Below are 144,179 nucleotides of genomic sequence, written 5' to 3'. Positions count from 1 at the left end.
TGAGTGATAGAATGATAGATAGAGCGATAGATCGACAGAATGATGATGGATGGATGGACGGACTGAGTGATAGAATGATAGATAGAGCGATAGATCAACAGAACAACGATGGATGGATGGACCGAGTGATAGAATGATAGATAGAGCAATAGATCAACAGAACAACGATGGATGGATGGATGGATGAACTCAGTGATAGAATGATAGATAGAGCGATTGATCGACAGAACAACGATGGATGGATGGATGGACTGAGTGATAGAATGATAGATAGAGCGATAGAGCGATAGATCAACAGAACAACGATGGATGGATGGACTGAGTGATAGAATGATAGATAGAGCAATAGATCGACAGAACAACGATGGATGGATGGATGAACTGAGTGATAGAATGATAGATAGAGCGATAGATCGACAGAATGATGATGGATGGATGGACGAACTGAGTGATAGAATGATAGATAGAGCGATAGATCGACAGAATGATGATGGATGGATGGACGGACTGAGTGATAGAATGATAGATAGAGCGATAGATCAACAGAACAACGATGGATGGATGGACTGAGTGATAGAATGATAGATAGAGCGATAGAGCGACAGAACAACGATGGATGGATGGATGAACTGAGTGATAGATAGAGCGATAGATCGACAGAATGATGATGGATGGATGGACGGACTGAGTGATAGAATGATAGATAGAGCGATAGATCAACAGAACAACGATGGATGGATGGACCGAGTGATAGAATGATAGATAGAGCAATAGATCAACAGAACAACGATGGATGGATGGATGGATGAACTCAGTGATAGAATGATAGATAGAGCGATTGATCGACAGAACAACGATGGATGGATGGATGAATGGACTGAGATAGAATGATAGATAGAGCGATTGATCGACAGAATGACGATGGATGGATGGATGAACTGAGTGATAGAATGATAGATAGAGCGATTGATCGACAGAACAACGATGGATGGATGGACTGAGAGATAGAATGATAGATAGAGCGATTGATCGACAGAACGACGATGGATGGATGGATGGATGGATGGATGAACTGAGTGATAGAATGATATATAGACAGAATGAAGATGGATGGAGTGATGGATGAACTGAGTGATAGAATGATATATAGACAGAATGAAGATGGATGGAGTGATGGATGAACTGAGTGATAGAATGATATATAGACAGAATGAAGATGGATGGAGTGATGGATAGATAGAGTGATAGAATGATAGATCTCATAACTAAATCTACGAGGTGATTAAAGTTTCTGATCTGAAAGCCAGTGAGGGCGTTTATGGCTCAAGAGATGAAGTCCAGAGGAACTCTTCAGTTTCTCTCTTAAAAGTAATCTTTGTTGTTGCATAACTTTTGGCCCCGATCAACAGCCCCAGATTCTGTGACGAGTGAGGACAGCCCAGCATCCAGCCTGCGTTTCTTTGACCTCGCAATTTCCCAGACGGGATGAAAAAGTTGGAGGAAACACAGCAGATCTGACTTGTGAATTTACCTCCCGCTGACACATGAATATGCAACCCGAATATTATTATTAACAATTCAGAAGTGCCTCATTAAAAATAACTTATAATTTAGACTCTCAGCATCCAGCAAATATAAGAACCATTTCAATTTTTCAGGAACCGAGGCAAAAATTCAATTTAAAGATATTAACAATTTAACCTTATTTCTTTGTGACCCATTTTCAAATTTCATATGCCACAATTTGTTTGCAACCCCACAAAAGGGGAAAAAACTGTTCATGCCTACATAAATTATTTTAAAATGAGATTATAAATGATTTTAAAACTTTTCAATTACGCTTTTATGTTCCCTTCTATTGACAATGGAAACTACAGTCGTTATTTTCTCTTGTATTGACAGATTGCATGTGTTTTATACCTTTGGGTTAAAGGTCATTGACAACAGATGTTTTAGTTTTTTGTTCTTTTCAGTTATGCAGCAAGTCACATGCTTCTTGAGTTTAGATTAAATGTTGGATCAGCAATCATACATGTGGCACAAAACAACAAGAGCACACTCAAGCTTTTCTTCAGTTGTGACAAACTGCGCTCTGCTTGTCTATATATAACCTTCAGTATTGAACAATTTTCTGATGTTTATCACCTTGGAAACCGATTTCTAAGGCTACTGAAGATCACTTCATAAACATGAAACATTCTGCATGTTTCTCTGTTTTAGTTCTTAGCGTATAGAGAGACGCTGCATTGAAGTCTCTTATATGTCACATAAGCAGCATTTTGATTGAACTATACTTGCTGATTTCATTACACTCATGTCAATTTAAATCATAATAAATGTATAATTTCTCAAATTCTGCATGGGCTTCAATGTACTTTGAAACAGTCTGTTATACTTGAGCTGGAAATGCTCATGAATGAATAATTATACCATAGTATTCATAAACAGTTATACAACTACTGGTTTATCTTTGATGGATTATGTTGAGCTCGCAGTCGCAGAAGTTATTTGCTTCAATATCTGATTTGTAATTAAAATAATCTTTGAGCCTGGGACCTTTTATGTTATTCTAAAAAAATCATAGCAAAATGAATATTACAATAATTTACACGGCTCTTCACAACACAACCAAATACAGAAACTGCAAAAGCTCACAACACACGATATCTAAATCATCCAAAATTATTATAATTATTATAAATAAGCATTGTTAAAAGCCAGACGCTTTAGTCTTTAAAAACCATTTGCTGGTTTATTTCATTTGGAGTAGAATAAGCATAGACATTATGTCTATGAGAAAAAGGGGGAATGTGACTTTATTGCATCTGAGGTGTGTCACTTTGCTCACAGCTGATTGGTCCAATTTCAGTTTGAGATCTCTTATCCAGAATATAACCTGCCCTGGAGCAGGTTAGCCGTGGAGCGTAAGTTACGATGGAGATGAACACAGCTAAAAGCCAAGCCACTTTAATGCCAGCTAAAATCCAGGTACGGGTCTCTATGAAACTTGATTGGCCAATCCTAGCATTCAAATATTTTTTCATAATTGGCTTCTGTTCAAAAGCAACTGTTTTTTTTTAGCTACTGTAGTTTCATATCCCTCATCACCTTATTTAATTTTTTTTCTCACATAATAAAATTTAAACTCAAATCAATATTTCAAACTTGATTCTGATTGGCCAATTGTGTCCCAGCAACTCCATATTTTTTTACATAGCTAGTTTCTTATCTTTTGTCACCTTATGGTCTTTTTTTTTCTCACAAAAAAAAGTTATTTCATCTTATAAAAAAGTGTAATACGCCTGGATGTACATGATTGCATCCCGTTCTCACTCCCATGGCGTCAAAATCCGAAGCATGGTCAAGTGCTTTCTGCGTCACAATAAAGATGCTAAAGGTACTCTAGGCTCACTATATCCGCGCGGCGCGCGCTGAGTGCTCCATTAATTTCAATGAGAAACCTTTGGCGTCATACACAGACGCGTTGGGCATGGGAACGTTATCGTCATGATGATCATATATTGGGTTATGATTTTGCCATTGTGACATTCTCAATTTAATCAGCCAGCATAATTTTATTTATGCTATCTAGACACGTTTTAACATGCAACCCAACCCCATTCCATCCCTAAACCTACCCATTTGTGTGGTGTATAAAACCCAGATATAACAGGCAGATACGACTGCATGCACAATTTATTCAAAAAGTACAAATATTCCAAGTGTTTCGAGGCCAAGCGATTGATTTGTGTGAAGGAAATCCCCAAAAGCGATCAGCGTTTCCATCCGCAGAAGATCATGAACACATTAAATTTCAAATATTGCCGCCTGTTACGTCAGTTTTCATAGTGAAATTGCATTGGCTCTCGTATGTCTTGTGACCAATTGCGTCATTACGTCAGCTTTGATTGTAAAATGTCATTGGCTCTCGTGTGTCTTGTGACCGAACGCGCCATGCTACAGAGTCGTGTGTATTATTCATAGACGACACCCATAGGATTCTGATGAGCAGTTTTGAAGCGCTAAGTATGGACGAGATGGCCGTTGCCATCTTGGCAGCGCGTCACTCCCGGATAACAAGGCGGGACGTGGGCGGAGCTGAAGTGACGCGATGACTAACAGACAGCAGATAAAAGGCTATCCACCTGTCACTCGAAGTGGCCACGCCCTTAATTATGCAAAACTTTAATGCTTTATATAATGTAAACGAATGAGTTATAAAAAAATTCACCCCCCTCACAGTTGTCATGACGGGCAAAATTAGCCGTATAGACCAAAACCACAATTTGTACCGGGCTGTAAACATGTTTTTTTCTGCTGTAAAGTTGGGCATTTTAACATGGGGCTCAATGAGATTCTGCTCCCTTCTGGAGCCTGTCTCTAGTGGCCAGTCGTTGAATTGCAGTATATGTCACTTCCGTATTGGCTTCAAGAGAAACTCCTGGAGGTCGCCGCTTGGTATTATTTGAATGAGATATAAATGAGCGCATTCACGGAGCGGCGGGATCATCATTTCAACGATTAAAACATTAAGATCAACTCTGTTCTTTAAATGAAGACATCGTGTGACTTCAGAAGCCTTGGCATTCAACATGAGATAATACTTTTACACTGTTTTTGGTCAGTTTTTGCAATAAATAGACTTGTATTTGCCTGTTACGTGTTTTATATTGTTTAGAAGTGGGTAGGTTTAGGGTAGGAGTTGGGTTAGTTGCTCCAAAATATAAAAGTAACCTTTAAATATGAATAAATCATATCTGCTTTTACAAATGCAAAGAATAAAATGCGTCTTGATCTGACGCATTGGGTAAACAACTGAAATGAATGGAGCACTCAGCGCGTCGATATAGTGATGCCTAGGGGTGACTTTAGCGTCTTCGTTGTGACGCGGAAGTCACTTCGCTTCGGATTTTGACGCCTTGGGAGTGAGAATGGGATGATGATCTCTATGTTATGATTGAAAGATTAACAGTCTGTATTTCAACACCACACATATGATTTGTGTAATTCTTTCATCATAGCTCCAGTGAAATGTATATCTTGGTATGAGATTGTTTGCACAAGTCTCAATTAGTGCTGGAAAAAAATACAGTGGAAAAAGGCACAACGTGGTTGTCATTCTCCCTTTATTATCTAAATTTGTAAGAGCAATGCATGCAACATTAGTCCACAATTTGAGGTTTCCAGCAGTGTGAACTGCGAGAATGATTCCAGCACTCATCGTCTAGGGAGGAGATGAGCAAATTTAACGCAAAAGAGGCCCTACAGTGCTCCGCACTTCAAAAGATGTTGCCTGTCTGCATGAGCGGTAACCTCCAATCAGAGTCACTCAGATTGACAATCTTTGTCACTTGGCTGTTAGCGCAGAGCCAATGTGGCAGCACTCATTTGGACACAGTTAGGGGCTGGATATCATGAGCTTGACATGGCGCGTTTGAAAAGCCTCCTACATGCCATCAGCCACGTCTTTTCAAAAAAGGTCCAAGCATAGCTTTGTTTATATTTCCAGTTGAATTTCTCCATTTTGATTTGCAAACACTGCAACACAAAAGCCCTGGCTGTGCAGGGGACAGATTTATCCCTTTAATATGAGAGGCCTGACAAACTTTTACGTAACAGATCCTTTAGTGACACACTGGCGATGCTCCAGCTCAGTGGCAGGCATCAAGTGGATACGGAGCTGGGGCGTGGCAGTGCTGAATTGCTGTGAAATCCCAGATAAGCTGAGTTTCAGTGGCAGTAGAGCCGGAGCTGAGTGAGTGGGAGGACAAATGCATGAAAAAAGAGCCTTTACCATCTGCTGCTGTGACAGTGGCAGAAAGGCAGACCTTCAGGCAAGCCCCTGGATGGAGATCACCCTCCCCCCTGCCCTATCAAATCTTCTTGTGAAATCTTCATGAGATTGAAAGATTTCAATTGCATTAGATAACAAAATAGACTTTCTCTCAGAAAATGTTTTACTTTTTGCCATGACTTTTTTAAGATGTAATATAAATCTCCGGTGTCCCCAGAATGTGTCTGTGAAAAACGCGCCGTTTTGCGTGTGTCCCTTTAAATGCAAATGAGCTGCTGCTCCCTGCCTTCCTTCCAGAGAGCTCTGTCAACAATAAAACAGGCGACTCTCACTCGGCCGAAATGTCAGAAATAACCAGTTGTGGAGTGCAGCCTTACATGTTTGAACCATAGACTGTAAAAAAATATGGACGTAGTGTCCGTGACGTCACCCATAGGATTCTGATGAGCCGTTCTGAAGCGCAAAGTATGGACGAGATGGCCGTTACCATCTTGGCAGCGCGTCATCGCGCGTCACTCCCGGATAACAGAAAATGGGCAAAAAGGCGGGACGTGGGCGGAGCTTAAGTGACGCGATGACTAACAGACAGCAGATAAATGGCTATCCATCTGTCACTCGAAGTGGCCACGCCCTTAATTATGCAGAACTTTAATTCTTTATATAATGTAAACGATTGAGTTATAAAAAAATTCACCCCCCTCACAGTTGTCATGATGGGCAAAATTAGCCGTATAGACCAATACCACAATTTGTACCAGGCTGTAAACATATTCTGCTGTAAAGTTGGCCATTTTAACATGGGGCTCAATGAGATTCTGCTCCCTTCTGGAGCCTGTCCCTAGTGGCCAGTCGATGAATTGCAGTTTAAGGCACTTCCGTATTGGCTTCAAGAGAAACTGCGGGAGGTTGCCGCTTGGTTTGAACCAGAGTCGGACACAGATGGAGAGACTCAGGAAGAGGTTGCAACTTTTAGACTGCATCTGGACGTTTCTGAATGGTTAGTGTTGACCAACAAAAACCTGGTCTAAAGTCAATAGCGCAGTATTTTATGTGTTATTTAAATGGCGCGTTAGTAATATGCGCCTATAGGCGGGTGCACATCACACGTACACTCAGCTTATTACAGACACAGGGATGTGCAGCAGCACACAAACATTTTTAAATATAAAAATAAAAGGATTCCTCTCTGGAGAAGCGTTCAGTATTTCCGTTTGCAAATTCTGCCATATAATCCGCGAATTCTGCGAATCAAATGCAACTGGCTTTTAAAGGAACACTCCACTTTTAAAAAAAATATATTTTTTGATATTTTTCCTATTTAAAACTTGACTCTTCTGTAGTTACATCGTGTACTAAGACCGATGTAAAATGAAAAGTTGCGATTTTCTAGGCCGATATGGCTAGGAACATTCTCATTCCTGCGTAATAATCAATGAACTTTGAGCCATACCATGGGTGCAGGAGGCGCAATGATATTATGCATCGCCTGAAAATAGTCCCCAGCACGCTTTCTGTGCAAGCAGGTTGTCACGTTGGTTAGTTTACGGAAGTTAGCCTATTTTCAGGCGCTGCGTAATATCTTTAATATCGTAATATCAGTTTTAAATATCTAAACTCTTTGGTCATTTTTGAGCGAGATGCTAACGGTTCTCGCAGATTCAATGATCTATGCTAAGCTATGCTAAAAGTGTTACCGCCAGACCCGGAGATCGGCTAAATGGCTTCGAAAACGGTAGAACTCAACTGTTTAACTCTAGGGGAGTTGGAAAATGAGCCTATTTAAAAAAAAGTGGATTGTTCCTTTAAAGGGAATGGGAGAAGAGACTCTAATTGGTTTATTGCACGTTACCCAAAAACACACCCTTGACTCATTAAAAGAGACTAGCTCCACCGGGACAAACAACACTGATAGTGCAGTGTAACTTTGATGGTCAGTCAGCCGATGGAGACTGCATCCAGCCGCTGAGATTAATTTTTTTCCAATTTAGCAAAAAATAGGGCATCTTTTATCGACCGAGTATGAGAAGGAGCGTGAGGACCCTTCCAGTTCATCAAAATACAACGTGTATTTTGTGTAAGAGTGAAATAAAAGAAGGATGTGGTTTGCTATTGCTGTGATTTAATGTGTGACAGATTGTCCCGCCCTCGAGCCAGTAACAAGAGGGAGGGAAGTTATTTTGATTAAAGTTTACAAGAGCACATTAAATAAAATAAAAAATGTACGTGTCGTGCATGGATAAACCTTTAACTAGGGGAGAACCGGGGCGAAAGTAACACAGGACGAAAGTAACAACGCGATTTTCTCCGATCCCTGAATACATTTGCATTTCAAGCTATGACAGCACGTTCAGCACCCAACCCTTGACGGATCTGCCAAATATCATGTGATTCCGCCATCGTTTCCCGCGGTTAGGTCCGAAATGCAGTTTTCAAGTACGGCAAGTAAATTAATGAAGCGGTACTTTTTTTTCTAATTACAAGTTGTGTTTCTTGTTTTATGTGTCACAGTAATGATCAATCTACGGGTTATTTAGTGCTTTTACACACCCTGAAGGTTTGTCTTTTCAGAGTTTTTCAGTATAAAAGTAAATCGTGTTTAAATGTCAGGACTTCCTGTCGGGACGAAAGTAACACTTGTTACTTTTGTCCCGCTATTATATATATATAATGCATATTATGCACATTTAATTTAATTAAATTTTTATATTGTTCATACTGTTGAAGAAAAAACGTATCAAATAGATTGACATTGCAAATAAAAAATATTCTAAACAATTCAAGTTTGTACTGTCATATTACATTTGAAACATTTGATGAACTTTAACATTTAAAATGAAAATGTAATTTAATATTTTTTTTTTGCAAAGATAAAGGACAAAATATGTTTGCAGTTACATATTAACAAGGTCATAGTCAGGTATGTTTAATAAAAACAAGAGTAACACCAAAAAATCTAGCTTGTATTGTTGTGTTACTTTTGACCCACATGTGTGTTACTTTCGTCCCACCTGATGGGGTCAAAAGTAACAATGTGCAGCTTATGTTCAAAGTGAAATTATACTGTAGTCGTTCTATATTTGTACAAAATACCACCTGCTATTGATGGACCACACTTGTGAGTTATTGGCCACAGCAAAAATATATCTCTGTCTAAAACAATATCTTTTAAAATTACGATTTTCTGAAAAATGGTACTTTCGTCCCTGCTCTCCCCTACTACAATATTCCATAAAAAAGCAAACAAGAATTGTCCGTTTTGATTTCATGGTGACTTTAACTACATTAAAACTATACTATTAGTTTCAACCCCAATGAAACACACCTGAACCAGCTAATCAAGGTCTTATTAGGCATACTAGAAACTTCCAGACAGGTGTGTTGAGGCAAGTTGGAGCTAAAATCTGCAGGACAGTGGCCCTCCAGGACCGACTTTGGACACCCCTGCCCTAAGAGGACTGATGGAAGAAAAATTATGCAAAAATTACACTGCCCGGCCAACAATAAAAAAAGTCGCTGTTTGGATTGGATCATTATTGCAGTGATTATTATCTTTCTAGCATGTTATATGTTTGGCAGTACAGTTCTTCTAACCCTAATTGATGGAGTGTGTAGTTTTAAACAACCATGCAGGAAGACACATCACGGCCATATTCCAGGATGACAATGTCAAGATTCATCAGGCTCAAATTGTGAAATAATTGTTGTGAAAGAGCATGAAAAATCATCTTCACACATGAATAGGCACCTCTGAGTCCAGACCTTAAATTCATTGAAAGTCTTTGTGATGTACTAGAGGAGACTTGACAGAGTGCTGGACTCTTGCATTGTCAATACAAGATCTGGACCAAAAATGTATGCACTCTTGATGGAAATAGATGTTATATGTTTTGTGAGAGAACGCAAAATCATTGTAATATATTTTTTCCTTGCATCTCTTTCTTTCTTCCTTTCTTTTTTTGTATATCACCATGTCCCTTTTGGGGCTCTGTAGAATTTCAACACTACATTATTACAATGTAGTTTATTTAATGAACATTATTGTTCATGTTATTTAATGATCCTGAGCTATATTTTTTGAATAACTGTTACCCAAGATTAATAAATAAGCCTATTATAACAAATGTTAATGCCTTAGCCAACATGAAGTAATGGGACATTATTGTAAAGTGTTACCAATATTTGTAATTGTATCAAATACTCATTTATGTTTTCACATTAAGCATGTTTCCCCACATTATTCACATGCAGTGAATCAAAATTGTCATTCCTAAACGGCATCATTACCATTCAAAGAGACACATTTGGAATTGCGGCCATCGCTCAGAGGACGCAGTTTGTCTTGTTGCAGATGCAAAAAGCATGCAAATTAACAAAAGAAAATCCAGCAGTGTTACTGTAGGGTGCCAGTCGTGGCAAACTGCCTTCTGTCTGATGTTCTCTCAACAGGAAAGAAATTACAAATGGAAAGAAACAGAAGAGATTTGATTCGTTTTCAGTTAGAAATCGGTAGATTTTCAGTGGAAGTTTTTAGAGCATGCTATAAAATCTTTTTATGCTTTTGTTTCCATCCATTTAACTTGGCACAATAATTTCTACCCAGTAGAGCTGTTATGTTTGTGGTCCTAGAACAGGCTGTTTTCAAGCCATAGATTCCCTTGTAATTATTTTTTTTAGAATGGTGGTTTTGGATTAAAGTAAATTAAGGTCTGTGGATAACATTACTTGATAAAACTTTTTAATTGTAAGTTGCTAACAAGTTGCTAAATAAGGGCTACACTTACTTCAAGGATTGTAAATTCATTTAGCAATTTAGGCCTACTGGGTTTTTTTTTTTAACAAACAAACAAACAGCAGCTTCAAAGTTCATGTTTGAGGTAAACTGCTATCATTTGTGTTTAACCACAGATTTAACACCGAAATAAAAACAGCTATATTAAACACCTATTGAGCCGGTGTAGTGACAAATTGGACCAAATCTGATGAGAAGCTGGGTCACGTTCAACGTTTTGTTACGGTTTCTGGGTTGAACGACATGTTTCCTGGAAACGGTGTGCAATGGGTTTGAGATACGTTTTCTCATGTTTGGTGGGTGTGTCAAAAATGTCAGCCCAATCAGCAGCAACATGTATATAAACCATGCGGTATTACAGCTCGCACAATGGGTCCAAGTAAAATAATTTACAAATGTGTTTGCTGCAGCTCGGTATACTCAATGATTGAAGATATTAGAAGACTGTGAATGCAAGGCAAATGTTGGATCACAATAATTAGGAACCACAGTTTCCGCAAATCCCTTCACTCGATTGGGATGTTCGACTTTTATTCTGGACGGCAAGGGCAGTGACTGTAACTTTTAAGCATATTTTGCAGTATTAAACACGTATTTATACCGATTAAATCAGGCTCTGAAAATTCTTCAAAAAGATCACAGAGAATGGCCTTCTCAGCTGCCGTAGTTGCAACTCGTGCGTAGTCAGAACAGGGTGTCCAACGCACCACTGTTTCCGTTTAAAAAAGCGTTGTGCAACGTTTTGTTGGGGCTGAACGCAGCCCTGAAGTGCAGAGTATTGGTGGAAATGAGAGACAATAAGTTTTGAATGCTTATATCATTTAAATGCGAATTTTGTCATTGTTTTGGAGCACTCTAGTTTATAGATAACAGTAAGACTAATATTCATACAAAAATTTTTAAATTCAATTTTGAATTCATGGGGACTTTAAAGCTCCACTGAAGTGCCTTGAAACGCGCAGCATTAAGCCCAATTTATACTTCTGCGTCACAGCCTCTACGCCGTAGGCTACGCGTCGATTTTCATTTTCATTAACGCGTCAATTCTACACAGACCGCAAGTGCTGTGATTGGTCTGCCAGGACCCCTCCCTCAGGGGTTATCATGCTCCCTCTGCACATGCAACTGAACGTCGACGTGGACAAGGACGCAGAAGTATAAATTAAAATCGACGCGTAGCCTACGGCCCAGGTCCGACGCAGAAGTATAAATCAGCCTTAAAGGCGTTGACGTACTTCCCACTGAAACAGGAAGATAGGGCGGGGCATATTGAACAGCGCCTCCCCTTTTTTAAATAGCCAATAGCGCTTTGTTTATATCACAACTCTTATATTGGCGGAAGTGAGAGACTGTGTTTGCATCTCAATCAGCTCCCTAGTTCAGTAGTCAGGGCACTGACATAATGGTGCGTCCTCCTTGGATGTTCGTATTTACGAGGTGAGAAGTCGTGTTTACGACCTCATGTGCGTTCAAGTCTCTTTGGTCGGAGCAAGATGGCGGTGTAGGCCTACCTTCTTTTAATGAATTTCACGAAAATACAGCAAGGTTTGTTAACTCTGCTTATAGAAAATGAAGAACGAAGAATGCGCATCAGGTGAGTTTTAATCTTTTACATTTTTATTTAATCTATGAAACCACTGTAAACTGTATCGTTATATATTAGGTTAATTGTTATATTACAATGCTAGCGTAGGCTACGTTGTAAATGACAAAGCCTGACAGTGGCACTGCTAAATACCTATATTCAACTACAGATGTTACATTCATACTCTGTAAAAAAAAAAAAATTGGGGGAAAATTTGTGAAAATCGATCATTACATTTTGGCCCAATAAATGACTTCCAAATAATTATCCCCATGCAAAAAGATGCATTGTACTAATCATATAAGGTCTTCACTCAAAATTAAAATTGTGTATTCACCTAACATATTTAATTGTGCTTAGTTAATCTATGAAGCCGAAGTGAAAAATCCATGTTGGATGAACAAGTTTTACGTCCGAGCAACTGAACCCCTAACTGAACGCTAACCCCTAACTGAACGCCCTAACCCCGCGCAAGAGAACTGACCTAATCTATCTGCGTCCGCGGCAACCACTTGCGTGTCAGGGTTTGAAAGCGCGTCTCATGTATGAAAATTATCTGTACACATGACGGGCGGCAATGATATCGCAAGAAAAGCCTGACGTGTACTGACAACTGCATTATTTAACCGTATTTTCTTCAATACAATGTTAAAGCAAGTGTCAAGTGAGTTTCATTCATAATGTTTACTTCATGTAATGACAGTTCATACTGGAGTGAAGCCGTTCTCATCGTGTGATTGGGGGAAACATTTCTGAGGGCGTGGTGAGCTCGTGCCAGGGGCGCGGATAGTGAGCCGTTGGAGGTACCATCCTACGTCACGATGTACCACAACGTCCAATAGGAAAATTCAACTGCAGTAGCCACCGTTCAACCTTAAGAGGGCAGCACTTTGGCGGTTTTCCACCATATTTTATAGAATTAAAACACTTTATACTCAAATGTCAAAACATTTACTCGAATCAATGAACAGCATTAATAAAGCCCCAGTATTACTGATCATTAACTAAAAAAAGTTGGTTTAGGGTTTAGTTACCCTTTAAAGAAAACACCGAACTTCCCACTGGTATTTACGACTTCGTGGTGGCGTTCATGTGCGTTCAACTCGTAAATACGATCTTTACGACATGACTTGAACATGGGCTGACTCCCTGACCAGTGCCCTGACGACTGAACTATAGGGAGCTGATTGAGACTCACCATGTAAGTTTTAAATCTTCTAAATGCGAATTTTGTCATTATTTTGTAGTACACTAACAGGAGGAAGACTAACATTTTCACACTAAAAGACAAAAAACTTCATCTAAAAATAGTTAGTAGCCTAGTAATTACTACTTTATGTAATACTTGGTATTGTAATCATAAATCCATTCACCGAGGAATCTGAAGTGAATCGAACCTGTCATTCAGAACTGCAGTGCATTGATCTCACGAGCCATAGAAAACCTTGTGGAATTGCGTCAAACACTAGGATGTTTTTTAGTGGATCCATTTCACTCGTGCATTAGATTTGAAAGCAGCCAACCATGCATAGTCTCCGATGCAGAGCTTTTTCGGGTCATATGTGCCTGTCTAATCCGTCTTTTCCTCTAACCCTACAGACAACTGTGGGAAGCGCGCGTATGCCCACCGCGGATGCCATGTGGTCAAAGCAGCTGTGCAGCTGATGACCAATGACAGGCAGCAGACGCCGCGCGGAGCTGCAGTATGCGTCGCGTCGCGGTGATATTTAAACCATCCTCACATCGCGCATGCCAGAGATGCGAGCTGCAGCGATTTCTACGCTGAGAACGGAAAGATGCTGCCTCTCCCGAGCCACCGCGTTCATGGATTAAACTGGATTTCAGGACACACCTGTAGATTTTCCACCTACTCTTCTGCATGATGCCTTATCTGAGACAGTTACTGATTTTAGCGCTCTTCCTGGGCTCGTTTGGGGAATGCCGGAATAAACACGCAACGAGAGAGAGGAGGTGGACAGGAGCTGTGGACTCTCAGAAGCATGGGACGTAAGTGGCAATTCAATCTTTGACAGCTAAACTTAGATTGACCTCTCATGGTGATGTTGATGATGGGGACAACACATGCACATTGCTGGGCTCACTGTTAGTGATGAAAAAGTTGCTGATGACTGTGGTGGTGGTGGTGATGATGATGATGAATGTTGCAATAATCAAATTGAAGATGATTGAGGAATGTCTGTCAAAGTACACACAACATCATCTTTGTTTACATCTATTTACCTAGTCCTGAATTTCAGATCTCCAGCTTCATTTGTAATTAAAGTGGACGTATTACTGCATGCTAAGACTTTGATTTTTATTTATTTAAGGCAGTAATTAAAATTCAGATTTTTCGTTGGCTAATACAAATTTTTACAGTGCAGAGTGGCTAATATTATGCAATTTAATAAATTATAGCAAATGGGATATACAAAATACAGTTAACTCTAAAATGCATTTTTATTTTGTTGCCTACTTTTCATCTGACAATCCAGGAATGAATCAATTTTGTCACACAATCTAAATTATAATTAAAATTAAAAAGTTGTTATACGGATTATGCATCTAATTCTATGCATTTGGATTATTTTGATGGGGGAACGCTAGCTTTGCATTTTAGGGTTAATAAAAACGTCTTACATTTGAAAAAAGGAAAAATTCATTGAACCTGTTTTTTTCTAAAGAATAACACTTCTGTTAATCGACCAAGTGGGCACAGTTATTGGCGGATGATGGGAATCTCCAAATAGTCAAATATCATGTTGGATGTTAATAAGTTCATTACTAATTACAAGCATTTGATGATAATGTATCTGATTTATGTTATCAGAGATGACAGTGTTATTAGCACATGAGAACTGTGATGGTGTGACCTCATCCATTGATGTTTTTCGACCACCTTTATTAGCCTGATTTCTATATGACAGCAGAGTGCCATAAATGAGGCCAGGGGCCGGGTGCAATTAACGTGACCCAGACAAGTGATGCCGCCACTGAACCGAAACACGTATCACTGGCGTGCTCGGACTGGTGCTTCTTACTCAGACAAACGGCAACATGTCATTGGCACGTTTCTTCCATCTGTCAGGGACAGTACGTTGGCACAAAGCTGTCCTGACAAGCTGACATGGGTACAGCCACATGGGTCTATGAAATTAAAACAAACAAGCAATCTTCAGAATGAACATGATGTTAGAGTGCAAAAGCCTTCAAATTTGTATGACTAAATCCAGCAGTATCGCTGCAGACAGGGTGCCAGTCATGGCAAGCTGCCTTCTGTCTCATGTTCGCAACAGGAAATAGATTACAAATGGCAAGAAGCTGTGGTGAATGAGGCAGTTGACTACTCACCGGATTCTTTTGAGTCACTGTCAGTGATTTATTATATCGCTGCATAAAGAGTTAATTATGTTCATTGCTTGACTGGAACAAGCACAGTACATTCGGGGCTCATCTGAGTGTTTGTCGATAAGATCTCTAATTTGAAACAGATCCGGCTGCAGCAGCTAGTTCACCACTGCCTTAACAATTTGTTGATACAAGCTACGTGCATGATTTTAATCCATCATTACACTTTTGCGGCTGCATTTTCACAGAAATTATGTCATTGACTTTGAGGGCTCAAGCTGAATTTTTCATGTAACCTCTGCTTGTTTCCACATAATAATAGTGCACATTGTCCAAATTCATGATATAAGAGGCTGATCTGAGTGTTTGTGTGACTTTAAAACCCACAGCTCCCTGGCAAAGAAGCCGCCAGATGTGACAAAATCACGGCGACTGAAAACGGAGCAGTTGTTGAAAGTGGACGATCATGACTTCACCATGAGGCCCGCATTTGCAGGTCAGTTCATCACTCTCCTGTGTTGCGGATGTGAACTGAATTCCTTTAGTTTATATGCCACAACCTCCATTGGGAGTCTATTTTAAAAACAAATCTTCAAAGACATGCACAGTATGTGTAATTTAAAAGGTTTAGTGTCAACATCCTCCATGAGCAACTGAAGATTAGTCAAAAATAAGACAACTGCACTTGGAGCATGAGGTTAAGAAATACATAAGTCCCTGTTGACAAAGCTGATAAAATACTATTACAAATTCCTCACTCCATTATTTACCTAAAATACACAAAAATATTTTTTAGCTGCATTGTTTTAATCTTATGTACAGATTGTACATATTTAGCATGCTCAATTGGAGATCATTCGTGTCAGTTATTTGACCAGCGGGCATAAAATCTACATTGGCTCCCTCTAGAGGGGTAAACAACCTTCCCATCAAGCATTGCAGTAAAAAGACTGGGATTTCAGTTTAACTGGAGTGCGTATGGTTTTGAGAATTGGAGTTTGTAATGTGCATTAGGCTGGTGAATTTAGACTATTATTATTTGATGTTAAGCCAAACAGTTACCTGCATAAAATCTCCAAATATGAACCACTGTCTAGCTGATGTAACATTTCTTATGTTACATCAGCTAGATGGTAGTTCATATTTGGAGTCTATGAGTTTGAAGTTTTACGATTCTGAAACAAAGAAAAATTCAAATAAATAGATTCTGCATTATTTCTTGGTTACTGTGATCAAATAAGTACATTACAACATGAGATTGGCAGAAACTGTGTGTGTTATGTACCCTTTAACAAAACTAGGGGTGTTTGATTCCAGGTTTTTGGGAGTCGACTCCGACTCCCACTCAAATCTATTGACTTTACATCAAAACATGGTTCAGGAATAATACAAGATTGTAGTCTAAATTAATTTAGCTGTTGCTGATACGCGATACCTAATTTTACAGAGGGAAATGTCACGAAAAACAGCCATGGTCGAATATTTTGTCATAATTAAATAAACGATACCTGGCAAGGTATTCTTTAATGAATTCATCTTATTATAGGCTAATGGTCAGGTGATGGGACTAAACTCACATGATCATTGTTTTAAAGGGATAGTTCACCCAAAAATGAAAATTAGCCCATGATTTACTCACCCTCAAGTCATCCTAGATGTATATGATAAAATCAGAGTTATATTACAAAAGTCCAGGCTAATCCAAGCGTTATAATAGCAGTAATAGTTGCTCTGTTTTTGAAGTCCGTAAAAAATGCATCTGTCTATCAAATAACGTGCTCCACGCGGCTCTGGGGTGTTAATAAAGGCCTTCTGAAGCGAATCGATGTGTTTGTGTAAGAAAAATATCCATATTTAAAACTTTATAAAGTAACGTTTCGGCCGACCGCCTTCCATGTTCAATTTATGGAAAAAGTGTGGAAAGGTCCTTTGCCGATCGAAAGACTAACGTGACCAGGTACGCTCGTCATGACGTCACGTACACATCTTGAGTTTCACTTTCAACTTTCAACACTTTTCCATGGAAGGCGGTCGGCCGAAAGCTTACTTGATAAAGTTTTAAATATGGATATTTTTCTTACACAAACGCATCGATTCGCTTCAGAAGGCCTTTATTAACACCCCGGAGCCGCGTGGAGCATGTTATTCGATGGACAGGTGCATTATTTATGGACTTCAATTCAATGCTTGGATTAGCCTGGACTTTTGTAATATAACTCTGATTGTGTTCATCTGAACGAAGAATGTCATATACACCTAGGATGACTTGAGGGTGAGTAAATCATGGGATAATTTTAATTTTTGGATGAACTATCCCTTTAAATTTAAAAGCTGCTTGGACAGGAAAGCTTAAGATACATAAAATGTATATAATACATACAATAATGTACACATATTAATGTGTTTATTCTTGATGTGAGTTTTTAATGATTTATGGGTAGTTTAATGATTATGAACACAGGGTTAACTATGGAAAACCAAATCTATATTTATTGCATTATTATATCATGAATTAAACTAAAGCTGGCACCGAGGTATAATTACAAACTAAAGTCACTATGACTGTTATCTATTTCTAAAGTGAGCTACATGTAGGACAAGTGTATGGTACAAAGTTTCTGCTTCAGCTCTCTGACACGGTTCCCCGAATTCCTTGCTTCATTTCATTCACTCCTTGCTTATATAGTGCACTCAACTGCCATGCATTATATAGGGATTAGAGAATCAGTGAACAAGTGGGAGATTTCGGACACAGCAACAGAGTCGACACAGAGAATGGATTCTTATGCTGGAGTCGACCCCAACACTGGGGCTAGTCAAGGAATCCATCGACTCCCCATCACTAAACACAACAGTTATTGTAAGGGTAGGTTTATGTCTGAAAATTGTATCATACTTTGTCTATACAAACAGCATTATGGTAAAAATGGAATACTATGGCAACAGCTTTCTTGCATGTAAACAACAGTGTTTTGCTTCAGGTAGAACTGACAGAACATGCCCTTTCTTTCAGTTTTCCCCCTCCGTTTGGCCTAAAACATTGTGTTCATGCATGGTCATCCATTTTGAAATGTTGACTACAAACACGTTTTTTCAGATTTTATTTCTCAGCATTCTCGCTCTATATATTGATTATTTGCAGCCTTTAGCCGCTGCCTACAACGTGCTGGATCCGTCACTGAAAACGGAAAGTAAATCACTCCAGCTAAATGTTTACACTGGGAATTCTTGCACCCAGGAACTATACAAGTCGACACTGTTATAACCAGTGTTGGGCACGTTACTTAAAAAAAGTAATTAGTTATAGTTACTAGTTACTTCTTACAAATAGTAACTGAGTTAGTAACTGAGTTACATCATTATAAAAGTAACTAATTACCAGGGAAAGTAATTACTGCGTTACTTTTTTTTTTTTCTCCAAATGTTCAAATATGTCAAATAACTTGGATGCCCCCAATATTAGATATGTTAAATGAATTGGACACTAAATAGAATAAATTATTATTATAAAACATTGTACATTAATGTACACTATTGTAATGTTACTGTGGGACAATGTGAGAGACACCTATCAAATTCAATGCATTATTGTAAATATTATCAGTAGGCCTACTATAGTGTAAATATTGTGTAAATATTATCAGTACTATACTTTCCTTTGGTAGTGGAGCTCACGTTATCACCTGGGTTTTTAGCCACTAATTTTGTGGCATATGATGATGTGAGGCGCTTCAGAATCACTTGCCACCGGCGTGGAGAGACTCTTTCTTCCTGGGCATAAGTTGCACGTTACTTAAATATTCTTACCTTTCACCTCAACGACGGAAAAGTAGCGCTTATACTTCCAATTTGCGAATGCTACCTTTGAAGTCGTTGGACCATCGCTGAATGTGCATATGCGTGTGCGTCATAGGTGTGTGTGTGTGTGTGTGTGTGTGTGTGTCTGTGAACCAAAGACCGTGAAAAAAATAGGTGTGAACTCAACCTATCAACTTCAACCTTGTCTCCCACCCACCAATCATCATCAGTTATGTGTACCACCGCACCCACCCCCAACACGCATGGCTAGTGCGCGCGCACACACACACAAGTTGCAGGTCCGACTGACAGAGAGCCTGTTCGGATGAAAAGCGCTTCAGTGAGCTCAATTATAGTAACGCGACTAACGCCGCATTTTTTTCCCTCAGTAACGCTAACGGCGTTGTAACGGGAGAAACAGTAATTCGTTTGATTACTCGTTACTGAAACAAATAATTCCGTTAGTAACGCCGTTTATCTGTAACGCCGTTATTCCCATCACTGGTTATAACTAAAAGTTTGCTTTGAAGTATTTCCTACTAAAGCAAGGCTGTATTTGACTCTGGACTGGTGGGAGTGGCCTTGGATTGCAACATTCCCAGTACATTATGGGTGTTGAAGTTTTCCTACCTATTTGGCAAAAGGGAAGTCAGTTTTTCTCTAGTCAGGTAGCACCAATTTCATTTTTTTCGCCATTCTACTGTATAAGCAGCCATGTTTTATTGAAAGCCCGTTTTGCCAGCAGTGAAGCACCTCTTTAAGAATATCAATGGAAGGTTGGTCTGCGTACTTCGAATTAATTTATGCATTGACATGGATTTGCTTTGACCTTGATTCCACACATTTCCTTTAAAAAGCAATACCTTATTAAACTCATGCAGATCAATTGTAGTTTTTTAGCTTGGCAGATGGAGCTTTGTATACTTTACCCAAGGTTTTTACACAAATTTTAACGAGATTGCCACTGTCACTTTTAGCAGTGTTAACAATCAATCAGATCACATAGAAACAGCTGGATGTGTGTGCAAATTAATCCTCTGGGAAGAAGAGATTTTTAAATATGAATAGTAGTTTTCCCCAAAATTGTCATTATTTATTCACTTTCATTTAGTCTCATAACCCATATACTCTACTGTGATATTTTCAGTGATAATCATAGTAACAAGACACTTTGAAGCTCCAAAAAGTATGAAAAAACACCATAAATGTATCATAAAAGTAGTCCATATGACTTGTATATCAAGTTTATATATTCTGTAGGCATGAAATAAACACGTCCAGATTAAAAAATGGCATTTCAATGTCATGGTCAGCAAAACACTATTGTTTTCTGTGTGTGTGTGTGTGTGTGTGTGTGTGTGTGTGTGTGTGTGTGTGTGTGTGTGTGTGTGTGTGTGTGTGTGTGTGTGTGTGTGTGTGTGTGTGTGTGTGTGTGTGTGTGTGTGTGTGTGTGTGTGTGTGTGTGTGTGTGTGTGTGTGTGTGTGTGTGTGTGTGTGTTGGATGTAAGAATGTAAGATTATTTGGGAATTATGGCTTCAGAAGACTTTTATGCTTTTTATTTTTGGTGGGTTTTTTGTTGTTGTCCTTTTTGGAGTTTGACAGTCATGGCCACTATGACTGTCACCATAATGGTGTAAAGATTCAAAAACTTCCCCTTTTGTGATCCATGGACAAAAATAACAGCATAGGGGTTTGGAATGACAGGAGGGCGAAAAAAATCATGTCAATTTTTCTATGATCTATTCCTTTAATGCAGAGACTCCTCTAGTCTACCATGGATAGAATGGTATTAAAAGATAATATAACGGAGAGCTCAAGGCTTTTCCTTGTATGACACTTAAAAGTTTGTGCAGTAAAGGCTAAGAACTAATGAAAGTTCTCCTGCCAGTCCATACAGTCCCCCTATTATTTTTTTAATGATGTGTTCCTATATAGGGCAAAGGAAAAGAAACACGCCAGTGTTTGATGCCGTTCCTCCTATGAATAGAGTATCTGAAAAGTCACTCATTTGGATCCTCTGACTCTGCGTACGTTTGGGAATTGCTCTTTGTTCAGCAGGGGGTCACAGCAAAGGGAATGAAAATAGCCCAAACATATTCACCCCCTCAGACGCATATACAGCCTGTCATCTCTGCCAGTAATGCATTGTCGCATCTGCTTGACGGTGAAAACCTTGCTGCTAGTTCAAAACATGATGTATGAGTTCACAACTGTCATCCAGTGTCATCAACACCCATGTGGGGTTAAAGGGCATATATATATATATATACTGTATATGTATATACTTTTATAAAATGCAAATGCAAAATGTAAATGTGTGTAAGTGAATAAGTGAAAGGATAGTTTTGGGTGTAAAAAGCCTCCTTCAACAAGGGGCTAAAAGCCACACATGAAAAGCCAAAGACCAAGGCAAAAAAAAAAAATGCCACTGAAAACACTGGGGTGGCACAAATTGTTTTCCATAATTGGAGGGAATAGATTTGTTGTGAAGGATGTGCAAAGTGGGCCCAAATTGATTTTGCATTTGCAAAAAAAAATTCTGAATGAACCAGACCGTACTAAAACCAAAAAAATGATTAAGAAGATAGTGGTTATGAAATGCCAAGTGACTGAATAAAAAGGTTTGTTCAGAACAGGTTTTTTGTTTTTGCATTCAGATTTACTCAGAAACATCTTGCTATATCAAATCTTTTTGTATTTGCATGATTTTGTTGAACCATTTCTTTTCACAGCTCTGTCAATATTCTGTATTTTTTAAAATCATCATCATGCACTTATGCAGGGGGAAAAAATACAACGGAATTGATCATATCATATTAAACAATGCTTTTTAGCATGCGTTGCATCGTAAAGGGCAGTATTCGACCTAAGCAATGATTAGTAGCGCAGGTATAATGTGCTGTGTGTACTGCATAAATGAGATTTACTTCAGAAGCAAAAGAGAATTGCTAATGCATGACTGCAGTCTGGTTTAAATCCAGAGACGGCGAACTGATGGTGCATAAAGCTTATGCCTAATCCTCCACAAGGGGAGTATCGGTTGATGTACACAAAACATATAGCACTCACTGTGTGTTTGGGTCATTACAGGGCAGTATGTGTTTCTTGATGTGAAGAAGGATTACACATATTAAGGATTTGTCTCATGTTATATGATGACACACACCCCTGTTTACTTCTGTCTGCAGATTAGCATATGCGCAATGCTGCTTTCAATACTAATGTTCTGGCCAGCTGGGCCAGCAGCATCCGAAAATCAGATACGAACCGAAATGAAAGATCAAAAGATATCAAGTAACCTCTCCATGCCAGGATGCCACGTCTCGAAGCCAGCTATGTTTTTCATGTTATTCAGACAGCCAAAATTTGCTGAACTCAGACATTCGGTGAAAGGATCAGTTAGTCTTACAACAAGCATGCAAAACTGAGGACGATTATAATCACATTACATTTTGTTGCCCATCTCTCTAGTTTCTCACTTTTTCTTTTTTTATTCGCTCGCTAAAGACTTAAGCGTTCCTCGCTGATGGGTTTGTCCATCTGGAGGATCGCTCGATCTGCTATGGACTGGGGCGCTCTGGCGCTAGAAACGAGATTAATCTGGCAGCGGTTTGTACTGACCGGACCAATCCCCATGGATTAGCACATGCAACAATCCCAGCCTGCCCTGCCACGCAGACAGCTGGTTTAAAGACCACCCACTCGCCAAACCTTAACCAGCGACGTGGCCTCTGGAACTTTGAAAGAAAAGCACTGTATTAAAATCAACTCTGGAAAAGGGTGATTCAGTCATAATCATGATGTCCTTTTAACCCTTACTTTCTTCTGTGGAACACCAAATGATGGGTTTTTTAAATGAATTTTAAGAGGATAAGAAATCAAATGGGTTTGGAAGTTAAGTATAAATATTTGTTGTTGAATTGTCCACATTGAACTATACACATTTTGTTGTAATCATAATGTTGCTCCAAATCGTTGTGCCTTTCTTTCTTTTGTGGAATGTAAAAAGAGATATTTTTATGATTATATTTATTTTTATGATAAAGAGGATAAATTCATACAGTATGGGTTTTGGAACAACATGAGTGTGTAAACAATAGCAAAAAATCGTTGTTGTTTTATTTCTTGTTTAACCATCTGTTTAATGAACATTTTGTTGTAATCATTACAAAAACGCTCCAAATATGTGTGCCTTTCGTTCGTCTGTGGAACATAAAAAGAGATATGCTATTTTTATGAATGTTAAGAGAATAGAAAGTCATATGGATTTGGAACAACATAAGAGTGTGTAAATAATGACAAAAAATACTTTATTGATTGATGATCTCTTTATTCGAACATTTTGTTGTAATCATTATGTCGCTCCAAATCAGCGTCCCTTTCTTTCTTCTGTGGAACATAAAAAGAGATATTTCTTATGAATTTTAAGAGGATAGAAAGTCAAATGGGTTTGGAACAACATAAGAGTGTTTTTTTTATTTTTTATGACTAACCCTTTAATAATATCCAGTTTATACAGAATAGATGATGTTATATGCATTTGTTTTTCATTGGAAAAGCACAAATAACCACCTCCAAGTGGTAACTATAGCTGAGAAATGGGACACTCAAGGTCATTCTAATAGTTTCAGACTCAAACTGACAGCAGGGTGCTGATTAGTTTGGACAAATCGATTTTACCTAGGAGCTGTGTCCTTATTTAGGCTTATTTGTGTGAAATGAAAAGCCTTGATGGTACATGACAGGGAAATTGACAGAATGAATTCCAGTGGGTGTTGCATGGCAATAGTTTACTTATGAGGATCTGGATTACATAAGCAAATTTGTAAATTTGCATTTCATATTAAGCAATGCTTGTGCTTTTCATGAAGGTTTTTTTTTTCATGAGCGACACATTAAGTGATACATAATGGCAAGTTTCAGTCAGTGTCAGTATCATTTTGAGCATCAAAGTTTAATCCACCATTTACCATCTCCAGTAATCTCGTCGGATTACTACGGCTAGGAGTGGAACTCATTGGAAATCTCGTTTCGAAAATATCTGATGTTCGAGCATCATCCCTGTCCATATGTACCGGCTGCCCCCTGCCCATTTACCTAAATGTCTTACCTTCTGAGTGACAGATAGCCCTATTACACTAATCCTGCGAAAGAGCAAGGGTTTATGTTTGCTACAAAAGACTTTACAAGTGCAGCTCCATGTTGGATATCAAAGCTGCAGTTCCGGTTGAAGGCCTGTCTTTTGAGAACTCGTGTTCCTTACAATCCGTCAGATGTCAAAGCAGCTGCTAAGCCTTTTGTGAACAGATCTGGTAGAAAGCAAACAGAATCAGATCTGGCTGTGAGGACGTATTTAATGATGCTCACAGAAGTCTTAGCGGAGAAGTTGCTAATTGCAACTGGTATGAAGCTGTTAGACTCCAATAAACAATGAGTATTATGAAAAATTAATACATGGCATATGCAAAATAGGTCATGAAGCAGTGGGATGGAGAAAATGGTGTAAATCAATTGACAAGCAGAGGTGTATATGTTGTATACATGGTTTAAATGCTTTTTTTTTTTTTTTTTTTTTTTTGCAGGTCCTGCTATTCCAGTGGGAGTTGATGTACAAGTGGAAAGCTTGGACAGTATTTCAGAAGTAGACATGGTAGGTAATCCTTAACAGTTACTTTTCACATGCAACATGGAAAAAAACTTTTATTGCCTGGTCGCGTCTGGTTAGAACAGGGTGTTATACTCACGGGCACTTCGCTCATCAGCCGATATTTGGCATGTTTGGTACATGTTTTCACACACCAGTCAAGCTGAGGCTGTTCCCCATAGCGTCCACTCTATGATGTTGCGTCTTGTTCCCCTTCTCAGGGGAACCAGGACCTTTTTTTTTTGCTTAAATGTAAATATTAAAAAATATTATATTTTATATATACACTCACCTAAAGGATTATTAGGAACACCTGTTCAATTTCTCATTAATGCAATTATCTAATCAACCAATCACATGGCAGTTGCTTCAATGCATTTAGGGGTGTGCTCCTGGTCAAGACAATCTCCTGAACTCCAAACTGAATGTCAGAATGGGAAAGAAAGGTGATTTAAGCAATTTTGAGCGTGGCATGGTTGTTGGTGCCAGACGGGCCAGTCTGAGTATTTCACAATCTGCTCAGTTACTGGGATTTTCACGAACAACCATTTCTAGGGTTTACAAAGAATGGTGTGAAAAGGGAAAAACATCCAGTATGCGGCAGTCCTGTGGGCGAAAATGCCTTGTTGATGCTAGAGGTCAGAGGAGAATGGGCCGACTGATTCAAGCTGATAGAAGAGCAACTTTGACTGAAATAACCACTCGTTACAACCAAGGTATGCAGCAAAGCATTTGTGAAGCCATAATACGCACAACCTTGAGGCGGATGGGCTACAACAGCAGAAGACCCCACCGGGTACCACTCATCTCCACTACAAATAGGAAAAAGAGGCTACAATTTGCACAAGCTCACCAAAATTGGACAGTTGAAGACTGGAAAAATGTTGCCTGGTCTGATGAGTCTCGATTTCTGTTGAGACATTCAGATGGTAGAGTCAGAATTTGGCGTAAACAGAATGAGAACATGGATCCATCATGCCTTGTTACCACTGTGAAGGCTGGTGGTGGTGGTGTAATGGTGTGGGGGATGTTTTCTTGGCACACTTTAGGCCCCTTAGTGCCAATTGGGCATCGTTTAAATGCCACGGCCTACCTGAGCATTGTTTCTGACCATGTCCATCCCTTTATGACCACCATGTACCCATCCTCTGATGGCTACTTCCAGCAGGATAATGCACCATGTCACAAAGCTCGAATCATTTCAAATTGGTTTCTTGAACATGACAATGAGTTCACTGTACTAAAATGGCCCCCACAGTCACCAGATCTCAACCCAATAGAGCATCTTTGGGATGTGGTGGAACGGGAGCTTTGTGCCCTGGATGTGCATCCCACAAATCTCCATCAACTGCAAGATGCTATCCTATCAATATGGGCCAACATTTCTAAAGAATGCTTTCAGCACTTTGTTGAATCAATGCCACGTAGAATTAAGGAAGTTCTGAAGGCGAAAGGGGGTCAAACACAGTATTAGTATGGTGTTCCTAATAATCCTGTAGGTGAGTGTATGTATGTGTGTGTATAAATATATATATATATATATATATATATATATATATATATATATATATATATATATATATATATATATATATATATATATATATATATATATATATATATATATTAGTACTGTCAAAATTAACGCATGTAATCTCATTTTTTTGTTTAACACATTAAATGCAAATTTAGATAGCATCTGTTTGTTTTTTTCGGTCATCCACTACAATATATGATCAAACCATCATTCATTCAAGTGCTATTAAACCATTCAAGCAGAATAAGATGCGAAAAAAAAACCTCAAATCTTTACTGGCGCACTGTCTGTGAAGCGTCTCTCTCTGTGAACAAACACCAAAAAAACCCAGTTCTCTTTCGTGCTTGAACAGACAAAAACACACAAAATTATGACAAAAGTCCTGTTTTGTCGAGTATCCTCACAAGCATGGTCTTAAATGAGTGAAAAGGTGTTGAATGAACGCAAAGAGTTGTGAGAAAATAGAATGTGTGTCAGAACCGGTTCTCAAAGTGACAGCAGCATATTAAACATACTGCTGTCCATGATCAATGCTAATCAAAGAACAAAAGACAAAGAGAAAATCACTCCATGGTCTTCACTGAATAATGGTTGTAGCTTTAATAAGGATTCATCTATTTAATTCATAATTTATGCAGTGAAGACTGAAGTGTTTGAATCATTTTATTCAGTTTCTATGCCTACCTGTTAGATCTAGCTGAAAATCTAAAGGTCTGTTTACAAGGTTACATGGGTCAAAAGCAACGAAAACAATAACTCTGCATTTTCCCGTCTGGAAAAAACCCTTAGTGTTTAACCCTGATATTAAAGGCACAGCTAAATGTAACATTTATTACAATGGGTTTATGTGAAGGTTGTTCTGTTCACTTAAATTAAACGTTGTTATATTTTTTAAAGCCTATTAAATGTTAAAATCAATAGTTTTCAAATTATATTGTAATGTTGAATGGCTATAATTAATCAATAAAATTGAGAAAAATTGGCATCAGTGATACTGGCCTTCATTCATAGTGCTTAGTAATAATATTGCATTAAAAATATACTGTCTTTATGTTGTTTCTACATTATTTAGGAGATTAAATGTAAAAGTATACATAAAAATATATTAAAACATGCAATGTTAGATGCTATTTATTCGCTGTTTTTTTATCGGTTGACAGCACTATATCTAAATCTTTTGATTTTGGGTGGAAAATGTAAGATTCACTGTCAATTTCATAATTCTCTTGCTTTTTGCCCATTTATTACTGACTATTTTGCAGTAACTGTGTCCCACAAGGGTATTCCTTAAAAAAAAGAGCTTCTGCATCTCTGATGGCAGAAACTTTGATCATGAATCTTCTTTTTACTTCTGTTATATCAGAATATGACACCCATTCTGTCATCCTGTTCTCATGATTTAGATTTCCCTCTTGGTAGAAGCCTTTGTGTGCTGTAACAAAGCAACTTTGTGCTGCTTTTATTGACCATATATAATTACTGGCCGCTCCAAGTGTTTATGGTTATATAATCAAAAGATAGAATAGAGAAGGGATGATCTACTTGAGCATGCTACTTTTAAAGAAACATATCCGTCATATGGAGGGATCGAGAGGTACATAGTTAGACTACAAAGAGAGACATGTAAGGAATGTACTGTAAATGTAAAATTGGCCATGTACATCCAGTGAAATACAGTTGTCGTTTGTTGCTCCCAAAACAGTACATTGTCATCTAGAGAAAGTGAATCACATAACTTCCAAGAGCATGTCCAGATTATATTTCACCCCAAAATCAAAAGGAATAAATTAGAAACTACATGTTGCTTAGAAAATGAAGCCTTCTTAATGTGGCCATTAAGGTTTTTGCATTGTGACAGTTTTATGACAATTAATCGTATCCCCTGCTCTCAATTCTCATTGTGTTAATGCAAAGAAAATCCCATTCTAATGACTATAATGCAGAAAAAACAATGTTATTTTATGTCATCTTGTTGCAAACACCAATGACTTTTATTGTACCATAGATCTCAAAAGGAGAATGTCTGAAGAATGTGGTCACTCTTTTCATTGCAATTACAAGGAATGGAGCTTTCAGGCTTTAAAAGGACAAAGAAGTACCATAGAAGTGGTTCAATCTTCAGAAGCCATAAGATTTAGAAGACTTGGAAAATTGCGCACAGGTCAAATGAACCACTTTTATGGTACTTCTGTGACCCTTTTGAAGCTCTAGCCCCCATTCTTGAGACATGTACAGTCTCCAAATGTCTCATGAGTAAAATGTGAGTGAACAAATGAAATAATTTTTCGGTAACACTTTACATTAAGGTTTCCTTTGTAAAGGGTTCATAAAGTTGTTTTTTAATGACTAATAACTCCTTTTGCAAACTGCCTAAAAGTGAGCCATTTTTAACAGGCATTTTATAAATACTTGATAAATGTATTTATTTACACTTATTTAACTCAATACCAGATTCCTGATTTATTTAATGATGCAGCAAAAAAAAATACTGTCATAGTGAGACTGAAGGGTGCTGTATTTGTGGTTTTCTCATTAATATCTCATGACTGCCACTTTTCTTAAAATATTCCTTACCAGAGGTTGCTGTCTTACCCATGATATTCCACTGAAAGCTCATGATGCCTATCCACAGCAGTGTATAAAAACTGGTTTCTTATTTATTGAGATGAAATGATCAAACTTTATTATGTCTGGGGGCACGAGCACAACGATAACTTGATGAGATATTAATAATGAATATTTTAATTCCAATATTAGTTCATTGTGAACCTTAATGTAGGGTGGACACATGCAAACCATTTATTAATGAGTTACAAACATGTATAACCTGTGAAAGTGAACCTTAATGTAAAGTGGAAACCTGTGAACTTGTTCACTTCAGGAATCAGGTATTGAGTTAAATAAGTGTTTATTTATTAAGTATTTATAACTTGTGAGTTAAAAATAGCTCACTATTTGGCAGGCATTGCATTAAAGTCACTCTTTTTATTCATGCAGTTATAACTGCTTATCAACGATTTACAATGCACCTTTATAAACCCTTTACAAGGGTTACCCATTACCTATTTTTCTTTTTCTTTTTTCATCCCTTAAAATCCTTTTAAAATTATATGTTTTTCTTTCACTTTACATTCATGAAAATTATAGATTTTTCACCTCACCATAAGAAGCGTTGAAGGAGATAATGTTTTTTTCACATTTTGTCAAATGTGGCAAAAGTTTTCATGAGATTAATCCAAATATATACTAACTTTGAAAAGTGTATACGCTCACCAAGGCTGCATTTGAGCATAAATACAGTAATAACAGTAGTACAGTAAAATACTACTACAATTTAAAATACCTGTTTTCTACTTTAATTTATGTTTAAATGTAATTTACTCCTATGATGCAAACCTGAATTTTAAGCATCACCAGATTTTTGTAAATGTCACTTTTGGTCAATTTAATGCGTTCTTCCTAAATAAAACTATTAATTTGTCAAAATACAAATGTTACTAACCTCAAACTTTTGAACAGTAGTGCTTCTCTTTTGTACATGTTCAAAAATCAAGGATGGTAGAACCTCCTGTAAAGATTGTTGTGACTGAATATTGAAAAATCTCTTTTCCTCCGTCTGTGTAGGACTTTACTATGACATTATACCTGAGACACTACTGGAAGGATGAGCGCTTGTCCTTCGCCAGCACCACAAATAAAAGCATGACTTTCGACGGCCGCTTGGTGAAGAAGATCTGGGTTCCTGACGTCTTCTTCGTCCACTCTAAAAGATCTTTTATTCATGACACCACCACAGAAAATATCATGCTGAGAGTGTTCCCTGATGGTCACGTTCTTTACAGCCTGAGGTAAAAAAGCACATTATCAACACTAGCATTTCTGACTTTTAAGTGAGCCATTATAATTTCAATTATATGTAAGTTATGTATATATGTATAGGGTTTTAAAGTATTTATGTAAATTTACTTATACATATGTATTATTCGTGTGTATATATTTTATACAATGTAAGAAAAAGTTAATATTTTTTCAGTTGTTCAGCAGTTACAAAATTTCACCTCCAAGCAACTCAAATGCATGTGGTTTCATTTAAATGAAATGTGGTTTGAAAACAAAAGCACGTCGCTGGGTTTAAGCATTTGCATTTTGCTGTGGTGTTAAAATTAGAATGATGCTTCTGGCTTGTGATGTTTTTGCTGTGTCTTTTGTGCTGCGAGTTAAAAATTAGGCCAAGCTACCTGCGTGCAGGCTATAATCAAGGGCTAGCACTGAGTTCAAAGTCAAATTTCAGGCACTGTTCTGGCTCCAGGGAAAGTGTCATTATTGATGGGACTGGCCCAGATTATTTCCATTGTGTGACAAATGATGGACACTGCTATAGAGAACAGGAGAGAAATACTGAGAGAAAAATGAGATGGCCTTAGTGCCAGTTCAGTAAATGGTGCAAGTATGCTATTCTTGACTAGCATTACTAAGCACATTTTACATTTTTATTCTTAGCAGAAGCTTTCTCATTAAAGCTACTGGCATTTCAAGCCCATATGACTTTCAATTTCTGTGGAACACAAAAGGAGATGCTCCTTTACACTCATTGTATAGAAAAGTGCAGCTTGGAGTTGGACATTCTGCTAGAAAACTCATTTTGCGTTTCACAAATGCAAGAAAGTCAGATCACACTATATATTGGGTGTCTTCAAGTACTATGTACATACATCAAAAAAAAATTTTGCTACAGTGTACTTATTGTATTCATGTTAGATTGCAAAACACTTTTGTTTCTATTGAGATTATATATAAGGTATAATTATAGATATAACTAGAATGTACATTTCCTGAAGAAAATGTGAGTGGTGCTTGCCGTGGCAAAAAAATCCTCTCGGATGCTATGTTGTGTGTACTGGATTCTCACCCGAAACAAAAGAGGCCACCCCCAAGTCTATACGATGTTGTGGAGCTGAGATATGTCCTATTCATGTGATTGTACGGTTGCTAGGGTACTCTATATGGTTGCTATGGAGTGGCTATACAATATATGGGGTGACATTTAAAGACTATTTGCCAGTCTGAGTCAAAAGACCCAACCCCCATGCCTCTACGATGTTCTGATGCAGAGATATAGGTCCTTGTAAACGGTTGCTAGGGTACTCTGTTTGGTTGCTATGGAGGGGCTTGGCAGCATCCAATGATGATACTGCTTGTCTGTATGAATGATATAAACCAACCCCCATGTCTCTAGGATGTTCTGAGGCAGAGATATAGGTCTTGGTAAACGGTTGCTAGGGTACTCTGTTTGGTTGCTATGGAGGGGTTTGGCAGCATCCAATGATGATACTGCTTGTCTGTATGAATGATATAAACCAACCCCCATGCCTCTATGATGTTCTGAAGCAGAGATATAGGTCTTGGTATACGGTTGCTAGGGTACTCTGTTTGGTTGCTAGGGGGGCTTGGCAGCATCCAATGATGATACTGCTTGTCTGTATGAATGATATAAACCAACCCCCATGTCTCTACGATGTTCCGAAGCAGAGATATAGGTCTTGGTATACGGTTGCTAGGGTACTCTGTTTGGTTGCTAGGGGGGCTTGGCAGCATCCAATGATGATACTGCTTGTCTGTATGAATGATATAAACCAACCCCCATGCCTCTATGATGTTCTAAGGCAGAGATATAGGTCTTGGTAAACGGTTGCTAAGGTGTTCTGGGTGGTTGCTAGGGCGTTGCTAGGCGGTTGTTAAGGTGTTCTGGGCGGTTGCTAGGCGGTTGCTAAGGTATTCTGGGTGGTTGCAAGGGCATTGCTAGGCGGTTGCTAAGGTATTCTGGGTGGTTGCTAGGCGGTCGCTAGGGTGTTTTGGGTGGTTGCTAGGGCGTCGCTAGGCGGTTGCTAAGGTATTCGGAGTGGTTGCTAGGGTGTTGCTAGGTGGTTTCTAAGGTATTCTGGGTGGTTGCTATGGTGTTGCTAGGCGGTTGCTAAGGTATTCTGGGTGGTTGCTGGGGCGTTGCTAGGCGGTTGCTAAGGTGTTCTGGGCGGTTGCTAGGCGGTTGCTAAGGTATTCTGGGTGGTTGCTAGGGCGTTGCTAGGCGGTTGCTAAGGTATTCTGGGTGGTTGCTAGGGCGTTGCTAGGCGGTTGCTAAGGTATTCTGGGTGGTTGCTAGGTGGTTGTTAGGGTGTTCTGGATGGTTGCTAGGGCGTTGCTAGGCGGTTGCTAAGGTATTCTGGGTGGTTGCTAGGGCGTTGCTAGGCGGTTGCTAAGGTGTTCTGGGTGGTTGCTAGGGCGTTGCTAGGCGGTTGCTAAGGTATTTTGGGTGGTTGCTAGGCGGTTGCTAGGGTGTTCTGGGTGGTTGCTAGGGCGTTGCTAGGCGGTTGCTAAGGTACTCGGAGTGGTTGCTAGGGTGTTGTTAGGTGGTTGCTATGGTATTCTGGGTGGTTGCTATGGTGTTGCTAGGCGGTTGCTAAGGTATTCTGGGTGGTTGCTAGGGCGTTGCTAGGCGGTTGCTAAGGTATTTTGGGTGGTTGCTAGGCGGTTGCTAGCGTGTTCTGGGTGGTTGCTAGGGCGTTGCTAGGCGGTTGCTAAGGTACTCGGAGTGGTTGCTAGGGTGTTGCTAGGTGGTTGCTATGGTATTCTGGGTGGTTGCTATGGTGTTGCTAGGCGGTTGCTAAGGTATTCTGGGTGGTTGCTAGGGCGTTGCTACGCGGTTGCTAAGGTGTTCTGGGCGGTTGCTAGGTGGTTGCTAAGGTATTCTGGGTGGTTGCTAGGGCGTTGCTAGGCGGTTGCTAAGGTCTTCTGGGTGGTTGCTAGGCATTGCTAAGGTATTGTGGGTGGTCGCTATGTTGTTGTTAGGCAGTTGTCAATTGTCACAAATGGTTACTATGGAGTTTTTATAGAGTTGTTAGCATGTTCTCAGCCTGATTTAGCTGTTAGCTAATCATTATTAGCATGTAGCTATTCACTGCTAGCATGTGTAGCATGTTGAAAGTCCAGTTTGCTAGCATGAGCCAAAAGACCCAACCCCCATGTCTCTATGATGTTCTGATGCAGAGATATAGGTCTTGGTATATGGTTGCTAGGGTACTCTGTTTGGTTGCTAAGGGGGCTTGGCAGCATCCAATGATGATACTGCTTGTCTGTATGAATGATATAAACCAACCCCCATGTCTCTATGATGTTCTGAAGCAGAGATATAGGTCTTGGTATATGGTTGCTAGGGTACTATGTTTGGTTGCTAGGGGGGCTTGGCAGCATCCAATGATGATACTGCTTGTCTGTATGAATGATATAAACCAACCCCCATGCCTCTATGATGTTCTGAAGCAGAGATATAGGTCTTGGTATACGGTTGCTAGGGTACTCTGTTTGGTTGCTAGGGGGGCTTGGCAGCATCCAATGATGATACTGCTTGTCTGTATGAATGATATAAACCAACCCCCATGTCTCTATGATGTTCTGAGGCAGAGATATAGGTCTTGGTATACGGTTGCTAGGGTACTCTGTTTGGTTGCTAGGGGGGCTTGGCAGCATCCAATGATGATACTGCTTGTCTGTATGAATGATATAAACCAACCCCCATGTCTCTATGATGTTCTGAGGCAGAGATATAGGTCTTGGTAAACGGTTGCTAGGTTACTCTGTTTGGTTGCTATGGAGGGGCTTGGCAGCATCTAATGATGATACTGCTTGTCTGTATGAATGATATAAACCAACCCCCATGCCTCTATGATGTTCTGAGGCAGAGATATAGGTCTTGTTATACGGTTGCTAGGGTACTCTGTTTGGTTGCTATGGAGTGGCTTGGCAGCATCCAATGATGATACTGCTTGTCTGTATGAATGATATAAACCAACCCCCATGTCTCTACGATGTTCCGAAGCAGAGATATAGGTCTTGGTATACGGTTGCTAGGGTACTCTGTTTGGTTGCTAGGGGGGCTTGGCAGCATCCAATGATGATACTGCTTGTCTGTATGAATGATATAAACCAACCCCCATGTCTCTATGATGTTCTGAGGCAGAGATATAGGTCTTGGTAAACGGTTGCTAGGTTACTCTGTTTGGTTGCTATGGAGGGGCTTGGCAGCATCTAATGATGATACTGCTTGTCTGTATGAATGATATAAACCAACCCCCATGCCTCTATGATGTTCTGAGGCAGAGATATAGGTCTTGTTATACGGTTGCTAGGGTACTCTGTTTGGTTGCTATGGAGTGGCTTGGCAGCATCCAATGATGATACTGCTTGTCAGTATGAATGATATAAACCAACCCCCATGTCTCTACGATGTTCTGATGCAGAGATATAGGTCTTGGTATATGGTTGCTAGGGTACTCTGTTTGGTTGCTAAGGGGGCTTGGCAGCATCCAATGATGATACTGCTTGTCTGTATGAATGATATAAACCAACCCCCAGGCCTCTATGATGTTCTGAAGCAGAGATATAGGTCTTGGTATACGGTTGCTAGGGTACTCTGTTTGGTTGCTAGGGGGGCTTGGCAGCATCCAATGATGATACTGCTTGTCTGTATGAATGATATAAACCAACCCCCATGCTTCTATGATGTTCTGAGGCAGAGATATTGGTGTTGCTAAACGGTTGCTAGGCTGCTTGATAATGGTTGCTAGGGTGTGGCTAGGAAGTGTTGAAGGTGATTTGTGATTGGCTGTTGATGCCCCAAGTCAAACAAACCCACCCTCGTATTTCTACGCCACTTCTATCCAAAGATATCCCTTTGACCTCTTTCAATGGAAGTGTATGGGATCAGTTGCTAGGGAGCTCTAAATGGTTGCTAGGGCGTGGCTTCATATGTTGACAATCATCCTGAGATAGTGATTGGTTGGCTGAGTAAATTGAGCCCACCCTCTTGTCTCTGAGACACTGTGAGCCAGAGCTATGGTCAATACAAAATCCTTATGCAATTTCCCATAGTAAGAGAAACGCATGAGTTTTATGGGACGTCCCTCCCCATTATAAGTCAATGGGGAAATTTGAGGAAATTTGGGGAGCTCTAGCGCCCCAGGGGTACAACTTATACCCCATTGCGATGTGTCATCTTACAGGGCCTGGCAGCCTCTTCAAATGTGGTGAACCACGAGTTTCTCCGAAATCCTCGCTCAGAGTTATGACTCGTTAAAAATTTTCGCAATGTTAAGTCTATGGGATTTTTTTCGCTACTTTTTCGCCCCTGGGGCGAACACCGCACCCCCGACCCCTTAGAAAAGATATAGCACACCATTCCCGAATAAGCAGCACGTTTTGACACCTCATTCATGGGTCTGTGACAAAAACTGTGGGAGGAGTAGCGGGACAAAATGTTGTCCGGAATAAGAATAAAGAATAACTAGAATGTACATTTCCTGAAGAAAATGTGAGTGGTGCTTGCCGTGGCAAAAAAATCCTCTCGGATGCTATGTTGTGTGTACTGGATTCTCACCCGAAACAAAAGAGGCCACCCCCAAGTCTGTACGATGTTGTGGAGCTGAGATATGTCCTATTCATGTGTTTGTACGGTTGCTAGGGTACTCTATATGGTTGCTATGGAGTGGCTATACAATTTATGGGGTGACATTTAAAGACTATTTGCCAGTCTGAGTCAAAAGACCCAACCCCCATGCCTCTACGATGTTCTGATGCAGAGATATAGGTCCTTGTAAATGGTTGCTAGGGTACTCTGTTTGGTTGCTATGGAGGGGCTTGGCAGCATCCAATGATGATACTGCTTGTCTGTATGAATGATATAAACCAACCCCCATGTCTCTAGGATGTTCTGAGGCAGAGATACAGGTCTTGGCAAACGGTTGCTAGGGTACTCTGTTTGGTTGCTATGGAGGGGTTTGGCAGCATCCAATGATGATACTGCTTGTCTGTATGAATGATCTAAACCAACCCCCATGCCTCTATGATGTTCTGAAGCAGAGATATAGGTCTTGGTATACGGTTGCTAGGGTACTCTGTTTGGTTGCTAGGGGGGCTTGACAACATCCAATGATGATTCTGCTTGTCTGTATGAATGATGTAAACCAACCCCCATGTCTCTACGATGTTCCGAAGCAGAGATATAGGTCTTGGTATACGGTTGCTAGGGTACTCTGTTTGGTTGCTAGGGGGGCTTGGCAGCATCCAATGATGATACTGCTTGTCTGTATGAATGATATAAACCAACCCCCATGTCTCTATGATGTTCTGAGGCAGAGATATAGGTCTTGGTAAACGGTTGCTAGGGTACTCTGTTTGGTTGCTAGGGGGGCTTGGCAGCATCCAATGATGATACTGCTTGTCTGTATGAATGATATAAACCAACCCCCATGTCTCTACGATGTTCCGAAGCAGAGATATAGGTCTTGGTACACGGTTGCTAGGGTACTCTGTTTGGTTGCTAGGGGGGCTTGGCAGCATCCAATGATGATACTGCTTGTCTGTATGAATGATATAAACCAACCCCCATGTCTCTATGATGTTCTGAGGCAGAGATATAGGTCTTGGTAAACGGTTGCTAGGGTAGTCTGTTTGGTTGCTATGGAGGGGCTTGGCAGCATCCAATGATGATACTGCTTGTCTGTATGAATGATATAAACCAACCCCCATGCCTCTATGATGTTCTGAGGCAGAGATATAGGTCTTGGTATATGGTTGCTAGGGTACTCTGTTTGGTTGCTAAGGGGGCTTGGCAGCATCCAATGATGATACTGCTTGTCTGTATGAATGATATAAACCAACCCCCATGCCTCTATGATGTTCTGAAGCAGAGATATAGGTCTTTGTATACGGTTGCTAGGGTACTCTGTTTGGTTGCTAGGGGGGCTTGGCAGCATCCAATGATGATACTGCTTGTCTGTATGAATGATATAAACCAACCCCCATGTCTCTATGATGTTCTGAGGCAGAGATATAGGTCTTGGTAAACGGTTGCTAGGGTACTCTGTTTGGTTGCTATGGAGGGGCTTGGCATCATCCAATGATGATACTGCTTGTCTGTATGAATGATATAAACCAACCCCCATGTCTCTATGATGTTCTGAGGCAGAGATATAGGTCTTGGTAAACGGTTGCTAGGCTGCTTGATAATGGTTGCTAGGGCGTGGCTAGGAAGTGTTGACGGTGATTTGTGATTGGCTGTTGATGCCCCGAGTCAAATAAACCCACCCTCGTGTTTCTCTGACACTTCTATCCAAAGATATCCCTTTGATCTCTTTCAATGGAAGTCTATGGGATCAGTTGCTAGGGAGCTCTAAATGGTTGCTAGGGCGTGGCTTCATACGTTGACAATCATGCTGAGATGGTGATTGGCTGTCTGAGTAAATTGAGCCCACCCCCTTGTCTCTGAGACACTGTGAGCCAGAGCTGTGGTCAATACAAAATCCCTATGCAATTTCCCATAGTAAGAGAAACACATGAGTTTTATGGGACGTCCCTCCCCATTATAAGTCAATGGGGAAATTTGGGGAGCTCTAGCGCCCCAGGGGTACAACTCACACCCCTTTGAGATGTGTCATCTTACAGGGCCTGTCAGCCTCTTCAAATGTGGTGACACACGAGCTTCTACGAAATCCTCGCTCAGAGTTATGACTCGTTAAAAATTTTCGCAATGTTAAGTCTATGGGATTTTTTTCGCTACTTTTTCGCCCCTGGGGCGAACACCGCACCCCCGACCCCTTAGAAAAGATATAGCACACCATTCCCGATTAAGCCGCACGTTTTGACACCTCATTCATGGGTCTGTGACAAACGGTGCGGGAGGAGTAGCGCGCCGAAATGTTGTGTGAAATAATAAGAATAACTAGAATGTACATTTCCTGAAGAAAATGTGAGTGGTGCTTGCAGTGGCAAAAAAATCCTCTCGGATGCTACTGGGATGCAAAAAAGCCAAGCAACATGTCTGTAGGTTGTTCTGGGACAGAGATATAGGTCTTGGTATACGGTTGCTAGGGTACTCTGTTTGGTTGCTAGGGAGGCTTGGCAGCATCCAATGATGATACTGCTTGTCTGTATGAATGATATAAACCAACCCCCATGTCTCTACGATGTTCCGAAGCAGAGATATAGGTCTTGGTATACGGTTGCTAGGGTACTCTGTTTGGTTGCTAGGGGGGCTTGGCAGCATCCAATGATGATACTGCTTGTCTGTATGAATGATATAAACCAACCCCCATGTATCTATGATGTTCTGAGGCAGAGATATAGGTCTTGGTATATGGTTGCTAGGGTACTCTGTTTGGTTGCTAAGGGGGTTTGGCAGCATCCAATGATGATACTGCTTGTCTGTATGAATGATATAAACCAACCCCCATGCCTCTATGATGTTCTGAGGCAGAGATATAGGTCGTGATTAACGGTTGCTAGGCTGCTTGATAATGGTTGCTAGGGCGTGGCTAGGAAGAGTTGAAGGTGATTTGTGATTGGCTGTTGATGCCCCGAGTCAAACAAACCCACCTTCATGTTTCTCTGACACTTCTATCCAAAGATATCCCTTTGATCTCTTTCAATGGAAGTCTATGGGATCAGTTGCTAGGGAGCTCTAAATGGTTGCTAGGGCGTGGCTTCATAGGTTGACAATCATCCTGAGATAGTGATTGGCTGTCTGAGTAAATTGAGCCCACCCCCTTGTCTCTGAGACACTGTGAGCCAGAGCTATGGTCAATACAAAATCCCTATGCAATTTCCCATTGTAAGAGAAACACATGCGTTTAATGGGACGTCCCTCCCCATTATAAGTCAATGGGGAAATTTGAGGAAATTTGGGGAGCTGTAGCGCCCCAGGGGTACAACTTATACCCCATTGAGATGTGTCATCTTACAGGGCCTGCCAGCCTCTTCAAATGTGGTGACCCACGAGTTTCTCCGAAATCCTCGCTCGGAGCTATGAGGCGTCAAAGTTTCCGCAATGTTAAATCCCATTGACTTTTCGGTTACTTTTTCGCCCCTGGGGCGAACATCGCACCCCCGATCCCTTAGAAAAGATATAGCACACCATTCCCGTATAGGCCGGTCGATTTGACGCCTCATTCGTGGGTGTGTGACAAAAAATGTGTGAGGAGTAGCGTGCCGAAATTCTGTGTGGAAGATGATTAAGAATAATAATAATAAGCCATTCCTGGGTTACATAGTATATATACGCCTTGCTACGCAAGCTCCACGAATATTAATAAGTATGGAGAATAACAATATTGATGCCTTGCTTCGCAAGGCCCACTAATAAGTATGTTTGAGAGTGATGGTGATGCCTTGCTGCGCAAGGCATCACTAAAAAGCGTTCTGGGGCAAGATAGTAATAGTGATGCCTTGCTTCGCAAGCACCACTAATAAGAACCGTTCCTGGGTTACATAGTATATATACGCCTTGCTAAACAAGCTCCACGAATATTAATAAGTATGGAGAATAACAATATTGATGCCTTGCTTCGCAAGGCACACTAATAAGTATGTTTGAGAGTGATGGTGATGCCTTGCTTCGCAAGGCATCACTAAAACCGTTCTGGGGCAAGATAGTAATAGTGATGCCTTGCTTCGCAAGCACCACTAATTATATAATAATATTATAATTAATAACAGATGTAATTATATGCAGGTATTTTTAAAATACAAGTACAATGTAAAACATGTTAGGTCAACATGTAAGGGGTGTGTCTGCTGTGAGACTTCAGTGTAAACGGCCACTGCTGTGATTGGCTAACATCTTTGCATATGAAATATCTAGTATTACATGTGGGACTCTCTAGAAAACTTTTAGCATGTTTTTACTATTATAGCTCTCAAGGTTAATTAACTAATCATGAAAAGTGTTGATTTATAGCATTATATTTAGATTGTGGCATGAAAGGTTGCAGTGATGAGAGTTGTATCCAATCACAGACATGTTGAGCGCATGAATGCAGTGATTTCGTCATTGCAACTCGATTTCTGCTGCACTCTCACAAATGTTTTCATCATAACTAACAGTGCAAACACAATGTAAATAAGAGATTAGTTGATTATTATGGGAGTTTTGGCGCAAGTCAAGAACTCAGTCACTGATAAATTTGCTTAAATTTGATTGACAGCTCCAGCGATTGTAGAAGGAATCGTTCTTTGATCGCTTTCTATATATAATTTTATCAGTTTAAATTACAGATTATTTTCATCCTACTAAGAGAAACAATGTGGAGTTGAGCGTTTAGTCACTGGTTTGATTTACTGTCACAGACAAAAACATCTGACTGTACATGAATCATTACATATCAGAAATCACTGGTCACAGATCAGGCGTTAGAATTAACAATTTCTTACATGTTGTGGCATTACTGTCGAGTCCATATTGTAAAAGTCTGTTTGCAAAGCCTGTGCCGAAATTGCGACTGATTCTCTACCAAAGAATCCACATTGACATGTTCCAAATACAAATAAATAATGTTCAACTGAGACATTCACATTGTTGAAAATAAATAACCACATTCCTAGCATTAAGTAGCCTGGTCCTACCAGACTCTCGTACATTTCATTTGTACAGAGAGTCTGGCCACTCTCCATTGACAAGCGTTTACTTCCTTGAAGGCGGGTACTCTGTTGACGTTTAAAACTATTGGATCTGCCATGAGCCACTCTGGATCTGCCATAACCAATCGCTAACGTTTGGTCGTGACGTATATGTCATGCGCCGTTCGCCTCTGTTTCTCACATGGAAGTCCGTAAAAATAAATGTGCAGCCACCTCAGTGATAAAACCTCATGCATTCAGATTGTGATTTATTCACGATGTAGGGGAGAGTTTTGTGACCAGGAAAGCGCCGCTCACGTGGTCCATAACATGATTGTATGCTGTAAATAAAATATCATATGCTTAGTATGATAAGAATAAATGCTGCCGTAAATAACAGCCCAATTTAAATGTTTACGTGCTTTTCTTCCTTTTATATTTTGAGCGGTGATGAAATATATTGCTCTTGAAAATACTTACCAGCATTTAAAGAAATACAAGTCTAGAAATGCATCCAAATTACAGCAAAGCGCAACCGCACGGTGCTCTGCAGTGGTCAATAAGGATATAAACAGTGAATTTTGAATTTTGATATATTCTTGAAAACTCAAAGATGTGGATTCGGACAGCAATTAAATGACCACATGACCTTGGTGTTTGTCTAAAACAGTAGGTAACTCTGCCAGGATTTTTACGTGGGTGGTGGGAGACGGACGGCAATAAAATCACTGACTAGCCCCTGTAAATGATGACAATACCTTCCGACCGGACAAGAAACAATTACTGGGGCTTCAGCCAACTCCTTCACCACTAATGGAGCGAGCTGGAAAATCAAACTTTTACCAACAAAACTCAGCAAAGATTGTTCTTGCTCCGGCTTTAACTTCTGGATATTCGGCCGTGGTGCCACAACGGAATGAATGGCTTCGCTCGCATCTTTTCTCCGCCGCCATTACTGAACTACAACTCAAACTAGCGCACGACATCAACGTCATCGTTCTCAGCCACTCCCTTTGTTCGCTGATTGGACCGGTAAAATTTTTTCCTGAGAAAACCTAAGACTATACTGCAGTCCCAGACGGAGTACTGAAGGAAAATTTAAATTGAGCGGAAGTAGGAGGGCGGGGCCAGGCTAAGCATTAAGATCCTTTGGAAGGGAATTTTATTTTGAGTCCAGTGAGACTGTATTGCTCTTCTCTCATCATCTCACTAACACGCCAGTGCGTGGGGTCAAAGTTGCGATGATGAAGTAGGCATTGATTTTCTTCTGCAGAGGCTGTCTTTCCCCTATCTTCATAGATAGGCACATTCCACAAAGAGTCGTTTTCTGGGCATGAGGGCGAATAAATGATGACAGAATTTTCATTTTTGGGTGAATTATCAATACAGATGCCACTTCCCTTAAAACTGCAAATGAAAATTCCATGGATTTTAGGTTCAACAACTGAAGTCTGTGAGAAATATGATGAAATATAAAGATCTAAGACGTTGGGTTTCTGTATTTTCATCCATGTTATGGTTCTTATGCCCAGGGTGACCGTTACAGCAGCCTGCAACATGGACTTCAGCCGTTTCCCGCTGGATTCACAGACCTGCACTTTGGAGTTGGAGAGTTGTGAGTGAATCACTAATTTGTGTTATTTTTAGTGTGGCACATGCTCAATCCACTCTGCCAAGTTAGTTTTTCCTGAATTGGATCCTTTTTTTCCTAGACGCCTACACGGATGAGGATCTGATGCTGTACTGGAAAAGTGGAGATGAGTCTTTGAGTATAGATGAAAAAATCTCTCTCTCTCAGTTCCTCATACAGAAGTTTCACACTACCTCTCGGCTGGCTTTCTACAGCAGCACAGGTATGTAGGGATTATTTGTCAAGTTGATTTATTTCAAACACTGTGACCCCAAGATGGTTTTGGACACTTAAGTCACACTTAAGTGTATGAATGTCATTACATTCAATATCAAAGCGAGTGGCATCTGCAAGCAAATTATGCCAGAGCTTTCCTCCGAACTAACTTCAGTTCTCTATGCTGGGTTTACAGTGACATTTAACCTGTGCCACTGGTTCATCAGATTGTGTTCAACAACCACAATGTGTCCTAATTTTAGACAATGTATAAATATTTGTATCATTTACAACCTAACAAACATGTTTTTGTGAAAAATGTAGCTTGAAAAGTGTGTACATTTGTCCAAACTTTTAAACAGTAGTGTAAATGTCACTTGTTTTTGATATATTCTTTTATTTAATCCAATAAATTTAGTTTTTAAGTGTGGCTGAAGTGTTGCTAGGTTAATGCTTGACTCGATCATCCATCTGTATTTTTCTCTCTTTCTCTCTTTAGGCTGGTACAACCGCCTATACATAAACTTTACGCTTCGCCGTCACATCTTCTTCTTCCTGCTGCAGACTTATTTCCCTGCCACGCTTATGGTTATGTTGTCCTGGGTGTCGTTCTGGATTGATCGCAGGGCCGTTCCAGCCAGAGTTTCATTAGGTAAGCTTATCACAAATCAGCATTTTGGACTCAGGCATCACTGCTGCTTCCCATGTCATGTCACGCACCTGCAGATCTTAACAGGATGTGCTGATTTTATCCAGGTATCACCACGGTGCTCACCATGTCCACCATCATCACTGGGGTGAACGCCTCCATGCCCAGGGTCTCCTACATCAAAGCTGTGGACATTTACCTGTGGGTTAGCTTTGTGTTTGTGTTCCTGTCCGTCTTGGAGTACGCGGCAGTCAACTATCTGACAACGGTCCAGGAGAGGAGAGAGCGGAAGCTCAGAGATCGAGCAGTTCGAGAGCAGGTAAAAAAAAACTGTGAATTTATGAAAATGTATTTTCAATTATGGGTGCATGATTTTTTAAAGAACCCATGAAATACATGAAATGTAGTATTGTGGCTCTTAGTCCTTGTTTGTTAGTTTTGAGTGTAATCTATCTGTTAACATACACCTAAAAATTGCTTTATCATCTCAGAAAGAAAATATGGTTATTTGCATTATTAAAGTATGTTTATAAAATGTCTTTTAGCAATCCCATGAAATAATCAGTCTAGAAATAGATTTTTAAGAGCTATTGAAAATCATGGCTGAAATGAATACCAGTTCAATCATCAAACTGGAAATGAAAGTCGAGTGCAGTGCATTGTGGGATACAGCAAAGAACATGGCATACTCTTTTTATACACTTGTTTTGCTCTGCCAGTAGTTTGGGTACAGAAAATTCATAATCTTTCCACATTATAAATACTATATACTGCAAAAATAATAATAGTTGTATGGTAGTATGCAATAGACCTTATTCACAGCAGCCCCATCTTTGTGAGGGAATGACATGCTACTCTTAATTTTTTTGCTGACGAAACACTAGAAATATCTTATCAAGAAATGTCAGTAGACAAAAAAAAAAACAGTGTTTTATTGCTGATGCCATTGAGAACACGGCAAGTCTCTCCCTCACTGCCTCGCACTTTTATGCCTGTCATGGCACTGCTCTGTCTATTCCATAGCCACACAAGCTGTGTAGAATTGATATTTGAATACTAGCATACTACTTACTACACAATGCCTACTATTTAGCAAAAATCTCTGCATTGCATGTAAATATGAAATTACGTAAATTTGTACATTTTAATGTGTTTGAAAGACAAAAGCCTCCCAAAGACATTAAAGGTGCAGTGTGTAGTATTTATGAGGATCTGTTAAAGGGATAGTTCACCCAAAAACAACATTTTTATGTTTATCTGCTTACCCCCAGGGCATCCAAGATGTAGGTGTCTTTGTTTCTTCAGTAGAACACAAATGAAGATTTTTAACTCCAACCGTTGCAGTGTGATAGTCGTATAATGCATGTCAATGGGGATATTTTAGAGTATGAGAGCACTGAGAGTAAAAACACATAGACATATGAATCCTTATTAAACCATGCGGCTCGTAGCAACACATTGATGTCTTAAGACACGAAACGATCGGTTTCTGCGAGAAACTGAACAGTATTTATGTTATTTTTTTACCTCTTATCAGACAAATGTCATCTAGTTTTCCCAGTGCCATAACTTCCGGCGAATAAGGTCAAAATACTAGCGCGATCAAAGATATATATACGTAGATGCCTCATTCGACCGATCCGCGTAGGCACTAATGAGGAATCTATGTATATATCTATGATCGCGCCGGTATTTTGCATGTATTTTGACCTTATTCGCCGGAAGTGATGGCGCGGGGACGGCTGATGCAGAGCCATAGAAAAAAATGAAATACATTTTTAAATATGGATATTTTTCTTACACAAACGCATCGATTTGCTTCAGAAGGCCTGATTTGATGGACAGATGCATTTTTTATGGACTTCAAAAACAGAGCAACTATCACTGCTATTATAATGCTTGGATTAGCCAGAACATTTTTAATAAAACTCAGATTTTATTCGTTTGAAAGAAGAATGTCATATACACCTCGGATGATTTGAGGGTGAGTAAATCATGGGCTAATTTTCATTTTTGGGTGAACTATCCCTTTAACAGAAATGCACAGTGTTGGGAATAACGGCGTTACAGATAAACGGCGTTACTAACGGAATTATTTTTTTCAGTAACGAGTAATCAAACGAATTACTGTTCCTCCCGTTACAACGCCGTTAGCGTTACTGAGGGGAAAAACGCGGCGTTAGTCGCGTTACTATAATTGACCTCACTGAAGCGCTTTTCATCCGAACAGGCTCTCTGTCAGTCGGACCTGCAACGTGTGTGTGTGTGTGTGTGTGTGTGTGCGCGCGCGCACACCAGCCATGCGTGTTGGGGGTGGGTGCGGTGGTGCACATAACTGATGATGATTGGTGGGTGGGAGACAAGGTTGAAGTTGATAGGTTGAGTTCACACCTATTTTTTTCACGGTCTATGGTTCATACACACACACACACACACACACACACACACACACACACACACCAATGACGCACACGCATATGCACATTCAGCGATGGTCCAACGACTTCAAAGGTAGCTTTCGCAAACTGGAAGTATAAGCGCTACTTTTCCCTCGTTGAGGTGAAAGGTAAGAATATGTATGTAACATGAAACTTATGCCCAGGAAGAAAGAGTCTCTCCACGCCGGTGGCAAGTGATTCTGAAGCGCCTCACATCATCATATGCCACAAAATTAGTGGCTAAAAACCCAGGTGATAACGTGAGCTCCACTACCAAAGAAAAGTATAGTACGGATAATATTTACTCAATATTTACACTATAGTAGGCCTACTGATAATATTTACAATAATGCATTTGAATTTGATAGGTGTCTCTTACATTGTCCCACAGCAACATTACAATAGTGTACATTAATGTACAATGTTTTATAATAATAATTTATTCTATTTAGTGTCCAATTCATTCATTTAACATATCTAATATTGGGGGCATCCAAGTTATTTGACATATTTGAACATTTGGAAAAAAAAAAAAAAAAGTAACGCAGTAATTACTTTCCCTGGTAATTAGTTACTTTTATAATGATGTAACTCAGTTACTAACTCAGTTACTATTTGTAAGAAGTAACTAGTAACTATAACTAATTACTTTTTTAAAGTAACGTGCCCAACACTGGAAATGCAACATATTACACATTTTCAGTGGTGTATAAAGACCTTACATAGTGAAGCGTTATGTTTTTATTACCTTAGAATGAGCCATTTCAATCTACATACACCGGCCCCCTTACAGTGAAATCGTCATTTTGCGCCACTATGTTTCTACAGTATCCTTAAACAGAAAAACTGCTCTATAGCGCTAGCTACTCTCTGCTGTCTCAGACAACAACATTTTTTGTCCTGTTTCGGCCACCGTACCTTCTCTACGTGCTTTGAAAGGAAGGGGTGAGCGGTGGGCGGTTGCAATTCGCAGCCTCACCGAAAGATGCCGCTTAAATTTACACAGTGCACCTTTAATACATGATTAAATAACTCACTGAAACTGAGTGATAATTCAAATAATAATTCATGTGTTAATCAGAAGTTAATTAGATGCTGTGAGTGGGTCTCAGTTTTCAGTGATAGTCACATGAGTAATGGCTGGTCTGTGTGTGCAATACCACAAACCTGAAAGACCTTCTGAACGTATACAAACTTATACATAGGCTTTTTTTGAAAAGAAAATGTAAAAGATAAAAAAGTAGTAGGGAGAATCAATGAATTATGAATATTTGACTGCCATTGTGAGAATAACATGTAATCAATAAAAAAGTAACTAGTCTAATACGAATATTTATTTTAAAGTGTAATATAATCTAATTACAAGTAGCCTACTTCATTTTTGGAATCTGATTATGTAATCCAGATTACATGTAATAAATTACTACCCAGCTCTGCATACTATATACTACAAACTACTCATGTTAAAAGGCTATTGGCTTTTTTTAAAGGCCCTTCTTTATTGTGGCCATCCAACTTTTTCAGTGGCCTTGGTTTATTAGTGCCAACTGATAATTTGCCCTTGTTAATGATCTCTTCTCTCTCTTTGTCCTCTGTTCTCTCTGGGCCAATTTAACATGTTCCAGTCATTGCCATGCACCTGCGGTATGTCCCACACCAGGACCATGATGTTGGATGGGACCTACAGTGAGGCGGACACCAACAGCTTGGCCGGCTACACAGAGGCTCACATGGTTCCAGAAGAAGTGGTGTCGGAGAAACAGGAACATATGGTGGTCCACCTGTCAATGAGCAGCGAGTCCAACGGCACTAAGAAAAAGGGCATCCGCGCCTTCCGCATAATGCAGAACACGCATGCCATTGATAAGTACTCCCGCATGATCTTCCCGGGAGCCTATATAGTTTTCAACCTTATTTACTGGTCGGTGTACTGCTGATCGTTCTCCAGCTACATCCATCTTGCACTCTTTTGGACTTTTGGAGGTTTATACAACCATCCTTCTGACTTTTTGATGCACATCAAACATTGGCTCATGCGATACCAAACTGCAGTTACCTTTGTCACTTTCATACGCAAAAAGACTGGCATAATGCAGAGAGAAAAATGGCTGAGTGCTTCATATAGGCCTTTTCAGGTTTTTGACAAATTAACTGTTAAACACTTATCAGACTTTTGTACGGGCTTGTGCTTTCTCCTCATGTTTGCGTCATTGGACTATTAATGGTATGTACAGAGCAAGAAAGTCTGGTTGTAGCTTCTCTTTTAAAGGTGTACTAATTAATTACTTTTTTATACCAAAAAAAATGAATAGTGCTTTTAACAGATATGATGTCACATGAGATCCAGTCATATCATTGGCCTAGAAAATACAGTTTTTTTTCTACTTAAGGTGGGTTGCACCCTCATTTGATAATAAATTCGAGCAATTTAATAAGTTTATCTATATTTATTTATATAGCAAAGATTTATACATAATTTTATAGTACTCAAGGTGCTTTGCAAAAATAAACAAAAAGGACATATAATATAAACCAAATACAATATAACGATACAACTTTTTTGTCATCAGACTACGAAAATGAACAGAACAAAACAAATAACAAATTAAACAGCTCCGATGTAAAGTGGCAGTGGTTAATAAACACAATGTAATGCATTAACAATAACTTCAAATTATTTAGTGCACCTTTAAGTCTATTTATTTGCTTTTCTGCACAATGTCCAGTTTTATTTCATTTAGGCAAGGCTGTTTGTTTAATGCTAAGGCAATCACTCATGTTAATATATCGTAATTTACAGTAACAAGAAAGAATCTCCCTTCAGTTCGAGGTTTGTTTGGGTGTGCGTGTTATGTGGAGTGAGTGTGTATGTGTGTCTATTTGATACCATTATATTTCTCATGCAAAATAAATCAGTATGTCTTCACTGTGGTTCATCTGTATGCATGTTAGTTTTATTTATTATACTTATATTTTATATCAGTTATACTTCAACCTGAACTTGCCATGATACCTTACGAGAGTTGAGTGCAAAGCTTGTTCGTGTAGGCAGTCAGGGCAGGCTAAAGGTGAGGTTGTGATGAAATACAACTTGAAACTGCCTTATGTGCAACGTTAAACACTGAAGGTGATGGTTAATTTTGGTGGGACGATTTTAGTGCACGTTAGTACACATATAGGCATCACATGCAAAAATAAAAATAAAAAAACTGTTACTGTAAATGAAAATACTGTGAACTATGTGCTTGAAGTTTGTGTTTATATTTGAAGGTATAACTAAATCATCTAATCTATGAAGACAGTTCCACTCCATAAGATGTATCTGTAATTGTTGAAATTAAGAATGTAATATGTGTTGACCAGAAAAAGGTGCAATGTAATTAAACGTTTGTAATAAATATATATATATATATATATATATATATATATATATATATATATATATATATATATATATATATATAGACCTGAACATATTTTAAAAAATGTGTAAAGGAGAAGATTATTGTTAGTTATGTTGCATTGTATTATCACTCAGTACCCCTGAAACTACCAGTCCTAAGATAATAATTTAAGTAAAAAAAAACATCATTACTACTGTGTTATGACAGAAAGCAGAATTACATTTTTTTTTAAATTTGCAAGGTTTCACAGTTGAGTCCCTGCTTTTTGTCTGCACTATTGGATGTTTATGAAAGCATATAAAAATGTGATATTAAAGTCAGCCTTTATCCTTAATGTCCTTTTTCTTTGAGTTCAACACGTTCAAATGGCTCTGGTGAGATTAATAGTTTTTTGTCATTTTAATCAGAGCTGTCTTTTTCTAGTAAAACCTTATTTTATTCATAAATAAAAACTGATATTCTAATAACACGTTTGAGGGAATCCATGGTTCAAGATGCTAATTCTCTTCCAAACTGTGGAATTTATAGATAATTTGCCTAATTTTTAATGGGTCCATAAAAACAAAAAGCTACAGCATTTCATTTGTACGGTTATTTTACTGGCAGGCAGCTCTCACCATGTTGCCCACTGAAGTTAAGCAGGGTTGAGCCTGGTTAGTACCTGGATGGGAGACCTGGGAGGAGGTGTGTGGGTCCTAACACCCTACTATTGTAATGGGGACATTAAGTCCCTCGGATGAGACGTTAAACCGAGGTCCTGACTCTCTGTGGTCATAAAAATCCCTGAAAAAGAGTAGGGGTGTAACCCCAACATCCTGGCCAAATTTGTCCATCATCATGGCCTCCTAATCATACTGATTGACTTCATCAATCTGTCTCCTCTCCACCAATAAGCTAGTGTGTGTTCTGGTGCAATATGGCTGCCCATCCAGGTGGATGCTGCACATAGATTGGTGCAGGGATGACATAAATTTGTAGGCCAAAACACTAACGAATTAGCATTTTAGCACATCCGGTTCCCTCGTCCCGAAGTCAATGGGTTTTGAAATAGGTTTTTGTTTAAATGGCTGAAATAAGGTCTGTGGTGAACACAAGCTCAAGACATTTTCACGTTTTATTCAACATAAAATACATAAGTAATACCCAATTGAAGCTGTTACATGTTGTGAAAAAGGCTAACAAGTGGCTAAATGAGACTACAGAAACAGTTGGGGAGATTAAACATCATCACGTCGAACAGGTAAACTCAGTCTTCTTTTACAGCCTCATTATGCTTAGAATTGTGCTCTTATAAACTATTCTAACACAAACATTTTTTGTATAAAATCTGAAAAAGTTGTCCGAAGCTTGTGGGACTGTGGTGTAGTTTGTTTATAGCCTACCTTTAGCTTTTTGTTTTTTTACTTCTGCCGACTGCATTTAGGCTTCAAAATTCATAAAAGCTGTGTTCATCTGTGATCATTTTCTTGAGGGACAAAACTTGTAAGTATCATAAACTTGTGTTGGTCATGGAGCTTGTTTTTTTGCAATAATCCAAACCCTTTTAGGTTTTTGTCGAGGGAACCAGTGTGAACTGTCTGTCAGTGGGCCTACCAAGTGATGTCATACCTGCACCATTGGTGGAAGTTGAGGAGATTCCCCCCAAAATGTTATGGAATTTTCTTTGGAAGAACAGATCTCATAAAGTTAGGAAATTTGTTTTGTCTAATAGGCATTTTGAGGGTGGATTGGAAATGTAAAATTTTAAGGAATTAGTCAGTTCTTTTAGAATTAGTTGAAAAAATGTCTATAATGACTCAATTTGGTTCTATATCCCCAATGTTGTATTTAGTGGTTTAAAGTTTCTTTTAAAATGATTTCTAAATTATCAGTTTCTCTCTCTAACTTTCACCAACAAGCTTTACTTGCTTGGAAATTGTGTTATGTGCAAAACTTTTCTCCTCACAAAGAAATTGTGCTGAATAACTTGAACATTTTAATCCGAAACAATTCCTTTTTTTTTTTCTTTTTTTTTTTTTGGTCAGCTGGTATGATTGAGGTATTGTTTTTGTTTTGGATTCATTTTAAAATAATGCCTTATACTGGATTATGAAGAATTTATGACTTTGTATAATTGTCTTCTGCCTGATAGGACTTTCAATTCAAAGCTTTGTCTCCAAGTTATGTGCACTTATTTAAAACACACCTTTGCTTTAATGAAAAATACTTTTTGACAGTATTCTAGAAGAGAGCACTCCCTGAAAAATATTGTATGTCCAATAAAATAAGAGAGGTAGGCTACACTTTAAGATTCTACAACATAATGTCTTACAAACTCAGAGACTGCTCTCTAAATTGTGTGTATTTTGTAAAGCTGAGGAAGAAACTTTACTTAATTTATCCTACCATTGCAATCAAGTTAAATCTCTTTGGGAGAACATAAATGATTTTTCTCCTTTTATAAAATGTGACAAACTTTTATTGAAATGTTCTTTATTTTTCTTGTGACCATGCTATTGATCTTGTTTGGTCGTTTCTTTGTGTTGCATTGTACATTTTCTTTACAAAATGGGGGGGGGGGGGGTCCTTTCTTTTTTATGTTAATGTATTCAATGCGCTGTTCTTTCTTGCAAAAAAAATCACCCGTAAAAAAAAAAGAAAAGAAACAAAGAGGTGATTCCAGCCTTCCATGTAAAGAGCCAGTGGTTCTCAAACTTTTTATACCAAGTACCACCTCAGAAAATATTTGGCCCTCTAAGTACCACCATAATGACCAACATTAAAATACAGTATCCTAGCCTAGTATACAGTACAATAAATAAGTACAGTAAATACAGTTTGTACATTAAAACTGCACTGTGCATGTAATACAGGTAAATAAAATAATGAAATAATGTAAATGTAAATAATGTAAATTAATACTGTACTTAAATGTAAAAAAAACTTTACTCAAATAAAGATTAAATTCAAATGTATTGTGTTTTAACATTAATTTATTTAGTGATTCCTCTGCGTACCACTAGAGGCATTCTGAGTACAGTACCACTAGTGGTACTCGTATCTCCTATCATACTTTGAGAACCACTGCACTAGACCTGTATAAATGTAACAAACTATCATTTTCTATTATTTTTTGTATTCATTATTTACAAATAAATTATATACACAATTTTTTTTGTTTTTGTTTATTCATGTACTTATTTTCGCCAGCCCTGTTAACGGTTACCGGTAGTAACGCCCGCTCTATTTTTGAATTATTCCGGCGCGCAGTGACGTGCCTCATCAGTTACTCAGCGGATGTGCTGCTTCTGCCTGCCTGATCTCCTCCTCGACCAGCCCAAGCAACTGACAGGCCTGCATTGACTTCCTGACGGATCACAGTAACTTTGTAGCTCGAAGAACAACTTAAGGTCATTTCTTATTATAAATACTCGCATCAGATGCACATATATCCGTAAGTACTACCACTTTATCGATTGTTTAAGATCCGAATACGCATTCATTTCAGTATAGCTGTGCTGTACTTTCTAAACACAAGTTTACAGCTTATAAAGTGCAACAGTGTGGGGTTTAATGCTCTTAACTGTGTCTGCATGGTTTAGTCGAGGCAGTTATCCTCTATATTTTGTTGTTTCACTGAACTATATGTGACTTTAAGGTTGAATTTGTGTTATATTCAGAGAATAGACCATGAACTGCTCCATGTACGTTATGCAAATGCATAATCGTGTAAAAGAGGGCGTGTGGTTGTTTTGGTTGTAACCTGCTGTGATTATCTGTGTTTATGTTTATATCATTGTTAAAGTTGGACAAATGGTTTAATTTAAGGGGGATTTGTTTCTTACAATCTGCAATTTGAGCCATGTATTTAACAATTGGACTACGTATAATTTTTAGTGTACTTTACAAACCCAGAGATCCCCTATTCAGAATATGTGACCCTGGACCACAAAACCAGTCATAAGGGTATTTTTTTTTTTAAATGCATAGATGATTTATATCTGAAAGTTGAATAAATAAATATGATTTCCATTGATGTATGATTTGTTAGGAAGGATAGGGCAATAAAAAGTGCATATTAGTAATAATAATAATAATACATTTTGGATATATTTACGGTAGGAAATTTACAAAATATCTTCATGGAACATGATCTTTACCAAATATCCTAATGATTTTTGGATAAAAGAAAAATCAATAATTTTGACCCAAACAATGTTGGCTATTGCCACAAATATACGCATGCAACTAATGACTGGTTTTGTGGTCCAGGGTCACACACACACCCTGGACCATATATATATATATATATATATATATATATATATATATATATATATATATATATATATATATATATATATATATATATATATATATATATATATATTTATATTATAATTGATGAATATTATATATTCTATACATTCCCAAAATATATAGATATTTTGTATGTTTTGTTCACGTACCCACTCCATAACCTTCAAGACCCCTAAAGGTTGAAAACCAAGGCACTGGGCGATTACAGTGTTCTCCAGATGTATTGTTTGTGTATTTTCATATGAATAGGGTTATGGGAATGCTGTGGGAGATATGACTCATGCAGGAAAGTGGCTTGTAATCCTTTTTAGGGCGCCCACTGTACAGAAGAAAAAAAGGCACATTTGGTTTTGCTTTGTCTCTCGTTGTGAAAGAACATATTTAGCCACAAGGAACTGTGTTTAGTGCCCCCTAAGATAAGTTATGTGGCATTGCCAATGTACAGGGTTTGGCAGAAACATTGCGCTGTAGGGTGGAGTGGTTTAGTGGTTACAATGCATCTAAAAGGTGTTTGGTTCAAACCAGCTACCAGGGGTGATTTATGAGCTGTGACAATTTGTAAGCAAAGCAAACCCGCCAAACTCCTATAATTACTACGGTTTGTTACTTACTTAAATGTATAAATTTATGGGGGATATTTATGGCAGTTTTATTGCAGTTATTTACAATGATAAATTACAATGTTTTGTAGCAGAAATGGTTTTAGAAGTTCCTTAAGGTGTACTGTAAGTATTTTATATTTAAATATTTGACAAATCCTTTTATCCAAAGTGACCTGGTTTAAAAGTATACTGTATCCATTATATTTGTTTCCTAGGAGTCAAATCCATGACTTGACATTGCTTTACCTGAGACATTTTAAGGGGTGGAGAGATGAAGTGTGTGTGTGTGTGTGTGTGTGTGTGTGTGTGTGTGTGTGTGTGTGTGTGTGTGTGTGTGTGTGTGTGTGTGTGTGTGTGTGTGTATATACATATATATATATATATATATATATATATATATATATATATATATATATATATATATATATATATATATATATATATATATATAATGTATGTATGTAAATTACCCCTATGTTTTTGCATTAGGTCAGCCTTAACCTAATGACCCAGCAAGAGCAGCATGAGTTCAGGGAAAGTTTGGAGGAAGCCCTGTCCTGGATGCAGGCCGTCCAGGAGAGGCTTAAACAAAATGATAACACTCAAGGTCCCAGATCAGCGCTGGAGGTCAGGCTCCGAGAGACAGAGGTGAGAACTTTCTTGACCTTTAACCTATTGGGGGCATGGTAGTACTGAAATATAACGATGGGTTACTTAACGTAATCCCGGGTTCTTTTTCTAACTTCGTTCGGTGTTTCACTATGGGAATCGCTTTGGCGTGACCAACTACGGAAGCTCTTATGCCACCACGTCTGTCTTTGACAGACAGGTCGACCTGAGATCAGGCTCCACCTCCACCTATATAACTCAGGTTGGACCTAATGAAGTCATTATGGAGAGATTTCTTCCCTTTCCTGTGCAAGGAGGGAAGTGTTGGTGAAACACCTCACTCTGTTTTCAAAGAACCCGGGATTACGTTAAGTAACCCATCGTTCTTTTTCTAACTTCGTTCGGTGTTTCACTATGGGAGATATAGACCACTCCCGGATTGCACAACGTACGCTATACCCCATCATATGGGACCTGATGTGCTGGCTCCTAGCACTGCGTGAGCTAAGGATGGCTCCGACACATTCAGTCTATAAAATCGCACAAAAGTGTGCGGTTTGGCCCAGCTTGCTGCAGCACAGATATCCTGGACCGAAACTCCCCTAAGGAAGGCCCATGATGTGGCCATGCCCCTAGTGGAGTGGGCTCTTAAGCCCTCGGGAGGTTGGGAACCTCTGCATTTATATGCTAGAGAAATAGCTTCTACAATCCAATGGGACAGTCGCTGACGTGACAATGGCTTCCCCTTGCGAGGAGTAGCCCATGACATAAACAGCTGGTCATTTACCCTGAAACCTGCTGTCCTTTCAACATACATACGAAGTGCTCATACAGGACACAAAGAATTCAACCTCGTATCCTCCGGAGAAGAGAACGGAGGAGGGTGAAAAGCTGCAAGTTCTGTAGTTTGACATCTATACGACGAGTCCACTACCTTAGGTACGAAAGCAGGATTAGGGCGAAAGGAAACCCTTGTGAACCCTGGAGAAAACTGCAGACAAGACGGGCTGACCGACAGAGCCTGTAAGTCACTCACCCTCTTAGCTGAGACCAGTGCTAACAGCAGTGCTGTCTTAAGAGAAAGAAACTTTAACCCTATAGCTTCCAACGGCTCAAAAGGGTGTTGAGAAAGGGCCTCTAAAACCGTAGACAAATCCCACAATGGGACCATCCGTCTGGCCACTGGCCTCTTACGTCGTGCCCCCTTCATAAAGCGACTTATTAAAGGGTGCTGACCTGCGGTCTTGTCACCAAAACCCACATGACAAGCAGATATAGCCGCTAGGTATACCTTTAACGTAGAAAAAGCTTTCCCTTTATCTAACAGATCCTGAAGGAAACATAATATGTCCCTCACTGAACTTTGAAAAGGGACAATATGACTCCGCCCACACCATACTTCAAAGACTCACAATTTATTACTATAAAGTGAGCGAGTGGAAGAGGCTCTTGCACTCTGTATAGTGTGTACGACTGATGGGGGCAGACCTGCTGCACTTAAATTCCACCTCTCATGGGCCAGGCCCAGAGAGCTATCCTGTCTGGGTGAGGATGGTAGATTCCCCCCCCCCCGCTTGTGATAGGAGGTACCTCCGGGGAGGGAGGGGCCACGGCTGACCCGACAGTAGTTGAACTATCTCGGCTACCCAATGTCTGGATGGCCAACGTGGAGCTATCAGTATCAGCGACAATCCCATTTCCCTCACCCTGGCCAGAGTTGGTGAAATCAGGCTCAGAGGAGGAAATGCATACAGCAGGACATTTGGCCATGGGTGGGCTAAAGCATCCACACCCAACGGTGCATTTCCGTCCGCCAGAGAGAAATACAGAGGACATTGAGCGTTTTCCTGCGAGGCGAAGAGATCTACGGCCGCCTGGCCGTATTTATGCCATATCTGCTTCACCACCTGGGGATGAATTTTCCACTCTCCGTACAGGGGATTTCCCCTGGACAATAAGTCTGCCCCCCTGTTCAATATGCCTGGAACATGGGTTGCCCTGATAGATAAGAGCCTTATTTCTCACCATACAATCAGCTTTTTTGCCAACTGGTGCAGTTGAAGAGCGCGTGTGCCTCCCTGTCGGTTGATATAAGCAACCACTGTGGAGTTGTCTGTTTTCACTAAAACATGCTGGCCCCTGATGAAGCTCAGAAAATGTTTCAGTGCTAGAAACACTGCCATCAATTCCAAGTAATTTATGTGCTTGTGAATCAGCTGTGGAGGCCACACCCCGTTCACAGTTCTGCCCATCAGAGTCGCTCCCCAGCCTTTTAATGACGCGTCCGTCGTCATAGTGACTCTCAACGACACTGTCCCCAAGGGAATCCCCGATCTGAGGATCGCTGGGCTTTTCCAATGTCTGAGCGCTCTGACGCACGCATAAGTCACTCTCTCCGGTCGGTTGAGATGACGCCGAGAACACAGACGCAGATGCGCGACCCAGCGCTGAAAGTCCCTCATTATGAGTAGTCCCAGCCGTACTACAGATATCGCCGAAGCCATTAACCCCAGCATTCGTAGACACAGTCTGAACGGGACAATTTTCCCCGTCTGAAAACGTGAGAGACACTGCGTGAAGGACGTGACCCTCCTCTCTGTCAGAGTGACTCGATAAGAGAGGGAGTTTATACTGAGTCCTAGATATTCTGTGTGCTGAGCTGGCTCTAAGCGGCTCTTTTTCATATTTATTTTGAATCCCAAGCTGTCGAGATGCATTAATACCCTGTCTGCGTCTTTGATTGCTTGCTCTTTCGATGAGGCTAATCAGATAATCGTCTATGTACGACAGTATTCGTATCCCCTTGTTTCTTAACGGGAAAAGTGCTGCTTCCACACATTTGCTGAATACTCTTGGTGCTAGAGACAGACCAAAGGGCATTGTCTGAAATTTGTAAGCAGTGCCTCGAAATGCAAACCTGAGATACTTCCTGTGAGACGGGTAAACATCTATGTGAAAATACGAGTCTGACAGATCGATCGTCATAAACCAGTCGTTCTGGCGGATGGATCGACAAAGTGTTTTGTGTGTCAACATTTTGAATGAATACTTCCGTAGGTGTTTGTTTAACACACGGAGATCTAAAATTGGACGCAGAGATGAGCTCTCCTTCTTTGGAATCACAAAGTAACTGGAATAAAAACCCTGACAGCTCACTTCCTTTGGCACCACTCTGATGGCTCGTTTGTCTAAAAGAGTGTCTATTTCGGCCGTCAGGGCGCGAGCTGATTCTCCCTCGGCCACTGAGACTATTATACCATTGAATCTGGGTGGTTTCATGGCAAATTGAAGTCTGTACCCCCGTGAAATCGTGTTTACAATCTACGGATGAGCTGCGCATGCGCGCCAACTGAGTATGCAGGCCGAGAGAGGTCCCCTGTATACTTCCCCAACGCCGGCGCGCTCTGATGACGTCATTACCGTCTCCGCGCAGACCCCTTCTGGAGGCGCGAGTGCTCCCTCCGGCGGAGAGGCTAGGGATACACGTTTCAATGTTTGGATTTTTGTGTGATCTATCGCCCTCGACTGTCTGCCTGGCTGCGATAGTGAAACATTTATTGTGTTTATTGAATTCGGGGAGCATATCGCCCTTAGCTTGTGGCCTGGATGCGATAGTGCATTCTTTATTAAACATTCCCCTGAACCGATAGGTGTTTGAAAACCCCCTGTGAGTGCTTGGTGACACTGGATAACATTTTGACCCTGATAGCTTATAGCTATAGCCCTTACTGAACTGAGAACAACAGGGCTGGACTCCCTCCTTCTCTTCACGGGCGGAGAGAGAAGTGCAGGGGAGCATTCGCGTGTCAGGTCGCACGCTTTTTCTTCCGATCCTCGGGGTGGGGTGGGCGATTTCTCGCCGCCGCGGCCGCAAATTAATGTTTCCCCCAGGGTCCGGATTCATCAGATCTCGGACGATGGCCAGATTGCTGTCCGCTAGGAGCCGGTCTCACACTCCTAGCCCCCGTATGTCTCCCTCTCGCAGTAGCGGCTGCTGCGAAGCCCTGCCGTGCTGGCTGAGAGGGTGGTCGCGGTGTTTGCTTGCATGGTAAACAGAGGTTGAAAGCTTCATCCTCCTGTTTCCTGAGGGTGCTGGTCTCTCTCATTTTCTCGAGAGCTGGTCCGAATAAGCCCTTGGTTGGGTCGAACGCAGCGTCCATCACCTCAGCTTTTTGAGCGTCGCTCAATCCAGACAGGTTCAGCCATAACGCTCTCTCACCTGAAACGGCCAAGCCCATAACACGGCCACAGCCCTGAACCGCGCCACGAGAAGAGCGGAGAATTAGGTCGTTCACCACACATATCTCATCCCAGAGTGCTGGGTTTGGCACCCCCGTATCTAGCTGTCGCCCCATTTCCTCCAAAATCTCGGCCTGGTACGCTGACAGTAAAGTCACCGCGTTCAGCGAGCACACTGACTGCGCCGCGTATTTGTACATCCTCTGATAGACGGACGCGGTCAGACGCTCCATCTTGTTCGGCAGCGAAATTTGGGATGAGGCAGAAATTGAGCTGCGATTCGGATGGAGGTGATAGGCCACTGACGACTCTATCGCTGGGGGTCCGGCCAGCCCCAGCTCTCCCATTCCTTGGATCTCGAGCTTAGAGCATCCCTTGGTCGGGAGCTTGCTCTTAAAGGGGCTACCCCAATGGCGGGACATCTCCTTCATGCACGCCGGCACGGCGGGTAGGAGTTGTCTTGTTGTGGTTTGAGCAGGCGGTAGCCTTTTCCCGTCGTAAAGGTCCCTCTCTGCTCCTTCAGAATCCTGAGCCGGGCTCGCTTGCACACCTCGTGCAGGTTACCGTCTGCCTGAGCGCCTGAGTCGGTCGCGCTAGGAGGTCTAGACTGTTGGACATGGAAGAGAGAGTTGTCTTCCTCCTCTTCGTCGTCCATGTCCAAGTCGAGGAGGTCAGAGTTAGCATCGCCCTCCGCGTCCTCGTCCCCCGGTTCCTCCTCCTCGTGTGCGAGAAGGCCATCGAACAGAGGAGGCATATCTGGGGATTCGGCTTCCATCATATCAGCCCAGCTCGTCGTGGTAGCTCGCTGATGGTCAGTAGCCTTAGGTTTCGCGGTGGCTCCGGCCAGACATGGGTCCTGCTGGTTAGCCACCGCCACTCTCAGCCTTCTCTCCAAAATTTTCACCGGCAATGACGCACAGTGAACACACGTTTGTGGGTCCGCAAGCAAAGTTTGAGCGTGCTTCGCGCCCATGCACACGATGCACATGGGATGGGGGTCCCTGCCCGAGACAGTTGCTCCACATGACGATGGACACGGCCGGGGTGCAGGCTCCCTGCTTTTCGACTCATTCCCTTTGGCGGGGGTAATGACTGTCGACATAACGGCTGGAGAGAGGAGGAGTGATTCAGAGACTCGTCACAACATGTTAGTCTGATGGTTTCGTGGCTCGCTTGACGCGTAAAGCCCAACGGCGGTTATAACCGTCGTGATAACACGCGATAGACCAAAAAGAATAGCTCACCTTGACGCGTACACTATTCGGTGTGACACTCAACACAATCCAATCCACTGATGTCGCGTTCGGTAGCGTAATCCAATGACGGCCCGCCTGTTGAACAGTTAAGCGAAATCAGCGACGAGGTCGGACGTGCTGAGAGAGCTGTTGTAGTCCCTCACGGGAAGAAAGCGAGAATGACTTTGTTAGGTCCAACCTGAGTTATATAGGTGGAGGCGGAGCCTGATCTCAGGTCGACCTGTCTGTCAAAGACAGACGTGGTGGCATAAGAGCTTCCGTAGTTGGTCACGCCAAAGCGATTCCCATAGTGAAACACCGAACGAAGTTAGAAAAAGAACCCTTTCACTTTCTCAAATGTGTCTCATGTTTGTTAAAGAAGCTATTGTGATCATTTCACAGTAAAGCTGCACGATTAATCGTTTAAAGATCGTAATCTTGATTCAAACACCCTCGCGATCTTATGAATGACAACGATTCGGCTATGTCTATTAAACCTTTGACAAGTACGATCATAGCAAACATTCAGATCTGCATTGGCATTGCCTCTGATCCAGAGAGAGTAGTTGTTATGTTTAGGTATTGGAAGGCCCGCCCAGTTGTCCCAATGAGGGCTTCCGATAAGCGGGTGAAGGTTTCTGCGTGTTCGTTCTTTTCAGCGGGGCAAGTAATTTAAAGTAATTTAATTCCAATTTACTTTTATCTGACATTTTATCATGAGCTTTAAATTTAGGATAGAATGCCAATTGGTTATGTGGTCATTTGTATAATATTTTAACTACACATTTGACTATTCTGTTTAACCCTTTGTTGAAATTATACCTGTTCATCTAGATCCCAATAACACTGGCCGGATTACGATCTCTTTATCACGAACTCGTTAGTCTTGGTCATTAGACAGAGTGAATGCTGGGTGGGAAAGACATCTCTAAACGCTTAAAGGGGTGATGAATTGAGAAATCAACTTTCCCTTGAGCTTTCGATATATAAAAGGTCATGGTAATATAAGAATATCCTGTAAGTTTCAGAGCTGAAAACTTCCTTGATAGTCAAAGAAAACCTTTTATTGACACCAGGCCCAGAAAACGATCGATCTCAGAATATGCCAGGCTAAAACACCAGAGTGTAGTGAAGCACCGCCTCAACAGAAGAAGAACAACGCCTGATTCTGTAGCCCCGCCCACCGACTCGTGCCACTAACATGACATAGGCCTACATAGAGCTAAACCTCATCAAATTTCTAAACATACCACAAAAGCTTCATTCGGATTCCAATATTATGAATGCATGGATGAACTTTATTTTTAATGAATATCCAGCAAACGTGGGAAAGACTTTGCGTTTGTTCCTTCATTTCTGATCATGGATTCGTTTGTAAACAAGAGACTGGATTTGCAGACAGGATGAGATTACATGAATGAATGAAGCAACACACTAATGTGAGTAAAATATGTTTTTTATATGTGATAGTATAGCATTGTTACAGATCGTTTGATATAGATCTATTGATTGTGTACATGTCTAACATACCTTAGCATGCTGTCAAAGGCTAAAGAATCCTTTATTTGTCGTTCTTGATGTGCGTTGTTCAAGTTATTGACTTGATATTTGAAGGAAAAATACAATCGCGGAAGTTTTGAACATGCTGTCTGCAACGTTAGCCTTGTTTATACTCGACGCCTCCGCACAAGCACGAGGGTGCGCGCGGCAAAAATTATGTCAATGTGGACTGGGCGGTCGTGCGCGTTGGGTGCGCAAGACCCCATTTCACCTGGCGGTGTGCAGCAAATTTTTTGTAACCGCACGCGCGATTCTGCATCCGAAGATGAACAAGTTCTAGGCGAATCTAGCCGAGCATGACATCTCATCACACCAGCACCCAGTTTGCACATTCAAATTAGGTGCTTATATTTACAAAATGAGCCCACAAATGCAGAAATAAGCCTTTTTAAATAAATATCCAAGTTTAATAAAAAAAATCACGAAACTAAATGAAAATGTTTAGTGAAATTAAGAAATATTTAAGAGATTGTTAATTTAGTTGTATACATGTGCATATATTTTGTTCTCATGTCATAAGTAATAATATCAAGGTTTACTGAGTTTTACACCATTCTTTTGTAGTGTGTAAGTTGTTTTTTCGGTGAAGTGTACTAAAATATATATCATCACCTGTGTACATTAGCCCACTTCTTCTCGACGCTTTTTCCTGATGGTTTATAGAATAATTACTCCGAGTCGCCCTCTGTCGTTTCAAAGAATAGCACAACGGCGAGCGCGTCGAGTATAAAAATGCCTCGTCCGTTTGGGGAGAAGCGTGCGCAGTCAGCGGAGGCTCACGCTGCGGAGCCAGGCGAAAGTATAAACAAGTCTTGACGTACTTGGCGCCCGTGTGTACGGTTCGCGCTTATATCCACCGATCGGGCGGGCCAAGTAATAAAAAAAATAACATTACAATCAATCGCGGGTGGATGAGAGATAAATCATTGTGTTTGTTTGATAAAGACGTTTTGCGAGCCCTGTGGGACTAATTATTCCGGTTGCCGTTTTCCCACGCACTGATCCATCCACTAATGAAACAAGTGAAGTCTTTAAAAGTGAGTCATTGAATCATTCATTTAAACCGATTAAAAACAATGTAAATAAAAATTAATTAAATATTTTTAAATAGATTACAATAAATAAAATTTTGTCAAAACCTCTAGTAAATTACATGTTGTTTTGTTGTTTATTCAGAATTGTGGGAGAAGTATGATCTCTATTTTAAACAATTCATAGTTGTCAATTTATCCATAATCATGCAGCTCTATTTCACAGAGATTAATTGTATAATCAGTTTAAATGCATCATTAAGCATGACTTTTCTTTTTTGTAAAGAAAATCCATAACTCAGAGCCTGATGGCCATGTGAAGATGGACAGGGTGCTTGTGGCTTCTGAAGTTCTGCTTCGAAATGGAGATGAAGAAATGAAGAATCAGACTCATTCGAAACTCAAAGATCTGAAAGCGCTCTGGGATGAGACATTAACCTACATCATTCACTGTCACAGGTACAGATTTTGTCCATAGACCAATCATATCACCAATGTATCACCAATCATATTCACTTGTACTTAAATTATACTTTTGTCTTCCTATATTTAAAAAAGTTTGCATATGGTGACATTTGCGATATGACATTTTTGCCACAAATTGGATCGTTTACATTTTTTTACCTCAGATGTAGGGACTTTTATGTTTACATGATTTTAAATTGGAACATATTTTACCAGTCATTTTTACCATTTTTCAGTTGTCATGCAATTTAAGACCAGGATTGTTTTTTTTTTAAATAAAACATTAAAGTTATCCTTAAGGGCAACTATATATGTATGTGTATATGTATGTATACATTATGTATATTATATACATGGTATAATATTTAAAAAGTATGTAATATATTTTATATAAAATATATTAAAAATATTAATTTTAATATTAAAATGTATGTGTGTAATGTGTATATATATATAATCTTGATTCAAGCCCCTACACAATCTTATTCCTAAATGACAAAGATTCGGCTGTGTCTATTAAACATTTAATAAATACAATCACAGTGAAACATTCAGATCTGCAGTTGTCTTGTATAGGTTTGAAATAACTTCACAAACTGTCTTTTTAAGAGTATCATTGTTTCTGTTACAATAATTAAAATCATCACAGAAGTATTGGGATAAAAGTTTATATTTCTGATATAAACTCTGATGTCTACTGTAGTTATCAAAATAGAGAAAATCTAGCCTAGAAATCTAGATGCACCCTAGCGGCAGCAAATGTAATTTGCAGCCAGGGTCGTCTAGCAACTCTCCATAGACTTGCAAGCTGGAAAAACCAAACCCTAGTCAGGCCAATCACATCGTGTATAGAGGTCGGTGGGCGGGCTTAACATAATGACGGCAGAGTTGTGACGGTTCCATGTGAACCTTGCTACTTCCCTGTTAACAAAAGAACGTTATGGCTCTGAAGTCATTCTTAATAAAGGAAGATGTATTCTGAGTTTTGCCGACCGGATACAGCAAAAGTTTAATCTATCAACTAGCTCCGCTGGTGGGAAAACGCATGGGACTCAGCTCGGGCTGCAACTAACGATTATTTTGATAATCGATTAGTTGGTCGATTATTTTTTAGATTAATCGATTAATCAGATAAAAGCCTGTTTTTTTATTTATTGGTAAAACACACTATTCAACATCCTGTCCAACGCTGTCCTTCAAACAAACGTGCTATGAAAACACACATAGTGAATATATGTACTATTACATAAATTACCCTTGGTTTTACAATGAACAAAACAAACAATAATAATAATAATAATAATAATAATAATAAATAAATAAATAACAGGGTTATTTTAGTTATTCAATGGTAACCACAAATTAACCATTGTTTTGCTTCAAATCCATAGTTTAACTATATGGTATTTGTGTGGTTATACAAATGGTTATCAATACTGCCTAATTTTTGTAAGGGTATGTTTGTGCTATACATTATGTACAAAAAAAGTTGTCTAAGCAAATTCCTACATTAAAATGATATTAAAGAAAGAAAAAAAATACAAAGTCAGTGTTACCGCATAAGATGAATGTTCTGCAGGAACACACACACACACACACACACACACACACACACACACACACACACACACACACACACACACACACACACACACACACACACACACACACACACACACACACACACACACACACACACACACACACACACACACACACACACACACACACACACACACACACACACACACACACACAGTACCTGTTACTGTCATTTCTTTATCCTGTAGAAACTTCTTACATTTATATTCAATTTCACGCCGTTATCCCTTTACAGTTACTACTCTCATAAAATACTTGAATTACATGTTGACCCTTTAAAACTAAATTTTGTGAGTAAAGCAGATATTGCAGCTACATGAACGTTTTTGCACTGAATATTAATTGTCTCCCTCTCTAAAGCGTTGTCTGTTTGAGGCGCATGCGCGCGCCCACCGCGCCGACGCCCGTTCAGTGAAGTTACTGTCGGGACCAGGACGCTCTTTCATGCAAAATGCAAATACTTGCGTGGATTAGTAACATTTACAGATGAGGATATAACTGCAGTTCTCTATATAGATCAGTGGACATAACCTGTAAAATGAACGTTTTGCGCTGAGGCTGCAGACGCATAAACACATCTGTTATGACAGGGAATGTTAAACGCTAATGCATTCGCTTGAAGCTTAAAATAAACAATTCTGAGGTTTTGGGCACTTGGATCACGTCCCTTTCCTGCATCAGCTCACTCTGTTTCCACTCCACTATTTCTAGATGCACATTTTGTCCATAAAAATGTGTTATTCACTACTCCAATGCCGCCTGCCTTCGCCATCTTGCTGAATGCTGCAGAGACGCTGTGCAAGAAGCACGTGACATAAAACGAGGCCAGCTATTGGCTATTTGCTACTTCTCCTGCTGTACTGGCTGAGTAAAACCTCCGGTGGCTCATTACTGCCACACTTTGGTCACCGCAGATTTAAAATAAAAGTTATTTACCAACTAATCGATGACTAAATTAGTTGACAACTATTTTAATAATCGATTTTAATTGATTAAATCGATTAGTTGTTTCAGCTCTAGACTCAGCCACAACCCGCTTGTGATTGTTGACACCATTGATAGCGCTCTGGTTGGTTGTTTTGCTATCCTATTGTGTGCAGAGGGAATTTGAAAGACAACCGTTTATCCCGCCTCTCGGATTTAGCCCTGCCCATGGTGTGTTCCCAGACTCAACATCTTGATGTGGGTCTGGCTTGTCAAGCTAGAGTAAATCACCTTTTGAAAGTAACTTGAGCGCTTCAAATAAAGGCTGTATCAATTATATTGTTACACCAGTTGGTGGCAACAAGTGACAAAAGCCTATTTTTGTAATTGAATCTTTCATTCAAGAGATTCATTCAAAAGCTCTCATTAATCCAGTAATGAAACAAGTGAATTTTTATGAGTGAGCCATAGAATCATTCATTTAAACCAACTTTTTTTTTAAAGAATTAATTCAAGTTAATTTTATATTTCTAAATAGACTGCAGCAGTTAACATTTTGTCAGAGCCTCTAGTAAATGACATGTTATTTTGACATTTATTCAGAATTGTGGGGTTTATTCCGAATTTTGTTTAGTTGTCTATTAATAATCGTGGGAGAATTGTGATCTCTATTTGAAACAAAAAAATCTTAGAGTAAATATCTAGAATCGTGCAGCTCTAATATATAGCATTATGTGCAGGTGCGAGAAAACTGAAACTAGCACAGCTATGTAGAAAATCTTTATATTTATTAATTTTGCAGTCATTATACAATATTATTTGACCACAGAATGCCACAATTGATCAGAATATTAAATATATAAGTATTTATTTATTTTATATTTTTTGTGTCCCTTCTGATAGTCGTATCGAGTGGGTGTGGCTGCACTGGAGTGAATACCTAAAGGCCCATGAGGAGTTTGGGATGTGGCTGGAGAAAATGCACAGGGCCCTGGAGCCCCAGCTTGAGATGCAGCTGGGTCTTCAAGAGAAGCTGTGGCAGGTGGATCATCTGCGGGTCCTTCACAGTGACATCCAAGCCCAGGCTCAGTTTCTGGAGAGGCTCCTGGATGAAGCTGCAGCCCTGTTCAACCGGACAGAGGACCCCAGTGTAAATGATCAGGCTCAGCAAGGTCTTCAAGAGGCCTACAACCACATTCGAGAACGAGCACAGGTAAACCTTCATCTGTTCAGGTCAATAATTAAAATTAAAGAGTTTAGTTATCACTGACAACCAGAACAAATGTGTGTTGAATAATTTCAGAATGTTTTAGAGTTTTAAGGGAATTAAGGTAGCCTAATGCCTTTGTTCTACAACTAAATTATGCATTTCAAGGATTCGAAAACCTTTGAAGCTGCTTTCTTTTGTTAAAGTTTTATAAGGTTGTTCATTAAGTTGTTAAAACCGCTTTTTAATCTTCTATCTTTCATACTTTTTACACCTACTTTTTCAAAAGATCTAGTTTCAAGTTACATTGTTCTTCAGTTCTCCACTACTGTCACTAACTCATTGCAACATGTGTTGCTCGTCCATAGTTATTATTGAAGAATAACAAGAATTACATTTTTGAAAGATTTTTTAATTGGTTTGGAAAAGTTTCTTATGCTCACCAAGACTGCTTTTATTTGGTCAAAAATATTGTAAAACTGTAACGTTGTGAAATAAACATACAATTCAGAGGCATTTTTTGCCTTTATTAAGATAGTAGAAGACTGACAGGAAGCAAATTGAGAGAAAGGGGGATGGGATCGGGAAAGGTCCACAAGCTGCGCCTTGAACTCGGGTCGCCCGAAGTGCAACCACGCTACATGTCAGAGCGCTGCCCACGAGGCTATCAGCTCGGACAACTGTTTTCTATTTGAAAATATTTCAAAATGTAATTTATCCTTGTGATGGCAAAGCTGAATTTCAGCAGCTATTACTCTTTCTTTTTTGATGAATAGACAAAATGGAAAGTCAAACAGGATTTTTTTATTAATAGAAATTTCAAAAGAACAGCATTTATTTGAAATAAAAATCTTGCAACATTTTAAAAGTCTTTACCGTCACTTTTGAACAATTTAATGCATCCTTACTAAATAAAAAGTATTATATATATATTTTTTTTTTTTAAATGAATGGTAGCATATAATTTATATTATACCTGTTGATTTTGGCGTTCTTAATGCATCAATCATATTTATCGCTGTTAACTGCAGAATAAATTGAGTTTATAAAATTGAAAATAATACTGTAATACCAAAGATATGACATTGTCCTTTAATAGAAATGCATTACTTATTTGCAGGAAAGGTTGGCATTAGCACAGAAAATAGCAGAGGAGCACCAGCAATACCAAAGTTGCGTTCATAAATTCCAAACCTGGCTGATGTCTAAGACAGAAGAAGTCAGCCGTTTCAGTGACATGGAGGATACGACACAGAATAGGCTGAAAGCCCTGCAGGTACAATGACCTACTTATTTGGGGGAGGGGAGGTCAGGATGGTCAACTGGGAAAATCATCCCTGCTTTGGAAGTCAAACTGGGGATAAGTCATTCCAGTTTTGCCGAGTTCTTGCTAATTTGCATCCTCATTTTCACTTCGGGCTACTGTATTAAAGGGGTCATGTGAAAAATCTTATTACTAAGTCTAAAACTATGTCAAATTTTGTACTATGTAAACATTGCAGAACCTCAGTTAAGTAAAACATGTATTGCAACCTTAGATGCAAAAGCGACTCAGTCTATGTCATGAGGTTGAATAAACATAATATAAATAAACAACATTTAAAAATGATACGCCAATATAATATAATCCATTTAGTAGTACTCAATGGTCTCATCATAATTAATAAAACTATGAGCTGACAACTTAGAAGTTCCTTTCTGAGCTGTTCACATCCTTGGACTCATTCTTTGTTTCCATAGCAACATTCAACATGCCAAAATGGATCCATGGCTTTGTTGTTGACAAAAATATACTTCATCAGTACATTAAATAATTGATTCACTTGCAAAATATTGAAAAACAATAAAATCAAGTATAATGAAATTTGTCAAGGTATCTCCATGACTACCTATATGCTATGCGGTTTCTTTCCTTGCCACAGTCATGTTTGGCTTGCTCCCTTGGGGATTAAGGAATGATTTTCTGTAAAGCTGCTTTGAAACAATATGTATTTTAAAAATTGCTATACAAATAAACTTGACCTGACTTTCACTGTTGAGGCCGCTGCCATTTTGTATATTTTTGATATGACGGCAGTTAGAGTTTGACAAATGTGAACAGTGGTAAGAGATGGTGTCAATTGAAAATGTGGGACAAAAATAAAAGTAAATAGAAATAATAAAATAGTAAATTTTAATAACTTTAATTAAGTGTAGTTATTAATAGTTATAATAGTATAAATATTATAGTGTGTGTATGTGTATATATATATATATATATATATATATATATATATATATATATATATATATATATATATATATATATATATATATATATATATATATATAATAAATATATATATATATATATATATATATATAATATATATATATATATATATATATTTATATATATATATATATATATATATATATATATATATAGTATATTCATTATTCATATATTCATAGTATATTCACTATATTAATATAATTGTAATTTATACAGTGTTATTTTTAATATTTAGTCATTTTGAATTAGCTTTATTTTTATATTTTCAGATTTCATTTTAATTTTAGTTTACACTTTAGTAATTTTGTGCTTTTGTAATTTTTTTTATTATTATTTATTTTTTTTAATATTTTTTATTTAGTAATTTTGTTATTTTTCCAAGGCAGCATTTCAAAATTTTGTTTAAATTGTTCATATAATATTGGTTTAATTTTGTCAACTTTATTTAAATTTCCGAAAACGATTTTTACTAGATTTAGCTGTAGCTGTAGTTTACAATAACAACATGATTATATATGGAGTTTTAGTAATCATTGTTTATTCTGTCTGCAATATTTCTTAATTACTGGTCTGTGTACACATCAAGATGGTTGTCTTTGGCTATTGCATCACATTGCACTTGCCATGTTTAGAAGGCCTTGTTGCAAACATATTATGAAGAATATGTGAAATGAATCCTAAATAATTCATTATTTCTCTATCAGGAGCTGGATGCTAGTATAGCCAAAGAAGAACTCACTCTCCAGCACATTGAAAGGTTGTCTGAGGCGGTGAAGGGCAACACGTCTCCAGCAGGTGCGGAGAAGATTACAAAAGAGATGGAGGAGTTGAGGCTGGCCTGGCAGAGATTACGCCTAGCCTTAGTGGAGATACAAGAAGAGCTCCAGAGCTCATTGGACTCTGAGAGTGAGTATTTGAAACGCTGTAAGGAGCTGGAGGTGGACCTGATGCAGCTCCGATCCCTGGTCCAGAACCTTAGCAGTGAGCTGGAGAGCAGGGACGGGGAGAGGACTGAGGAACATTTGGTAGCTCAATGGAAGACACACACGGTTAGCACTCTGTTCATCTCTCTCACCACTCCCAAATACTTGTAAAAAAATAACCCAAAAAGTGTTCTTGTAGGACACAGATGGAGACTACATATTTTTGTGACCACTCATGACACTTACGGTGATTTAGGGAATGCCTTAGGTAAATTCCTATGCGGGGTGTGACAGTAATTTGAGCCATAGTAAATCTAATTCTACAAGTAGTTTTTGGAACATTGGATCTGTGGTGTGGAATGCCTCCAAAATAATGGAAACACAAGGTTGAAATGTTGTGACAATTTGTATTCAGTATTTCAGTTTCATTTGCTTCTTATTCACTAACTGCATAGGGGTTCACCACGCACAATCACATTTTTTCTATCTAACTTCGACATTTAGATGAATTAAAAACGTTTTCTGATTTAAACTTAGCAAAAACAGTGTCAGAAGTTGTATGTTCAATACATTTTTACAAATCTGTTCAATTTACATTGATTCAGAATCAGAACTTTGAACTATCACCTAACAGTTTACACAGAAGTGGCTACATGTATAATATATGTGATAAAAACAGCATTATTTTACAATATTGCTGTTTAAGATTAAGTGTTATATGCAATATTTTTTTTTCCTTAATACATGACATTTATTATAAAATGTCATAATGATGTTTTCATTTAGTAAAATTTTTAAGCCATTTTTAGAAAAATTATCTATTTATTTAGTATTAATATAACTAAACTGTTTTCAACATGGATAATGAGCTATGTAACCTGATCGCCAAATTAGCATTTTGAAATGATTTCTGAAGGATCATGTGATAATGTGTGTGTGTGTGTGTGTGTGTGTGTGTGTGTGTGTGTGTGTGTGTGTGTGTGTGTGTGTATGTATGTAAGCATGTATGTATGTATGTATATAATATGTATTATTATTATTATTATTATATTATTATTATATCTGTGATGGACTGGCCATCTCTCCAGGGTGCTTTCCCCTGCCTCTGGCCTAAGAAACTGGGATGGGGTCTATAGACAGACAGACTATTAGTATCCATATGTGATTTGCATGTTAACAATTTACAATTAAACTTTTACTGAAAAACAAATAGTTTTTTATTCCAATTTGACAAAGTTGCTAATTGGACCAAGTTTGCTGTTAGCAATGGGATAAAACCAGCAAGGATGAAAACCTTTTTTATATCAATAAAAGCTGTCTGGACCCCATGTGGAGAAATTCTGCATTAATGCCCTGCTTGAATGAGCTTAAGCTCACGATGTGCGTACTAATTTCATTGATTCGTTTTCTACATTCACATTTCAGGGGGTGCGCAACAAGCTCATCGCAGAGGAGCCCAGGGTGGAACAGCTAAAATCCCAGTTGAAAGAGCTATTCCGATTCCCAAAAGATTCTAAAACCCTGTCTGATGAGGTGCTAGCAGTGGTGAAAGAGTACCAGAGGTGAGCAGCAAACTCACATGCACACCCAAAAAGCCTCCGGCAAAGGAGGAATGAGGCAAGGAGAAATACTTTGATGGATATTTTATTAATCATTAGCTATTGATACTGACGGTAAACATTCCGTCATGCAGACACAATGGGAGGCTCGTCACATGTAGGTTTTCATCCCCATTGTGTTTCTGTCAATTGGATGTCACTCACACAGGTCTAGTCAGCCGTAAACAATGTGTATCCAGCAATAAAAGAGTGCTAATGTAAGCACTTCAAACAATTAGTGCATTACACACAGGGTTTACTGCATTTATTTATTCATTTGTTTTGTGGCAGCCATCTGCCAAAGCCCTATAAGCTCATACTGTAAAGGACTACTCAGTAGAGTTGTTTTGTGTTTCCTGTGACAGTGTGAAAGGCAGATCTTTCAGGCTGTCCTCTGAAAGCGAGACAGCTCTCAGGCAGATACTGCAGGACCCTCTGTATGGCTTCAGCCAGTGGAGTCAGGTGGTTTCTCAGGTACTGGAGGCTTCCGCCGAGGTGACGGAATTCTCCCATATCGCTCTGCTCGTGCAGAATATAGAGGTAAATTATTTATAGCCACAGTTTTCTTGAAAAAGTGTGAGAGCTTTCAACAAGTCTTTTTTTCTTGTGCAGGGTTGTGGTGTAAAAATGTGTCACTCCAGATACATTACTATTCAAATGTTTGGGGTCAATAAGACTTTTTTTCTTGAGAAATTAATCCTTTTATTTAGCAAGGATGTATTCAATTGATCGAAAAAGACATTTTATAATGTTATAAAAGATTTCAATTTTACATAAAAGCTGTTCTATTCATCAAAACAAAAACACTGAAAACATGTATCACAGTTTCCACAAAAATATTAAGGAGCACAACTGTTTTCAACCTTGATGATAATAATAATAATAAATGTTCCTTGAGCACCAGATCAGCATATTAGTATGATTTCTGAAGGATCATGTAAAGACTGAAGGAATGATGCTGAAAATTCAGCTATTCCATCACAGAAATAAATGTCAAAATATATTAAAATAGAAAAGTTATTTTAAATTGCAATAATATTTCACAGTATTGGTGTTTTTACTATTTTGACCTTATTTATTATTATTTTTAATTTCCAATAATAGCTGGAAACTATATAGTTATGTAACTTGATAGCTGTAAATTCTTGCTGGAAAATGATCACTGATGATCAATGGTTTGGCCCATTCTAAATGGTATTTTTAGGGTTATCTTAAGTAATTCCTGCAATTTAGACAAAACCATTTATGTTAGCCAGCTAAATAACATCACTGTGCGATACTGTGGTTTGAATCTTTAAACTCCTAATGCAGAGATTTTTTTTACTTACTCTGAGTGTTGCAATGTTTTCCCATTCAGTACTTATCACACCTGATTTACACTTTGTTTTGAGAAAATAAATGTGACAAATCCAGTTAATGCGAAAATCTGTTGTGGATATGTTCGTAATGTATTTAAGCATTTGCAGTGCTTTTTGCCTTCATATTGGCACCTTAATATGGTGTTCGTGCTTTGTTCTCTTTGAAGTTATTGAGTGTGCTCTTTCTTCTTTTGTTTTGTTCTTTGTAGAAGTTACTTAAAAAAAGCGTGCAGCTCCAGGAGCGCTTGAGTTTGCTCCAGGTGAAGAGTGATCTGCTCAGCTCTGTTTTTGGCCAAGAGAAAGCTGACGATCTGTTGGAAGAGCTCAGCGGGAATATGAGGAAGAGAGAGTTACTCCACAGCCAGCTCCAACAGCGCAAGAACCGCCTACAGGTACCCCACCAGCCTCAGCTCAATTTTACTGCTGTATGCAGGCTGTAAATGCCTGAGCTACATCAACAGTTTTTACCCCCACCATTAGCCATAACATGCATAGTCTTACATAACAAAATATGGTCAAAGTCAAAGCTTATCATGTCTGGCTGAAAAACAAGAATCCTTGTTTGTTTGAATAAATGTATGCTGGCAAATAAAGTTGTAAAAATTACAGTCTATTCTTAATTTTTGATAGAGTTATTGTGGTATTGAATATAAACAATAGATAAAATGTAAAATAAAATAAAAAAACATTTAAAGAGAAATACATATGTGCAATATGTTAATTATAACAAAGTACAAACAAATGTCTAATATATACAGTGAGGAAAATAAGTATTTGAACACCCTGCTATTTTGCAAGTTCTCCCACTTAGAAATCATGGAGGGGTCTGAATTTGTCATCGTAGGTGCATGTCCACTGTGAGAGACATAATCTAAAAAAAAAATCCAGAAATCACAATGTATGCTTTTTTAACTATTTATTTGTATGATACAGCTGCAAATAAGTATTTGAACACCTGAGAAAATCAATGTTAATATTTGGTACAGGAGCCTTTGTTTGCAATTACTGAGGTCAAACGTTTCCTGTAGTTTTTCACCAGGTTTGCACAAACTGCAGGAGGGATTTTGGCCCACTCCTCCACACAGATCTTCTCTAGATCAGTCAGGTTTCTGGCCTGTCGCTGAGAAACACTGAGTTTGAGCTCCCTCCAAAGATTCTCTATTGGGTTTAGGTCTGGAGACTGGCTAGGCCACGCCAGAACCTTGATATGCTTCTTACAGAGCCACTTCTTGGTTATCCTGGCTGTGTGCTTCGGGTCATTGTCATGTTGGAAGACCCAGCCTTGACCCATCTTCAATGCTCTAACTGAGGGAAGGAGGTTGTTCCCCAAAATCTCGCAATACATGGCCCCGGTCATCCTCTCCTTAATACAGTGCAGTCGCCCTGTCCCATGTGCAGAAAAACACCCCCAAAGCATGATGCTACCACCCCCATGCTTCACAGTAGGGATGGTGTTCTTGGGATGGTACTCATCATTCTTCTTCCTCCAAACACGTTTAGTGGAATTATGACAAAAAAGTTCTATTTTGGTCTCTGACCACATGACTTTCTCCCATGACTCCTCTGGATCATCCAAATGGTCATTGGCAAACTTGAGACGGGCCTGGACATGTGCTGGTTTAAGCAGGGGAACCTTCCGTGCCATGCATGATTTCAAACCATGACGTCTTAGTGTATTACCAACAGTAACCTTGGAAACGGTGGACCCAGCTCTTTTCAGGTCATTGACCTGCTCCTCCCGTGTAGTTCTGGGCTGATTTCTCACCTTTCTTAGGATCATTGAGACCCCACGAGGTGAGATCTTGCATGGAGCCCCAGTCCGAGGGAGATTGACAGTCATGTTTAACTTCTTCCATTTTCTAATGATTGCTCCAACAGTGGACCTTTTTTCACCAAGCTGCTTGGCAATTTCCCCGTATCCCTTTCCAGCCTTGTGGAGGTGTACAATTTTGTCTCTAGTGTCTTTGGACAGCTCTTTGGTCTTGACCATGTTAGTAGTTGGATTCTTACTGATTGTATGGGGTGGACAGGTGTCTTTATGCAGCTAACGACCTCAAACAGGTGCATCTAATTTAGGATAATAAATGGAGTGGAGGTGGACATTTTAAAGGCAGACTAACAGGTCTTTGAGGGTCAGAATTCTAGCTGATAGACTGGTGTTCAAATACTTATTTGCAGCTGTATCATACAAATAAATAGTTAAAAAAATCATACATTGTGATTTCTGGATTTTTTTTTTAGATTTTGTCTCTCACAGTGCACATGCACCTACGGTGACAATTTCAGACCCCTCCATGATTTCTAAGTGGGAGAACTTGCAAAATAGCAGGGTGTTCAAATACTTATTTTCCTCACTGTATCTACATTCATATACTGTGCGAAAGTCTTAGGCACGTTAGTATTTCCACAAAAAAAAAGTTTTATCCAGTGAGATTTTTGTGTCTGACAACAGTAGGTATGATCCGATCTCCATCATCGAGTCTGTGATTACATGGAAAAAACTAAGACCGACTAAAACCAGAAGAACTGCGACAACGTCTCCAAGATATATTTTATTTATCAATTAACTTCTGATTAACTACAGTAAATCAAACCACCTGCCTGGAGCTGCTGAAGTGACAGTAAAACACGACTTGGTGGCGCTCAAGCACAAAACGGTCTTGCCGAGCACACATTGATACGACAATACAAAAGTAGTAGTTAGACAAAGAAGAAGTTGAGCTGCTAATGCTGCTTGCCAGTTAGCAAGTGTGTGAATGGTTTTTGAAAGCACGTAAACACTGTCTCTCTTCTTCTTCTGCGTGACAAGCGAGCGTCAGAAGCGTAAAGTGGCGCAGCACCACCTTGTGTACCGGGAGCGCCGTCTACTGAATTTGCACGTTCACTCTGCGCATTGTCAGTGAAAATCGCTTCTCAGTCTAGAAGGCACCAACTTCTAAAATAATTTCACATTTCTACTACATAAATGACCCAATTTAAATACACATTCATCTTTCCAGCGGTGAAGTACCCCTTTAAATTATTATGATTTTGAGATTATTACGTCCTTAGTCAAAAAGGATGCAGATATCTGTGTTAAATTATATAATTATATATCCTTTGTATGCCCTTAGGGTTTGATATCAAAGACGAAGGACTTTTCCGATGCCTATGACTCCGTACAAAAAAAACTGACGTCCATAAAGGAACGGTTTGCCAAGGCGGATGGACTTCAACCTGACATTCTAGCCAAGAAGAGCCAGGCCGATCAACTCCGGGTGAGCAACAGAGAAAACAGAAGCGTATAGCTGTTTCAGACTTCAAAAAAAGTTCTGCTTTGCACGCAGCTTTTTGAATTTCATTTTAAACAGCTGTTTTGGTTCTAATCTCTGCATGTGGTGAGCTGTAGACGCACAGTGACTTTTGATTAGATCGTCTTTCGGCACACGCTAAAAGAGTCATGTGAATAATTTAAGGAGATAGGAGTTATTTCACGCTGAGCTCAATGTGTTTGCGCTGGTTTGATCAGAGTGGCTTGTCCAGGTGGGAGCGGGAAAGACTCGCTAGTGGCAGACTGAATGTAAAATGAGTGTGCATCTCTTTGCAGGTCATTAGAAAAGACTTGGAAGATTGTGAAGCCCATATCATAGCTCTGGAGACACTGGTGTCATCCAACCCTGCAAACAGGACAAAGTTTGAGCGTCTGTATGCGGAATGGAAATTGCTTTATAAGGCAGTTCGGGTAAGATCCGTTCTGCTCAAGGTTTTTTTAATTTCTTATATATGGGTTTTAAATTTAAAGGGTTAGTTCACACAAAAATGAGTCTCTTCAAAAAATTTGGACATTTTTTTACAGTAGCGTAGCTGTCAATGGAGAGGCAGAAATCTCACAGATTTCATTAAAATATCTTGATTTGCAATTCAAAGATGAATGAAAGTCATACAGGTTTGGAACAACATGAGGGTGAGTAAATGATGACAGAATCTTCATCTTTGGGTGAACTATCCCTTTAATTAGTTGTAGTTGACCCCCTTTAATTAGTTGTAGTTGACCCCCTTTAATTAGTTGTAGTTGACAAAAAAAATAATAATTTGTAACTCTCATATTGTTTTTTTTCTCGTGGAACGCAAAATGAGATAATTTTAAGTGTGTTTGTGCTGCTGTTTTCTGTACAACGAAAGCAGACTACAATGAAGTAGTTTCTTACACTATATTACAATTTATCAAAAGCCATTCGCTAACTTTGTGCGTGGAAGTATTTGTGAATTGAAATGGAGTTGTGGGGGGGGGGGGGTATTTTAGTAAATTAATTTTCTTTCTTAGTGAACTATTCCTTTTATTCCTAATATTTTTTTGCATTGTTAATTTATAGAAATATGAAATTCTGAATAATGAGGGGAGGATACATATCTTTTTACTAGCCTCTTCAAAAATGCCCAACTTCACAAGTGATTCTGATTTAACCCTGAAGATCTGTGGAAACTGCTGAGATCACACCCCGGTTTCCATACCTCCCGCTGTGTGTTGATCATGATGGTGATGAAGATGATGACTATGAAGGCCTTGATCAGACGTTCTTACTTCAGTTTTAATGCACACTTGTGGCCCAAAGAGATTTTTTATTTTCTGAACCGATACCAGAATTTTATTGCACTAAAATCCTCCTCACGTCTGAGAAGGATTTTCATAATGAATCCTTCATAATGTATGTGTGTATTCACATGTATACATGTTGTTGTTGATCATTCCAGATGAAGGTGAATGAAAGCGAGGAGAACATTGTGGAACATGAGAGTTTACATGAAAATATTCTGAATTTGGAGAAGTGGTTAATGATCATGAGACAGAAGCTGGAGTCGTTTCGTGGATCAGATGGGGAATGGAGCATTGATAACCGCCAGCATGAGGCTGAGGTACGCCTCTGCCTACACTTATGGCTTCAGTAAATGTTGCTTTTATTAAGAAAAGTACATTAAATAAACACAACAAAGCTTTTTACAATGCTTGAAGGATCCCATTTTAATCTATTGTTGTATTATTACTATGGGTTTTTTATTTGAATAATTGATTAATCTTATTAATTGATTTATTTGTTCAATAATCTTAATAAAGAAGTCAAACATTTTTGGAAAAGCATTTTGTTATAACGCATGGCATTCCACAACAAAATTCAAATAATGTACAAACTGAAGGCTTTAAAACAGTTAAAACAACAAATGAATAAATACTGTACATTGTATGCTAAAAAATGTTTTGATAATTGTATGATTGATGCCATATAAATAGTTCCCATTGTGCCTGGAAATTTCAGGCCATTTGAAATTATTTTCAGTCTTCAATCTTAAGAAAAGTCATGGGAATTGGTTTAAAAAAAAGTGGAACCCCTGAATATAAGAATACAGGTCAAACAAAATAATAATTAAAGTTTTTTTTTTGTCAGCTATTATCACTTTTTGTCAGTTAATTTTTGCTGCACCTGTATTTTGGCAAAAATCATGAATATCATGGTATGTTTTATAAGGGATAACATTCTACAATTTAATCTATTAACATATTAAACCCATTCATTAACATATTTAACAAGATTCAAATACTTGATGTATTACTATTACAAGTCACTTGAGTCATGTCACAAAAGCACTGTATATGCAGGATATGAGCAAATGAATGTTTGCCTGTGCACGCCCTTGTAGTACTTTAGACTTAATTCTGCGTCACTGTTGTTGTTGTCCTCTAGAGGGCGCTAGGAGAGTTTCCTGAGAAGGAACTTCAGCTTCATCAGACAGAGGCTCAGGGTCAGACCGTGCTGGCCAGAACTTCTGAGAAAGGCAAAGTTCACATCCTTCAAGACCTTAAACGTCTTCGAGAGTCCTGGGTATCCCTCCACACGCTTAGTCTCAATCTTTACAGGTAATGCTGTAAGAAGCATTCTTACATTACTTAGTAATGCTTGCAGGGTGTTGATGGTATTAAATGGACAGAAACTATGACTCAAGAAGCATAATTGTGATACAATTGTGTCAGACCTGTTTAAAAACCTAATAGAAATTCCAAAAGGCATATTTCACATTTTGCAACCAGTTCACCTGCTCTTGTTGTTTCAATTATTTTTGATTGCTATGTGAATCACTTTTGTGTTTACTAGTCAGGAGTTGGGGAAAAGCATCTAGAATGTAGCTTTTTCTATTGAACTATGTATTTCGTTGGTGGTTGTGTCATTTTTCATTGTTAAAATACTTTGCCAATTTAAAAATGGACAAATGTTGTCTGATTAATTGCCAACATGGCCAATATATTTCTCTTGATCACTACTGAATATAAAATTAAATTAAAAAGGGAATTTTTGACAACATATTTATTACTTTCACCGTAACTTTATAGGCTTCTAAATGGACATGCTGCCACAGGCGAGTTCCTGGACAGATGGGCAGACGGGCATCACCAGGTAACGCCTATAGACTTTGAAGTGGGACTTGACACGGATGACAAAGGACCGGACCAGCATCAGAGATTCTTGCTCAGATCAGAATCAACTGATCGCCCAGAGCTGGAGAGGAACATTGAAGCAAATCCAGATCAAAGTCGAGTTGTGGTCTCTGAGGGCATCGTAAGACCTGGACGTTCAGAGGTCAAGAGAAGAGAGAGGAGTTACCAAGACCGGTCCATTGATGATGAGGTGGATGCAGTCATGTCTAGAGGTGACGACCGGACTGTGAACAGGAAGCAGATAGGGATGGAAGGCTCTTATGGTGGTGACTTGCTTGGGAGAGGTGGTCGGACTGGTGAATGGGTTGAAGAACACATGGCTAGTTCTGGGATTGAAGATCTGGATATTCGAAGCAGATATGGCATTTCTGATGATACACAGAAAAGGATGCGGCCGTCACAAATCCTCAGCGCCTCCACCAGTGTTGCTTATGGCTCAACTGATGACAATCAGGTAAAGATGATTAAAATATGACTCTTGTTATTCTGACTATCTCAATTAGGGCTGGCATTATATAAGAAATGTGCAAGATATTTGTAGAGATTTTGCATGCGATATAATTAAATTACATCGTGAATATTGCAGTGACTTTATTTGATTCCGTTTTTGACCATTAAGCTTTATAAATATGTAATTTCACAGTCTCTCCTTGTCTTTTCATCTAGAAGGTTGATAATGTCTCTGATTTAAATATCTGTATTAGAATTGGTAAGAATTGGTAGAATTGGTTTTTTTTTTTTTTTCAATCACTTCAAATTGTTAATTTCAGTGAAATCAAAGTTTCAAACCTTTCTACAAATTGTATGCATCGTCATTTAGAAACATTTGCATGCAAATGCATGTATTGTTCTATTTGTTAATGCATTGTTATACTGGTACATACCCTAAACTTTTGAACAGTAGTGTATAAGTAAAACTTTTTTTTTTTTTTTAAGAAATTAATACTTTTATTCAGCATGTGCGCCACATTAAATGGATTGTAAAGACATTTATAATGTTACATAAGATTTCTATGGAAATGTTGTTCTTTTGAACTTTCTATTAATCAAAGAATCTAATTATGGCCAAAGGCCTTCTTATTATTTCAGAGCAAATGCATTAAAAGAAATATCATCAAAAGACCTAAGAAAATATCAAGATCATTTTTAGCTGAATCACTAAACCCTAGAGCCACCATTAAGCAAGCCATACCCAGACTATAATAAACGGACAGAGGGATGTCTCTTTCCATTTCTCCTGTAGATGGGCTCTCAGGGGCCCCAGTGTCATGCTGATATGGAGGCCCAGAGAAGGGAGTTTGAAGCGTGGCTTCACAAGGAAAATGACAAACTCACAGGAATTCTGAACAACCAAAGATCCCTGAGCGCTAAAGAACTGAAGATAAGACAGAATACACTTAAGGTTGGTGGTGTTTGTTAAATTATTTTGCTTTTTTTTTTATCTGTTTTTGATTTAAAGTTTAATGAAGAGTCCAAAATATCAAATAGTGTTAGAGTAAAAAACAATCTTTGATAGCTTTGATATCTTATTCAACAAATCACGCAGTGTGATGTTTTACTTTGGTCACAAAGAACATGCTGGATCATTTTCAAAATTTGAAGCTACATGTCTGTTAGAGTCTGGTGTGTAGTGCGTTGTACGTACGTTTCCATCAGTACGAATGTAGTTGCAGATCTGTGAAGTTTTAAAAGGCTTGTGCCCTGGTTTTACCCCAGGCTTGGAAAAATTCAAACTTCACAAGTACCTGGAAGCTGTCATATCTGATGAAATTTGAGCTGACAGCCACTGTGTCAGTAATATTTAATTTTTTAAGACAATAATTTTAATTTCCAAGTATGCATTCAATTGATCAAGTGACTGTACTTCTACAATGTTACAAAATAATTCTAATTCAAATAAATAATGTTCTTTTGAACATTGTATTAATAAAAAAAAAAACTGAAATGTATGAAAGCTTCCACAAAAGATATTAAAGGGACACTCCGACTTTTTGGGACTTGTCTCAATAAGTGACAAAACAACGCCAACATTTTCCTATTTACATGTTGTGATGTGTATAGTTACATTGTGTACTAAGACCAACAGGAAATGAAACGTTGCGATTTTCTAGGCCAATATGGCTAGGAACTATACTCTCATTCCTGCGTAATAATCAAGGAACTTTGCTGCCGTACCATGGGTGCAGCGGCGCAATAATATCACGCAGCGCCTTAAAATAGTCCCCAGCACGCTCTCTGTGCAAGTAAGTCGTCACATTGGTTATGTTGACGGAAGTTAGCCTATTTTCAGGCGCTGCGTAATATCATTGCGCCGCTGCACCCATGGTACGGCAGCAAAGTTCCTTGATCATTACACAGGAATGAGAGGTAGTAGGCTAGCTGGAGCCGTTAACCTCCAGTCTTTGTTCTAAGCTAGGCTAGCGGTGGGTGCGTCAGACAGTTATTGCACGCACGGAGATGAGAATGGTATGGACTTATCTAACTGGGGGATATGGTGAATAAGCTAAAGTCCCAAAAAGTTGCTGTGTTCCTTTAAGCAGCACAAACTGTTTTCAGCATTGATCATTAGAAATGTTTCTTGAGCAGCAAATCAGCAGAATGATTTCTGAAGGTGATGTGACGCTAAAGACTGGAGTAATGATGCTGTAAATTTAAATGGTAATACAATTTCTAAAATGTGCTGTTTTACTGTATTTTTATCAAATAAAAGCAGCCATAAGAAAATGAAATTTTTTTTTTAAAAGAATTTAACTGACCCCAAACTTTTGACTTGCATTAAAAAAAAAAGGATTTTTCATTTTTGGAATTGAAATAATTGCACTGTGATCCAATTATGAGCACAAATCTTTAACCAACACACCCACACAAACCCCTAATAGTAAATCGGTCTTGATTTCTGTATAGGGTTTACGTGCCAGTGTAGCCTGGGGTCAGAGTCAGTTCCAGAAACTGATCGCTGGTCAGCAGAGTAAGTCAGCGGAGGAGGACATGGAACTAGAAGAGCTGCGTTATCGCTGGATGTTATACAAATCCAAACTTCAAGAAGCTGGTGACCTCAGTGGTCTGCTAAAACACAAGGTATAAAAATATTAATATTTTATGTATTTATATTTTTTTCTCTAGAACCTATGTCTACCTATTTCTACATTCATTACATTTTTGCTTGTGCCATGAAATATATGTTTTTAACCCGAAGCCATATTTTTGAAAAATGGTGAACAAAATTGTTATATGATGAATACCAGGAAAGAGTCATATATCATCTGCTACATTATTTCTCCATTAAACAATGCAGATTTAGGTATCATGTGTCCACCAGAAGGGGGCAGCAACTTGTAACCGCCTCTAACGAAATAAAGCAAATGTTTCTGTTTCTTTCAGGGTGTCACTGGACAAGAACAGGAGCATGTCCGAGATGGAAAGGTAGGTTTTATTCATTGAACATAGGCCTTGTGTTTAAAGTGGGCTTCAAAAATCTCTCTGATCTGACAGTAAAGTGTGTTTGAACACTCTGAAAAGAAAGTATTCCCTTTCCAGGCAATGTTTCTGCTGTGCAATGTCACTGTGTCGTGTGATTTAATAGTAGCAAATGGATTTTATGTAATATATTGGAGTAGGGTATGTGGTGGATTTTTATTAGGACTCTATTAAACCTAGGCCTCAGGCTATTAGATGTTGTTCTTTTATTCAGATCTGGCTCCATTCTTGTATGGAACTGAACACCCATATTTTATGACCAAATAGCACACTTCACAACACATACTTATAAGTGCTTTTACAGAAAATATTGCTGCTTATTTAGCAGTTCAAATATTATATTGAATATTGCATTTCACTCTGAAATATGTCACATGACGGAAGTAAAATAAGATGTGTGAATGCCGTTTCATGTTGACCTAAAGAGTTTGTAGGTGGGAAACTGTTCAGCTGGATTAGTAGAAAAGCATTTTGAAAGCCTGAACCAAAGCACTGTCTTAGCCCTTTATGCAATTTTTTGGCTCCATGGGCCGCTTAGAAACATCAAGGCAGTTGCTCCACTGAGTCTCTCCAGGGAGCGTATTCATTTTTCTGAGTAATTTCTCAAATGTATCGTGTTCACACCTTTTTAGCACCTCTTTTCTCACTCCTTCACTCTCTGGCCATCTGTTCAAGAGCAGTCGTGTCTGCTTGAGAAGAGACGCAGGTGCCCTGCTGACTGCATATGAAAGGCTGTTCTGATAGGCCTGCTTTATTTACATTAGCAGATATTAGTGGATGGAGATAGAAATGTTGTTTTGCACATGCAGCATTACCTTCCATTTTTGGGTTAGGCTGTATTTTGCCATTGCAAATGTGTTAAAAGCTGCTCATTAATGCATCTTAAGACCACACAAGTGAATGTTGCTCACCTGCGTCTTGACTCTGTCGTGGAAACCATCATCACCTTCTGCTGTCTTGGTGACCTGTCATTATCATGCAGGGTAAACACAGGCTCTGCACACACTATGATTGTCTCCGTCACTGACCAAATACAATCATCCAATTGTGAAGATGACACTACATGACAGGCTGTAATTACATGCTGCTCACATAGAGTATATAGTTATTTGTTGTGATCAAGTATATTTTCCCATTGTATAATTATCAAGCCAGAACGATATGATTTGGGTGATGTCTCATTTTTCTATACATTACGGTAGGACTGAGCACCGCTGTAATTACCTTTCAGTGTAAATACATTTTCCTGAAAAGAGATTAGAGGCTGACAAAAGAAAAGAGTGGAAAGAGATTTCTGCTTTTCATCCACCCACATTTCCTCCTCCTCACTTCCTCGTACTTCTGCACTCTCTCTCAAACACAAAGTAAATGTTCCTCAGCTTTGCTACAGAGGCGTTAAATAAAAAGGGTCGTACCAAGTTCAGATATCTCACAGTCCGCTGCTCAGAGCGATGGCAGTTGTTGAGGAGCTGTGGGTGGATATTCACTCCCACAATTCCACAGGAGCTTCAAAAACTTCCCTGTGCATTTTATCAGGTATACATATCAGACATGTATTGAATGGGAGATGGGTGCTGTGTTGGTTCACAGCCAAGATCTATCTTTTTATCTAAGAGTTTTCTTTTTGGTAATCTGATGATTTTATTGAGGAATTATATGGGATTTATGTTCAAGTCCAATAGCTTAGAAAAGTAATAGCACATTATTCTTTATTTTATATATTCTTGCTGGTTATTTATAATTACTTCTAAAACTCAGACTCAGAATTTGAGCTCATCTTGTGCACACATTTCTGTAATCAACTAGTAGTAAGTTACCTACATTGGCAACATTTTTAGGTATCATAAGGCACCAAAGACTACATATACCAAGACTGTTTCCAATATATAACTGTGAATGGGACAAATTGCAACAAGCAATATGGTGGAATAAGCCCCGCCTTCTAAATAAAAGAGCCAGTCGCTAATTGTCATCACGTCACTGCAGCTGCTGTTAGAAGCTCCAGTTCCCTTAGAAACAGTCGGTTTTTCTGAGCGCTTGGGACCAAACTGAAATATATGATTTTGAATGCTATTTGAGGATAAGAAACAACATTTATAGAACAGTTAATGTCAGATTTTATTGCCGGTTTTGAAAATTTGTTATTTAAACGTGAGTTTGACCAGCAGGTTTTGAGATTTCAGCATGCCCAAAATGCTATAAATATATAGTTAAATAATGCAATCCTAGAATGCACTGCAACCAGTTAAGGTTTTTGTACAAGAAAGGAAAAAGTTGATTTAACCCTCTGGTGCTCTTCGTTTAGGGGTTCCTTTGGTTATCTTCCCGGTCATAAGTGACCGGACACCTAAAAATTAAACTTCCTCCACCTCAGTAAAACCAATGTAATTTATTTTTCTTCAATAATATTTTTTCTATTTTCTTTTGTATTTTGAGATGATTTGATGGTACTTATTAATATTTATGCAATAATTATGGTCTATTTTTGCCATTGAAAATAATACTTTGTTTTGTTATAAATAGTGATTTAAAGTGTTAGTTTGTGCATTATGATTATAATAATAATAATAATTATTATTATTATTATGTATACAGTGTGTGAGTGGATGTGTCATTGTCACACTTTTTTTCAGCATTGTGGCCGATTTGTAGATTGTACACACAAATATTCAGTGAATTTTTGCCGATTTCCTATTTATTTCCTATGGTCGGTCATTTGTGACCGAAGATAATGAAAGGTAAACTTTTTTTACGACCAATTAGCATGCTCAAATCATGACCTCAATTTTTTTGTGTTTACATACCTAATGCCAACAAAGTCACCAAGTTTCATATCATTCCGATGAAGCTGTGATTTTTAGAATTTCAAAACTTTTCAAAATTTTCCGGTCAGAAATGACCAAAGAGCACCAGAGGGTTAAATTAGCTTTTTTTTTCTAACTGAAAAGCATCAGTAGAAAATTCTAGCATGTAATAAAAAATGAAAAATGTTCTCCTATATTTGTGTTATGTATTTTTTTGTTATAAGTTTTGTAATATAGCCTTTCAGCGTGTAACGCCATCTGTGGATGTGTGTTTTGCAGGCGAACAGCAGTCTCGGATTCTTGTACCGTGTGTGTCGTGTGGCTCTTCCTCTCCAGCTCCTGCTTTTGGCTCTTCTGCTGCTGGCCTTCCTGCTTCCCATGATGGACGAGGGCACCAGCTGTTCACTGTCCAACAACTTCGCCCGCTCCTTCAACATCATGCTCCGCTACAACGGACCTCCGCCCACTTAAGCGTCGACAGTCGAAAGCAGCTTTTTTAAATGCGCCAATCTGCTTTAGTGTTTATGTTACAAATACTTATATATTTTTTTTATCATTGTTCCGTTTGAAGTCATTTTATTTTTGGTTCTCAGCTGCTCCATCATCACACCCCCACACAAGTGGGCCCAGCAGATCAGAAACTGTGTTTGTGTGTGAGAGAGTGAAAGTGTGAGTGGGTGGATGGCATAGATGCTCACAACCTGCTCAACATGATTCAAGCTGTTCATTTCTCTACAGGCTTTAGAGAAACCAATGCCGCTTTTACAAAGAGCAAAACTCCCTTAAAGACATCTACTCAGGAGCCATCGCAAAAAATTGCGTTTTTACGTTCGTTCTATGTTATTGCTGGTTTCTAAATGTTATGGGGATAGTTCGCACACAAAAAAAAGACAATTCTGTCATCATTTACTCACCCTCGTGTCATTTCCAACCTGTTTAACTGGGGGATATTTTTGTCTGTCAATGGGGTTCAATCATGTTGTTTTGGACCCCATTGGTGTTCATTGTAAAATATCTTATTTTACAAACATACATAGTAAATGATGGCAGAATTTTCATTTTTGGGTGAGCTATCCCTTTAAATAATTTAACTGTGGTATGCCTTATATTTAAACAGTATTGTGCATGGTTTTATTCATACCGCTGGTTTAAAATCTGTTGTTTGCTATTTTACTCAGGCCACTCAGAAACAAAACTGTGTTTAATAATAGGATTTAACTTATCACTGTGTTGCGGGTATTGATTCTGATCATAATGTGTCATGATTAATAAGACTACCATGTAAATATTTTCAAACTAAGCTCAGTTTAAAGTGTTCTTCATATATTGGTGAGCTTTATTTAATAGATGGTTTTCCTTCAATGGTTTTTGGAAATCGAGATCGCAGAATCACATGGTTGAGCTTTAGACTGAGTTTTGGCATTGGCTGGCCTCTGATTGTTGTTATAGGTTATTGTAAGTGTGTTTTGCAGGCATAGATTATGGAGTAAAAATAGCTCTGTTTGGGGAGAATGTCCTTTTTTTAACAGAATTTTGGAACTCTGTGAACTCCTTGGCCTGTTTTTTCTTTTCTTTCCTTTTTTTGCAAGCAGTGTCTCAGCTGGGATTTCTAGTTGATAGTTGATAGGCCCAGTTGATTTCAGTTATTCTTTTAGGATGGCTTATTTATGGTCATATATGATGAAAGGAATGCCTTGATTTATCCTTTGGTCCAGAACAAAGGCTTCTTTATCTTTCAGAGCTGGAACTCTTTTTGCAGTGTGAGAGACAATATTTAGAGGCTAATTGCATGGCTTTTCAGCTTTAAGTATTACACAAATGCACTGAACTGTTTTTATCCTGTAGCAAAATGCCATTTCAGACCATATCCATATTCAGACCTCTCTGCTATGCTAAAACTGTAATTTCCGTTAATATGTGATGCACTATATAATGACGAAATATGCTGCATTTTCTAAAAAGAAACTGTAAGATTGAAGCCCGGCACTTCAATTTATTGCACTGCTTTATTGTTTGTATTTAATCTCTTTTAAAAGGTTAGTTCGACCAAAAATGAAAATAATGTCATTTATACCCTCATGCTGTTCCACACCCGTAAGACCCCCGTTCATCTTTGGAACACAAATGAAGATATTTTTGTTGAAATCCGATGGCTCAGTGAGGCCTGCATAGGCATCAATATTGTAATTTACACTCTCAAGATCCATTAATATACTAAAAACATATTTAAATCAGTCCATGTGAGTACAGTAGTTCAGTATTAATATTATAAAGCAACAAGAATATTTTTTGTGCGCCAAAAAACGAAATAATGACTTGTATAGTGATAACCGATTTCAACACACTGCTCATGAAGCTACGGAGCGGCAACGAATCAGTGAGTCGAATCCTGATTTGGATCGCATCGCGTGTCAAACTGCTAAAATCACGTGACTTTGGCGCTCCAAACTGCTGAATCGACTCGCTGATTCGTTTTCGCTCCAAAGCTTCATGAAGCATTGTTTTGAAATCGGTTATCACTATATAAGTCGTTATTTAGGGGTTTTTTTGGCGCACAAAAACATTCTCGTCACTTTATAATATTAATATTGAACCACTGTACTCACATGGACTGATTTAAATATGTTTTTAGCACATGAATGGATCTTGAGCCTTCAGGTTTCAACAAAAATATCTTTATTTGTGTTCCGAAGATGAACGGAGGTCTTACGAGTGTGGAACGGCATGAGGGTGAGGATGACATTTAAATGACATTATTTTCATTTTTAGGTGAACTAACTCTTTAATGCCAATGCAAATCCTTTAATGATCTATACAGGTTTCATCAATGATACTGTGTTCCATTAGGCTGCAAATGCTAAACTGTACAAAATTCGGTTCAATCATTCAACTGTGTTTAAAGATCATTAAACATATGCTAATTGAGCTAGTTTACAGCACTGTGTGCATGGAAGAGTTTTCTCATTGGGTATACTGGAAATGATTCAGACAGCTACCCAAATTTAAAGCATGCTGAAATGATAACATTTAGACTTCATGTGCATGAATGCTTGTAAGACAATATATTAACAAAAAAGGTTAAACTTTTATTTTATTACCATATTTTGAATGAAACTCGTATAATCTTTAAACTGATATATTCAGTAAAAAAGCACTATAAGCAGTATTTTTGTATTTTACTCCAGGCAATAAACATGCAGTGTATTTTCAGTGCTGTTTGTGTTTCTTTTGTTGCTATGGACTCGAGATTGAAAAGATAAAAGTGTGACTCAATATCAAGATTCTCAATCAGAAAGCCAGTGATCCTCTTCTAGCAGGAAACGTATCTGTCTGCCTGCATTCGGCATTAAACCAAAGCTGAACTGGTCTGACGAGATGTGCAATGATAACAAAACACAAAACCAGCCTGCAGGTGTGAATAAACATCACGCAATAGCGCACAGCTGGGTATATATAGGGCCATGTACGGTCCTGAGGTCAGCTCGAGATTAGGTGACGAACTATGAATGATTTTATTTGCTTCAAATCGTTTAAAAAGAACTAAAATAGTACTACCAGAAAAGCCAGGGTTAAGAGAAAACGCATTTGAGTGATTATTTGCATAGATTTGTCATTTTTCGGTCGCCTAAGTAACCATGTGTGTGTTTCTCTGCCATTTCCATGTCACCAGGTAAAGGGAAACACGTTCTAATTGAAGAATATTGCACAGCACTGTAAGAACAACCATAATGTAAAACATTTTAAATCTGCACGGATACATGTCTTGGTTAAACATTGGTCATAGCCTATTCGTGTTGTCAGGTGGATGTTTGTCTTCGAGGTGTGTACATGAACTCTAGGCTATTTGGCATAAAGACTGACTGTATCTGACTTTAAAGCCCACTCACTGAAAGCACACTCGCATGGCTTAATTTATTCAAATGTAATTCCTATGAGTAGTAAAGAGTTGGATCTATCCTACACACTCACCCACATGATTGCACACTATTGTTTCCTTCCTGCTTAGCAATGAGCAGATATTTCTCTGGTGTGGAAATGTCATCTCAATGCAATCCAAATCATGTTTGTTTGCTGACGCCCAAAAATTTATGGAACCAGATCGAAGGATGTACATTAGAAATGAGCAATTCAGGTGAAAGTAATGGGGTTTGAATAATACCCAGTTTTCCTTTACCCAGATTCATTTCATTGGAGCATCGGGTTTTGCAGCTCTCCACCTTTTAAACGCTGTCGCTGAATCATTAACCAAAAACCAATGCAAAAGTGCCCTTTATCTGCAAAAACAAGAGGTGACTTTGCAATTCTAACCTGTTTTGAAACGTTTTAAAGGTATGGCTTTACACCAGTGTTGTTATTGTTAACTAGAATTAGAAAACTGATGAAAAGTCATAAAATAAGTTAAGTATTTAGCCTATGAAAAACTAAAATGACTAAAACAGAAAAAACATTGAATTAAAGCTATATAGCAATACCAAATTACAAAATAAAATGGAAACTGAAAATATAGAAATAAAATCAAAATATGAATAAATACTGAACTAAATAATATTAAAATAACAATCTAGTTATAACTTTGTTCACTGTTTTATTTGCATAGTCCTTCCACATTAACTGAATAAATAAAGATGAACCACATTAACCTTGTATAATGTGTATGGAAATCTGCACTGTAATAGTAATAGAATTATCTAGACAGAAGACATTTCAGAGATGAAGATGAAGCTCTAGTCACACAAGCCGGATGTGCTCCCGCGTGTGGCGTAATCGGATTTAGCCACTTAACTTTTGACTTGAGTACAAGTTACACATTTGCTGACTTAAATGGGATATGAAAAATACACCAAGAGCTCCTGGTCACATGATGAACTGCTGTTGTTAATGTGCCGGACATGACTCACATTGCTAAAGACTAGGATTTTCTTGTTGCCTTAATACTTTTCCAAAGTCTGGAACTTTTTTTAGCTTTGTGTGCCTATAAAAGTCAAACTGCGATATCATTTATACCAAACTTGATGACTATTTCTAGCACTGTCGTTGTTAATCAGAACAAAAGGTTAATGTCATTGTGCACCTGGTCTGTTAAAGCTGAGGCTGAAGGAATTTAGTTTATTACACTGGCTGGCCAGTACCTTTGTAAATATTTAATTTTGTGGCATGTAGCCATGGAAGCCATGGTTTCCATGTCAGAGGTGTTTTCCACTGGGAAAGTCTTGTAAATGCAAATTGACAGCTCCTGAAAAAAAAAAAAAGCAGCTTCATTTAAAGAACTGCCTTTTCTGGCTGTTGAATTATAGTGAGGTCTACGAATGCAAATTATCTATGAAGGCTGGGTGTGTGTGTGTATATTTTTTGTCATGACAACTCTTAAGAGTGTTTGGCATGGTAATGGATATGACGATGTTGATGTATTTTGTCTTGGTGGAATAGATCTACGCTGCTGATGCTGCTGTTATTGCTGATGCTGCTGCAGAGCAAGTACGGGACTTGCTGCTGCCAGTACATACACAACATGCTGCTGTGAGTATATAAGACAAGCTGCTGCTGTACAATATAGCGTACACAAACTACCCGTAACAGATCTACACAGGTGGAGCTGGGGAAGGTGGAGGGTTTCTGCAAGCGCACTGCTATACTGCAAATGCTAACTACGTAAATGCTAAGTATTTGAAGGTTGAGCAGCGAGCTCATTGGCTTCTGATAGAGCAGGAATCAATCAGCTGTGCCCTATAAAGAATGATGTGATTGCAAGCAGATTGAGTCAAGGACCTATTAGCCACCTGCACCATCTTGTGTGTGTGTGTGTGTGTGTGTATATATGCTTTGTGCCACAGCCACCAGGGAATACCGTTTCCATTAAAGGGTGTTCATGGTCTGCAACAATGCTTAGGTAGGTGGTACGTGTCAAAGTAACATCCACATGGATGGCAGGACCCAAGGTGTCCCAGCAGAACATTGCCCCAAGCATCACACTGCCTCCACCAGCTCGCCTTCTTCCCATAGTGCATCCTGGTGCCATGTGTTCCCCAGGTAAGCTACGCACACGCAACCGGCCATCCACGTCATGTAAATGAGAAAACGTGATTCATCAGACCAGGTGCCTTCTTCCATTGCTCCATGGTCCAGTTCTGATGCTCATTTCCACTGTTGGTGCTTTTGGCAGGACAGGGGTCAGCATGGGCACCCTGACTGGTCTTCGGCTATGCAGCCCCGTTATGCAACAAACTGCGATGCACTGTGTATTCTGACACCTTTCTATCAGAACCAGCATTAACATTATCAATGTTATAAACAGTTGTTTAATTGTTGAAATCATTTGTAGTATTATTATTATTATTATTACATACACTCACCTAAAGGATTATTAGGAACACCTGTTCAATTTCTCATTAATGCAATTATCTAATCAATCAATCACATGGCAGTTGCTTCAATGCATTTAGGGGTGTGGTCCTGGTCAAGACAATCTCCTGAACTCCAATCTGAATGTCGGAATGGGAAAGAAAGGTGATTTAAGCCATTTTGAGCTTGGCATGGTTGTTGGTGCCAGACGGGCCGGTCTGAGTATTTCACAATCTGCTCAGTTACTGGGATTTTCACGCACAACCATTTCTAGGGTTTACAAAGAATGGTGTGAAAAGGGAAAAACATCCAGTATGCGGCAGTCCTGTGGGCGATAATGCCTTGTTGATGCTAGAGGTCAGAGGAGAATGGGCCGACTGATTCAAGCTGATAGAAGAGCAACTTTGACTGAAATAACCACTCGTTACAACCGAGGTATGCAGCAAAGCATTTGTGAAGCCACAACACGCACAACCTTGAGGCGGATGGGCTACAACAGCAGAAGACCCCACCGGGTACCACTCATCTCCACTACAAATAGGAAAAAGAGGCTACAATTTGCACAAGCTCACCAAAATTGGACAGTTGAAGACTGGAAAAATGTTGCCTGGTCTGATGAGTCTCGATTTCTGTTGAGACATTCAGATGGTAGAGTCAGAATTTGGCGTAAACAGAATGAGAACATGGATCCATCATGCCTTGTTACCACTGTGCAGGCTGCTGGTGGTGGTGTAATGGTGTGGGGGATGTTTTCTTGGCACACTTTTGGCCCCTTAGTGCCAATTGGGCATCGTTTAAATGCCACGGCCTACCTGAGCATTGTTTCTGACCATGTCCATCCCTTTATGACCACCATGTACCCATCCTCTGATGGCTACTTCCAGGAGGATAATGCACCATGTCACAAAGCTTGAATCATTTCAAATTGGTTTCTTTAACATGAAAATGAGTTCACTGTACTAAATTGGCCCCCACAGTCACCAAATCTCAACCCAATGGAGCATCTTTGGGATGTGGTGGAACGGGAGCTTGGTGCCCTGGATGTGCATCCCACAAATCTCCATCAACTGCAAGATGCTATCCTATCAATATGGGCCAACATTTCTAAAGAATGCTTTCAGCCCCTTGTTGAATCAATGCCACGTAGAATTAAGGCAGTTCTGAAGGCGAAAGGGGGTCAAACACAGTATTAGAATGGTGTTCCTAATAATCCTTTAGGTGAGTGTATTTAAAAGTATTTTAATACACGTTAAACGGACTTGCTAACACTGAATTTTTTTATTCCTGTCACAACCAATTAAAGCCAGTAAATATGTTAACTATGGTAATGCAATATATGCATGAGGATTTTAGAAATGGTGTACATGATGTAATGTAATAATCCACAAAGTATTGTTTACACAGAGCAAACGCCACCCAAAAGAATGTCAGGCTTAACACTAAAACGATGTTAATATAATTGCATCACTGTAAACATGATTTTTATTTGCTTTTACAAACAGAGACGAATCAAAATAATTTTCTGTCGCAATTGACAGCATGTCACGGATGTGGTCGATAGTGCCTAGTTTAGTTCATTATATTTAGGTTGTTATCCACTAGCTAAGCACCCAGACAGGATATAAAATACCAGTTTTGTGTATAATGAACAGCTGTAAAATTGAACAGTGTGTTCACTGTAGTAGTTAGACATGTGCCTATTATTTAGACATAATTCACCCAGGAAAAAGCATGTGATAACATCTCTTATCATAAGCTCTTTATTGCAGCTACTGTAGTTGAATCTTTTGTATGCCAACAATTATGTTCTTCGGAGCAGCGCAGGCTGGGTTCGGCTGTGGTGACTGCAAACGTTTCAGGCTGACTGACCTGATATATGAAATGACCCTTTTAATTAAAGCTTGCTAAACCCAGCTTAATCATGCCTTTGTAGTGGTCTAGAAGAGAGATAAATTGGGGTTGTGGGACACGCCCCTTCATGGTGAACCACAAAACCCTATTTAAATTTCCCACTGACCTTCAGCTTTGGATCAGATGCCAGATGGGATGATGTGATGTCACAGTCACAGAATGATATAATACCATCAGAGAATTACAATGAATGGATCAAGTAGTGTGCTCCATTAGTGTTCATTTACCCACCCCTCTTCAACTGTGACATCGCTATAGCTTACTCCTCCATTTTTCACATAGGACAGATGGTCAGCACCAGTGTGTTGGCAGCATTAGCAGGGCACTTGTTCTGTAAAGCAGAAAAAATAAATCCAATCAGTGCTACTACAGCAACTAGTGGCATCACATCAGAGCCTTGGGTCAGTGCACAAGATACACAAAACAGCTGCGGCCCACATTAAAATAAGGTGAGTGTCAAGTCTAGCCGCAGAATCTCTGCCTAAATTAAATATAGATTTATTTGGTGTCAGTATTAATCAAAATCCAAAGCTCAGTGACTTTCCTCACCTTGAGGTTTTAAAATAATTGTTTCCAATACTGATCAATAATGCAAACATTAATACAATACCCACGACAACATGGCATTTCATTATGGCTAATTCATAGGATCTCATCTGTACGTTTTCATACAATCTGCTTACGCGACACTGACAGTTCGGTTTGGGTGGACCTTCATTCTTTTTTCAAAAAAAATGTGTACAAATCACATTGTACAGATTACTTCGAAATTGTCACTAAAATAGTTAAACCCCAAAACTTAAGGGGGCGATAGAGTTACATTCAAAAGATCTGTTATTCTATTGGCTTTTGTATTACTGCAGAAAATAAGGTCTGTGAATGCAACTTTTATGAAGTGTACGAACCATAGATATACATAATAAAGGCTAGATGTCTCGTCCGCGCTGCTGGCCAATGGAGGTCGACGTCCGCACCTGGCGGCCATCTTGTCACAGTCAGCTCGCTCACTCGTAACATAGTGTTTTAATGGTGCATGTACTTTTTAAATAACCATAACTTGCTCAATTTTCTACGGATTTATAAACTGTTTGGTTTGTTATAAATGTCAGAGATGTAGTTATGACACTGCATATTTATGAATAATTATTCATATTAATTTGTTCAAGCATCCAGAATTATAGCCACGTTAATAACGTTTTTAAGAAACCAAACCATTTGTAAATGCGTCAAGATTTCAGCGAGATAAGCGTGTTTGTGTTCGTGCAGATCACTCACTTTACATCAGGTACCACAGAGCCCACCAGAAAGCTTGCCTGTGACAAGATGGCCAACGTTATGACGTAATGACGTTAAAGACTCCGCCGTAAGACATTTAGCCTTTATTATGTATATCTATGGTACAAACTACATCACGGTCGCATGACTTCAACGTCACCATCACTAAGCTTCCAACAACTTTTTCAGGGTATGTTTATATGACAACGATGTACTAAAAACGGAAATGTCTTTCACATACAGACAACCAGTGTTGGGGAAAGTTACTTTGAAAAGTAATGCATTACAATATTGCGTTACTCCCTGAAAAAGTAACTAATTGAGTTTAGTTACTTTTTAAGAAAAGTAATGCGTATGTTACTTTTGCGTTACTTTTTTCTCACCTGGGCTGGTCTTGTTTTTTTTTATAACAAAAAAAATGTATGTTTGTGCAAAGGTAAAGGCCTCTTCATACCAAAATTGAAATAATAAACCCAAGGTAAAAAGGCTGAGGTAAAAATGCAAATTCACACATGAACAGTAGAGGCGCAGCTCTGCTGTGCTGCAATTTGGGATAATGGAAGAATAGGACACAGGAGAAAAAAGTTTTACCAATAAAACATTTTTAAACAAAAGTAATTTTAACTGAATCATCAAAGGTCATCAGCAAGACATTGGTCAATAAAGGTAGATTAAATGCATACAAATATTTTATTTAACATTTCATTATTGGAGGTTTGCATAGTACTCTGATTTTGCATTTGACGGATTTTATTCATTTTGAGGAGGACTGAATCTATTGTGCAAGTAAGATGAATAAAGGCTCACATTTAGTCTAGAACTACAATAACCTTACTCATGATTTCTCTCAACATGGGGATAGGAGAGCTGTCAGTCAATAAATGTGAAAAAGTAACTCAGATATTTTGTTGTAAATTTGAAATGTAATGCGTTACTTTACTAGTTACTTGTAAAGTAAAAATAATCTGATTACGTAACTCAAGGTACTTGTAATGCATTACCCCCAACACTGCAGACAACAACAATACACGTGTGCATGACCAGTGCCGCCGCTCCACTTTGTCTTGCACATTTTCAGGCCTCCAGAAGGACGTTGTCGTGTAAATGAACGGCCCCCTTAGTCTTTGTTTAAAAACATTTTCCCTCAAAGTTCGCGTTAGAATTGTTTTCAAGAGCGCGATTACAAACACAACGAGGTTGTGAAAGCGAATTAGGGGCCGTTTACACGACACAATTTTTAACAAATATTTTGACCATTCATTTTCATAACAATAGCCTTTTATGGGCCTGAAAACGCACATTTTAAAAATGGGGTTCAAAGTGCACGTTTTTTTTTTTAAATGATACCGTTATTGTATCCGTGTAAACTCCAAAAAACTGTGACATGCGGAATAAAGGTACCCCTTTAGTGAGTAGATGAGTAAACCTGTTTGTATGACGTTTAAGTCCCTGACAACCTCTGTAGTTCCATTTAGCTATGTTTGCAACTGCCTTTTACAAGACAAGTGAAAGCATTAAAAAAAACACAATAGAGTATTACTGATTTTATATCACAGTATACAACGTGAAAATATCTTGAGCTTGTGTTTGCCACAGACCTTATTTCAAGCATTTTACCAAAAACTCATCCATGGGTTCATTAACTTGGAGACAGTAGACCCAGAAGTGCTAAAATGCTAACTTGTTTCTGGGTTTACATCATCCCTGCACCACTCTATTGATTTCAATGAACTTGCTCAACAAGATTCTCTTCAAATTGTTGCTTCATCATGCTTGAAAGAGAAAACCGACCAAAAACCATAAAAGTAGGAATCACCAGTAAATTCCCACTATATAGCCTCTTGCGGCAACACTGAGATTAGCGCTGGGTTATCAATTGCACTCAATGACTGTCACATTTCTGAACAGTCAAGTTTGCGTAAAGTTTATTTTGGAAACATATACGAACACTTGCATATTTAGACCAGTGAAATAAAATGGCATTTAAGAAAATCCACCAACGTGCACTTTATTGTAAATCAAATGATTGTTTAATTATCTCAGAGGTTTTATAACCTGATAAGCTTCATAATTGAGTTCCAGCGGTGCATAAAAGTTAATTCACCAAAGCCCCTATCTTCAGTTCATATTCAGTTCAATCTGCCATCTGCAACCGTATCATACCTACCGTGAAGCCCTCAGGCTGCCAATTGAACCTGAGTCTCAACATGACTTGTGGCGAATTGCACAGCATTCTTGAGTGGTTATTACAAGGTGAAATATATTTGAAACACAAACAAGTAATATTATCCTAAGGCCCTAAAGATTATAAACAACTTTATTTCATTTCCAGGAAACATGGACAGTCTCAAGACAGTACTCTTACCCTGCCAGTCTAACAAATCAAATGCCTATTATAGAGCATTGCATTATAAGAGTAGAATGCTATATAAGGACAAAGATCTTTGGGTGAAATATTTTGTTCCAGCTTCTGTTTGTGGGCGGTTTTTACTTCTCATCTTTTTCCCTGTTACACAACACAACAGCCGCCTCTGCCTGGAACAGAGGGTGGGTGAAAGCTGCTGTCCATCGATCTTTATGAATATTCTGCATAACTGACCCTCGCAGACATGTCTCGTCATAATCACTGCAATGCAAAAACAACAGATTCTCTTGCTCTCTATCTCTCTCATGCAGCTTGAGCCAGCTGATTGTACACCTTATTTCTACAATACATTTTCTAAAGGAAGCTGTTTGGTCCTCTCTTAGGCACTACAAGAGTACTTCAATATGACCTCATTTACAGACAAGACAAGTCTGCTTTTACTTTAAAAAACTACTGCTGAACTAAACAAGCATTTGTTGTGAAATATTAGGCTACATTGTTTATGTGCGTATATAATCATATAAATGTGTTTTTGCAATCAATAATTTTGTAAACTAAACAGTAACGAGTGAAATCAATGTGATGTGTTTTCAGAATTATCCTTTTTACGTGGGTTGTGCATTGGCATGGCTCCTCAGCATGGATGAATCTAATGTGTTGAGGATTTTGTGTGGATACTGTACTTCGGAATCACAGATTCTGTCTTGGAAGTATGAACAAAATAAGAATTTCCTCCGCAAAATGTCATCTGAACAAGTGAGCAACATGTCTGCCACTTTTGTCAGACAAAAAGCATTACAATAAATCGCGCTACCAACCTTGATTAAATCTATCGCTTAGCTCACATCACGTCAAACCATGCAAATTATTAATATTGTTATACTTCTCAAATTGTTAATGTTAACAACATCGGCATTGCGTGACTGTGTATTTTGTGTACTATTAGCATTACCTGTAGATTTCAATTTCCATACAGTCTAATCTTTTGCTTTTGACTACGGGTGAATCTCCTGTTGTCACTGATGATTGTTGTTTGTGTTTGGACCTTTCTGGATTACAATCCGTCATCAAAACGATAAATTTAATTATTCCAGCTGCTGTGAGAAAAGACTATAAATGATCCACCACCTGCAGCATCCTCACATGCGATACTACTATACCCGGACTCAATCTTTATGTAGGCAATACAGACATGATGTAATTACGCAAAGACAAATGGTGGCATGCTCGAATTTCCCACAGAAATCCACCACAACCACTCAAATAACACATTATTTCAAGTTTACCGTTTACCGGCTACGGTAAGGAGATCGTTTTCAACACTGGCATGTACTTGCTCAAAAATGTATTTAGGATAATTTTTAACCAAAGAAAAGTTACGGACTGCAGCTTTAAGAAAATGTTTGCTGATTAAGAATCTGATTTAGCTTCACTGGATATATCAGTAGCCTAATCTCTTCACTCGTGTTCGTGAATGATTAAATTCCATTAAGAGCACATGATCAAGATAAAACCAGTTCAAGCTACTGCTTTTTGCAGCAGTAACCAGTTTACTACGGCTTAATCGACTATTCTTTTTCCTTATCAGATTGACTTGAGCAGTATTTGTTGTTGGTGTCATTAGAAAAGCACTGCAGGAGTGGTCACGAACGACAGTAGATGGTTGTCCATTACAGCTCGCTTCAAACGGTCAGTCGGATATGTGCTCGCGAGATGGGGGTGGGTAGGTGATTTGCACATCACATGAAGCAGATTTAGCTCGGTCATTGTGTAATTGTAAAACATGTACAGCGAAGCCACGTACGAACGACTACAGTGTCCTTCGCATTTTACGCGACCCACACGCCGCACAACCCTGCATACAGGCACGATTTAGAGCGAGAGAGAGCAGCTCGGAAGTCAATTCATTTTAGTGAACTGATTCATTCTGACGGTCCGTTCAAATGAATTGAATTGCACGAATGATTCACCTGTTATTTTGAGTATTCTTTTAAAAGTGGCGCGTTATTTGATTAGCAAGGTTTGAACACAATAATAAGATGTTAAGCTATTATATAATTTACAAATGAGATCTCATAATAAGATAGGGTAATGATAAATTAGATAAACAACATGTTTTTTACACACCTGTTTCTGCAGCATCATTATGGGAACTTTAAATCATTTATGTAACCCATTTTACTTGCTTAAAAGTCAATATCAATAGGCTAAGTGTATTCCCTCTCTATTATATGAGATTATTATGAGGCTCACGTCTAGCCTACTGACTTTCCATAGTTCGCACCTCGCTTCGCCAATCGGTTCAGCTGAAAAAGAATCAGTTCAAAACAATGATTCGTTCATGAAATGAGAGAGAGAGAGAGAGAGAGAGAGAGAGAGAGAGAGAGAGAGAGAGAGAGAGAGAGAGAGAGAGAGAGAGACGTCCTCAGAGTAGCAGAGGTAGTGTGGGCGTGCACAGAAAGAGAATCCTGCAAACATTAACCAGGTGGTTTTCCCTTGTACATTTCCCTGTCATTTTCTTCTTCCAAGCTGCGCTGGAGAGACTTTCCTGTGCGTCACGAGGAATTAAAGTAACTTTACTGGAGCAATGCGGGAGCCGAATACCAGCATCTCCTCGGATATAGACCCCTGAAACCCCCACAAACTCCACTCATGGCCACCGCCTGGCCACCCGCCACACAAAACACTTTATAAGAGAGAAATCTACCGAAATCACGGGACCAGAGCTTCTTAAAAAGAGCGACTCGCTGTTTGATCCAGATGGCGGGACACGAATGGGATGATTGGTTTGAACGTGAGGAATTGATCGGGCAGATCAGCGACATCCGAGTGCAGAATCTGCAAGGTAAGAGTGCTGGAGGCTTGGGATGGGTAAAAGAGTAGGATCACGAAGACACAAACATTGGTATACAAGTAACAGGAGTTGACTCAATGTCTCAATTTACCTTTCGCTTTGAGAAAGATAGATACATTTACATGTAACAATATACCAGCGACATATAGCCTAACAGCGTTGCGCTTTAGTGCTCCATTATGGCAAGCCATTTTAATATGCATTCCTACTGTATCTACTAAAAAAATGTACTGTATCTTTTACTCATACCTGTTTTCTAAGTATTAGCTAATAATTATTACAATAATGACTAGGCCTAATTATTTCAATCTCACTAGTAACAATTCAGTACTTAGATACAGTGGTTACTGAATATTGAAATAGTGAGTTTGCAAGTTTTTTTTATACAAGATACATTTAGTGGGGTTACTTCAATTAGCCTACAATTGTGCTTTAGTTGTTAAGGGGCTTTACATCGTCAGTGATTTGCAATGACATTAGCTGTGTTTCCACTGTCGGGCCAAAAGCAAGCTTGCTAGTGCGTGCCAGATTAGTATGTGTACTGTATGCGTGCCGCCCAATTTTTGTAACCTTCTACACTCATGTCGCACATGCACATTGAATTTGTTTTGCACAAATCAGTTGTTCCATAAGGTGACAACACTGGCCCGGGCCAGTGTTTCACAGTAGAAAATTAAATTAAAAAGGGACAGAACAACAAAAACAACAAAATACTGGAGACTGCAACAACAACAGATGCCCATCGATAAACGCGTGTGTTAAGGGGCTATGAGTTAGTAACTTTAGTTTAAAAGAGTACAGAGACATTTTTATTGGTCATAACTTCTGGAGAAAAATAGAGAGACATGCAGACACTAGACAAAGATGAAACTTTTTAGAATGTACGTGTTGACCACCTGCATTTAAATGGAGTATAGGCTACGTGATCGACTATACACATACGCAAGAAAATATACTTAGGGCTTAACCTCTTAACAAGCGCCCCATTTTTGTGGAATTTTTTGAAAACGATATACCCAAATGAAAATGTCTGCAGCTCTTAAACCCTATGGTCTATATTCATAAACCTGGTCTTATTTTAAACTAGACACTTGAAATATTGCTACCCAAGAGTCATAATAACTCAAAGTAATATGGGAACAGAGTAATATACATGTAAATATACATGTAAGTGACTCACGTTTTTTGTTTTTTGTATTCACTTAGGGAAAAAAAATATTATAATTTAATGTTAAGAGCCTGAAAATAACTTAAATATAAAACTGAATGTCTAATCATGTCATGATTCAAATATGAGGATGATTCTCTCAGTAATGTAGCTTCTGTGAGCTTTTATGTCAAGAAAAGTCTAGGCGTCATTTCAAAAAGGCCATTTATTTCAGAACATTTGCTATTGTAAAGAGTAGTTTTTCATTCAAATAAATCTGCAATAAACTGCAATATACTACTAATTATATTTGTTATTATTATTCATTATTTTCTATGATTAGTAACTTGACAGCTGATAAGAGTATAAATTTGAGAAGTTCAGACAACCAATCATCCTAAATGAATTACTAAATCTGTTGTATTTTTATGGACATGATGCAGAATCAATGGGTCACTGAAAAAGGATTTCGGCCTTTTCGTTTTCAAAGACAACTTATGGAGAAGGGAAGCAACAGTTATCAGAATATAGTCTGCATGTGACTGTTCACCTGCAAAGCAGCATCAGGTCCTACTTATTTGACGCATAAACAAGAATAAATCATTGCCCTGGAAAGAATTGATTTAATGAGCAGGAGTTTTACACATCACTGATTGTGCATGTTCTTGGCTTTGCCATCAATTACTTTAATGTGCACCGTTAATCGCTGCTCAGTGTTGGCCGGTGGCATTTCAGGCTGTTATATATGTGTTTAGTATCGCAGGTTTCATTACTATGAATGACTAAACACACGTCAAGAAGGGAGAGAGTGAACATTAGGGCTTTTAAGTAGCTCTCTGAAAACTTTCAGATTGAATAGAAGCCCTCTGGCTGGCCTGCTCCTGTGCCCTAGTGCTGTTCATTGCAAGAGGGATTTAGGATGTAATGTGGCTTGTATACGGCTTAGTGGAAGAGAAATTACTGGAGAATATAAATGAAACATTGCAGAAAACAGATGCTGGAAGCAGATTACATAACATTTTGTCTTCATTGAAAGAGCAATGCCCTCTGTATTGGACCACTGGAATCTCAGTGCAATAGTCTGCAGACCCTTGAGAGCTTCCCAGATAATTGGGATGCAGTCTCATCTCAGGGCATGTCTGCTGCAGGTTGGTTTTGAAAAGGAGGCAAAATCCATATCTATTAAAAGTGCATATGCACACATAGTCCACTATACAACATTTGGTGACAGCTTGAGAAATTACATTTTTATTATCAATGAATATAGTAGATAGTAGAGTTACAGTTGATCATTGTAGTATACATGCACTTTTTCATGATTGTCATATCACCTTTTCTTGTATTTTACTAGATATCTTCACCAACAATACATGATGCCTAAATCGAATATGTATGTTTCTCAATTCCTATTATCAGAACTTGACAAAATATATGACGGGAAAGTCACAAAATGCACAACAATGCAAGTGCATTTTGCAATGTCACTAATGATTATTTTGGCAATCAAGTAATCAGTCGATTATTTTGACGATTAATCGATTAATCTGATAATATTTTCTGTGGTAATAAAGCCTAAGTAAACAATATAGCCTTTAAAATGACTTTTAAAAATGACTTAATACCTGCAGAAGAACTATTACTTGTTAGATTTTTGTTTACATAAGGAAAATACAGAGGATCTTGAGATTTGATTTCTGTTCAGTTTATCTGTAATCTCTATATTTCTCCAATAAAAAATAAAAAACAATGCCGCAATAATAATTGGTTCAAATTAGGTATCAAAAGCACGTAATCATTTGGTTTTATTGAACATCACTGTTAAAATACAAAATGTAATGAACATAATATAAACATGATCAAGTTATGCACATTAGGTATTATAACAATGCCGGCAGAGGGCGCCAAGTCTACCAAATGCCTGATGATTTTTATTGTTACACTTTACAGCATGGTCAAATCCTTGTTTAATGTTGACCAAACAACATTTAATTCAAATTTCCACTTAGGGCCAGATTTATTAAAACAATTTTTAACCATTTACAACCCTAGAATTTGTCCCTAGAATGAAATGGTTTGTTTTTGCCTTATTTGGAATGGACATGAATAGTAATGTGGAGTTCTGCTTTGATTGGCTGATTGGCATTGTCTTTATTTTCAGTAAGAACTTGCAAAATGTAACGTCAATAGCCTAAACGTTAACTAGCATATGCTATAACATTAACTTTACACGTTAACGCCATAACGTCAGCAGTCACAACTTTGTTTTTAGAATTGTAAAAACATTTTAATTATTGTAATGTGTCACCGTGTGATTTAAAATGATAGCTTCTTCACTTTGAATCACAAACTCTAAACAGCGAACTGGGTAGCGTGTTAATATGTTGTAAAGTTTTTTTTAACAAACTGTCCGTGATGAAATGGGCCGAGCAAACGAACAACTTTGGATTAAATTGGTGCGGTATCCGGTTATAGTTAAACATCAACCATGCCTGTTGACAGTTTTGTTTTGTGGGAAGTAGGTCTGTGCGATATTGAAGAAAAATGCGATGCGATATACTTGTTAAATAATGCGATATTCGATATGCGATACAATATTGCTTTAAGTGTGTAAAATCTATTTAAATTATATTTTTTTAAAAATATTGAAGAAATGAGAATGATATAATTTATGTGTTTCACATTCTTTCTGGGAAAAGAAAGCATCGCTACAACTTCTGAAAGTGACCAGCAGTGTTTTAGCAAAAATTTATGTCACAAATCTGACAATATAATTTTAACATCAATGTAAACAAACAGAAAATGTAATGCCAATATATAATTTCCAAAAACTCTTTGCTTGACTTGGTAATATATAGTTATATCAACCTAAAACTTAACATCAAGAACATCCAGGTAAACAAAGACACCTGAACTAGGGGTGGATGATTATTTTTATTTTTATTTATCTAGAACTAAAAACAGTAGTCATCACTTAAATTAAATATACACTGAATACACTGATACATAATAAAGCTACAAAGGTAATTCAGCCAAGAGCACTGAGTGATTTTCTCGTTTTCTTTTGTTGTTTGACAGACAGCGGCAGGTTTACAGTATTAGCAGGTTTACTGTATTAGCAGGTTTACTGTATTAGCAGGTTTACTGTATTAGGCTGCTGTCACTTTAAGACCTAATGCACTTTAAGACCTAATGCACGGATCCTATTGCCACGTATTCGGTTTCTTTCCCCAACTGATATCGTTCGCTTAAAGCATTAACGACTGTGTTTACATGAATACTAATCAAGACAGCCATTTTGACACAACTGTGTGTGTATTTGACAGTTTGAGTGTGTAACAAGACACGAAACAGAACTGAAGTGATCACATGCTTTCAGAGAGGCGGCTTGTGCGCACGTTTCGGTGTGTGTGTCAGACCGCGCGATACTGCAAGGAGTTGTTATTCGCAAGTTATTGCGTTTAATAACTCTTTTTAACGTCAAGCAAGTCACATAAGTCGTGCAGTGCCCAGTCTATTCTCTGCTATATGCATTAGGGATGCAACAATACAGTTAGTCCATGGTTCAATACATACCTCGGTTTTTAACCACGGTTTTCGGTTCGGTTCTGATGGCTTGTCACATCTGTTTTTTGCTTTCTATTCTTAGGCGACAGGAACAGTAAGAGGTTAAGGAGAAAAAAGACTATTTTTTATTGCAATACTCTTTCTTTATTTTACTTAAAAGAATTGAAAAACCTTACTTAAACTTAAAACTTTACTTAAAAAAAAACCTTGTACACATTCCTAGTGTATTGTGTAATATAAAATAAATATAAATTAAGATTTACATTGGTAGCTCAGAGCTGTACAGCTGCATTTAAGTATGAAATTGAATTAATAAATGTAAAAATAAAACACTACATAGACTTCACTATAAAATATACACTGATTCTTATTAAAGCTACTGTATTAGTTTTTCAGTCAAGAGCAGTGAGTGATTTTCTCTTTGTCTTTTGTTGTTGTATTAACATTAAAGGGATAGTTAATTCAAAAATGAAAATTCTGTCATCGAGAAATTAATACAGGTTTGGAACAATTTTTGAGTGAGTAAATAATGACATAAGTTTAGAGGTGAACTGGCCCTTTAAGGACAACGTGTTCACTAGGTGCGCTGCTGTCAATTTAAGTCCTGTGTGCATCTAATTTACAGACACACACACCGATTTTACTTTCACTTTAGACATAACCGACTATGTTTATGTTGATCTTGTGTGTATTTGACAGTATTAGCACAGTAAGACAACTACTTAGTTCAGTATTCATGTGTTTGACAGGCGTTTAGTGCGCACGCTCGGAAAAGCGCATAACCGCGCACGTGAATGAGCCGGCAAGGCTTTAAAACGCATGCAAATAATGAACTTTCTTGATTGTAGATAAGAATAACTATAGTGTTCCGTGAGTCTAACTCTACCACTAACGTGTGATGTGAATGTATGTCGTGTTGTTCAGTATTGGGATGGAGGCAAATGATAGAATTTGTAGAAAAATAATTAATTTAATGCAAACCGCAATTCACAAGCGCGGATTGAACCGTGAATGCCGTACCGAACGGTTCAATATTATATTGAGAATTGTGGCATCCCTAATATGCATCAACCTAAAACATACACTTTTCACAATGTTGAAGTAGTTGTTCACAATGTTCATATTAAAACCATTCAGATATTGCGTGCCATTGCGATATGCATATCGCGATGTGAACATTTGCGATATTTCGATAATTTCGATATATTTGGTATATATAAGTGGGAAGGGTATGAGAAGTCCTCACATCCCCTGCACAGCCTGGAACATAACATTTATTTCCATGATCTGCCATTTTCGCTATCCTCGCTTGATGCTTGTTTCTTTACAATACCTGCAGAACTTCCGATGATTCGGCTGTGCAGTTCCGCCTGGCCTTGAACATGGGCTGGCATATGCAAATGTTGGGGGCGTACATACTAATGATCCCGACTGTTACGTCACAGTCTGTGTTATTTTGAGATTCGCCTATTTTTCCGTGGTGTTTTTCACGCACAAGATTTACATATGAAGGAGGAAGCAATGGTGTTTGAAACTCACGGTATATGATTTCCATGTACTGAACTCTTGTTATTCAACTCTGCCAAGGTTAATTCAATTTTTCAATTTAAGGCACCTTTAAATACTCTCCTCTCATGAATTTTGCATCTGAAAGGGAAACTCCTACAAATGCATATGCAATAAGGTCAGCCACAAAAATAACAGTGTCCACGCCTTTTAAGCGCTAATTTATCACTGCGTGTCTTTAGTAAATCCTGAGTTTTTTTAACGCCAAAAGAGGTTTTGCGCTGACACAAGCTGTTAGTAAATCTGGCCCCTAGTCTTAGTAAAGTAAAATTGTTGTTAGGGCTGGGCATTGACACAAATTTCATGGTTCGTTTCGATTGTTATTTGGAAGCTTGCGATTCAATGGGATTCCCATTTCAATTCAATTTGAAAAGGCAATTTTTCTCGTAATAAATTGATTTAGGAATTTTATTGTATTTTATTGTATTTTACTGTATTGTATTTTAGACTGAGAAAGCATCTGTTTGTATCCAGGGTTCAAACTTGGTCTGTAAGTGCTTCTAAGAATCTTCTAAAACGGTGATAAAACAAAACCACTTGCCACAAAGCAGAGCACCACTCATGATGGCAGCATTTAGTACCTAAGAGTCCGACATCTGCTGAAGCGTTCTGAAGTGCTGAAACAGAGCCAGTGTGCACTAGGCTAGAAAAAGTGCAATAAAGTAGAGATCAGTGTGACTATATTGGACATTCTTTGGATGAGTTGTCAAGCAGGACAGATTTTCATATGAAGTGTTGAATGAGAAATTGCTCAAGTACCCCTCTCCCTCCCTGTTTCACATGCACACTTGCATACTTTTTTGGCACTTTTTTTCAGGAAGCGCTGGTCTACATTAGAAGGCTTTTCAAGAAGAGTTGGCCGTAGGGAAGAAGCCTTAGCTTGCAGAAATGTCGGGAAATCGGAACAGTATCTCCCTGTCTTTTCCGTTATTCTCCTGTTTTTATCTGTAATTTTCCTCAGGCTGCTGAAGCAACTCCGATATCCACTCAGCACAAATTTAGCCTCACTTTAAAGTATTCCCTTCTGTTCCCTGTTTACGCAGGGAACATGATGAAATCTTAAGTAGTTCATTCCTGTTGTGCGGCATGTTTTTTGTTTTTTTTTAGGGGATAATCATTTACTCACCCTCATTGTGTACTCTTCCAAACTTTTGACTTGCTTTCTTCTGGAACAGATAAGAAGATATGTTGAAAAAAGTAATTTTGTCCATACAGTGAAAGTCAATGGGGTCCAATATTTGTAACATTCTTAAAATGATCCCCTTTTTGTGTTCAACAGAAGAAAGAAAGCCATACAGGTTTGGGACAACTTAAATGTGAGTAATGATGACAGATTGACAGATAGCACTAACCTAATGCAGTCCATATTTGCATTCATATATTTGTTGTAACATTCACTTAAAGGGACAGTTCACCCTTTTGGAAATTGAAAATTCTGTCATAATTTACTCACCCCCAAGTTGTTCCAAACCTTTATAAATTTCTCTCTTTTGCTGGAAACAAAGGAAGATATTTTGAAAAGTGGATGGGCCCCAAACAGTAGATGGGCCCCATACTATGGAAGTCAATGGGGTCCATCAACTGTTTGCTTACCGACATTCTTCAATTCATCAACTTTTTGAAAACGTGCTTTCCCTGTTTTTTTTATCTTCAATGTTCTTGGAATTACCTGAAGAGTCTCAGATAAAAGTTACTAGTACAGAAAGGAATGTCCCTGGCATTTCCCATGACCCTCCTTTTTAGATCTGAGGGATTCTGTTTGGCTCTGAAACATCTAGAGGCGCATCGTCGGTGGAGGAGAGCTATGCTGTAGGTGTACCATTATCTATATTTAGCCGGCACTTTCTCCAGCACGCATGAGCGACTCGCCTGCCTGACATAGGCTGCATGTAAGGAGGATGCAGGAGTGCTAGAAACCTCTGCAGCTGAGAAATTATGTACGCTTGGTTAACTCTATAGTTTCCAGGCCAGTAACTGGTGAATCTGAAAGTCAATGATTACTTTAATCACGCTCTGCATATGGGATGTTTATAGTGTGCTGTTGTGCTGTGTGCATGAGTTTATCATGTGTGTATCATGGAGACAGTGTACATTTTATTAGTGATGGTTGCCAATGAAATCATTACTATATTGTTCACGTCTGGTTTTCTTAAGTCATGGTACAAAGTTTAGGCATTCACTTTTTTGCCCTTGTGCCTTTTCTGAACTATTTTAGGTAATGAGAGCATCAAGAAAGCGGTTTTATTAGTTGCAGGTGTTTCTGTCGGCTGGCACAGACCAGTGGTGATGAATAGTATCAGTGTTCTTCTGTCAGTTTTATAAGTAGTCTCATTGTCTAAAACAGCCAAGTTTTCCTGATTAGCCAGTCATCTTGATAGAAAGATGATAAAAGTCTTATTCAAAAACAAATGGTGTAATGACTTGGACTTAAATGAATGGCACTGTTCGTCGTAACAACACAGCCACCCTTTGTCTCTAAAACAGAATATTGTTGGGTAATCAATGAGGTACTTAAAAGCTCGGGGCGTCTGTTATGGTTTTGTTCTCATGATACACAAACCGTCAAGAGTCAAAGGGTTTTTTCCTTGACAGTTTTGCTAAATTGTCGGTTTTACATTTTTCACTGCAACTTGCTTAGGGAGAGAAACAAGCTCTAATTGCTCTTGCATAAGAGTCTCTTGGTGTCAAGTAGAGTTTGGCTTTTGTGAAGGGATTAATTAAACTCTTTCGGGTTGACAGATAATAGCCATTGTCCAACAATAACACCCCTTCTGCTGATATTCAGAACTAAATGCTCCAGGGTTACAAAACTGAGACAATACAACTTTTTTTGTTTGTACACATATGTGCCATTAAATATGTTTTCCAAAATATGTTTTATAAAAAATGTTGTACGGTTATTTTTTTAATCGCTTTATACATTCTGCTCACCTGTAATTGGAGGCTCTTTTCGCTTGACATTGCACAGCTTGACTACCTTATTCCCACTCGGGGACATGCGTATGATTCATTTGTTGTTTGAAAAGTGCTGTTCACATTGGGAAGTCCTTATGCCTCTAAACAAATATAATTGTGACATTTAATCCCTTTTTAAGGATGTAAACACTTCAGTGTTCACCTCTTTTATCCAGGACTAAGTGCCTCAAAATACTTTTTATGGGTGAATCACACAAAACCTTTCAAAAATAAATATTTCCCCAAAATCTAAAGGAAGAAATATATTTTTTGGACCATGAAGAGGTTTTGCATTGTGACAATTTTCATGACATTTTAAAGGCACAATATGTACGATTTTTTTTCGTTCAAATATCCAAAAACCACTAGCACAGCGTTATACATTTTGTTCACTTGTGTACTAACATTATCCCGAATGTTTCCAACATTGTTTAAATCCAGAGATATTCGCAGTTTTAACTAGTGTAGCGTCCCTCCTCATTGCATCGCCTGTCAATGGTGTCATGTCTGCATTATCCTCAGTTTCCGCTTTTACTGCCGTAGAAACTATGGCAACATGGTGAGTCTCATGAAAAAATGCAGAAGTAGTACTTGTGGCGTCTCGTCCCTCTGTTGTTGTTTCGCACCGTCTCCATGGACAACAATTATTTGTCATCGTTTGCAGCAGGTTCTGTCGCCAAAGATAACAAGAAATGTAAACATGCAAGTGAATAAAAATAAAATAAATAAATACAGAAATAAAAACAGGAGGAAAAAAAAATATCGGTGTGCCATTTCCAAGTCTATGGGTGTGTAATTAAATACAGTATGTTTTACATAAAAACAGGGCTCCGAACCGGTTCAAGGAACGAAAACAAAAACCGGAAAAACGAACGAAATTTTAAGAGGAACAAAAACGAAAACGAAATCAAAATCAATTTAAATCGTTCTGAACAGAAACGTTAATTTGAAATGACCATTAACCGGTTAATAACGTTATTTTATCGTTCTCTTTAATATTTTTATTTGGCAGTGACCAATCATGAATTGAGTAGTACAGCATGTGACGTTGACGGATCAAGCGTGAGTGAAATGCCCGCGCACCAGTCATCTATGAATCTACCGTCAGTGCTGACTCAGAGCGCGCATTTTCAAGATTCAAGATTCAAGATTCAAGATTCAAGAGTTTTATTTGTCACATACACAGTTATATACACAATATACAACTGGCAGTGAAATGTAAACAGGTCCGCTCCATGGACAGTGCAAATAACAGTTACAAGAAATTAAATAGAAATAGAATAAAATTAGAATAAAGTAGAATTATAAATAAATCAAGTAAAAGATAAAAATAGGAAATAAGATAAAAATAAAAATATAAAAAATATGTGGATATGATAAGTGAGATAAACTGTAGACTTAAAAATAAGTGGTTAACATAAAATATATAATATGTATATATAAAGAAGTATAATGTGCAAGGTTTATTACAGGTTGTTACGCAGTAACAATAGGGACGTAAAGTGCAGTGCAATTGCAGTATGTGGATGTTAATGTTAAAAGACTGTATGTTTATGTGTGTGCGGGGGTGAAGTGAGTCACGTGACTGAGTTCAGGAGTCTGATGGCCTGGGGGAAGAAACTCCTCCTGAGTCTTTCAGTCTTTGCCATCAGGCTACGGAAGCGCTTACCAGATGGCAGCAGGGTGAAGTGAGAGTTTGCGGGGTGATTTATGTCTCTGATGATTTTGGTAGCTCTACCTCTGCAGCGTTTGGTGTAGATGTCCTGCAGAGACGGGAGAGCTGAGCCTGAGATGCGCTCGGATAAGCGCACCACTCTTTGCAGGGCTTTGCAGTCGTGACTGGTGCTGTTCCCGTACCACGCTGTGATGCACTGAGTCAGGACACTTTCTATCGCCCCTCGATAGAAAGTTTTCAGGATGGCTGGTGAAACCCTGAATTTCCTCAGCTGGCGCAGGTGGTACAGTCTTTGCCTGGCTTTTTTCACCTGTGTCTGGATGTGTGTAGTCCAGGCATTTTCATGCCTCAAGTACATTTCTTTCCCCGCTGAGGTCTACAAATGAATGTGCAGGTATTGGAGGACATTTCTTTTCGAACGTTTAAATAAGCAGTACGGACTTTAAGCTCAAATAGACTGATTTAGGCTAGTTTATGGATTCCATTTAAGCCTATCCAAGTAGGCTATAGCATCTATCAAACATTTTTCCTATAGTCTTTCAGATTGCCAATACAGGACAGGTCAATGTTTTCTATATAGACGGTTGATGCTTCGTATTAAATGGTATATTTGCCATATTTCAATGTTTTTTATTTGGAGCCTAATGCGCGATGCGCTGTGGCCACTGTTTGTATTAGTTTTGAGCCTATGCTTTATTTTTCAGTTATGCACTTTATTTAGTTTCTGCTCTTGATCTGGCTTGTTTAATAAATATTCCTTTTTTATTAAAGTGGACAACAAAAGATAATAGTCTATTCGTGTCTCAGCCGCAAAGCTGAGCTGATCCTATGTTCAAGCTGCACAGAGCTGCTGAAATGATAGTTTCTGTCAGTTATTATAATACATATGAAAAAAACAAAAAAAAATTAAAAACGTAGACTTTTAGACTCTACATTTTATTGCATATTCCTCAAAAGTTCTTGTGATGATATCACTACAACATACTACTATAATTTCGGAAATCATAGGCTATGATATTGCGCAGGTGCACATGATGCAACGCTGTCAGAGCCGACCGACTTGTGTGTCAGATTCATTTCAGTGCAAAATAATCAGGTCAAAAACGATTTAATATACTGCAAATAGCCTACTAGTTTTTTATGTTTATTTATAATTCATTTAGGCGGACAACTAGGCATGTGCCGGTATCAAATGTTCATGTTGCGATTAATTGCTGAAGCTTTTATCATGGTATACGGTATTATCACGATATTGAAATAAGTTGCAAAAAAATTGTTGTCATACTATAACAGGTTTAATAACTTTCTTATAACAAAAGAACCAAACATTTAAATACAATAAAGCAATACACAAAAATGTATAAAGTAAACAAATATTTAAAACAGATTAGGTGCAAAAGAATTATAAAGAACAATAGGTAACACTTTACAATAATGTCTCACCTGTTAATGCATTAACATTAACAAAGAATGAATAGCTACATTTTTATAGAAGTTATTCTTCTTTGATAATGTTAGTTTAAAAAAGCAACTGTTAGTTAGTGTAAGCTCAGGTCCATTAAATAATACAGTTACAACTTTTGATTTTAATAATGTGTTATTAAATACTGAAATGTACATTTTAACTAAGATTAATACATGCTTTAGAAGTATTTTTCATTGTCAGTTTGTTAATGAATGAACTAATGTTAAATAATGGAGCCTTATTGTAAAGTGTGTGACGGAACAACAGTCAGAACATATTCAAACAATATCTAGTGCATGTAATTTAGTCCAGATTAAAATATAAATTGTTTAAATTTGAAAATGAATAGCCTTAAGTCTTTTCACCTTATCGTTTTGTTTACGCGGGTTATCGGGGAAACGGCTGGATTTCTGTTGTTCCGTCAGCGCCCTCTGCTGTCTGAGAGTGAATGTGCACTTCAGCGTGTCTCCTGCACTTGTTCCGCCATGTGCTCGGCTCATGCACAGTCTGTTTACATCAGTGTGCGTTCCTCTTTGACGTGTTGTTCATTTTAAACGGTTGATGCGTAAAGTATTCTTAAAATGTATTCTAAAAATCATATAATATATTATTCGTAATAAATAATTATTCACGGTATTTTGAAGTGCCCACGATAACAATATTGTGCATGTTCATTATTGTGGTATATCGTATTACCGTTTACCGGCACATGTCTACCGACAACAAGGCTACCAAGTACTGCGCACAGTGCGCAGCGAATTAATTTAACGTTTTTTTTCCTAACGTCATTTTTACTTCAGTCGACCAAGATTTTCTTTGGTTGATTACAGCCCTAGTCACACGTCGATTAACCGGTGGGAAAATTTCCTCACCGTCATATCCCTACTGTGCATTCAAGGACATATTAGTTAGTCATAGGGGTTAAACAGATCGTAGTTGATCCGTGATCCATACAGATCAGGCTCCACGGTTTGGGACGCTTGTGATTTGCGGATTCATGTGTTTTGTCTTGCTAGTTTACACATTCAATAGATTTTAAACCATTCCAGCACTGAAAGAGGCAGGGGAGAATTTAATTCGGTACTCACGTGCTGTTATCTGTACGCACAGCCACACACACCTAAAGCGCGGACACACGCAGAGAGGCGCATTTCAGAACTCCGAATTGATTCTTCTTTTGTGTCTCCATGCATTTGGATGGACACATACACAAATTTTTTTGTCTAAATACCCATCTCGGCAAGTATTCTTGTAAACAAATTTGGTTGTGTCTTAAATGAACGTGGAGAGTTGAGAAAGAAATCGGATGTGTATCGCTAAATTGGATCCATGCGTCAGGTCTTAAAGTGACAGCAGCCTATAAAGACCTGCTCTTGTCTGTCATTGATGTTAATCAAACAACAAAACACAGCTTTAACAAAAATGTTTCTATATTACATTTATACAGTGAGTGAACAATGTTATTTTACATTTAATTACTACATTTCTGTAACTGAGATGAATACTACACTACAGTTAGACCTTACTTTGTAACTTTGTTATATTGTATTTATCTATGCTTGCAATTAGTGTATTTGTTATTAGTTAAGCTTGTAGTTTTTGCTGTTATCAGAGAACTATAAGTTAGCTTTATGTAATAAATGGAAAGCAAAGTTACCCCCCCCCCCCCCTCTTTTTCTTGCTGATCTGAAAAGTGATCCGATCCGTGACTCATAAACCGCGATCATTCGAATCATGATCCGAACCGTGTGTTCCGTTGAACCACTAGTTAGCAAAAATAAATACAAAACAGACCTGATCCGAAAAATAAAACACTTGGATGTGTATAATCTGCATGAGTAGAATGTTACAAAAACAGTTCTATGTTAGAAAATATGTCTTATTGGGATGAAATGTGACCTGAACATATAGTGCTTTATAATAAAGTAGCATTCTCCTTCTACACAGGCAGCAGGTCTTTGTGTAGCACGTGCTGCTCACTCTGGATTGAGACAGAAGCGTATCTAAATGTATTTATTTAGACAGGGAAAACATTGACATGCTCACAATGGCTGCTTTCAGAGTTTTATAAAAACTGAAGCATGACTCAGTGACGTTATCCTGTGTGCCATCTTTTAAATGAATACAGTAGAGTTTTTGACCATTTAACTTGTGTATGGAAACCCCCAAATACATTCCACAAGAGATTATGTTGTGTAGTATAGCGTTTGATAAAAGTGCACTGGAAAGAATGGACAGCAAATGCAGGCATACAAGTTGTCATTCACGGCCACCTAATCACAGTGCCATTACATTTTGTACAATTTGAAATATTATGATATATCTGATCCAGCCAGTGGATTTACATTTTTATGTTTTTGGTGAAACGAAAAGAAAATTCTCATTGCTATTGGCATTTTTAATTTTAAATACGCCTTTTAAGCTCACCTTTAATTTGGTAGCCTACCCAAATAAGCGAATTGGTCTCTGGTTGGACAACTGGACGATTTTCAGTCAGTAAATCTAAAAGGTAAGGAGGAGCCAAACCGTTTGAAGATTTAAACACTAAAAGCGGAATTTTGCAATTTACTCGATAACGCACAAGCAACCAGTGCAAAAGAACGTAAAACCGGTGTAAATTGGTCCTGTTTTTTAGTACTAGTTAAACATCTCTCAGCCGCATTTTGAACTACAAGTCATAGATAGAGCTGACTGGCTAATCCCAAAATACAGTGTACCCAGTAATCCTGCCTAGATGTAATAAAGGCATGAATTACTACTTCAAAATAGTAGTAAATAGCTAGTAGTCGAAGCTGAAAGAAACATGATTTGACCACTGTATTTGACACTGTAGTTTGTTTACCCAAGGCTTCACAGAAAACTATAACTGTTTATAGAACAGATTTCCAATTCTGATCCCGCACCAGCCGATCAGCTTCCATTGAGATGAATGGGAATGGTACGAGTTTATAGACCTCCTTGGTTGCACCATAAATCAAACTCTTATGTTGTGCTTTTGGAAACCATTTTCATGACTACATAATTGACCAGTGGTTTCTATTTTATTCCCCTCTCCTACTATATATGGGAAACTCTCCTGTTTGAAATTCACAATGTCGCCTGATGATAAGAATGGTTGGTTTCCTGCTGGATGATATCTCACTTGGCAAACCCATTCTTTGCATGTTAAGCAAATAAGTGTCACATGATTTAGAGTCTGTGTATTTATCAGGTGACTGAAAGTAAAGAGTCCTAAACAATAATATATCTGTTAACTGAGTCTTAAGTGACTCTGTTGGTTCTGAATTATTTACATTTGATTCTGAATTTGATTAATATTCAGAAAATCTGAGCATTTTAGGAGATAATTATGTATCGGAGATAGGGTTCTTCCACAGAATTTGCATTTCACCAGAAGAAACATGTCATTCTGTTTGGACAAAACATTGCTTTCATGGATGCATGCACATATCGGATTTGAGCTTTTAGCTTTGTTGTTTCTTGATTGATTTACTATGAACTATTATTTTGAAGAGCATGTACAGTCATCATAGCATAAAGCCACTGAAGTGAACTTCTGTAGACCTCGCAATGTAGACGCTGGAGTGGACCAATTGAAAATGTGTCTGTGCCATGTAATATTAAGTTATATGTGGGGCCTGGGAACAGAAAATAAAGAGAGTTTGCTTTGTTAGGCAAAAGTATTGCAAATCAGCTAATGCTTAGCATACGAATCAGACTTATATTACTAAAGCCGTCATGTTATAAATTCATGCAGCCCTTGACATAATACAACAACATTACTTTTACAACAACGGAACGATTAAATTGCTTATAAAATACCATAATGAAAACGACTGCTTCATTATTGATTAGTCAGTTTATTCATTAATGATTAGTTGAGGCTTTGCACAGAGATCCTCCATCAGTGATGGCACTTTGAAGTGTTGAAAAAATCTTTTCAATAAAAAAATAAATCCTTGTTTACTTACATTTGGCTGTAAATGCAATCATTTCAGTTTTGCAAAACACTTTGTGAGGATTAAATGTTGCTTTCATCATTAAACTTCAAATAATTAATAGCACATGCACAAAGAATGAAAGAAATTTTGTTCAAAATAACAATTTATTGTTAAACATCAAATTTAAGTTTTAAATGAACCATAACGGGATCTTAATCTTTTATGCAACATAGCTACGCATTTTTAAATGAATGATAACTTCAAAAGGAGTAAGTGCTGGAAAATGCCTTATTTGTTGTCACAAAATCTTTCAAAAAACCTTTATTAAGACCATTCTTTTTTTTTTTTTGCATTGGGAAATTATTTTCATGACAGGGAATATTAGTTGTCATTTGCGTATAGTGACAATAAAATGGTATTTTTTAAAAATGAATCAATGAAAAAATCTTGAGATTAATTTGTTTATATGAGATTTATCTGTTTATATGTATTTATAAATGTGGTATTTATGAAATTTGGTGAACAGAAACACAAAACTGCAGAACTGCTGTCCACAGCAAAACAAACTGGTCCTAACAAAGACATTCTCATGAAAGTTCCAGCTCTGCTCATGTTGAACCTTCAGACAAACAGAGTTCAGGCCCGTCTGTCACACTTGAGAGCTCAAAGCTGTCCTGCACAGCCAGGCAGTGGCCTTTTGTGTTTGAGCGCTGGCTCTTTAGAGCTGGAAGACGGCCCCCTCATTAAACAGACATGGTCTGTGCAGAAAGATGGAGAGGACTGTGTTCTTGGCTGGGGCCCCTGGCCTGAAATGCTTTATAGCTTCTTTGGCAGGGAAAAAGAAATCGAGGCTGGCGTGTTAATGTTCTTTGTGATTTCTACAAAGGGATTGCTTTTGTAGTACTGTAACATTGATATTGCTTCACTAAAGATCAAAGTTATTATCTAGTTTCATATCTTTTTATGATTTTATGTAGTACATAAACGTGTATCATCTTCTAATATTGGAGGAATCGTTCACTTTTTTATATACATACATATATATACAGTTTTTTATATACATTTTGGTCAATGTTGTGTATTTATTTGTGCATGTGCATCTTCCCTCTCCCACTTTTAGATTAACATTATCAAACGCTCACTTAAGGTTATTTTAAAGGGGTGGTAAAACACATTCTTTCGAAGGCTTGATTGTGTTTGTGGGGTGCACAGTAACATGTGTTCATGCTTCGTTTTTAAAAAATTGCATTATTTTTCATATATTTGACCTTTATTCTACACTGCTCTGTCCCTCCTTTTAAAAAACGGTCTGATGGTTTCCGGGTTGTATGAAGCCGGTCCCTCAAAAATACGCAGTGGGCTCAGATTGGTTAGCTGGCCCAGTGTGTTGTGATTTGCTAACTGCCTAGTGCACGTTTGTCGGAAACGTCACGCCCCTTACCTTTACCGGTTGACTGTGCTTTGGTAGTATTAGAAACAATGGCGTCAATAAAACCATACCAATCTGAGCCCGAATCAGACCCAGACAATTTTAGTGAAGATGATCGAGCAGAACCTGTTCAACCTGTTCAGTCCTAATGAGTAAAGACTGCGGATCTATAGTGATCGCTACTGAATGGGACTGTTACTTTTGTATTTTTAGAACGATTATAGCCAAAGATCTGTCGCAAGAACTTTTAACCCAAAACGAACACTAAACATTGGCTTTATAGTAGCCAAATCAAACACAGAACCATGTTTAGCATGCCTGTAGATAAACAATACATAAAATCTCTAATCAAAGAATCATTTACACTAATGCCAGGTTCGCTGTTGAGATTTTAAAAAAAAGTTTGTAACATTAGGTGTTTGTCCGATAACGTTAAGTATGAATGAGCGTTGTCATCTGTGTACTTCCTTGCTACAACGTACAATTAACAATACAAACTATTACAGGAAAACACATATAAAATAAATCATACTTACAGGTTGTGGCCCGTAAACCGCTTCTGTTTTTAAATCCATCTTTCAGGACAAGCCGTTGTGCGAATCCTGCATTTAACTCGCGAAGATTGTGGAAGCTTTCCTCCATGAAATGTGCAGCGGGAGCTGCGCGCGCCCGTGTGCATTCACACTGGCAGTGTTTGTCTCGCGCAGCTGAACCGCGGCTCGTGTATTGCAAATACAGACGAATATTGTCCATTATGTCACATTTTCCGGTCTTCTCCTCCGACCCCTGTCTGTCTCGTGCTTTGATTTATGATGGGCAGCATATATCTGCTGCAAATGTGACCTGTTCCCCTCTGTCTCATACACACATGCCTATAACATGCTGTATGTTAAACGCACTGCAACGCACCCCCGTCCCTAGGAAGGCTGAACAAAGTGGACCTGCAATCCGGATGAAAATAACAGTGTGTCGTCGGCATTGCGGCAACAACACTCCAGCCTACTAACCACAACAACGCAGAGATACAAAATGGCCTTGCCCCCCCTTATTTAATATTCTCGGAGGAGGGGTTTATGTAAATATTGGGGCTGGTGATGTCAGCAACCCTGGAGGAATGTCTAGTAGTCCCTACCGGCCGTTTGCTGTAGTCCTTAGAAATTGATATCTTTAAAAGCAGATATCTCCCTTTGCTTTAGTTGTAACTTTGCAGATGTTGTTTATGCTCAAACAGCAACATTACACACTAGCTAAAGTTAGAAAAGTGAAATTGTGGTTTACCACCCCTTTAATAACACTGCTTAATGATATATTTACTTAATTTCAAAATGAATCAGTTTCTCGCACATTATATTATCATGCCTATATTTAATTGTATCACTTTTGCACTTTTTACACAATTGATTTAAAGGTAACATTTTACAAGGTTTCATTAACATTAGTTAAATACTTTAGTTAACATGAACTAAGAATTAAAAATACTTCTACAGCATGTATTAATCTTAGTTAATGTTCATTTGAACATTTACTAATTCATTATTACAATCAAATGTTGTATTTGTTAACATTAGTTATGTACTGTGAACTAAATGAAAAAAAAAGAACAGCTGGATTTTTATTAAAGAGCACCTATCATGGAATTTTGAAATTTACCTTTCATGTAGTGTGTAACATAGATCTAAGTGAACAAAAACATCCTGTGATAGCTTGAAATATGACAGTGCACCGTATATATAGTTATTTTCTTTCAAAAGTAAGAGTCGACTCGGAGTCATTTTTAAGAATCATTAGAAGACCGAAGCTTTTTCTCTGACTAGTTGACGTCAACTTGTCAAGTTATTTGAATACGATACGCCCACTTATTGCGCTCCAAGACGGCAGTGAAAACTAGAAAACATCATGGCCACGAGACGCTGTGTTCTGAAGTGCGACTCAAAAGCAAACTTTTTTCATCTGCCCAAGGATGAGCATTTGAAGACTAGGTGGCTTGAAGACAAACCATACATCGTCGCGATTGAGTGTTTATTATTAGTCGTCAAATGTATGTTTCGCGATCTCAGGAAGCTTTTATTATGGACTTTTATTATGGCACATGGTATCTTCTTCGTCTATCTGTACCATATATGGATTACATGTGCACAGAGCGCCCTCCGGCTGCCAGTATGAATTGAAAACAACACACAAGAGACTCAATCGCTCATGATTAGGCTATTTCTGCCCATTTTGAGGAAGTATTGAATAAAAAATACTCCTCTGTTTAGAAATTTGACACAGACATATGAGAATCTATCAATATGTCTCCTCATCTGCACACTTTTGAACTAAAAGCCCTGAGGGATGTTGATTTGTCGCGAGTCTTCCTGAGGAGTTTTTTTATGAATGAGATCAGCTGAGGCTCATATTACAATCAAACAGTACCGACGCGGTTTTCATATTCATAACTCCTGACACATATTAACAAATTACTGTCATTATAAGACTTTGATGGGCGTTCCGTTTCCGAAAATATCTGCACAGACTATACCAATCACAACTGACTGGGTCATCTGACCAATCACCGCAGATTAGCGTCACGTAAAGGCGGGGTTTTGAAAAGTGAATCACTAAAGGAATCATTTGAGAATCGCTGTCAAAACAGGTAAAAATAAATGCATATTATAAGAAAACTAAAGTCTTTTTTGTCATTGCATGCATGCAAAACTGTTGTTGGGGACTTCTAAAACAATATTTGGAACATTTTAAATGCCATGATAGGTGCTCTTTAACTGACATTAATAAAGATGAATTAAATACTGTAACAAATGTATTGCTCATTGTTAGTTCATGTTAGTTAATACATTAACTAATTAAACCTTATTGTAAAGTGTTACTGATTTTAAGTTTTGGAGTGTTTAATTTTTTTAGGATTCAAATATTAGCCATTTATTAATTATTGACTCATCATGTTGCACATAAATAAAATATAAATTAAAAGATAGTTGGATGATGCATATGTATGTACACAGACCAACAATTAAAAATAGCTTATTTTAGTGTGAACAGACGTTCTTTATCTTTAGACTAGACAAAACATCTAAAGCACTGTAGAAACTTAACCAACCCCCAGCATGTCATACTGGGCTTGGTAATGCAACAGCAGCCATTTGTAACCAGAATCCTTTGCAAGGATTAACTGTTTATTTGGACTGACCAGAAAGAACTAGTTCTTGGAAGCCATAGTTTCAAGAAGCAACTAGTTCTTTTGTTTCATTAAACTTTGTATTGCATATTTGAACATGGGGGTGTTTTTAATTAATAGCCTATATATTTGAATTAAAGAATATGAAGTCACATGGAAAACGTAATGTGTTTTAGGTGACATAATTTAGCACTTGCTGAACTCAAGGAGACACATTACCCTGACATTGAATGAGGAATTATCTGCAAAAATATTTTTTATTAAGAAAGCGCTCTACTGTGAAGCATCTATGGTCTTATTAAATGTGTTGTCACAAAAATGGTTTTAACTTGGCCACTCTCTGAATGTGCACTATTGTGCTGTTGAGTTCTGTGTATGTGGCGACATGCCTAGACTTCCTGTCAGACTGTTGGGTCATTATTCCATCATGGCATTTGGACCACAGTTATTGATTCCAGCAAAAAGCCTTTTTATGTTTTGGCGCTAAATATGAATAAGGAAAGCCATGCTTCCAGTGATATCCCCATCAGGACCTTCCCATTCCTTGTGTGTGTACTGTACACCTTATAAAATCCAAATGAGCCACCGGCAGAGGAAAAGAAAACTTGAGAAGAAACTATTCATCATGAGGTAGACTGTGTAGACGCTCTGCCTGACGGATCATGTAATCAAGCACAGTCTCATGGGAGGCTCCCCAACCACCACCATCTCTCTAGGCCAGATGTCTTTTATTTCAAAGCGTGCACAAGGTCCAAATAAACATCTGACCTTTTCTACCAAACATGAAGTAAAAGAGTCACCACTTGGTAGTACCATATCTACATTTTTTGTTATTGGTCATAATGTAAGTCAGATGTGATTTATTTTGAAAAAATATTTGTACTGTTGATGAAGAATAATGATAAAGCCTGACAGAAAATGCCACTCACCTGGTTTATGTGACTTGTGTAATAAGTCCACCATTCTCTGTGGCAACATAAGAAGGATAAAATATAGACAAAGCATCAGTTATAGAACTAAATCTTCGCTCTTCATTTTGTTTTGTAAATGCTAAAAAGCTTCAAATATTTGTTGGTAAGTGAAAGAAATTGAATAGCTTTAGATGTTAAAGAGATTGAATTTAGGCTTTTATTCACATATAAACATTAATCAGTGAACATAAACAGAAGCTCAACTGTACTTGCTTGACATGCAAGATCAAACCTCATTGGTTCTTGCAGAACCTCAAACTTGCTGGCTAACACATGAGAATAAAACTCATTGGTTCTTGCAGAATCTCTAATTTGCAGCGTAACACATGAGAATGAACCTCATTGGTTCTTGCAGAAGCTCAAACGTGCTGGGTAACACGAGAATGAACATCATTGGTTCTCGTGGGAGCTCAAATGTGCTGCGTAACACGAGAATGAACCCCATTGGTTCTTGCGGAAGCTCGAACGTGTTGTGTAACTCATGAGAATGAACCTCATTGGTTCTCTTGGGAGCTCAAATGTGTTGTGTAACACATGAGAATGAATCTCATTGGTTCTCGCGGAAGCTCAAATGTGCTGCATAACACGAGATGGAACCTCATTGGTTCTTGCGGAAGCTCAAACGTGCTGCGTAACACGAGAATGAACCTCATTGGTTCTCATGGGAGCTCAACTGTGCTGCGTAACACGAGAATGAACCTCATTGGTTCTTGCAGAAGCGCAAACGTGTCTTGTAACACACAAGAATGAACCTCATTGGATCTCGCGGAAGCGCAAACGTGTTGTGTAACACATGAGAATGAACCTAATTGGTTCTTGCAGAAGCTCAAACGTGTCTTGTAACACACAAGAATGAACCTCATTGGATCTCGCGGAAGCGCAAACGTGTTGTGTAACACACAAGAATGAACCTCATTGGATCTCGCGGAAGCGCAAACGTGTTGTGTAACACACAAGAATGAACCTAATTGGTTCTTGCAGAAGCTCAAACGTGCTGCGTAACATGAGAATGAACCTCATTGGATCTCGCGGAAGCTCAAACGTGTCTTGTAACACACAAGAATGAACCTCATTGGATTTCGCGGAAGTGCAAACGTGTTGTGTAACACATGAGAATGAACCTCATTGGTTCTTTCAGAAGCTCAAACGTGCTGCGTAACACAAGAAAGAACCCCATTAGTTCTTTCAGAAGCTCAAACGTGCTGCATAACACACTTGAATGTACCTCATTGGTTCTTGCTGAAGCTCAAATGTGCTCCATAACACGAGAATGAACCCCATTGGCTCTTTCAGAAGCTCAAATGTGCTGCGTAAAATGAGTATTAAACCCCCTTGGTTCTTGCAGAAGCTCAAACGTGCTGCTTAACACGAGAATAAACCTCGTTGGTTCTTGCAAAAAGCTCAAACGTGCTGCGTAACACAAGAATGAACCCCATTAGTTCGGGCGGAGGCTCAAACGTGCCGCGTAACACAAGAATGAACCTCATTGGCTCTTTCAGAAGCTCAAATGTGCTGCGTAACACGAGAATGAACCTCATTGGTTCTTGCTGAAGCTCAAACGTGCTGCGTAACACAAGAATGAACCCCCTTGGTTCTTGCAGAAGCTCAAACGTGCTGCGTAACATGAGAATGAACCTCATTGGATCTCGCGGAAGCTCAAACGTGTCTTGTAACACACAAGAATGAACCTCATTGGATTTCGCGGAAGTGCAAACGTGTTGTGTAACACATGAGAATGAACCTCATTGGTTCTTGCTGAAGCTCAAATGTGCTGCGTAACACAAGAATGAACCCCCTTGGTTCTTGCTGAAGCTCAAACGTGCTGCGTAACAAGAATGAACCTCATTGGCTCTTTCAGAAGCTCAAACGTGCTGCGTAACATGAGAATGAACCTCATTGGATCTCGCGGAAGCTCAAACGTGTTGTGTAACACACAAGAATGAACCTCATTGGATTTCGCGGAAGTGCAAACGTGTTGTGTAACGCATGAGAATGAACCTCATTGGTTCTTTCAGAAGCTCAAACGTGCAGCGTAACACAAGAAAGAACCCCATTAGTTATTTCAGAAGCTCAAACGTGCTGCATAACACACTTGAATATACCTCATTGGTTCTTGCTGAAGCTCAAATGTGCTCCATAACACGAGAATGAACCCCATTGGTTCTTGCTGAAGCTCAAACGTGCTGCGTAACACGAGAATGAACCCCATTGGCTCTTTCAGAAGCTCAAATGTGCTGCGTAACACGAGAATGAACCTCGTTGTTTCTTGCAAAAAGCTCAAACGTGCTGCGTAACACAAGAATGAACCCCATTAGTTCGGGCGGAGGCTCAAACGTGCCGCGTAACACAAGAATGAACCTCATTGGCTCTTTCAGAAGCTCAAACGTGCAGCGTAACACGAGAATGAACCTCATTGGTTCTTGCTGAAGCTCAAACGTGCTGCGTAACACAAGAATGAACCCCATTGGCTCTTTCAGAAGCTCAAATGTGCTGCGTAACACGAGAATGAACCTCATTGGTTCTTGCTGAAGCTCAAACGTGCTGCGTAACAAGAATGAACCTCATTGGCTCTTTCAGAAGCTCAAACGTGCTGCGTAACACGAGAATGAACCTCATTGGTTCTTGCGGATGCTCAAACATGCTGCGTAACACGAGAATTAACCCCATTGGTTCTTGCAGACGCTCAAACGTGCTGCGTAACACAATAATGAACCCCATTGGCTCTTTCAGAAGCTCAAACGTGCTGCGTAACACACAAGAATGAATAAAGCAGTTTACATGCAAAGCGTAATTGGGGTGAAAGGCAAAGATGTAGATGTGTCAATCTGGATTTTGCATAAATAGTTTATGATCTTTATCACACACACAAAAAAAGAATGGCATTTTCATGACGTTTTGAGCATATTAAGTATAATCAGTGTGTGAAACTACATATAAATACACTCTGATTGCACTGATTTGCGAAGCAATGAATGATATATTTGCTAGAGACAGCAGCCTTATAAAGCATTGCTCAAGAGCAATTTTAAAAGCATAGTTTTGCTTCGCTCATTGCATTTTAATGTTTATTTTTCATGTCAGCACTACACTTACAGCAAAGTGGAAAACATTTAGGTTTTTATGATGTTTCGATAAGTGTGTGTGCATTCTTAGCGTAATAACATAAAGACAAGCAAAGTTGCCATTGGCTGCTCATTAAATAAAACAGCTCAGTGGAGATTTGCCGTTTACGGGCACTGACTGTAATGATTGTGTGCTGTTTGACCTTTGTTGCCATGGCGTGCTCACAAGTGAGCAATTGCTTCAGGCCACATGTGATTAATGACATGGAGCTGCTGTTTTAGATGAAGCAACTTCTTGCCGTTGCCGTTTCATCTCCGTGCATCATTTACCTCCGTTGACGTGACGTTGTTGTTTTTGTTTCTCTTCCAGTTGAGAGGGAGGTGGTGCAGAAAAGGACATTCACCAGATGGATGAATCTACATCTAGAGAAGGTCAGTAAGAATATATTTGGATAACCCAGTAGATGGAGTTTATAGACTTCTTCAGATATGCACAGATCGGGGAATCTTTCTGGTGGTAACATGTAGCCTACTACAGACAGGAAATGTATACCTCCTTCTCTCTGCTGAATTATTAATGAAGGAAATTGAAATTGTAATTTCTTAGCAGCATTAATTATGCATGAGGTAGAAACATTAACCTAAATTGTAGGAAGCATATCAGGGCTGAGGAAATGTTTTTTTGGGGGGAAGTATTGATATAATTGTACTATTTTCCCATGTGCCAATAACGGTTTAGAAACTGCATTTTGCTCAAATTTTTAGGGCTGTAATCAACCAAAGAAAATCTTGGTCGACTGAAGCCCTGAAATTTTCGACTAAAAATCGACTAAAAATGACGTTAGGAAAAAAAAAGTTTAATTAATTAGCTGCGCACTGTGCGCAGTACTTGGTAGCCTTGTTGTCTGCATAAATTAATTATAAATAAACATAAAAAACTAGTAGGCTATTTGCAGTATATTAAATCGTTTTTGAGCTGATTATTTTGCACTGAAATGAGTCTGACACACGAGTCTGTCGGCTCTGACAGCGTCGCATCAAGTGCACCTGTGCAATATCATAGCCTATGACTTCCCAAAATATAGTACTATTGTCAACTAGATATCATCACAAGAACTTTTGAGGAATATGCAACATAATTTAGACAATTGTTTTTGTCATATGTATTATAATAACTGACAGACAGTATAATTTCAGCCGCTCTGTGCAGCTCGAACGTTAGGAGCTCAGCTTCGCGGCTGAGACACGAAGAGACTATTAACTTAAAGCTTTTACTCTTAAACACAAAAGGCACGTCCACTTTAATAAAAAAGGAATATTTATTAAACAAGCCAGATCAAGAGCAGAAAAAACGCTCTCACAATTAAATAAATAATATAAGTTACAGAAAACTAGCCTTCTTCAATCTGTCTCTCTTCTCCAGTGGGTTGGGCTAATCCAAAAGTGAAAACAATGGGGGTGTTCTGAAGGCAGACTCATACCTGTGAAACAGGGGTGCTCTGAAAACACCCCCATTAGCAATTAGTGTTTTCCACCTGTTGAAATGAACGCGGCGCGGCAAAACTGATGAAATGAACGCGGCAAAACGGACAGTACAGATCCACTTTTGCGGCACGACTGAAGCATGGTGTTGTGACGCTTCCCCTCATGTGTATGTTGATGGGCGTTCCTCAAGTTTACCGCTATGGGTGTGCGTTTGAGCCAGCGGTAATGAAAAACAAAGGACCGGCGAGAGACTTCTCTTCGCCAGTTGGTTGGGCCAATCCAAAAGAAGTGAAAACAATGGGGGTGTTCTGAAGGCAGACTGATACCTGTGAAACAGGGGTGCTCTGAAAACACCCCCATTACCAATTAGTGCTTTCCACCTGATTAAATGAACGCGGCGCAGCAAAACTGATGAAATGAACGCGGCAAAAACTAATGAAATGAACGCTGAAAAAAATCGACCAATCAAAAATTTGGTCGAGCCAGAACGTATCGACCAATAATCGACTAATCGACTGGGAGATTACAGCCCTACAAATTTTATTAAAGAAATAATTTACTTTATTAGTAATATTATGTATTATTTTAATATTTATATTTTTTCATGTTTTGATTTTCTACTCTCTGAGGCTCCCTTCTCCCACTTTCACTATCATATTTTCCCTACAAGAAATGGCGAGACGGACACAAAACACACACACACACACACACACACACACACACATACATTTGCATGAGGCATTAGTCATTGAACACAACTCGTTTAAGCCTGCTCTTTTGTTTTCTCTGGCAGTCCTCCGCTGCTCTTCTTGTGTTGTAGACAGCTTATAGATTGTAACTCTGCCATTCTACAGAGCCTCATAATACTGACTGCAAACACTCAGCGATGAATCCTTTGTTTTCATACACAATGTCGCTCTATGCCGTGACCCCGAGTTTGGCTTCTTCTCAAAACTTCGACCCACCATTGGACAATTACACTTTGTCTGCTCTGTTTTGGTGGAAAATTTCACCTTTAACCCTCCAGTTTCCACTGTTGTCCCATCATATCCCTTTTAATCTTCTGAGAAATGTTATTGCTGAAGAAGAGTGGGATTCTCCTCCTACATGTTAGCTTTTTTGTCATTTCAGATTCAGTGAAATTAATCAAGAGTAAACTTAAAGGGTTATTTCACACAAAAATGAAAAATGCTGTCATTATTTACACACCCTCATGTCGCTCCAAATTAGGGATGCACCGAAATTTCGGCCACCGGAAATTTTTGGCAGAAAATGGCATTTTCGTTTCGCTTTCGCTGAAAGACTAAAAAGGCAGAGAGATCAGCTCCTCCTCTCACCTGATTCTGTTGCATTCTCATGAATTCTATTGCATCGATCTGAATGAATATTATTATTTTGATATTGATATCTAAGATTTAATATTATTTTAATATAGGCCTATTTTCTGTCCAATTTTTGTGTTAATTTAAATAAAATTGTGGTTTTTATTGGCCTGTATTTTTTTTTAATTCACATTCATTTTATTGAATTAAATTAAAAAGTCTAATAATAATACAATTATACAAAAAACTAATTAAAAATAAGAAATTAATCATCTTTTTTTTTTTTTTAAGTCATTTTCGGTTTTCGGCCAAGTAAATCCAGAATTTTTGGTTTCGGCCCAGAATATTAATTGCGGTGCATCCCTACTCCAAACTCATAAGACTTTCGTTCATCTTCTAAACACACATTTTTTATGAAATCTGAGAGATTTCTGTCCCTCCAATGAGCAACTACCACTTTGAGGCTTCAAAAAGTTGCTAAAGTTCATAAAGAGTTATCAAATGTGCGTTAACGCGTTCAATTATTAAAACATTTTTCTCCAATATTTAATGCAATTAACACAGCATCAGTTTTTTTGCACTACAGTATATGATCACGCCATCATTCTTTCAAGTGCTATTAAACCATTCAAACTAGGGCTGCCAAAAGATTAATCGCGATTAATCGCATCCAAAATAAAAGTTTGTGTTTACATAATATATGTGTGTGTACTCTGTTAATTATTATTTATATATAAATACACACACATTCATGTATATATTTAAGACATATTTGCATGTATATACTGTATATACATTTATATAATATATAATATATATAAATGTTTTATATATAAAAATAATATTTTTTTCTTAAATATATACATGCTTGTGTGTGTATTTATATATAAATAATAATTAACAGAGTACACACACATATATTATGTAAACACAAACTTTTATTTTGGATGCGATTAATCGCGATTAATCTTTTGACAGCCCTAATTCAAACACGATAAAATGCAAAAAAGAACTCAAATCTTTGCTAGCACGCTCTATGTGAAGCGGCTCTCTGTGAACAGACACCCGGAACGTGTGCTCAGAGAGCACAGCAGAACTGTTCTCTTTCGCTCTTGAACAGACAAAAACACACAAAAAAATTATGACAAAATTCCCGTTTTGTCCTCGTAAGCACAGATTTGTCTTAACTTAGTTAAAAGTGTTAAATGAACTCAAAGTGTTGTGAGAAAATAGGACGTGGTCAGATCCGGGTCATGTGTGTCCGGTCTTAAAGTGACTATGATCAGTGTTAATCAAAGAACAAAAGACAAAGAGAAAATCACTCACTTCACTGAATAATGGTTATAGCTTTAATAAGGATTCTTCTATTTAATTTATCATTTATGCAGTGAAGACTCTGAAGTGTTTGATAACTCTATTCAGTTTCTGTGCCTACCTGTTAGAGCTAGCTGAAAATCTTAAAGCCCTGTTGACAAGGTTACATGGGTCAAAAGCAACGAAAACAATAACTTTTTTAGCTTTTCAGCAGGGCAGGTAAAAATCTGAACCTTCCCGTCTGGAAAAAACCTCAGTGATGAACACTAACAGTAAAAGAACAGCTAAATGTGACATTTATTTCAATGGGATTATGTGGGGTTTTTTTTAAGTTCACTTAAATTAAATGTTTCATTAGATGTTCGCTCTCCTTTTTTAAAGCCTATGAAATGGTAAAATCGATAGCTTTCAAAGTCTACTGTAATGTTGAATGGCTATAATTAATGGCTAAAATTGAGAAAAAGAAATCAATGTAAATAGAGACATCAGTACTGGTATCAGTGATACTGGCCTGGCCCTCATTCATAGTGCTTAGTAAAATGATGCTATTAAACATATTTTAAATATACTGTCTTTATGTTGTTTCTACATTATTTTTTTGATTAAATGTTAAGTATTACAACATTAAAAAACTTTAATGTTACTGTAGGTGTGATTAATCGGGATTAATTACAAAACAATTTTGTTGATTGACAGCACTAGTTGTCACATATAATTAGAACTATAAAAACAATGTGGATTATAATCGACATGCAATTTAATTGAAAAAATGGAGGAGTATTTTGCAATCTGTGGTATCTTTGGAAATCTTAGTGCAGTTTGAGATTACAGGGGCCTTTTTCCCAAGAGAAAAATCTGAGATGCAAAAGATTTCAGCAATTGTCACCATTTGATTTAGTTTGGGATGGCAAATTATTTTAGATTTGTATTGTTATTTGACATTTTAATTTGTTTTCATATTATTTCATTTTAAAAATGTATATTTTTCTCTGCAGTTTTTTTCTTATATGAGATCTGTATTTTATTCAAAGGTTCAAAAGACGTTATTGTCATTGTACTGCTGTGTTGGTATCCTTTGTTCTCAAACATTCAACAGCATAAAAAAAATACAACACAAAATCTAGGCAAAACCCCAACAAGAAAGATACATGAGATTAAACAATATGACAGAAATATAATCCTTTGATTTGTTTAATTACTGAACTGCATGTTATTTTTTGCTGTGCAGTGCAATCCTCGTCTGGAGGTGCGGGATCTGTTTCGTGATATCCAGGACGGGAAGATTCTGATGGCTTTACTTGAAGAACTCTCAGGATGCAAACTGGTGAGAATCATTTCAGTGAATTTTCTGAATCGTTTTACGTCATCTGTCCCCATGAACGACTAAAAAAAACACCGTCCTTTGATCTTTCAGCTGCATGGGTTTAAGCCATCCGCACATCGTATTTTTAGGCTCAATAACATCGCCAAGGTATTGACATTTCTGGAAGAAAGAAACGTAAGTATCGTTTGAGGTCACACACCCTCACAACTAGCAAATATGAATGCTGAATGCTTTTAATGTAAGTGTGATAAATCTCTGTCTGGTTTTAGGTGAAATTAGTCAGCATTGACGCAACGGATATTGCAGATGGCAATTCATCCATAGTACTTGGGCTTATCTGGAATATCATACTCTTTTTCCAGGTAGCATAATCTTGTTTTCTCCCTTTGTGTTTTTTTATGTCTACATCTTTATGCTTTTACGTTTGGATTAGTCCACATTTGAGTGATTTTAGTTGGGGAAAATAGTTAATCAGTGGATTATTTGTGACTCAAGAGTCTTTTCTATGTGGCTTTACGTGGATGTGGGAAACGATGAGATTTAATCGGATCAATGACTGCATATGATATCCTTCTGATTCTTGTTGGATTAGGGTCCAAATGTGCACTAATCTTATCTTGTCTTTGAGACAGGACAACTCTCTTATCACTTAGTAAGTGTTTAGATAGGACTGAAGAGTTTACTGAGCAGCATGATAGGAAATGCCACCACACTGAGCAAATGGTTGTCATCTACTCGTTCAGTAATGAGCTGTTTGTATTACAGATCAAGGAACTCACAGGGAACATTAAGAGCCAGTTCCCCTCCTCCTCCAGCCTGTCCTCTATACCCACCAGCTCTGATTCTGACACTTCCCACTCCAGCACACCCTCAGATGAGAGAAAGCCCACCATTGCGCCAAGAGGTCATGGGAAGGCAATCAAGACCCTCTTGCAGTGGGTCCAGAGACGCACTAGAAAGTAAGAGATATTGAAGTGACCCCTGGGATTTTTTTTAATTAGAATGCCAACCAGCTGTTCAGTTGGTTCAAAGCATTACTTGCTATTTTCTTCCAGATATGGAGTTGCTGTACAGGACTTTGGAAAGAGCTGGACAAGTGGTCTGGCTTTCCTTGCTGTGATAAAGTCCATTGACCCCAGTCTGGTGGATATGAGGAGGGCTCTGCTCCGAACGCCCAAAGAGAACATTGAGGAAGCATTTAGAACGGCACACTACAGTCTTGGCATCCCAAGACTCCTAGAACCTGAGGGTAAATATTAAAGAGTGGGTTGATGTACGATGGCCCCAAAAATGTACATTACTGTTGAAAAGCTGCATTTATTCGATCAAAATACAGTAAATTATTACAATTTAAAATAACTGTTTCCTGTTTTATTTTAATATATTTTATATGTTGAAAAAAGCTGAATTTTCAGCATCATTACCCCAGTCTTCAGTGTCACACGATCCTTCAGAAATCATTCATATATGCTGAGTTGTTGCTCATGAAACATTTATTATTTTCAATGTTAAATTAGTTATTTCATTTGAAACAGAATCTTGTAACATTATTAATGTCTTTACTGTCACTTTTGATCAATTTAATGTATCCTTGCTGAATACATTTTTTTTTATTTAATTCCTTTAAAAAATATTATATAAAAATTATATATATTTAAAAATTACTTATTTATAATACATTATACATTTCTATATATTTCATATTTATACATATTTAAATATTTACATTTAATATATTGAAATATATTTAGATATATAATGTGACTGTAAAGTGAATGTAAAGTTTTTATTATGTTATTCATTTGCACGCTGCTTTGGATAAAAGCATCTGCTAAATGAATGAATGTAAATGTAAAATATATGGCACTTGGTTTAGCATAATGCAAAGACGTTCATACATTAAAGGGTTGGTTCATCCAAAAATGAAAATTAGCCCATGATTTACTCACCCTCAAGTCATCCTAGGTGTATATGACATTCTTCTTTCAGACGAATACAATCAGAGTTATATTGAAAATGTCCTGGCTCTTCAAAGCTTTATAATGGCAGTTTTTTGTCATATACACCTAGGATGACTTGAGGGTGAGTAAATCATGGTCTAATTTTCATTTTTGGGTGAACAAACCCTTTAAGTGAGGCTGAAGCACTTTATTACTAATGTAACACAATGTATCTCAGCTACCTTTCAGAGGTCTTGAGGACATTTGTCATGGCTTTGATTTGTTTTAATATAGCTATTGAAATACATTAGCACAGTTGAACTAAACATGTCTTTCCTCAGATGTGATGTTAAATCAACCTGATGATCAGTCCATAATGATCTATGTGTCCCAGTTTTTGGAGCACTTTCCTGGAATTGAGGAGGTAGGAACGTTTCAATGAATTACAGCATCAATATACAATAAGTCTCATACATCTCAACTAAATATGCTTTGTTTTATTGTTTTCTCCAGGATGAAACGTCAGATATTGTGGAAAGAAGTAAAGCCAGTGCTCGTATGAACGAACCACCTGTTCGTAATGGAGTTCAGAGAAAACGGGAGTCTTATATGGTCAAGAGGGACTTGGTTCAGCCGCCACCCAAGATCTTCATCTCCTCGGTGTCTGAAGATCGTGAGCAGATAACCTCTCCAGTCCTATCACAGACCCCTGAGGACAGACCATGGACCAGTGAAGGGTCATCAGCGGGTTCAAGTCCCAGTCCTGCAAACGACAAGCCCCTTAATCACCCCTTGGGCTTGAATAAAGACGTGTCCACCACAAGCTCTCCGCAACCTTCATTCTCAGATTCTGCTGTCAACTCGCCCGACTCATGGAGTGAAGTACTTAGCGAGACTTCCAACTCTCACCGGATCAATGAGGATCCTATAAGTGAGAGCAGTACAGCTGGTACTGTTGAAGTGACCTCAGATTTAGGGTCACCATTTTCACCAGAGAATAATTTGGACCGTGAGCTTTTTATAGATGAAGGCAACTATTCCCTCGGTTCCATGGATAGTTTACATGCCAAATCCACTGCGCCATCTGAGGAGGACAATGCTTACAAATACATCTTAGATCTGAAAGAAGAACAATCTGCAAATAGTTTGCCCTGCGACAACATGAGGAATAAATCAGATGCAGCATGTTTAGAACAAACCGAAACCAATCCTTTGGAGCACCAGGAACCAGTCAAGCCATCTTCTGATGATCCTTCATGCTTGGAAAGTGATTCAGGATACTTTCAGGATAACAAGGAAGCCATGCCGGCTCAAGCTGAGGATGAAAGTCCACTTACTTCCACCGTTGATGAAGAAGTCAGTGAAAATCTGGAATCTGAATCTTTTCAGGACAATGTAGAGTCTTCCAATACAGAAGCCATGCAAGGGAATGCTCTCGGAGTAACAGATGGACCTGAGGAGAAGCCTTTCGTGATTGATTATGATAGTGAGCCAGAATGCCCAGTTTTGCAGTTTGAGAGGGTTTCTATATCAGGAAGTGAGGAAGATATTAAACTGTGCACTGATTTGGTTGAAGAACCAACAGAGGAACCAGGCAAAAATGATATTGAAAATGGTAATTCTGAAACCAACAAAGATAGTAGTGACCTCCATGATGGGGAACAAGTAGGTGTTTTGGAAATTAAGGTAAAGGATGTGATATTTGACAACCTGGAAAAACCTATCTCAGACCAGAGCCAAACAGAAGTCGAGGTTCCTGATGAAGAGCAAGTGTGTTGTATGTGTGGATGTCTAGTTGCGAAGAGCTCTGCTGAATCAAGCGAACAGGGTGACAATTGTCTGTCCCACTTAAACTCAACTGAGAAGAGCTGTAATTCAGACTCGAGACATTTCAGTGAATCAAAAGCAGGTGGAAACTTTGAGGACAATCCAAGGGAACGGAACAATGAATTAAATGGAACTGTAAGTGATCTCAAGAAGGAGCCAAGAGAGAGTAAATGTACTCATGAAGATCTACTTATAATAGGTAAGAGCAACATGGAAAGTGGGTCAGACGGCATAAGGAGGACTGAGTTTTCCCACAATACAAATGGTGAAAGCCAAGCTCAGGTTTCAGACAATACGGAGCCTGGAGGGGCCAAGGATAACAGGCCTGTATCAGTAGTGGACTCTCACTATGGCGTTCTGAAGCCTGTCAGTGAAGCCTTTGTGGAGCCTCTTTCTGACGGCACCAACCACGATGTAGAAAACGACTCCACATCAACCCAGCGACAGCGCCCAGAAGTTTCCAGCTTTGAGTCACCAACTGAGGCGGGTGGTGTGAGCCGTGGGTACTTTGAAAGACGTCCCGTGGAACTACGTCTGTCTCTCAGCATGACTCCGCTTCAGCCGGCACCTCCTAAACGTTCACTTACTGAATCGGATACGGACACCGAAGACACTTCAGAGGACCACGGCAAGGGTTTTAAGTCGAGAAAGGTTATTTTTCGTTCTCACTTTCCTTTAGTCTAGAAAACAAGGCTCTGTTTAATGCACAGACTGACCTACAAACAGAAGGAATCAGCATATGAGCTGTTTTAGGGTCATGACCTCCTTTTCCAAATGTAGTTCACTCGAGTGCATTACTCAAAATGATCTCATTTTAATGATTTGTTACAGTTGCTATCGCGTCCTGCGAGTATAGCCTAAGTATTCAGAGCCAGAAGAAATACTGTATTCATGCATTCATCCATCAGCGATTAAAGATTGATAGTTGAGACGAACTATGAAAGACAAGGTCAGTTCCCTCACATAACCAGTAAGTGGATCAGCTCTCTGTAGAGTTGGGTTTGGTAGCAGTGCCATCCACTCTCCGTGAAACGATTAGATAAGCTATAAAAAGTATTTTGGCTTTCTTGCAGCCGCATATGCTCTTATTGAGGCAGTGAGTTTGAATCGGGTTCATGTAATTGTCCTATGCGTGCCCCTTTTTTTCATTTGACCTTTTAATAAGAGAGGTAAAAAGGCCAAAAGGGAAAACGATAGTAGTTGAGTGGTTCATATTCACACACACAGACTAAATTATTTTATATATACCATTCAAAAAGGGTCGGTAGGGGTTTGGAAGGAATGCTCACCAAGGCTGCATGTATGTGATCAAAAATACAGAAAATAGTAATATAGTAAAATATCAGTATCATTTAATTTTAAAATGAATTTTTTTTTTTATTATTTTAATACATTTATTTGTATTAAAACTTTGATGGCAAAGCTGAATTTTCAGCATCATTACTCCCGTCTTCAGTGTCAGTGATCCTTCAGAAACATTTCTTATTATTATTAGATTTTTATTCATTAATGATTAGAAAGTTTTTATTTGGAATACAAATCTTTTGTGACATTTATAATTGTCGTTACTATCACTTTTGATCTTTTTAATGTATCCTAGTATTATTGTTATGGCCTTCAGTGTACTTGTTGCAAGGATGGTCATCACAGTGATGATAATATTACCACGGTGGATATTAAATTGCTTGAGTTTGTATTCTGGATATTGAACTTTAATCTTGCATTATAGATTCACTCCATTCTGCATGTGTCCATCTAGGATAGAGCGGGATCTTTGCATCTCCAGGAACAAAGCCCATTTGACAGGCACCCGGGAGAATGGGGTGCGGTGGAGCCTGATTCACCAGCTGAGCATTGTGAGCACATTAAGACAGATGAGGACCTGACCAGCGCTGATGCCAGAGAAAACACTGGGGCTCTGAGGTACGGCTCTATTAATAGAGATTGCTACAGATACACAGTCTATGCCACAGGGGAACGTTCTGTTTTCTGAAGGACGTGACCTCATAAGCCTCTTAGAACCAATGCACATTGCCTTAAATGTACTTAATGTTAAGCTTTGAAAACTTTGGTTGACTTTTGGTCAACAGGTCATATCCATTTTATATGAATGATGCAAACATTTTGATCTCATAGCATGCTGTGTGACTGTAAATCCATTACAACTCTCTTCAGTCTATCATGAATAAATGAACTTAATTGTAACTTAGGTCCATATAAGGTTTCTTAGAGTTCAGTGAGGTATATGAAACGTGTGTTTTAACAACCATAACAAATTTGTCATGCTCTTAAAAGGGAAGGAGTGGTGACGGATGCAAGCCAAACTTTGACTACTGTACACTTAAGAAGGGTTGACAACAGTGAATCAAAGGTTTGTTAGTGTTCCTGTTAATTATATGTTATACAAATGAGTTATTAGTGTTATACACTACCATTCAAAAGTTTGGGTCAGTAAGATTTGTGTTCCACATTAACATTTATATGGGCCGATAGCCTTTTCTCTGGTCCTAAATATATTGACATCGCTTCTTTATTTCACCACTGTTGTTTTCTTTTTAATAGGGACAAAATGGGAAGGCCTTAGACTACAGCAAAGTGGACAGTACCATCGTAAAGAAAAGGTAACTGAAACCATATATTCATATTGAATTTATCCAAGACTGGTTAGATGTACCAAATTTTTGGTCATTTTCAAAATAAAATGTTGTAATAATACAAAGACTTGTATCTGTGAATCAGCCTGTGGTGTGATATAGCACACATATTAAGTTGACTTGCATAAACTGTCAATCCCAATTTCCACCCTTGCCTCATGCAATATAGCAATTGTAGTGTTGGATCCAGTATGACACTTAAAGGCATTAAAACCTGCTCGGGCAAACATTTCCATCCCTGTTTTATTAGACCTTGAGCCTCATCCACAAAACAGTAGTGTTTGTATTGTTCAGACTTGGTGTCGTCTTTGTAACTGTGATAGGAGTGTATAGTGGTGTAGCATGGGTTGTGTTTATGCCCCTAAGATATATTTAATTCTCGGATGAATGATGTTTTATGTTGTCAATGGGAGTCCTGCGGGGATGAACTTCAAGGGTTAGTTCACCCCCAAAAAAATTATTAGCCCATGATTTACTCACCCTCAAGTCATCCTAGGTGTATTTGACATTCTTCTTTCAGACGAATACAATCAGAGTTATATTAAAAAAGACCTGGCTCTTCCAAGCTTTATAATGGCATTGAATGGCTGATTCGTTTTTGAAGTCCATAAAAGTGCATCTACCCATAAAGGCCTTCTGAAGTGAAGTGACACATTAGTGTAAGAAAAATATCCATATTTAAAGGTGCACTATGTAATTTTTTTTGAGTAAAATATCCAAAAACCACTAGGCCAGTGTTATATATTTTGTTCATTTGAGTACTTACAATATCCCAAATGTTTCTAACTATTTGTAAATCGTGATAAATTATTATTTTAACCAAGTAACCAGGACGTGTGAGGGAGTCGCCTGTCGATGGCGTCATATCTGCGTTACCCTCATTTTCCGCTTTTATTCTGCAGAAACACTTTGCTCTCACTGCAGTGTGAACAAGTGTCATAGCTGCTGCCGAGTGAACGCACAGAGTAACGCCATAACATCATTTTCAACACACTCAGATGTGTCTAATATGATAAACAGAGCTGCGTTACCTCATACTCATGAACGGAAAACCGGAAGTGGCGCCGGCGACTGTGTCATAATAAAAGTCCCGCCGCTCTTCTCATTAACAATCGCTCCAGGGGCCTTGCTCAGCTCCACAACACTCGGTCCGGCTCCGCTTCATACTACAGTAATGTTAATAATCGCATCCATGAACATGTTTTCTGCCCGAGTCCTATACCGATTCTTTTCCACCGGCTGTGAGGTGAAGACCACATGTCCCAAGATTCTGCACTCAAACGTGGCGTCATCAAACTACGCCTTTGTTTTGAACAGGCGACCTCTAGTGGACGGAAAAGTTACATAGTGCACCTTTAAAACTTTATAGACGAAAATAACTAACTTCTGGCGTACCGCCGTACACCTCAGTTTACTGCGAAAGAGTAACCCTTGGCGCATGTGTATTGACGAATGCGGAAGCACAGAGGATAGAGCAAAACAAAACACCGTTCATGAATTAGAAGTATAAAACGAGAAGTTTTTAAGAGAAATGGCAGAGGATTTCAATATAAGAGAAGAGGGGCTTGAGTTTGTTGCCCAGCCCTATCCACGAGAGGCGTCAAAGCTTGGGATGCTCCTGTACATCGTGTCAGGGGTTAGCCTAATCTTTCGCCGTAAGTTGACTTGCGCACGGCTATCCACCGGAAGTTAGTTATTTTAACATGTTTCCAGTTTACCCAATAGTATTTCGACACCACAGGTTGCCAGTTTGTGGAAAACACAGCGTATTGCTGCCATGGAAGCCAGCAAACAAACTGGGTCAGATACTTCAGATTCTACCCAACCTAAAAAGCCACTGCATCCATCTAAAAATAAAAAAAGCACATTAAAACAGAGATAAATCAACTCATCAACTTGCCTTGATGTCTCTTTGCCTTCCATTGTAAATTGTGCTCATTCCTGTTACGTGTCCTCAAACTGGCAACCTGGGTGACCATGGAGTCTGAGGAGGAGGAGAGGGCGGGGCAAACAATATTTTGAATTTGGACTGCAGAACCCATTTCAATCTTTAGCTGTCATTCTTACATACAGCACCTTTAAGTTTCATTTTCCATCACCCCATGAAAGTCACTTGTTTCAATTATTTGTTTCCATTGTTGACATGTTTCTTATTTAAATCACAGAGCAAGATGATTCATTAATATTTTTGGTTCGTTTTCTTGGAAGAAAAAGACTGTACATTTTAAATGTGTATATCTGCAAAAGGTTAATTTAGTCAACTTTTAGGAGTAATCCAGCATATAGATTAGCATCAAAGCTAACAGAAACAGACTAAACAAAACTGATTTCATATAGCCTGACAAGCCAGACCCACATCAAGATGTTGGGTCTGGGAACTCACCATTGGCAGGGCTCAATCCGAGGGGCGGGGTAAACGGTTGTCTTTCAAATTCCCTCTGCACGCAATAGGATAGTGCTACAACCAACCAGAGCAACGAAGAAGGTGAAGCGGAGCTAGTTGATAGATTAAACTTACGCCGTATCTGGTCGGCAAAACTCAGAACACATCTTCCTTTCTTAAGAATGACTTCAGTGCCGTTCTTTGTTCTTTTCTCAAAGAAAAGCTTAACTCCAAGTCTTCCAGAGTCGCGGCCAAAGCTTCTTTGTTTTCAAGTAGCACGCGGAATTGCCGCAACTCTGCCGTCATTATGTTAAGCCCGCCCACCGACTCTATACACGATGTGATTGGCCTGACCAGAGTTTGGTTTTTCCCGCTCGCAAGCGAACGGAGAGTTGCTAGACGACCCTGGCTGCAAATTACATTTGCTGCCGCTAGTGTGCGTCTAAATGTCTAGGCTAGATTTTATAGGTATTTAAGTTTATTTAAAGTGCCCCTATTATGCTATTTTAAAGGTTCATCATTTTTTCTTAAGGTCTCCTACAATAGATTTTGATATTTGAAATTTGATAATATACATTGCAGCATCACCTTTTTTTCTCACAGTGTCTGAAACGTTTTGATAAAGGATTCAATCTCTCTAAGCCCCTCATTTCCGAAAGCCTACTCTGCTCTAATTGACAGAAACAGAGCGTGTCAGAATCTACAACACGAGCCAAACACTTCCAGGTCTCAGCCGCAACAAAAGTGTTTGAGGACGGGTCAAAGTAGACATTGTTCACAGGCAGCCAATGAAGATCATTATGCAAATTTGTTATAAACCATGTAGGTTCATGTATTAAGCAATGACTCTTGGCTCATTTCATTCCGTTCAATTTTTGAAACTTGCAGACCTTTTACATTCACAAACATCTATATTACACACTACATGAAAAGCAATATCTGAAAAATCATAGTAGGGGCTGAAATTCTAATACTATGTGTGCACTTGTTTTATTACAGCTTGGAGAGCAAGACTGCTGTGAGTCCAGAAAGCACATATGACACAACCTTGTACGACCTTGTCTACATCCTCTTGGCTGCTTGGCTCTTCGTGTACTGCCTTCTTGTCTTGCCTCAGATTGACTCAAGGATGCTTCCTAAACTTCTCTTCAACATAGATGAATGACTGCAATATTAATATACAAGAAAATGAATGCTCACACCTACAGCTCAGATCATGTTCTTATAGATCAGCTCCCTGGCATAAAGGAATAGTTCGCCCAAAAATGAAAGTATAGACATTCTGATAAACATTTCCTTTTGTGTTCGTTTTGTTTGGAACATGAGGGTGAGTAAATTATGACTTTTTTCTTTTCTTTTTTTAGTGAACTATCCCTTTAACATGAACCAGGACCCTTGACCCAAATGTTTAAGGAGTAAATAAAACTGATTGGAAAATGTGCCATATTGATCAGCTGTGTTGCCTTTAATATTTCCATTCACGTTTGCACACAAAAAAGTTTTTTGTCTTCTTTTGTTTGAAGGTTAATCAGTCTCCACTTTTACATAATAGATTATTTATAATGCTTCAGAAGAACATGCTTTTTGGCCTTTTATGTTTGTACGTACACTATATGAAGAAAAAGCATCTTAAAGACAACTGTTTGTATAAAATAAGCAAAGGTTTTTGGTATGTTCTAAAGCTGTCATGCTACAATCGCATTACATACACCCCTTAATTTGTTGTATTTTTAGTAAAATTAAGGCTTATATATATATATATATATATATATATATATATATATATATACACATCACTTAGGGCTCTTTTAGTTAAAACACACTTTAATAGTGTCAACAGCACTTTTTAAAACTCAAGATAAGAACTGCCAAAGATTCAGTTGAAGAAACATATTCCCAACACAGTGAACAAATTATGAATTTGCCTATTCTTTTAATAATAAATCATGCACTTACAGTATATATTTTTTGCATTTTAAATGCAAGAGCACATACCACGTATATATTAGTCATTTTACACATTTATAAATACATTATATTGACTGAATTTGTAATATTGACACTGAAGTTGTTAGTGGTGGATTTTCAGGTCTGATATAAATCCCTAAATGGAAGGATTTCATTTTGAGCCTGTGGGGCTTGTAATATGTTGTAAAATTGTTGCTTTTTTTCTTATATTTACTACATTTTAAGCTGAAATGTACACTTCCACAATATAGAACAAGCACACTGGCTGCTGAGTGCTTGTCGCATGATCATAGCAAATTAAAGTGAACTCTGGACAAACCCAGAATGTTAATGCATCCTGACTCATTTATACGCATACAGAATATGTCCAAAATTGTGAATAAGCCAAACTTTCTGCATGACAATGTGTATGGGAAACAACTTTTGTCTTTAACATTTTTAAAAGTCACCAAGTGAATATGTCCTGCTTTTGTAATGATAAATTGTTCAATTTTCATGTTAAAATGCACTGGAGTGCAATAAATGATACATCCTTTGGTTGCCACGCCTGTTGTGTGCTTTATTGTATCTTAGTTACCTTTATCCTTAGTCTACTCTAGTGTAATTATGAGTTGTCATGGGTTTGGTAAGTATATATTTACTGAAACCATGACTATATATATTTTTTAAATTAATATTATTCATAAATGAAGTGAGTTACTGAACCCTGTCACAAGTTTACAACCCTGAAACAATGAGAAATATACAATGAGTTTTTTAGCTCAAAATGTCCACTGCTCCTCTTGTAGTGTAGTAGGAGAGTGGATCATATATGGCAGCAATGAAATAAGTATATATATAATTATGGATTTTCCATCTTAATTTTATGTGATGGGGTTGAGTTGTTAAACTCAAAAATATGAATAAAAAGTATGATACTACTTACCATCTTTTGCACCACTGTTAAAGAGACCTGGATTATGTAATTTCTGGTAAATGATGCCACATAGTGGAGTGAGTCTAAATTATTATGGGCATATTGACGTGACAGGACTGAGTTCAGACTGATGCACATACATTTATAGTCTGGCTTTTATAAAATATTCTAATAATATATTTTAGAAAAATATTTTCCACAAAAAATTAACACAAATAAATGCTTACATTATTACATTAAATAATATATACATTATTTTGAGAAATATTTTCTAAGTACAAATTCAGTGAAGTGCCTCAGGGACATGAAGAATTATTTAAATGCGATAATCATTTTTATTCATTATAATGGACAATGGACATACTAAACGCATTGTGGAAAGCTTAAACATTTCATTTTGATGAACCACCACTTTAAAAAGTCTGGGATACTGACATATTACCGAATTGCAAGAAATTACGTGCGTGTGTGTGTGGTCCAGATAAACCCTACGCTATGTGAGGACAAAATGTCCTCACGAAGATGACAATATCTGAAATCATTTGTACGTGTGGGGACATTTTTTGGTCCCCATGAGGAAAACAGCTTATACATCAGACTAAATTATGTTTTTTTTTTAAACAAATGCAGAAAGTTTTCTGTGATGGGCATGGGTTTAGGGGATAGAATACAGTTTGTAACGTGTAAAAGGCATTATGTCTATGTAAAGTCCCCAAAAACACAACGTGTTTGTACCGCTAGTATTGGGAAAAGAACATGTTTATGTAGTAATTTGTAATTTATTTGCTTGTAGCGCCACCTGCTGGTTGACTCAAACATCTATGTTTGTTTATCTTCTGTCCACGTCAAGCTAATCAAGCTTTCGAAACACCTCAGATTAGCTGTAAATAAACATATAAAACTGCTGGTTTAGCACAAAACGATATAATTTGAATACTTCATTTTCTGCTTAAACTAGTGTGAGATTATCACAGAGGAGGAAACAGTTGGTCGACTCACCGATAGTAAAACAGCAACTGTGGACAGGTGGTCCAATTAGCCTAAATTTAGTTGAGAATTCCACTGTTGTCTTCAAAGAACGACGCCATTGTGTAATCTAACGCGGTTTTAGCTCGGATGATGCAACCAAATGTTGTTAAAAACTCACTTTAATCCCACAAAATCTGGTAAGTGCTGCAAAATTCAATCCCCCGAGGTTTAGCGTCTGTTGCATATGTGGCACTTTCCAGGAATAGGGTACAATTTGTTTGTTGTCCCATTTGTTTTTTTAGTATTAGAGGCACAAATCTCATATTTTTGAACGATTGGATATGTTAGATAAACTATTATCTAACATGAAATCAATTTAACATTGCAAGTAAGTTAGCTACTTTTAAAATGGAGCATTTTGTCCTGTCAGAGAT

General features: G+C 38.4%; 3 protein-coding genes across 3 annotated transcripts; all 3 read left to right on the top strand.

Moving 5' to 3' along the window:
* Positions 1-13,908: 13,908 nt before the first annotated feature.
* Positions 13,909-49,061, top strand: gabrr2a (gamma-aminobutyric acid type A receptor subunit rho2a). Its single transcript, XM_079832639.1, has 9 exons — positions 13,909-14,175; positions 15,906-16,012; positions 24,898-24,965; positions 30,121-30,344; positions 42,471-42,553; positions 42,651-42,791; positions 43,284-43,436; positions 43,541-43,752; positions 47,497-49,061. Exons 1-9 carry the CDS (start codon positions 14,048-14,050, stop codon positions 47,806-47,808), a joined length of 1,428 nt encoding a protein of 475 aa, XP_079688765.1. The 5' UTR covers positions 13,909-14,047; the 3' UTR covers positions 47,809-49,061.
* A 3,511-nt stretch (positions 49,062-52,572) lies between these two features.
* syne3 (spectrin repeat containing, nuclear envelope family member 3) lies at positions 52,573-89,158 on the top strand. The gene is made up of 18 exons (XM_079833023.1): positions 52,573-52,708; positions 54,666-54,824; positions 63,137-63,309; positions 66,745-67,054; positions 68,169-68,324; positions 70,028-70,372; positions 71,672-71,808; positions 72,210-72,384; positions 73,412-73,594; positions 76,316-76,459; positions 76,789-76,923; positions 77,934-78,095; positions 78,920-79,092; positions 79,564-80,122; positions 80,912-81,070; positions 82,573-82,746; positions 83,050-83,091; positions 86,229-89,158. The coding sequence occupies exons 2-18, from the start codon at positions 54,681-54,683 to the stop codon at positions 86,418-86,420; spliced, it is 3,363 nt and encodes a 1,120-aa protein (XP_079689149.1). The 5' UTR covers positions 52,573-52,708; positions 54,666-54,680; the 3' UTR covers positions 86,421-89,158.
* An 11,122-nt stretch (positions 89,159-100,280) lies between these two features.
* clmna (calmin a) lies at positions 100,281-141,384 on the top strand. The gene is made up of 13 exons (XM_079832622.1): positions 100,281-100,684; positions 126,014-126,075; positions 130,993-131,088; positions 131,179-131,262; positions 131,358-131,450; positions 131,854-132,047; positions 132,144-132,337; positions 133,370-133,452; positions 133,542-135,506; positions 136,615-136,778; positions 137,151-137,226; positions 137,418-137,476; positions 140,892-141,384. The coding sequence occupies exons 1-13, from the start codon at positions 100,600-100,602 to the stop codon at positions 141,055-141,057; spliced, it is 3,321 nt and encodes a 1,106-aa protein (XP_079688748.1). The 5' UTR covers positions 100,281-100,599; the 3' UTR covers positions 141,058-141,384.
* Positions 141,385-144,179: the final 2,795 nt, after the last annotated feature.

Source organism: Gobio gobio, assembly GCF_949357685.1.
Source record: "Gobio gobio genome assembly, chromosome: 13".
In the NCBI taxonomy this organism is placed as follows: domain Eukaryota; kingdom Metazoa; phylum Chordata; class Actinopteri; order Cypriniformes; family Gobionidae; genus Gobio; species Gobio gobio.
This window is presented reverse-complemented; position numbering and strand designations above follow the sequence as displayed.

What these genes read in the sequence shown, in the direction of transcription:
- gabrr2a (XM_079832639.1), top strand. Translation starts at nt 14,048, where the DNA reads ATGATGCCTTATCTGAGACAGTTACTGATTTTAGCGCTCTTCCTGGGC. An exon ending in CACGTTCTTTACAGCCTGAG is followed by an intron (nt 30,345 to 42,470) that starts GTAAAAAAGCAC and finishes TCTTATGCCCAG; the next exon opens with GGTGACCGTTACAGCAGCCT. An exon ending in TCCAGCCAGAGTTTCATTAG is followed by an intron (nt 43,437 to 43,540) that starts GTAAGCTTATCA and finishes GATTTTATCCAG; the next exon opens with GTATCACCACGGTGCTCACC.
- clmna (XM_079832622.1), top strand. Translation starts at nt 100,600, where the DNA reads ATGGCGGGACACGAATGGGATGATTGGTTTGAACGTGAGGAATTGATC. An exon ending in GTCCAGAGACGCACTAGAAA is followed by an intron (nt 132,048 to 132,143) that starts GTAAGAGATATT and finishes ATTTTCTTCCAG; the next exon opens with ATATGGAGTTGCTGTACAGG. An exon ending in GAAAACACTGGGGCTCTGAG is followed by an intron (nt 136,779 to 137,150) that starts GTACGGCTCTAT and finishes TGCTCTTAAAAG; the next exon opens with GGAAGGAGTGGTGACGGATG.
- syne3 (XM_079833023.1), top strand. Translation starts at nt 54,681, where the DNA reads ATGACCCAGCAAGAGCAGCATGAGTTCAGGGAAAGTTTGGAGGAAGCC. An exon ending in TACATCATTCACTGTCACAG is followed by an intron (nt 63,310 to 66,744) that starts GTACAGATTTTG and finishes CCCTTCTGATAG; the next exon opens with TCGTATCGAGTGGGTGTGGC. An exon ending in GCTCAACTGATGACAATCAG is followed by an intron (nt 80,123 to 80,911) that starts GTAAAGATGATT and finishes TTTCTCCTGTAG; the next exon opens with ATGGGCTCTCAGGGGCCCCA.